The 144,179-nt window shown below is 39.4% G+C and overlaps 4 protein-coding genes across 7 annotated transcripts in view; 1 reads left to right on the top strand and 3 right to left on the bottom strand.

The window, feature by feature from the left end:
- ARHGEF3 (Rho guanine nucleotide exchange factor 3) overlaps positions 1-25,286 on the bottom strand; it is a 132,293-nt gene extending 107,007 nt beyond the window's left edge. The window contains exons 1-2 of one of the 2 annotated variants that reach the window (XM_070738479.1): positions 25,000-25,173; positions 8,764-8,856 (exon numbers count right to left, since the gene is read on the bottom strand). In XM_070738479.1, coding sequence (XP_070594580.1) covers positions 8,764-8,856; positions 25,000-25,034 — 128 coding nt within the window. In that variant the 5' untranslated portion in view covers positions 25,035-25,173. Of the gene's footprint in view, positions 1-8,763; positions 8,857-24,999 lie in introns of both variants that reach the window. The other variant, XM_070738475.1, reaches the window with a different exon arrangement.
- A 14,124-nt stretch (positions 25,287-39,410) lies between these two features.
- Positions 39,411-104,979, bottom strand: IL17RD (interleukin 17 receptor D). Of its 3 annotated transcripts, none has more exons than XM_070738474.1 (13): positions 104,793-104,979; positions 60,572-60,629; positions 56,239-56,364; positions 54,466-54,584; positions 53,710-53,830; positions 52,664-52,708; positions 52,413-52,564; positions 51,040-51,105; positions 48,790-48,844; positions 47,840-47,950; positions 46,587-46,771; positions 43,681-44,620; positions 39,411-41,141 (listed from the first exon to the last, which is right to left on the bottom strand). In XM_070738474.1, exons 1-13 carry the CDS (start codon positions 104,943-104,945, stop codon positions 41,026-41,028), a joined length of 2,247 nt encoding a protein of 748 aa, XP_070594575.1. In that variant the 5' UTR covers positions 104,946-104,979; the 3' UTR covers positions 39,411-41,025. The 3 variants fall into 3 exon arrangements, with proteins under 3 accessions (XP_070594575.1, XP_070594573.1, XP_070594574.1); XM_070738472.1 differs by having other exon boundaries at positions 46,587-46,750; positions 104,793-104,961; XM_070738473.1 differs by lacking the exon at positions 104,793-104,979 and adding an exon at positions 67,000-67,103.
- Positions 104,980-119,422: 14,443 nt separating this feature from the next.
- HESX1 (HESX homeobox 1) lies at positions 119,423-123,088 on the bottom strand. The gene is made up of 4 exons (XM_070738470.1): positions 122,896-123,088; positions 122,399-122,598; positions 121,980-122,081; positions 119,423-119,530 (listed from the first exon to the last, which is right to left on the bottom strand). The coding sequence occupies exons 1-4, from the start codon at positions 123,086-123,088 to the stop codon at positions 119,432-119,434; spliced, it is 594 nt and encodes a 197-aa protein (XP_070594571.1). The 3' UTR covers positions 119,423-119,431.
- Positions 123,089-132,214: 9,126 nt separating this feature from the next.
- Positions 132,215-144,179, top strand: part of APPL1 (adaptor protein, phosphotyrosine interacting with PH domain and leucine zipper 1) — a 56,337-nt gene continuing 44,372 nt past the window's right edge. Inside the window, exons 1-2 of the mRNA XM_070738469.1 lie at positions 132,215-132,347; positions 139,386-139,484. Of these exons, the coding sequence (XP_070594570.1) occupies positions 132,294-132,347; positions 139,386-139,484 (153 nt within the window). The 5' untranslated portion in view covers positions 132,215-132,293. The remainder of the gene's footprint in view (positions 132,348-139,385; positions 139,485-144,179) is intronic.

Raw genomic sequence — 144,179 nt, 5'->3', positions numbered from 1 at the left:
CCCCCCCAATGCTCCAAAGGCTTCCCTAGAGCCAGGGGAGGGTAAAAAGGCCTTTCCCCATCTCCCCTGGAGGCTCTCTGGAAGACAAAAACACGCTCCCTGAGCCTCTGTGTGAACCAAAAATCAGCTGGTCAGCACACATGCATTGAAGCTAAGTTGAGGCAATAGCTTGGGTGCCAACAGATATGGTTCCAGGTGCCACCTGTGGCACCTTTTCCATAGGTTCACCATCACTGGTATAAGGCTTTGTCTACAAATAAAAAGTTGAGGAAATAAAATAAAAAAGCATTAGATATATTTTGTGGCAAGGTAATAAAATACCTTGTACAGAAAGTACAGGTCTGTCTGTACCACACAGTTAAAAACAAAAATATCCTATATGTATGTTACAAAAAAAGATGGCAATGCTAACTTTGAACATTTTTAGTTTGTTTGATAAGACACAAGCCAAGCATTCTCTATAAACTTGGATTGAATCTCATTGACTGTCAATAAGAAAAAAACTATTATTAAAATGTAATTATAATGTATAAGACACCTACACTTTTCAGCTTCTGAATAGTTTAAAAAGCCCTCCCAGAATCTAAAAAGCTATAAATAATAACAAAGATTACATAAAACAAAGCAATACTTAATAGGTTCTGAATTTACTCAACTCCCTGTTACCAATAGCATGTTCTTAGGAAATCACCAGTAGGCTCACAGGTAGACTAGAGCCATACAGAGATGCTATTTATGATAATCTAAACTCAAGTTGACCCATCAGCAGTAGGAAAGAGCAAGATAAGGCCCTGGAGAAAACTCAATCTTTGAGGAGACAACAAAACTAGCGGTGATAGATTATGGGCACAATAAATCATAGGGGATTACTATAGCATTTTTCAAGAGTTTAAAATGCAACAGTAGTATGATTTTAGTCAACTCTCCTGCTTACATACATTGTGTACCCACAAATCTGATTCCATTTCCACATATTCTCAAAATAATTTCAAAGGAATCACAAGGAAATAAAGGCATACTAGGAATATTGGCTGGTCTAAACAGTTACTTTATAGGTTATGCAAAAAGAAAAATGTTCTTTTATTAAATTATTAATACTTCTTGAAGCTAGAAGCTATTTTTCTCACTACTCTTGTTTAGTGTTTTTATTCAAAAATATTCCTAACAATGCAAAAAGTCTAGTTAACTAGCACAAGGCTTAATTATCTCTGCAATTCTACTTCTCTAAAAGCTCAGGTGCATAACAGATGCTTCAGTGCATTACATTTCGTATGACTGGGGCTGACGGAACCCATATACAATCTTGCTTAATACCCATGACAAATAATAAAATTTGCCTCTAATAATTCAAATAATAGCAGAGAAACCACCTCAGGAATTTGTTTGAATTAATCTTCCTTCACACCTGCTTCTTCAATATAAGATTCTCTTATAGAACACCCTAGTAATGCCCTCTTAATTATCTGCTCTCCAAGGTTACTGAGATAGCATTCAGGCAGCTGGCACAGTTTCTCTCTCACACTTCTGGTGCTCACAAGATGGAAAATTGTATTGGTCTGTGACTGAAACAATGTATCAAGATGACAACTCATCCATCTTGTTGCTTTTTGTTAGGGTGGTTAGCTTGGGTTTCTCTGGATTTAATTCAGAGTTGTAAATATATTTAAATAAAGAGCAGCTGGTACAATTTCTGAATTCTGTGAAAAAAGGAAGGCTCTTTTAAATGTTTTTCTATGTGAGGTCATCTAACAAATTGGTAGAGATAGGAAGACATTCAAAAAAAGTCACACCTACTCTACATAATGGCACTGTACTATCCTTATTTATTATTTGTAGATAAGAAATCATGACCAAATTAACTGTAAATTGTATGATTGGTGCTTAAGAATCTTAAGAAGATCATGTCAGGTTAACTGTTAATATGCTGAATTACTTCCTTATGGCAAAAAATAATTAATTTAAACAAAACATAGATAGAAAAAATTAAATGAGATGAATATACATTTATATATGTTATATTAAGATGTTCAGATCAATGCTCGGGAAGAGGCAAATTTGCCTTTGATAGAATTATGACAAAAATTCATCTTGTGAGCCCCAGAAGTGTGAGAGAGAAACTGTGCCAGTAGATCAGTACTAGATATATTTTTATTCAATAATTGCCTAAGGGTTAACAAAACATAGCCTTGTATACATGACCCTCACAATGGGATGACCAATTAACAAAAATCAGAATAGTATACAAAAGGAAAATTAAATTTATGTAGCTATCTCAAAGGAAGTGACTCTGGGACTGTACAATAATCAAATAAAAATGTGTCTATTTAGGACAACTGTCCATGTCTTTCTATTCTCATAAACAATCCTTGTTTCTATTATTTTGATAGACCATTTAATATATCGCTTTTGTTCTCTAAACATCCAACCATTAACCTGAACTCTATCAAAACACAACTTTTTTATTTTATTTTATTTATCTCAGCCTACCGTTTTTCAGAGTATAAGACACACCTTTTCACAAAAAGGGGGGCATTTTTGTCATCTTCCAGCATTCAGGAGCTCTCTACAGGCGTTTGCCCACCCCATTTTTGTAAAAAAAAAAAACGGACTAAAAACAGCCCGGTTTTTGCAAAAACAAGTGTTTTTGCCTTGTGATAGATAGATAGATAGATAGATAGATAGATAGATAGATAGATAGATAGATAGATAGATAGATAGATAGATAGATTGTTAGAGTTGAAAGGGACCATGAAGGCCATCGAGTTCAACCCCCTGCCCAAGCAGGAACCCTATAGTATACCAGTCAAGTGTCAGTTCAATCTTCTCTTAAAAAATGTCCAGAGTGTTAGAGTTCACAACATCCGCTGGAATTACCCCATCTAGCATGATTGGAGGAAGAATTCTGGGAGTTGAAGTCCACTAGTCTTAAAGCTGTCAAGTTTGAACACCTCTAGGTTAGGGGTGCAAATGGTTTCAAACTTGGCAATTCTTGAGCTAGCATGATTGGGGGATGAATTCTGGGAGCTGAAGTCCACAAGTCTTAAAGCTGTCTAATTTACCACATTTATTTATCACTCAATTATATTACTTTTTCATGTCATTGTTTTAATAAACATTCCAAAAAGAGGGAAGAGGAAGCAAGAAAAATAAAAGACACAAAATCAATCAGGGGGAAAAATCAAATGGCAACATATTATCTGTGATAAGTACTTCAGCCTAATTTTCAAACACTTGGAAATGTAATCCTTTTTATGTTATTCAATGAAACTATAATTTTTATAATGCCTTGGTAAGGCCACACTTTGAATATTGCATCCAGTTTTGGTTGCCACAATATAAAAAAGATGTTGAGATTTTAGAAAGAGTGCAGAGAAGACCAACAAAAATGATTAGAGCAGTGTTGGGAAACACTGGATTAGAGGATTGGAGGCTAAAAGATATGAAGAATGGTTTCAGGAACTGGGTATGTCTAGTTTAATGAAAAGAACATCTAGGAGTGACATGATTACAGTGATCCAATATCTAAGAAGCTGCCAGAAAAAAGAGAGAGTCAAGCTATTCTCCAAAGCACCAAGGTAGGACAGGAAGCAATGGATAGAAACTAATCAAGGAGAGAATTAACCTAGAATTTAGGAGAAATTTTCTGGCAGATTAATTAATCAGCGGAACAACTTGCCTCCAGAAGTTGTGAGTGCTCTAACACTCAAGGTTTTAAAGAAGAGATGATGATGATAATAATAATAATAATAATAATAATAATAATGAGGAGGAGGAGGAGGAGGAGGACGAGGAGAAGACGACAGTGGAAGAAGAGAAGCATGCATTAGCTGACTATGTGAAGGAGAGCAAAGAGTCAGCGTTGATGGAGGTCAACAATAGGAAGCTTCTCAAGGTGAAGCAAACCAAGGAACAGTATAGAAAAACTGTAACTCAATGTCCTATGGACAGTTGGCGGAACAAAGCATTGCATGGCCAGTTTTTGGAGAAGATTGAAGGCAAAGTAGATAAAGAAAAGACCTGATCATGGCTTACAAGTGGAACACTCAAAATGGAGACAGAAGGACTAATACTGGCGGCACAAGAACAGGCCATTAGAACAAATGCTGTCAAAGCCAGAATTGAAAAATCAACAGACGATCCAAAGTGCAGACTCTGTAAAGAAACAGATGAAACAATCGATCACATACTCAGCTGCTGCAAAAAGATCGCACAGACTGATTACAAGCATAGACATGATGTGGTGGCACAGATGATCCACTGGAACTTGTGCCGGAACTACCATTTACCAGTGGCAAAGAACTGGTGGGATCATAAGCCCGAAAAAGTGGTCGAAAATGAGCAAGCAAAACTACTGTAGGACTTCTGACTTCAGACTGACCGAATTCTGAAGCATAACACACCAGACATCCTGATCGTGGAGAAAAAGAAAGTATGTATCATCGACATCGCAATCCCAAGGGACAGCAGAATTGAGGAGAAGCAGCTAGAAAAATTAGTGAAATACGAAGATCAACTTCTCTGGCATAAGCCAGTGAAAGTGGTCCCAATGGTACTTGGCACGCTGGGGGCAGTGCCAAAGGATCTCAGCGGACATTTGAAAACCATCGGAATTGACAAAATCTCCATCTGTCAATTGCAAAAACCTGCTTTACTGGGATCGGCAAACATAATTCGCCGCTATATCACGCAGTCCTAGGTGCTTGGGAAGCGCCAGACTGGTGATGAAATATGAAATCCAGCATAGTGATCTCATTTGCTGAGTTGTATTGAAATAATAATAATAATAATAATAATAATAATAATAATAATAATAATAATAATAATAGTTGTTGTTTGTTGTTTGTTGTATTGTTGTTGTTGTTGTTGTTGTTGTTATTATTATTATTATTATTATTATTATTATTATTATTATTATTATTATTATTGTATGCTGTCCTTCTCCAAAGACTCGGGGCAGCTCGGACAATCAATTGTCTGAAATGGTTTAGGTTTTCCTGCTTGAGAAGGAGGGTGGACTAGAAGACCTCCAAGATCCTTCCCAATTCTCTTATTGTTTCTGTTAATAAGTGTGGCAGTAAAAACTCCTCAACACAGTCACATCTTAAACCATATTGATATTTGTAGCACTACATTGACAACTAATGGATATTAAACAAAAATAAAGATTTATTATCCTTAGCCACTTGCTAATTTGATATAATCCAGAATTTCTTATATAACTAATAAATAATATTAATATTAGTCATACTGTTTATTTAAAAAAGATCTTCCAGTTGGCAACGGGATTAGTTGAATTTGCAATTACAGTTTTCTTCCTAGTTAAAGGGGTATCTATTCTTTTTTATCACAGCTCTGTCAGAAAGCAGAAAACTGATTTATCTTTTAATTTATAGTGTTCTGTAGTGATAAATTATTGGGAAAAAGTTGAGATAGCAGAGAATAAGGCATTCTGTTGTCTTCTACAGGAAGCTTCTCATGGGAGCTAAAAGACATCTGAGCTGAATTACAAGCAAAAGTAAACCAGAAAGTTAGGTAGTATTTATTGATTTAAAAGCTCTTTTTCATGATTTACAGAATTTTGGAATGAATCAATTAATGTGAATAAAAACTTTCATAAATTGTGTGAATCAAGGAGCTGAAGCATATATTTTATGCTTTACATTAGAAAAAAGCAATGTTAAAGCCTGAAACATTTATTTGTACAAAACATGAATTACTCAGCTTTAAAATAAACAACATGCCATGGATGTTGAAGCAATCCTAAAATCAAATAAAGATGTTCATTATGAAAGATTTATTGTATAGAAATAATTTATGGTTTTTAAACATTCCATTTAATGTCGAGGAAGATTAGTTGGTAGCAATTTCTATAGAAACATATATTGGGGATTTATATTGTAGCTGGAATACAACTTGAAGTTGAAACAAATTGTATGGATGTTCATTTTTACTCAATACAAAATTCCAATCCAATTGTTGAGATTTTTACAAGCTACAGCATAGGTCTTTCCTTGACTTCATCTCAGTGGCATGGATTTTTATAAGGGAACAGGAAGAATATATATTTTTCCAGACTTGTCTTCTCTTCACTAGCTGTTCAGAAGCACAGAAAATTCTATAGTTTTTTGGCAGCCATATAACTGAATTTCATTGCCCTTATTTATCATTATCAGCACCATCAAAACTATCATGCCTAGCTTATTTGCAAATAAACTGCTTAAGTATAAGAGTTTCCTTTCTTTTGCAAATCAATGTTAAAGGCAAAACTTTTCCTTCCTTCTGGAAGGTGAGTGCTTGCAGCAGAAATTACTACATAGGCAATAAGCAAAAATTGTAGCAAAGCCTGTATGAATGGGGTCCATATCCTGAATACAGTGTTAAATTAGATAATTTATCTTCTAATTTTACACTTCTATAATTCTGCAATTTAACTGTCACCATATATCCATCAAATTAAGCCCTAACACATAAATGTGTTATACTTTGGATAAGAATCAAATTCAGGTGAATCATATTTTGATTTAATAAAAGATTTAAAACTTTATGAAGGTTCTAACCATAATTATCTGATCCACAGGCAAAATTAAAAGTAGGTAATTATATCTGTGCAAAGTATCTGGAAAAAGTATTAGTTATAGCACTGTTAATGATGCATTGTTAATGTTAATCAGCATTTTAAAAAAATCTTTTTGGTAATTTATTTAATCGGAATTATTGTACATCTGCTTTATTACAGGTAGTCTTTGACTTAACCACCACTATTGGGACCAAAATTTCTATTGTTAAACAAGGTGATTAAGTGAATTGTGCTGATTTTATGACTAGCGTTGGGCGAACCGAACTTGCAAAGTTCGGGCTGGTGCCGAACTTTGCAGTCTTCAGCATGCCGAACCCAAACCCGAACTTTTTTAAAAGTTTGGGTTCGGCGTTCAGCATTCACTTGAACACCGCGAAGCGCCGCCGCCCAGGAGGAGAATGGGGAATCCCATTACGGCGCTGCAAGCAAAAGGAGGTGGGGAATTCCACAATGGGATTCTGGAGGCGGGGCTTTGACATCACGGAGACTCCTTCCTGGCTGGCCAAAACAGGGAGGAAGGTGTCTCTGTGACGTCAAAGCCCCGCCCCGCCCCTGGAATCTCATCGTGGGATTCCCCACCTCCTTTTGCTTGCAGCGCAGCTGCGGCATCCTTTTCCGTAAAAATAAAAGGAAGCAAAAGGAGGTGGGGAATTCCCCACCTCCTTGTTTATTTTTATGGAAAAGGACGCCGCAGCAGTGCTGCGGCTGTTCGGGTTCGGGTTCGGCGACCTCACCCGAACTTCACGGCACAGTTCGGCCGAACTCGCCGAACCTGAACTTCGTTGGGTTCGCCCAACACTATTTATGACTTTTTTGCCACAGTCGTTAAGCAAATCACTGCAGTTAATTAATCATGTGGATGTTAAGTGAATCTGACTTCCTCCACTGGATTTCTTTGTTTAGAAGCTGGTAGGAAAGGTCCCAGGTGGTGATCACATGATCTCAGGATGTTGCAGTTTGTGGTACATACATGCTGAAGTATCTAAATTCTGTGACCATGGAGATTTTGCAACAGTTGTAAGTGGGAAGATTTGTTACAGGTAATCCTTTGAATTACAACAGCCCATTTAGCCATCGTTCAAAGTTACAACCGTACTGAAAAAAGTAACTTATGACAATTTTTCACACTTAAGATTGTTGCAGCATCCCAATGATCACGTGATTTACATTTGGCTGCTTGCTCACATTTATGTCACTTGCAGTATCCTGAGGGTCATGTGATAATCTTTAGTGACCAAGCAAAGTCAATGGAGAATCTAGATTCACTTAGCAAATGTGTCACTAGCTTAATAACTGCAGAGATTCACTTAACAAATGTGGGAAGAAAAGTCATAAAATGGGGCAAAACTCAAAATTTCCCACTTAGCAGCATACATTTGGGGCTCAATTGTGATTGTAAGTTGAGGACCACCTATGCAAGTGACTATTTTCAGTGCAATTATAACTTTAAACAGTTGTTAACTAAATGGTTGTAAATTGAGGACTGCCTGTATGAATTTTTGTTTATCTACACTTGACTATAAGTTTTTCTCTTGTATAGGAATGTGAGTTTAAAAGAAAGTGACTTAACATTTTAAATTACAGGTATCTGCCTTCTTTCTTGACTTCCTCTTTCTATTCATTTCATACATATTTATTTTTCTTTTCTACTTTCATTCAGTAACTCATGTTCTGTACTAGTTAGCTCTCTTACATTTCAGTGTGTAATCTTGTATCTCCTTTGGTTGTCTCCAGTGGTGAAATCTACTTACCTTCCCTACCGGTTCAGACGTATGTGCCACCACTACATGTGCTTTTTCACCCTCTGCGCATGCACAGAAGGCTTTGCACATGCACAGTTTAAAAAGAAAATGGTGTCTTTTTAAAGTCTTGGTGGGTGGGCAGAGCCTCGCACTGCCGCTACTAACAATTCTCCAAACCACTGGCAGCAGCTGCTACTGGTATGTCTGAACCAGCCCAAAGTGGTAGCATTTCATCCCTGGTTGTCTTCATGTAGAACCACAGAAACTGAATTCCCTTGCTCATCATGCCTTTGATCAATCAAAATCTTTATATAATTTTAAAACATAATTTATTTTACCAAAATAAAAACTGCCTGTCTCTAATCTAACTTAGAGTTGCATTTAATTTTCCACACTCTTTATTTTAATGCTAATTAAAAATAACAATTTTAAATATTGTCTTACCATATTGTATCTTCCTCCATTCCTCTTTTAGCACAGTGGGTCATTACTCTAGGACTGTTTATACAGTTTGTGGGTCTGCTTGCATTCATTCCCCTTAAAAAAAATAGAAGCCTCTGTTGAACATTTACAAGGAAACTACAAACTATAAAAATGCAAGCAGAAATAAAGTGAGCACAAAATTCATTGAAATTTACTGATAAAAAGTGTCATAACCACAAGAAAACAAGAAAACTACTGGGTGTATATTCATACTTAGAGGTGGGTTTGATAGCATCCTATGGTCATGTAATCAAAATTTGTATTGTATTGCCATGTATTTCAATTCAATTCAATTCAATTTATTAGATTTGCATGCCGCCCCTCTCCAAAGACTCGGGGCGGCTCACAACAATAATAAAAACAGTATAACAATGGAACAAATCTAATAATAAAATTATATTAAAAACCCCAACAATTTTAAAACCATACAACACATACATACCAAACATAAAATATAAGAAAGCCTGGGGGAGATGTCTTAATTCCCCTATGCCTGGCGATATAGGTGGGTCTTGAGTAACTTGCGAAAGACAAGGAGGGTGGGGGCCATTCTAATCTCCGGTGGGAGTTGATTCCAGAGCGCCGGGGCCGCCACAGAGAAAGCTCTTCCCCTGGGGCCCACCAAACAACATTGTTTGGTCGACGGGACCCAGAATTTGGTAACTTTCCCAGCCAGCCTCCAATAAGCAAAGTCAACAGGGGAAGCTAGATTCACTTATCAACTGTGATTCATTTAACGACCATAGAGATTCTCTTAATGGCTACAGGAAAAAAAAGTCATAAAACTGGGCTTAACAATTACCTCATTCAGCAATGAATTTTCAGGCCCAATTATGGTCATACATCAAGAACTATCTGTAAATATATTTAGAGAAGGTACAGATGCAAGTATTTCCAGAATTTAATGCTGTACTACTACATGGCATCGGACCAGAATATCTTCGGAATCGTCTTCTGCCGCACGAATCCCAGCAACCAATTAGGTCCCACAGAGTTGGCCTTCTCGGGGTCCCGTCGACTAAACAATGTCGTCTGGCAGCCCCCAGGGGAAGAGCCTTCTCTGTGGCGGCCCCGGCCCTCTGGAATCAATTGCCCCTGGAGATCAGAACTGCCCCCACCCTTCTTGTCTTTCATAAGTTATTGAAGATCCACCTATGTTGTCAGGCATGGGGAAATTGAGCCCCTGGGTTTATATTATTTATGTATGGTATGTGTTGTATGGTTTTAATAATATGTTTTTTTAATGTATTAGATTTGTTTACATTGTTGTCATTGTTGTGAGCCGCTCCGAGTCTCTGGAGAGGGGCGGCATACAAATCTAATAAATTAAATTAAAATTAAAATTAATTAAATTAATTTCATGAGACACAACAGTTTGAAATATGACTGATTTCAAACTGCTTAACTTAATGTGGGATTATGTTTTACAAGTACAACAAATCCTCTGCTTTATAACCAATATAAATAATTGTTCTCAATATATGATTTTTAATATTGTGAATACTTGCAAGAGCTCTAATTATTTATGTATAAAAAATTATATAGCCACCCAGACTTATGCGACATAAACCTAGGCAACTTACGAATACTGTATTAAGCTGGGTTGATTCCTACTTGCTATGTTATTCAACAATACAATATTTCCTCAATTTCAGTATTCATCTCTATTAATAGTTTACTTATTCATGAAATGTATAGGCTGCCCCAATCAATCATTATTCCTAGCTTACAAAATAAAGCACAAAGCATGAAAGCACAAAGATAACAAGTCGGGGGAAAGATTCTGAAAAACAATGCCAATTTTTGAAACACACAGATACATATACTGTATACACATGAAAGTACAGTATAGCCCTGAGTCCTTCGGGAGTGGTTGACATACAAATTTAATTAATAAAATAAAATAAATAAATAAATAAATAAGGTATATCACACATTCTAACCCAAAGACAAGGGGGGGAAACACCAGGTCTTGAGCACTTGTTTAACTAAGGTCAAAATGGGGCCACGTGAATCTCAGGGGAAATGCAGGTCTAGAGGGCAAGTACTGTTTTAGCAGGTATTTGACTTAAGTAATTCAGACTGCAATCTGTCTCTGAGGTACAAATATCAGAAGGCAGTTTTCCTATTTTTCTGACTGAATTAGCTAATCAGAAACCAACTTTGCAAGCAATTTGCACATGCAGGTACTTTTCTGGATGTAACTAATCTAATCAGTGAAGGAAGAGGTTACAGTGTACTGCTTAATCTGTAAAAGAGGTACATAAACAGGCTTATGTTCCCGGCACTGTTAATAAAGGCAATTCTGGTTCCTAACAGATTCACAAGCATCTGGCTTTGTTGTTATGGCTACTTGAGCCAAAATGTTAGGATAAACATCAAATAAAAAGTGCAAGATGCAGGCAAATATGAAAAGAAAACCAGCATCTGATCACGTTTTTGAATACAGTTGCATATATGAGTGGACTTCAATAGGATTTATTCTTAAACACAAATGGAACTGGATAATAAAGCAACATAAATTCAATTAGGTGCCACAAAAACAATCCATGTTTGATTCTTATTTGCTTTTTTGCCAGTAGCCTTTCATGCACTTGTAATTTTTTAAAAAAGGAGAGACTATGAAGGAAGATAGCACTCACCCCTTTCCTAAAAAGAAAAAAGAAAAAGAAAAAGAAATATCCTAGGATATATTGAAAAGGAAAAATATGTTTCCCTGGACGAAACATGTTTTAAAGACAGAGCAGCTTCCTGCAATTCTCTCCCCCCACCCCATGAACAGAAGTCAAGCTCCAGGACTGTGTATGCAGTCGCCATCTTTTGGGGGGCTTTGGGTTTTTCGGATTTTTTGTTACTGCGCATGCCTGCACCCACACAGCATAGGAGGGAGCGAACTAACAGCAAAGTAGGTTGGAAACCACCCCTGATACTATCCCCCCAAAACAATATATTAATTCTCATATATTCTGGCTTTATACTTAACAATTCCAATAGTGCAAAAGGATTTTTGTTCCAGACAGCAGTCATGAAGTCTCTGAGCTCTGCCATACAAAGTGATCTTTCCATTTCTAACATCGAAAAGCATTATCAAATCCAACATGCACCTGCATATCATCCTCACTGCTGCGAATCTATGCTGCTTTCAGGCTAATAAATATATGCTTGTGGGCTGCAATGTATAGAGATTTTTTTAGCTTTTTTAAAATGTATTGTTTTATCATAGAAAATAAAATACAAAATAGTAAAACAAACAAATAAAACAAAACAAAACAGAAACATACAGAAAGCTGTTGTAAGGAATATCCTTCTAAGCGGGGGGGAAAACACTGGAAGCATGGTGACTGCTTGGAAAGATGGTTTAATGGTGAAAAGCAGGTCTGAAGTCCTGGGGAAAAGGTGGATCACATGCCTCAATGATGTTGGAAGAAGAAGAGAATAAGGGCAAGATACTGAAAGTCCCTTGATTTTATGCCCTCTCTTGGGCTCACCCTGGAGCCTCCTGCTCCTGTGCAAGAAATGCACTCTGATTGGTTGTCAGATTTCCATGGGGCCATGCAGAGGCAACTCTGTTGACCTTTGAACCTATGGTATGAGAGCCATGTGGGAGGGCACATGAGACTTTGCTATGTTTCCGCTCCGGCGTGCATGCAAGCGCTGTCCAGCTGATTTTAGGCCTTTGGAAAGGCTGTTTCCTCCTCCGGACTCTTCCCTGAAGCTTCAGAGGCAAAAAAAATCCCCCAATGGACAAACAGGAAGTTCAGAAAAATGCACTTCCACTTTGCCCACTTGGGCATTTTTTTTACCTAAAAGCAGTGTTGGAAGGGAGTAGAGCGATCCCCCCCCCCCGCTTGTCTGTGTGGAAGAAGCCCTCAGCTGTGCTTCGGACAAAGTTTAAAGGTCAGCATTAAGTTGAGAGGGGCAAGGAAAAAAATAACTAAATATCCATACGGTTCTTTGGACCACACCGGTATGAATCCACCACCACCTACCAGGCTTCATAAAGGCCTGTGTACATGTGCGGGGGGGAGCAGCGGGGGGGAGGGGTATGCATGCGTGGGGGGGGGGGAGAAAAGAGGAGTTGATATGTGCATACATGGTAGCACACACACACAGACCCTTTTGGCACACCAATCAAAAAAGGTTCGTCATCAGTGCTGTAGACTGTTCTGAATCTGGGTTTGCTTCAGCCTTGCCAGGTATCATGTGATGAGATGGGTAGAGGATTAATCCTATCTTGTCCTAAGGATGAGGGTCTTAATCCCATCACCCTGGAGCTAAAGTTGTAAGAAACTGCTTTATCTTTAAAACATGTTTTTTCTCATTCAGGGAAAAATATTTTTCCTTTTCAATATTTCCTAGGAAATTTCATAACAATAAAAATAACAACAACAAAGAAAAAAAAATACAAAAAGGAGAAGTGGTCAGTTTCCTTTAGCCACTAGTCTGATGTTCAAACTACCCAACAGATGATCACAAATAATTGGTGAACCAATGAATGCTCACTTTTATGGTTTCAAATGGTCAACAATGTACGGAATACTGTATATTGTTTTCAGAGGTTACAGAATTAAGAACCCTGTCCTCTTCACAAAAAGAGAGGCAAGTACATTTCTAGCATCCCATATACCAGCGGTCCCCAAACTACGGCCCGGGGGCCACATGCGGCCCGCTGAGGCCATTTATCCGGTCCACGGGTGATGACAGGAGCACAGGATGCGTCCATATCCTGTGCTCCTGGCCACTGTTCCCTCTAGCCTGTGTGGTCGCATGGCTGTGCAGGCAAAAACCAAACTCCTAGAGCTGGCGCCATTTCTCCCGCCCAACAGCTGATCTGCTGTTGGCCGGGAGAAACCCCCGTGGGCTCTGAACCCTGCCCAGCTTCTCCGGCTGTGTCTGGGGACCATGCCCTGCCCACTCCTACCGATATTTTTCCCGCCACCGGGAAGAAACAGGAAGCAACCCCACCCCCCCAGGAAACAAGAGGCCTTGCTACATGTGCGCAGAAGCAGAAGTAGACTTGTGCCTACACCAGAGTTGTCACCTTGCCCTCTCTCCACCTTTTCCATAAGTTGACTTGTGGGGAGTCTCATTTTTTCAGCAGAGAGAGAGACGCACTCCCTCAAGTTCATGGCCGGGCATAGAAGTTTTGTGAGAGAGAGGGAAAAGAGAGAGAGAAAGAAAGAAAAGGGAAAGAAGGTGAGGGAAATAGAACTGGAGAGGAATGAATGAGGGAGGGAAGGAAGGAAGGAAGAATGAAATGAATGAAGGGACAGAGGAAGGAAGGACTGTTTTTTGGGGGGGGGGGGTAATTTTTTTAAAATTTTCTCTTAACATACATTTAAACAACACAGTCTACCATCTAAGTTTCAATGAAAAAATGCGGTATTAGTAACTAATATCAATAATCAAAAAAGTTTTTTTTCTAATTTTGTCATCCAGTTACATTCATTTTCTTTTAATTAAGTTCCCTCCTTAATGTTCCTTCAAAAAGTACAACACCAATTATATTTCTAACTTATTATCCATTATACCAAAGTGCTTCCTTCTTTCTTTATACATTTTCCTATAAGCCAAGAAAACCTTTTATAGCCAATCAGATGTTAACAAAAGAAAATTAAAAACAAAACATTAACATATATGAATTTCAGACTTCTTCTCCCCTCTAAATAGTATGTTCGCATTTTGTTTTTACTTTAAAATAAGGTATGTGCAGTGTGCACAGGGAATTGTTCATAGTTTTTTTTAATAGTCCGGCCCTCCAACAGTCTGAGGGACAGTGAACCGGCCCCCTGTGTAAAAAGTTTGGGGACCCGTGCCATATACAATCCATATTTCTGTTCACATTTGGTTGTAAATATCAGACTGATGTTTTGCAAACTGTTTTTCTCAATTAGCTGCTATGCAGCAATTGTAGGAGAAATTGGCTTTTTTCTATAGGAGAAATTGTTAACTATTAACAGAGAAGCTTCAAAAGCCTTCTGATTTTCTGCCAGATTAGTGTTACAAAAAGCATTTTAGCAAGCCCTGCAAGGGTGTTGCATGTCAGCAAATCCTGTGAGGATACCAAGCCAGCAGAACTGTATCTGCTGGGGTTTTTTCCTTAGTTGGGTAACATAAATGCTACAAAAGAACTATGAAAAATGGGAGTTGGCAGGCAGAATCTCCAATGGGAAATTAAACTATCCACTGGTGTAAGATGAACTTGCTGAAATATGATTTTCATCCTTCTTTTTCTTTGAAGGAAAGCAGAGAAAAGCAAGTGGCTTTCCAGGGTGGCAAAGAGAAAGAACTTTGAGAAATGTGTGTTTCATCAGCACTGCACAGACAATGGGGCATATGGTGTTCAAGAGGAAATGAAAAAACAAAATACAAAAGCTTAAAAAGTTGGAGTGTAATCAATGTTAAAAGTGAAGAGAGAAAAAGAATCTTGCTGATATAATAAACGAAGGCACGGAAAAAATAGCACTTTTCTATCAATTAGACTCCTCAAATCCAGCACAAATTGCCTTTGTTTGTATTTCTGAATGCGTGCCAGGACAGTTGGTGTTACCATATTATGCCCCAAAGCTGTGCAAAGTAGAAAGAGCTAGATTCAAAAGCAGCATTGAGAACTTAACTTCATAATTTATACACTATTAACCTTTAACTGCATAGTATTATACACTACTAACATTTAACTTTATAATAATATATACTATTCACATTTAAAATTGTGTAGGTTAAGTCAGCAATACCGTGCTTTGTTTCTAACTCTTTTAACAATATTGTAAGAATTTTTCTAAGATATCCATCTTTCTAAAAGGATTACATAAGTCTAGACTAGATTTTTTTTAGCATACTGGCTGGGGAATTCTGGAACAATATCCACACATCTTAATGTTGCTATAGGTGAAAGCACAGGTCCACGAAGTATTTGATATAATGCAGGATTGATCAATCTCCCATTTTTCAAACTATGCAATGTACAATGCAAATTATTAGTTACCGTGGAAAGAATAATAATGAGATACCCAAGAAAGTCATTTTCTATTGAAGCATCTGCCCTCTTGAAAATCATAGTCCCACGAGCTGTGTTGCACAAGCTGAAATAAACCCACTATTGCTGGACTTGATGACAATTATAAGAGGAAAAGGCAATTTTGATAAGCTTTTCAGTTCAGCAAAACAAAATAAAAAGACTCTTTTCTGCACATAGAAAAAGCAAGAAAGAGATGATTCAAAAAAGCATTACTAGCAGTGGTAGGATTCAAAAAAATATTCTACTGGTTCTGTGGGTGTAGCTTGGTAGGCGTGGTTTGGTGGGCATTAAAGAAGAAGGATACCTTCTTCCTTCCCCACTCCAGGGGAACTTTACTGGAAAATCCCCATTTCCTCCCAAACAGTTGGGATTCAGCAGGCAGAGAATAGATGGGGCCAGGGCCAGTCAGAGGTGGTATTTAGCAGTTCTCGGACTACTCAAAGGTCCGCTACCGGTTCTCCAGAACAGGTCAGAACCTGTTGAATCGCACTCTGATTACTAGTGGAAAGAGGCTGACCTCAACCTGCTATGGGTTTCTACATGTTGAGCTATTTCAAAAGGCAACCTGCCAAGGATGGTTTTCTTCAGTGTTGCCTAGCGATGCAGGAGGATTTTCTGCATTCACAATGGATTCTCAATCAGAAGACAAGGATTTGCAATTTATTTTAATTCATTTCATTCCTGGACCATATTGTATAGAGCACTTTCAGCATTTTTGTTGTGGCTTATTAAAACAAAACCCGGAATATGTAACATGGGCCTCAAAGGCTCCACTGAGAACCACTGTGTTCACAACCCTCTCACTTTGTTTATAAAGTGCCTGATAAGACTGTATTTGTTTGTATTTGTTTGTTTAAATTTATTGTTCATCCAATTCCAATTCTGGGAATTCTGGACAGTGTATAAAACTAGGGAAAACCTTTTTAAAAACAGCTTAAAAACACTGAATCCTAGAGGTAGCGCTGACTAAAGAAGTCTAAACAGCAACACAAAACAGAGGCCACTGAACAAATAATAAACAATATCCCCAAACCTGGGACAAAACCAGGTTTTCAAAGCTTTCTGGAATCCCAGGAGAGAGGGTGCCATTCTTATTGTAGAGGGGATGCTCTTCCAGAAGTGGTGGCTACAACAAAGAAGGTACATTTCCTCAGCCCCACAAGATTGCAATGTTTAATGAAGGGAACCCAGAACACACATATTCTACTGGCTCATATTGGGCAGGCATAAGTAGTCAAAGAGAAGCAATCTCTCAGATCCCTAGCCCTATTTTATTCAGGGATTTAGGAGTAACAACCAGCGCTTGAATTGCACTCAGAAACCAAATAGCAATCAATACAGTTCATACAGCCAAAGTGAGAAATGAACACACAGAGGCCCCGAATACTGCTTATGTTATTTTGCCAGCTGTAGCTTCTGGGGGTTCTTTAAGGGCATACGTTTGAGAACGTTGTCCAAAAATGATATATCTAGACTTCAATGCAACCCCATTATCCATAGGTTTATAAACAGAAAAGGGCCATCTGTGTATTCTAGCAGTAAAATATGTCAATGAAGAAAAAAGGAAAATATTGCATTAAGTTACAGTATTATGAAAAACCAATAAACATAATGTAGAAACAGCTATAATCATGCTAAAAGGTAAAGTATTTTTAAACATATGTGGATAGATCAATGTATATTTGCATTAAAAAATATATAAAGGGAAAATTGATGTAAACTGAACCAACCCAACCCCCCCCCCCCCCCCCCACGAGACAGGCATCTATAACCTTTCAGAAAGCAATTTCAATCTAGGTTTGGGAAGACTGCCCATATTAGCAGCAAAGATAAAATCAAACTAAATGTCTGAGATTTCAATAGAACAGGTTCATCCTAGATACTCTCGAATGATGTTATAATAATGTGCATCCAATAGGAATAAATGTAGGAATTTACTTATTTTTTCCATATGTGAATTTTCTATTTAAATTACAGAAAAGGCTACAAAATATAAACAATGTATAATACTCCTTAAATTATTTTCTCTTTATCAATATTGTTGAAATAGAGATCAATTACAGTATCTCTATGTTGAAACATTGAAAAAGTAAAAAATTATCAATAAGATACATTTTCATATGACTGTACATTCATTTATGTGGGAGGATTAGTTAAATCATAATCCTCAACTAAAGATTGGAATGTACTTAAATATTTTTGTTTCATCTATCGTTAACATAATTACTATCACAACCAACAGGCAGAAAAGATTTCCCTTTTCTGTTATTAAAAGAAGTAATTGTAGAAAAACCAATCAATTACTGTTTTCAGAATTAATATGTAAGCAATTTCAAAAGAAATCAAAACAGGATTTAAAAAATAATAATATTATTTTGATTTAAATACAAAAACTGTGAAGCAATCTATTCATTTCTCATCCAGAATTCTAATCTTATATTCATAGCAGTTGGTGAAACTCAGCTAACTTTCACTTATCTTGCAAAACTAATCAGGTCAGACCTCATTAGAATTTGGATTGGAAACCCTTTGGAAATCCGAAGGCTGGGAAGCTGAGAAAAACATGTCAGAATAAGGCAATGGCAAACCACTTCTATATCCTGGCCAAGAAAACAAAATGGACTGTGTAGTCGCCAGGAATGAAGCTCAACTTAACTCAAAGGACATTTACTTCTTCATTGCCAATATAATATTGTATTAAGGAACGCGCTCATTGGGGACCTGAAGTTTCACTATACCATCATGAAGCCTTGCTGGCTGTAAATCCCATTATCAATTGCTTCCAGATGATCAATTCCTGACCTACTGTTGCCATTCAAAAGGCATTTTGCAGAAAAGGCATCAGGTTGAATCTTGCACATTCCAGTGGCATACTTCAGTCTACTATCAGCATCATTGTTACTTGTGCAGAAGATGGGGAAATTAGCAAAGAATTGACCAGCATCCAAGCCTCTAGGTTTTGCCACAATAACATCTCATAAATACAGATTTATTATATGGTTGAACTTTTACTACTAATCAATATTAACACTGCCACGTGACAGAAATTTACTATTTCTTGCTTTAGAGAAAATAATTCTTGATTTTTCAATATAGACTTTATTACTGGAAACACAGAGAAACTTCATACCAAAGGAAGCAAGTGTGAATTCTGTTAGTCAGATGCAACATGCACACTACTGTCTATACATTTATATTTAATTTTTGTTAGATTTACAGTAGAGTTTATTCCATCTTTAAGTTGCTGCGCACAGTATTCTTTCCCCCATTTTTTCTCTACAACAGCCTTGTGAGATAAGTTGGGCTGAGGGACACTGACTGACCAAAGTCATCGAGTCAACTTCCATTAACCTCATTTGGATAGGAGAAAAAAAATACCCAAGTAACCATTGATCAGAAAACACTTCAAAGCCTGGGATTCATATGTGTATGTATATACAGAGACAAGACAAGCAGGCAGACTGGCACGACTAATTTCATATATGACTTTTAGACTATCATCTTCTAAATTGAGGCTGTATAAAAGCGATCTAGAGTGCAATGTAGATTGGATCGCCTCCAATGCCTGGTTACCATTTTTCAAATGCAGTTGTTGTTTGATTGAAACTGTTTTAATAATGTGTTACGCCCCACACTAATGCAAAGTGTTATCATTGCAGAAGAAACTGAATGATGTTAAAGATTACCGTATGTGTTATACTATCTGAACTTGCAGGAACATTATATACTACAGGGTTCTGCAATCTGGGAAAAATTAAAGGCTACTTTAGGTTTCTTTTTTTAAAAAATATGGCAAAAGTATACATAAGAAAGTATAAGGATTTTTTAAAAAAAGATTGCTGTTTTTACTAACTTGTGTGCTGAAAATTAAGCTTAAAGAAAAGTGATGTCTGATTGTCAACAAACGTCTATCTGCAAATGTTGTCCTCAGACATAAGGTGAATATGGGAAGAAAATGTTACAAAACCAGTTTGGCTACTGTACTCTATAGATACTTCCACTGATATGAATTACAGTACCACTTAATTAGAATATGCATTATTCAGCAGTACATGGAAACTGCACTCAAAAATAGAATTCCTATTATTACAATCGGAGGGGGGGTGTATTTAAAAATAAACCAACTAATGTCATAATTCTCAATGTCTTAGATTCACTATTATATCACTTCAATTTTGTCAGCACTCAATTATAATTCACAGATAATCCCTTTAAATGTTGATGGGTTATATTTTTTGTTTGTTTTTATTTTTTGCTAGGAAGAAGAAATATGGCTTAAATAATAGAACAGCAATAGCACATACATTATGTATACAGGCTCATAGTGCTTTATAGCACTTTCTGAGTGATTTCAGTGTCAGCATATTGCTTAACAATCTTGTTCCCTCATTTTTCAACCTCAGAAGGATAGAAGTCTATGTGAATCTTCAACCAGTCAGGATCAAATTCCAGACTATGGGCAGAGTCAGCATGCAATACTGCACTCTAACCACTGCACCACCATAGGAAAGGACCTAAGTCTCTCAGTACCTATGTTAGTACAGTACAGTATTAGCAAACTGTAAAGTAAAAAGTAGAAAATATGTTATAGTGGAAAATATAGTAATGCCCAATCATCAAATTCTCCTTGTGAGCATGTGGACACAGTCATGTAGTTTCCTTAACACCAGTGCGAAATGAGCATCTTTTTCCATGTTTTTTTAACTTTCTAGTCTTATTGCTCTGAAATGTTCAGGTTCTATCCCAATATTAACCAAGTTTGACTTATGTAGTTCTTTACCTCATATAAACTTACCGAAGTGCTACCACCTACTGAGATATTTTAGATACTAATCAACTACAGTATTTCAACTCCAACCATGGTGACTGCAGCTACTGGGCAGCCGCCCCGAGTTTGCGGAGAGGGGCGGCATATAAATCCAATAAATCTACTGGGACATCTCAATCCCATTAAAAAACTAGATAATCAAGAAGGGGTACAAAGCCTTTTGTAGCTAAAGGCTACTTAAAGAACAAAACAAAACATACACACACGGTCATGAAAAATTGCAGCAGGATGGTGATGACTTTTCTGAATACAGGCCAGAATTTCAGTCCTTTTTTCCAGTTTTGGTTGCCGGAATTTAGCAGAATAGACACACTATTCTGTTGGAGGTTTAATATATCTACTTATTCATTAAAAATAGAAAATTGCATTACCTTATTTCAATGTTTTCTCACCAAATTTCAGAAAATTTAGGAGATTATGTGGAGTGAAAAAAGCCATCTGTGGTCACTGGTGATCATGCCTGATTTAGACTCAACTTTAGGTATACAGTGTAGTAATGTATTAACAAAAGCAACTTTTTGCACAGATTAATGCATTCCTTTTTTATTTCATTTTGAAAACCTTAAACTATGATGCATCACAGATATATTTATCAGATTAGAGGGTACTCATCAACATAATATCACTGAAAATGTATGTTTGCCACATCTATTAACACTTAGTCATTATGATGATAAACTGTTTCACTTGAAATACCGAGGTCCATCTTCAATCAGTTCCCAAGTGAAAACTTATGCTGACATACTATCTTGAAAGAAAAGGTGTTCTGTCCCAGCACCAAGTCCCCAGAAATCAGATACACACCATCGGATTAAGTAATAAAGGATTTTACTATGTACAAGAAGTATTTGCAGTTAAAGTCTTTTTGAAAAGGAAAGGAAAGTCTTATCATCTGGCTAGCATCCCAGAAAGAGATAAACACAACAATAATTACCAAGTTGAAACAAGATTCAGAAGCTGAGACATTCAGAAGTTGGCTGGAAGCCTGGAGCTCCTCAGAAAGCCAAGAATGTGCTTCTTTAAATCACAAGTTGAAAAACAAGAGCTATAAACTAGATGCTAGAATGAACTACATTGTTCTCTGAACCGAAACATGGCATGATTCACTCTTAAATATCCTGAGGACGTGGCCCAGTAGTCAGCAGTACTACTCACAGGTAAACATCCTCCTGAGTAACCACTCATGACTCCTAGAGGCCCTGTGAATCCTAGCATCCAGAAGAGGCTCCTCCTCTTCTCTTGAGTTACTCATCTCAGGAGGTGCAGAAGGCCCTGGTTGCTCTTCAAACTCTGACACCACGTCTTCTTTGTTGTCAGTCTTGGGTGCCAGGAACACAGGACGCCTCTACCACGCCTCCACTGTCCCTGCATCCCCTAGGTCCATGACTAATTGAACAGGGCGCGAGCGGGCCACAACAGAAGGTATCTCAAAAAGTTTATTACTGTGCTTCTATTTCATAAGTTTCATATTATTTGGTTTTAGACATGGAAAGGGTTTTGGTTTTTAAAATATTTGTAAAGCTGCTTAAAAATAAGTATTCTGATAAAACAATATCACAATGGAAGTGTGATTAGGATTCGTATGGGATGAATGGATTGATGGACTAATTTATTTGTTTTAAAGTTTTATAGGGTACAGGTCATATCTTAATAAATTTCAATTTCCATTATTATTGTGTATTATTATGATGTAAGCCACCCTGAGTCTCATGAGAAGGGTGGACTAGAAATTGAATGAATGAATGAATGAATGAATGAATGAATGAATGAATGAATGAATAAAATGATAAATAAATTTGTTTGGGATATTTTATTTTATATTGTTTCCAAGTCTACTGCATGCCTTGCATTGCTACAATGATGTGGAGTTTGTCTACTAATATAAAATATGTTGTGTTGTATGTTTTGGTAAAATACAAAGTACAGTTGAGATCTGTTACAATTGATTATTGGATTGTGGTGCACAAGTTGTCACATTAACCAATGACACTTCATTCTTTTATTATACTAAGTACTTTACAGAACAATCACAAACTTGGTTTCCTATAGATTGGTGCAAAAACTTTGAATTTTTATTCATTTTGAAATGCAAATATCTTTGCATTAAAAAGTTCTGAAAGCTACTTTCAGTTCTTTGGAAATATTATGGATCAGGTGTGACCAAGATTTGTGGGTTGGAGTCCACATTTAATGTCTGAAGTAGGCTGATAGCTACAGAGGGTGCAATTGTTATACAAGATGAATGAAGCTGCATCATACACATTGGTACAAACAGGATTTTCTGAGTTGCAATTTACTCTTTTTAAAGCTGAATTAAGCCTGTGTACTTTTAATTGGAGTTCTCCTGGATTGCAGAGATCAATACCAAAATAAAGATCAGATTTTGGGGCAGAGGTTTCAGTTTGCACTGCAGCAAGGCTTCCCTCAATTCAACAGCAAAGAAGTGAAGACTGTTTTGCAATATTAACAGTCTCTGTGGAATTGGGTTTTGGACTGAATGAATGAATGAATGAATGAATGAATGAATGAATGAATAAATAAATAAATAAATAAATAAATAAATAAATAAAATTTTGATTCTTTGGGGTTAATAACTGCAGACTTCTTGGAAAGTATTAGTTTGATTGCTGTTTGGGAATGGTGTTAGTTCTATTCTTATTAAGCCTATTTTTATCTTAAAAGCATGGGAGATCATTTTAGCATTGCACCAAGCTGGTAGTTTTCAAGCTGACAGTTTGCAATCGTACAATTTAAGGGGCCTCCTGGGTCTGCAATTGTGGGGCTACATGTCTATCCTTGTTATAGCTAAGTAACTGGGTAGATGCTAGAGCGAGTACAATTCCAAGAGTTTTTGAGGTTGGCCACCGAATGTACAACTGTATTCATATAAATTCTGTTCTACTGCTACTTTCAGCATGTTAGTGTTATCAAGACAGCTAGTACCATTCTGATTTAAAAGATACATGAAACAATTGTGGTCATGAGGTATCTTGTTGAAAGAGGGATCTGTGGTTCTCTGGAAGCTGCTAAACTCCCAATACTGTCAGCGGTGAAGGATGCTGGTAGTTGTAGTTCATCAACCCCTGAGGAACATTAAGGACTTTGAGCATCTGTAGAACATGGATCTAAATAGGAACAGACCAATGCCATGTATATTTAGCTCCAGTCTCCCAGATAAATGTGTTGTACTGGGCTGTACAAAAGAAAAAAGGGGTAAGATTTCTTAAGCAAGCTGGTAATTTTATGCTATTTGCTGTTTTTATTGTTACATTTTATATTGCTTTAAGTTGTTGTGATTGTTGTGAGCCGGCAAAAGTCCTGCTAGAGTTGGGCAGCATATAAATATCACAAAACAAATAAGTAAATAAATAACCTCCCCCCCACCTCCTTGTACTTTTTTGGTTCTTTTCAAAGAAAGGCTGCAAGAATAAACAAGATAAGCAGGTAGGAGTATCCAAGCGCCTTGGAATTTTCTCACAGGGCCTCCATAGGCAGCAGTAACTTTTATCACTTGCATGTAAATACTTTTTTTGGTTTTAATCGTTTTCCAAAGATAAAGTCTCCTAGCATTTGCTGCTTCACCAAGGGTTGAAAAAAACCAAGGTGGGTTTTTTTTAAAACTGCAGTATGTAAGGGGTGCTTCTGCAACTAGAAAACAGAGGGGATGATCCATTTCGAGGCCGGTATAGAGCCTCGGTGGTGCAGTGGTTAGAGTGCAGTACTGCAAGCTACTTCAGCTGACCAGGAGTGTGGCAGATCGAATCTCAGTAGTGCCCATTTTGGAAGGATGGAAGTAGCCTTCCGTCCTTCCAAGGTGGGTAAAATGAGGACCCAGGTTGTTGGGGGCAATAGGCTTACTCTCTGTAAGCCACTTAGAGCGGGCTGTAAAGCACTGTGAAGCGGTATATATGTCTAAATGATATTGCTATTGTAAGGATTGAACTCAGGAGCATGTGAGCGTCCCTCCGAGAAGCCAGCCTGTCTTGAGTAGGAAGCAGCATAACGGAGTGTCCCTGCAGCACAACCAAAGTGAGAGAAGGGACCACCGTCGACCCTCATCCTTCTCTCCCCACCCCCCACCCCGCAAAAAAAAAAAAAGGCACCCTGGTCCGAGCTCCGGGGGAATTTTCAAAACTTTCCAAGTTCGGCGTATGATTGCGGAGGGGATTCTGTTAGGGACACAGATTCGGGGTTTTCCAACGGTCGCCAGGAACTCCCATGCCCTGCCCTAGGGCGAGAGTCTCCTTTTGACAGGCGGGAGCGGAGTCCCCGCCCCAGGCTCCAACGGACCCCCCCCCCCTCCCTCCTTTCCAGGTCTTCCCCAGCGACCTTTCCCGTGCGGAAGCCTCACCTGGTGCTTTCGGGCTCTTCCTCGCCCCCCTGCATGAGATCCTCAGGGCTGAGGGCAACAGGGCTCTTCTCCGGCCGATCCCGCAGCCACCTGGCAGCTGAACGCGGGGACTGGGGAGGGGGAGACTCGAGGCGTGACGTAGTTCTACTCACTCCCCCCCTCCTCACGGAGAACTTTTTTGCGTGCGGCGGCGGCAGCGCTGGCTCTGTAACCCCCAGAAAGCAGCTCTCGCAGCCCGGCATCAGCGCGCGCGCCCGCCCGCCCACAAACAAAACACCCACACGCGCACACTCACCATTCCCCCGCAGCGCGAGAATAACAGGAATAATAGTCTCCCCCCACTCCCACGCGCCCCCACCCTCCCGCCGCTAGCCTTGCGGTTGGGACTTGTGTCCCCGCCCCTTGGCTCGCGCTTGCAATTGCAACTGACACCCGCCTCACACTTTTTGAAAGAGCGCGAGCGGCCCGAGGAGTCGTTGGAGCGCGCCCCGTTTGAGGGGGGGCAGGGGAAGTGGCATATTATCGCAGCCTCGAGAGCGTTTCTGGTAGCGGGAATGGGCTTCCCGGGCCAACCCCAACCCCCCTAAAAAAACAACCAAAAATCGTTTATTTACATCTGGGTGGCCTATAATCATTTGCAATAAGCGCTTCGCGCCCCCGCCTCTCTGGCCCGTTTCGTTTCGTGTCATCCGCTCTTTTTTATTTTATTTTGTTTTCGAGGGAGTATTTCAGAAGGAGTTCCCACTTGGCAGTATCTGTGGTTATTATTACGTGTCGAGGTTTTGATTTTTGAAAAACGGGTGGGTTTCTAACTAATGGAAGTTTCAAGAGACGGCCTTTCTATCCCGGAATGAAAATTTAAATTATTAAATTTATAAGCCGCCCTTGACTCCTTACGGGACTCTGCGCGGCGTACAAGTAAAGCCTGTGATTCAATTGACAAAGAAAAATAATTTTGCATTATCCTTGCTAATTGAGGACTTTCTGTAAGATGTGACAGATCTTGATTTTTTTAAAAAAAAAGGTTCATTCTCCAATATCTTACCCAACAGGTTGTACGATGCGTTGTTCAAACATGTTTTGTTGAATAAGCCACAAAGATTACTTTGCCAGTCGAGCCAAAACTAAGCAAAGCACATTATGCCCTATTATTTATGAACACAATTAGTTTGCTGTATAGTGTTATCCTCTCCTATAATACAGTCCTTCTATGACAGAGGCCTTCACTTAGCCCGTGCTTGGAAATGGAATAAGCAACATTGGATCTAGCAACATTTCTCCTTGCATTGATGTTATGGATTTTTGTCTCTGGCTTTTTTTTCCCCCTCTGGCAGACTGATATTCTTCAAAGCAAATGCTGGCCTCCAGCCATTGATATACTATACTCAGTTTATAAATGCCACAAGAATCTGATCAGATACCCAAAGAAAAAAAAAATATTACAATAGCCAGTGCAATCCTTTTACCAAAATTTTTGGCGTTTTTTACAGGTCACATCTAGAGCAGCTGCCATTTTTGTCATGCTGTAATTTAAGACTTTGGGTTAGAGATTTCAATTTCTGGAAGAAAAAAAGAAGTGTTGGACTATTGGTAAAGTATGCATCCGAAACTGGGGTCCAAGCATTTCAGATCAGGTAGGCAGAGCCTATTTATTTGTTTGTTTGTTTGTTTATTATTTATTTATTTATTTAAATAAAAACCATTGTCACTAGATAACATCCTCACAAGAGTTGATTTACAGATTTTGAAACCAAATAAGTTTCTTATTTATGGATAAAGTCATTCATTCATTTATTTATTTATTGTTAGAGTTGAAAGGGACCATGAAGGCCATCGAGTTCAACCCCCTGCCCAAGCAGGAACCCTATAGTACACCAGTCAAGTGGCAGTTCAATCTTGGTTGTTCCATTGGTTGATCACTCTGACCGTCAGGAAGTTCCTCCTTATCTCCATGTTGAATCTCTCCTTGGTCAGCTTCCAGCCGTTGTTCCTCGTCCGGCCCTCTGGTGCCCTGAAGAATAAAGTGATCCCCTCCTCTCTGTGACATCCCCTCGTATACTTGTAGACTGCTATCATGTCCGTTCTGGCCCTCCTTTTCTCTAGGCTATCCATGCCCAGTTTCCTCAGTCTCTCTTCCTAAGTTCTATGAGACATCTGGATAATCATCCTTTGTTTTGGATCTTTTTGCTTGTTGACTTTTTTTAAAAAAGAAGAAAGTGTGGGAGAGGCAACACTGCAGCTTGAGGATGTCAGTGAGCAACTGTAAAAGGAAAAGCAGAGTGACCAGGTGGGGAGATTAGGACTGGCAGTGAGCCCTGAAGTGACTTGAGATAAGGCAGAATGAAGTAAATACAGTAGAATGGCAAGGGGTAAAAGAAAGGCATTAGACATACCAAGAGTACAAATAGATACAAAAAGTCCCCAACTTACCGTATTTGTTTAGCAATTGTTTAAAGTTATAATGACACTGAAAAAAATGAGTGGTTTCCAACCAGACCTCACACTTAACAACTCGCAATCTATCCACAGTAGCACAAACAACATGTGTATGCTTGGCAACCAGCATGTATTTATGATGGTTGCAGCATCCCCAGATGATGTTATTACTATTTATGATCTTTCTGGATGGCCTCCAATAAGATTCACTTAGCAACTGCAGTCATTCACTTAACCATCATGGCAGAAAGGTCTTAAAAATAAGGCACAATTCAGCTAACAACCGCCTTCCTTAGCAATGGAAATTCTGGTCTCAATGGTGATCATAAATTGAGGACTATATAGAATGATGGTGAGACCACATTTGGAATACTGTGTTCAGTTCTGGAGACCTCACCTACAAAAAGATATTGACAAAATTGAACGGGTCCAAAGACGGGCTACAAGAATGGTGGAAGGTCTTAAGCATAAAACGTATCAGGAAAGACTTAATGAACTCAATCTGTATAGTCTGGAGGACAGAAGGAAAAGGGGGGACATGATCGAAACATTTAAATATATTAAAGGGTTAAATAAGGTCCAGGAGGGAAGTGTTTTTAATAGGAAAGTGAACACAAGAACAAGGGGACACAATCTGAAGTTAGTTGGGGGAAAGATCAAAAGCAACATGAGAAAATATTATTTTACTGAAAGAGTAGTAGATCCTTGGAACAAACTTCCTGCAGTTGTGGTAGATAAATCCACAGTAACTGAATTTAAACATGCCTGGGATAAACATATATCCATCCTAAGATAAAATACAGAAAATAGTATAAGGGCAGACTAGATGGACCATGAGGTCTTTTTCTGCCGTCAGACTTCTATGTTTCTATGTTTCTATGACTACCTGTACTTTCTGCTGTTGTTGTGTGATGTTGGTAAGGTCAAAGGAACAGCTCTCCACTCTGGAGCTGTAAACCCACTTTGCTTTATGGAGCACCTCGGTTATAGTTTCCTTATTGCCTGCAAAATAACAGTTTTATAACTACCTGCATACCCTTCAGCAAATCATTTTAGCCTTTTTGTTGCAGTACTTAACCTTTCAGACTTGGTCAGGCCCATTATTTTCTTTCCTAAAAAGAGCCATCAATGGGAAGAGGAAGGCATTGAGGAAAAGGTTACCATAACTTAACTTAGGGTAAAATAAATTACAGAAAGATGGCCAAAAGATAAAGAAGGAGATGAAGGATAGGAGGGAATAGAAATTATTCATAACCACAAAGACTAATCAGAAATGGCATTTTTCTAAATTTAATTGCATACAGGCTGTCTCTAAATACTAATTAGATCATTAAGCAAATCTTAAAACTTGATAGGAAGATGCATTATAGTATATATTTTATACCAATAGATAATTTGTGATTGCTGATCCTGTTTTAAAATTTAAGTCACTCTCTTCTAAACAAAAAATCAGGATATAAATATTTAGTATTTTTAAATTCCACATCTAATTGCTACGTATCTTTTAAAATATAAATATATTTCTTAGATATAATAATTAGAAACATTTTGATAAAATGGTCATCATGTTTATACGCCCAAAGTCTGCCGGAATAAGAATACATTTTGGCAAAAAGATAATGGAAAGAGAGCTTGCCAGTTTGTCAGAAATTTGAGTCCAAAGTCTCAGACTAAGCATCAAGTTCCTTCTACTGTGTTCCCATCAAATGCCTTCTAAAAGAAACTGAACAGTCTCTCTGCCTGAGTGAATGAACAGACTATCATATTCTAAAGAGCAAGCCACTCAAATATTGTTTTGCTTATAATAATAAAATATACATTAAATATTGTTTTTGTTAATAACAAGAGAAACCCACAATATAAACCTAATTAATATTTATTTTTACATAAATGTATCAACATAAAAATACCATATCAATATATATTAATATATGCATAATTGCTATGAGTAGTAAATGTGTTATTCTGAACTTCACTGTGGCTTCTTAATTCTCACCCAGCATTTTTGCATGTTTGCAAATATTTTAATGAAGGGTAGCTATCTTCTTTTATGACTCATTATGAATGTTTACTAAAACATTCATAAACGCTCAATAAATTATTATATGCTATGCTTCACTTTTGGGGAAGTACAGTATAACTTCTTTTAGTAGTCCTTACATTTACATTATATGTGGGAACCAGCTTTATGCTTATACAGAGCTGAAGAAGCTTTTTGGATGAGAAGCTAAACATCTTCAAATAAAAATAAGGAAGTCCAGTTGCCTCGTGAAAAAGCACCTTTGGGACAACTATGACCTGGATGACTGAGAATCTCCAGATATTTAGTTATGTTCCAGAATTGAAGAAGTTTCTTGGATGAGAAGCGAAAAAACAAGAAAGTCCAGTTGCCTTTTGAAAAAGAACCCTTGGGATAGTTTTATATTTATTTAAAATGTTATTTTATGTTTTGGAGTAGTTCTTTAAAAGTAGATTTAAAAAAGAACTACTTGTAAGATTTAAGGAATATTGCTGGAAAACTTTCAGCCCAAACTTCATAGGACCATTAATATTTTAAGAGATCACTAAAATATGATTGTGGAATTGTAATAAAATAGTATCTCATGAGTTCTGATTTATGGTGGTATAGTACTTAAAGTCACTATACTAGAAACCAGGAGACATGGATATAATCCTGCCTTAAACATGAAACTAGCCGTGCTTTTGCCTCTTGGCCCTTACAAGACAGTGACAAACTACTTCTGAAAATCATGCCAAAAAAATAAGAACTTTTAAAATGCAATTGCCAGGAGTTGAGATTGATTGAAAGGCATAAATGTAGTGTAAGTATAAATGAAAGAGCTTAACGCTAACTTCAACATACAGTGATCCCCCGGTTATTGCGTCCCCGACCATTGCGAACAGGGTAATTTGCGATTTTTGAACCCGGAAGTCAAAACACCATCTGCGCATGCGTGCCCTTTTTTCTATGGGCACGCATGCGTAGATGGCGCCGGGCAGATCAGCTGCTGGGCGGCTTCCCTGGGTCTTCCCCCTCTTGCTGGCGGGAGGGCGAAGCCCCCCCCAGCACCCGCTCGCCCGCCCTTCGCCCTTCGCCCGGGAAGTTCGCCAGGAGTCAGCGGAGAACGGCGCGCCTGTTTTAAAACGATCGGAGCCGGCCGGCTCCGATCGTTTTAAAGCAGGCGCGCCATTCTCCGCTGACTCCTAAAGCGGGGAAGTTCGCCAGGAGTCAGCGGAGAACGGCGCGCCTGTTTTAAAACGATCGGAGCCGGCCGGCTCCGATCGTTTTAAAGCAGGTGCGCCGTTCTCCGCTGACTCCTAAAGCGGGGAAGTTCGCCAGGAGTCAGCGGAGAACGGCGCGCCTGTTTTAAAACGATCGGAGCCGGCCGGCTCCGATCGTTTTAAAGCAGGCGCGCCGTTCTCCGCTGACTCCTAAAGCGGGGAAGTTCGCCAGGAGTCAGCGGAGAACGGCGCGCCTGTTTTAAAACGATCGGAGCTTTCCAATGAGTCCCGAAGACAAACGTCAAACTTCCACGTTTGTCTTCGGGACTCATTGGAAAGCCGCGCGGGTGTTTTAAAACGTCGCCGCCAACATGGGGGGCTTGCTAGCACCCCCCCCAAACCCGGGTTGGGGGGTTCGGGGGGGTGCTAGCGAGCCCCCCATGTCGGCGGCGACGTTTTAAAACAGCCGCGCCGCCCCCAATCTTCGGCTCCTCGCTAGCGCTGCGGAAGTTAAAAACACCATCTGCACATGCGCAGATGGTGTTTTTACTTCCGCAGCGCTACTTCGCGAAAACCCGCTCGTTGCGGGGGGTCCTGGAACGGAACCCTCACAACGAGCGGGGGATCACTGTATTTCCATTCTGAACTGGAAAATTGCAACCTGAATATTACAATAGAAATGGAATAGAAAGATCAGCACTGTCTCATTCTACTTCTCTCCCCCATTTTACTGTGGTTTCCTTCCTTTTTGAATGGCTAGTGCCAATATGGGATGCTGCAAGGTTTGGAATATTGTATCTCTTAGCTATTCAACAACCACATAAAACTACAAGTGAGGTCATTTGTTGACATGAGAAAGGTGTCCACTATAGCAATAGAAATAACACTTATATACCACTTTACAGTGCTTTACAACACTCTCTAAGCAGTTTGCAGAGTCAACATATTGCCCCCAACAATCTGGGTCCTCATTTTACTGATTTCAGAAGGATAGAAGGCTGAATTAACCTTGAGCTGGTTAGGACAAAAGAAATGAAATTCCTGACAATGTGAGCAGAGTTACCCTACAATATTGCATTCTCACCTAGTTGGTATCTCTGCTCTAGATCAAACGGGTGAGATGATGAAGCTCCTGGCCCAAGGCCTTGAGCCTATAGGGTGGGGAATAGGCGTTGATTGCTTACCTGAACGCCTCTTCTCGTACGGTGAGCGGGTACAGCAGTCACATGGGTTGCTCCTGTCCAATCCGATGGGACTGAGCCTAGTATTAAAAAAGCTTGCTGGATCCGCCCCTTCCCCAGAATTTGCGAATCCGTAGACTAGGCTCAGATGTGAAGGCTCATTAGTGTTCAACTCTCATTGTTAGAAGAGAAATAGGTATAGAAGTCATAGAAGACACATACAAGGGAGGGAAGTGACTGCTGTACCCGCTCACCGTACGAGAAGAGGCGTTCAGGTAAGCAATCAACGCCTATTCTCCGTACTGAAGGAGCGGGTCCAGCAGTCACATGGGACATACCCAATAGATTGGTCCCTAGGGTGGGATTAGATTGCTATCGTGAGAGATAACGGATTGGAGTACTCTTCTGCCGAATCAGCCTGCGTCCGCTGGCTGATTTATCATGTATTTTTTGTAGGGCTAGGTCCCTTCTCTTCTCAGCCCTGGTGGACTTGGCCAAAGAATGGGCTCCTGAAGAAGAGGAGGAAGAGGCCTGGGGAATATTAGAAGTATCATCTCCAGTAGGCCTAACCTCTCTGGGACCTTTGGTAGTGCCTCTCTTGGGAAAAGAAGCCATAGTCTGAATAAAATTACAGAAGACAAGGCTTGAGCCAAAATAAATTTGGGGGGAGAAGAATTTTAATGAGCTTTCCCAAGAGAAGTGACCCTGCTCCTAGGCCCAGGAGCTACTGCGACTTAGGGGCAATCCGGACGGTACCAAGAGTTCGTGTTCCTAAATGCAGCGTGGCAGGCCTCACTAAACTTAACTTAAGTAAACCAAGGCACACTGGTTGGAGGCCACGTCCGTGGAGAATGGACCTGAGGAAACTCACAGCTACTCCAGGGTCAGGCGGCGGACTGGCAGCACTGATGGATGACCAAGAAGGGCAAACCGAAAGTGCGAAGTTACTGGGCGCGAGGGCCTTCGCGCCAAAAAAACCGCTCCGTTTTTTAATTTTTATGAACGGAGGGAACTAAGTCCGGGAGACAAACAAGTCTCACACCGCAGGAGGTAAATAGCCCTTAATTTATAATAACAATGGCTTGCCCGGCAGAACCTCCAGACCGAGAGGAAATATGTAAATTCCAAGCCGGCCGCAGCAGCAGCACGGGAGGGGAAAAAAGCCGCAAATGGCTGCGCTGCCCACTTCTCCCCCAAACTCGAAGCCCGGTACGGCTGAGTTGTTTGCAATGCTGGGAAGCTTAAAAGGTGACAAAATCTTACTTTGTTGAAGAGAAAGAGTCGAAGGGAAGGTGTTTTTGAGAGAGAACGAGCGTTCACGAGACCCGCTGGATGCGGGGACTGAGCGAATTCTGGGAAGGGGCGGATCCAGCAAGCTTTTTTAATACTAGGCTCAGTCCCATCGGATTGGACAGGAGCAACCCATGTGACTGCTGGACCCGCTCCTTCAGTACGGAGAATCGGAATAATGATCAACTCAAGACACCTACAGTATATGGTTGCCCATAGCTCTGAATGGTTCATAGCGACAAGATCAATTTTAACAAATTATCCAAACTATCCCAACTCCTGATGCCGTAAATGAACTTTCCAGTTCATATAAATACTAGACACTCCCCCCCAAAATAAAAACCATTGTCACTAGGTAACATCCTCACAAGAGTTGATTTACAGATTTTGAAACCAAATAAGTTTCTTATTTATGGATGAAGTCATGCTCCTCCAAATAAAACTGGTTCACAAACTGGTATCAAGTTGGAGACTGATCAGCAATGCCACTGAACATTTTGTTGTGTCCTTTTTCAGATCAAGAGGCATTGCACACAATCATGTCATTTTGTGAATAGTCTATTGCAATTCTTTCTTAATGGAGTTGCCCTTGAAGACTGTTTGGAAGTTTAAACTGATATAGCAGTGGAAGCCAATGAAGTTATGAATGCATTTAAATTCACCTATATAAAAGGTTTTTTTTTCTGAGAGCTATTCCATATACAATATTCTCTAAAATCATTATTAATTATCATCATATGTTTATTTTTTAAAAAATTAATTTATTAGCAATTATTTTGTAGTAACAGCTGTAAAGAGATTTTATCCCAAGATGGTAATAACAAAGGATAAAGAAATACACCATTTTTTATTGTTGTTGCCCTTGTTGTGAAGCTAATGTTTGAAGAAATACATCCTTACAAAAACAATCTAGCATAAAAATATAAGCAATTCAAAATTAATTTTATGGATTTTTATTATGATGTTAATTTCTAAATTATGCCAACATAAAAATAAATTCACCCTAATACCAGCTATTACCAAAGGCTTATATTTTTGTACAAAAACATGAAAATCACTAAGTATTGACCCATGTTGATGTTTCTTACATATTTCAATTTAATTCATACAAGAATTATAAGCATTTAGAAAATATCTCCATATTTGTAAAGTCTTAAAAAGTACAGAGTGAATTATGTTACAATATTAAAATTTGGCATCTAAAACAATACTAAAACAATCATAATCTAACCTCTAAAAAGTATATTAACATTTTTGGCTTTCAAGAGGCTTTTCTGTTGTCAGTAATAGACAGAAATACTGAACTATAGTTGTTTGTATCCAGAACTTCATTAGAACCTTGTTCAAAGGATGGTCAGTTTTCTCCTGGAACACTCTGGCACTGCCTGGTTTACTAAGCAAATAGTGTGAAAGGATGTAGAACAAAAGGAAGTCAACAAAAAATATTTTCAATCTCTTCTTTCTGTGGGGCTAGATTTAAATTCCTTCTTGAATGGAAGGGGCCCTTCTATTTGCACAAGGATATTGGATTACTCCAATCTACTTAAGATCCTAATATCCAAGAGACACATACCAGACAGATTTTAGTCACACACAAGTTTAATTTCACTGTGAGTATGCTGAATCTATGAATCAATGTTATCCAATGTTTTCTGGGAAAAATAATTCGTATTTCAATAGATTTCTCAATTGAATATATCAGATAATCTAAAGAGCACATATTTCAGTCAAGTTTGTATAGAACTTGTTTATGGCAAATTCTATTTTTTTCTGAAAAATTCATCTTGACAATTGAGCCTAATATCTAGAAGTTTCTTCAACACTGGAAAAGAAAAATAGTAACCTCATAAAGCATCCAGAAGTACAGTGATCCCCCGGTTATTGCGTCCCCGACCATTGCGAACAGGGTAATTCGCGATTTTTCAACCCGGAAGTCAAAACACCATCTGCGCATGCGTGCCCTTTTTTCTATGGGCACGCATGCGTAGATGGCGCCCGGCAGATCAGCTGCTGGGCGGCTTCCCTGGGTCTTCCCCCTCTTGCTGGCGGGAGGGCGAAGCCCCCCCCCAGCACCCGCTCGCCCCGCCCTTCACCCAGGAAGTTCGCCAGGAGTCAGCGGAGAACGGCGCAACTGTTTTAAAACGATCGGAGCTTTCCAATGAGTCCCGAAGACGCGGAAGTTTGACGTTTGTCTTCGGGACTCATTGGAAAGCTCCGATCGTTTTAAAACAGTTGCGCCGTTCTCCGCTGACTCCTGGCGAACTTCCCCGCTTTAGGAGTCAGCGGAGAACGGCGTGCCTGCTTTAAAACGATCGGAGCTTTCCAATGAGTCCCGAAGACAAACGTCAAACTTCCGCGTTTGTCTTCGGGACTCATTGGAAAGCCGCGCGGGTGTTTTAAAACGTCGCCGCCGACATGGGGGGCTCGCTAGCACCCCCCCGAACCCCCAACCCGGGTTAGGGGGGTGCTAGCGAGCCCCCCATGTCGGCGGCGACGTTTTAAAACACCCGCACCGCCCCCAATCTTCGGCTCCTCGCTAGCGCTGCGGAAGTAAAAACACCATCTGCACATGCGCAGATGGTGTTTTTACTTCCGCAGCGCTACTTGGCGAAAACCCGCTCGTTGCGGGGGGTCCTGGAACGGAACCCTCGCAACGAGCGGGGGATCACTGTATTTTGTATGATAATGTGATGAAGTTAAAGTAGTTAAGTACTTTTGATTTAAAAGTAAGGTAGAAATTGCTATGTCTTTTAAGGAGAAAAATAGCAAAAGCCAATTTCTGCAGTGATTACTTAATCCAAACAAACACAAGTGAATTATTTTAACTAGTACCATCTTATAATGGTACTACCTAAAAAGTTACTTTTTTCATGGGCAAGCTAGTATATATGGTGAAATGGACCAAGTGTATACCTAATGCACAGACACAATTGATCAGCAACTATATCTTTACTAGATTGCCTCCTCTTTGAGTCTAGATTTACTTTATGACTCCTGTAGACGACTGCTCCAATTACCACTATTCCTAACTGAACAAATCATGTTTAATTCTGCATAAAGTTATGGTCAATGTATAAGTAACAATGAAGGGAAGGGAACAGAAAGTCCCATTAAGCCTTCATGCAGTTTAGCAGCCTAAGAATTTTCCTTTAGATTACCGTAAATACTTTCTGGACTTCTACACCAAAAGTGAACACAAGAGAACTAATTCTGCCTTGGAAAAAGAATTACATCCCTACTTCAAATCAGATTTTTTAAAAGAGTCTTCATAAAAACTGTAAATGAATTGTATGCTTTTCCAATGCTCAAGTAAACTGAAAACATTTCAACCTATCATTCTTAAAAAGTTTAAGAAACTGGACAGTTTGAATTAGCTTTTTATCTATTACATGACAAGAACTCATTAGCATTCTCATAAATACTTGATTGACTTATTTATCTTGTAAGCCCTTTTTGAGTTTTATTCAAATTTATGAAGCAGTATAAGTTCAATATCCACACTAATCTTTCTTGCAATTAATACAGTTTGGAATCTTTATCTTGGGACTCTAAACCAATATTTTTGTCAACTTCAGCAACTTTAAGATGGGTGAACTTCAACTAATAATGTTGGTTGAGGAATTCTGAGAGTTATAATAATAATTAATAATAATTTATTAGATTTGTATGCTGCCCCTCTCGGAGGACTCCGAGTTGAAGTCCACCTATCTTAAAGTTACTGAGGTTAAGAAATAGTCATTTAAACCAGCGGCCACTAACTGGTGGTCCGTGAGAAAAGTTTGGTGGTTCACAGAAAAATTATTTGCATTTTTATATTGCACTAAATCAGGGGTTCTCAAACTACAGCCCTGGGCTGGATTATGTGTAATGAATATTTGTGTTTCTACAAAAGACCCTTTTGGGGTCTTTTTGTGCAAGTCAGAGGCTGGAGGGAGAAATTCTGACTTGGGGTCTGCTTCCAGTCACAAGGCCCCTAGCCATGCCAACCCAGCCAATCATTAGGCAGATCATATTAGTCGTCCACAGAATTTAAAATTATGAATGTAATAGTCCAAGAGGTCCGAAAGGTTAGAGATCCCTGATTTAAACTGTCAACTATGTGCACCTACTTTCTGACCTATTTTTCTAAGATTCTTATTCACCCTCTCACCCAATCATTTTTAATCAACAAGTTTAAGAAATTTCACTAAATTTTTATTCTATTTTGTAATCTGTTGGTTGGATTTATAGAAAGACTAACTCCTAAGTTCCCCAGAAGATATTTTGTATGCATGCTTTTTGGGAAAACGTTTGATTTTTTTTAATTTTTCCTTTTTTATTTTTTTGGTGCTGGGCTAAGAGAGAGAGAAGAAAAGTAACAATGTAAAAGCAGTTGGTCAGGAAACAGACCTCTATTCCTCTGCAGGAAAAAAGAATGCCATTTTTTATCCCTTAATTTTAAATCCACAAAGAGCTCTTTTATTTTTTATAATAAATTATATACCATAAAAATCTATTAATTTCTATGGCCATTAGTTTCCTCCAAACAGAAAGCAATAAATGGTAGATTAATATAATTAACTGAAGATTGCTAAAGAAATTATATGATTTATTTTATAAAGATTAAAATAGAGGCATTATCTCTAGTAATCATTATTCATTAACTAGGACAATGGGGTCTTTAAGGATTTGTTCATAGAAAACAGATGAGATACAGGAAGAATAGATATTTTGTTGCACTGTTAGAGAATGTGGTAAGTTGTTAAAATTGTTTATATTTGTCATGAAGAAAAGTGCCATTTCTTTATATATTTCTTTTCATTTTGTTTCCTACATTCTGATTTTTTTCTTATTTCTTCTAATTTTTATGTTTAATTTTAAAATATAATTAAGCCAATAAGAAGTAATGTTAAATTTTAGGTTAAACTTTAAAATATAATTAAGCCAATAAGAAGTAATTGGTAAATAAGTTTCAATGAATACTATTAGAAGAAATAAGGAATCACAGGCTGGCTGCAGCCAGTTTTTTTTCATTTTCTTGAGTTGGAAAATGATTTTGAAAAAGAGAACAGTGGCAGAATTTTAAAAGAATTATAGTATGTAATATTGAGGCATTTCTTGATTTGCATGACTACGCAAAACATGAAAGTGAAACATAAAAAATTTGCCAAAAATATCCCTGAGGAGTATTGAAAATATGACATCAATAAAGGAAACTTACCTGTTCTGAGAAAGAGACAGCTGAGAGTAAATTGAGGGAAGTGCTGATTTAGAAAAGTGGTAATTTTAGTGGTAATCTAATTATCACATTAGATTAGTTGAAAAATCACTAATTCAATTCAATTTATTAGATTTGTATGCCACCCTTCTCCATAGACTCGAGGCAGCTCATAACAATAATAACACCATATATAATAAATCTAATAATTAAAAGTCATTAAAAACCCCTTATTAAAAAGAAAACATACACACAAGCATACCATGCATAAACTGTATAGGCTCGGGGGAGATGTCTCAGTTCCCCCATGCCTGGCGGCAGAGTTGGGTTTTAAGAAGTTTACGAAAGACAAGGAGGGTTTGTGATAATATCATTTGAGGATTGTTAATTTCTAAAATTGACACTATTTTATCAAAATGTACTATGAATGTAACTTGATATAACAAAAATTAAGGTATCTGATCACAGTATGTTAATTATATAAAACTCAAATTGTAAAGATATGATTGAGTATAAACTCAAAAATCACTGGAAACCCAGAAAAAATATAGATGGCTCACTATAGCAGTTAGCTGTATGATGCCCTGAAGAAATACTGATTTCAACTTTCCTAACACTTAAACAGCATGAGTAAAGCAAGGCCACTTCAGATCCCCAAGGAATATAAAAGATACAGAATTTTTTTCAATGATTAAATTTTCTTTTTGGAAAATCCTGATAGGAATTCTTTTTCAGTACAAATAAAAAAATATAGCATTTGGGGATGAAACTATGGTCTTAACTATATATAAAGGAAATCCAAATTGTTGCATGGATTTTCAAGTAATCAGGATACACAAGCAACATTTTCAAGTGGTCAGCAAATATACAGAAGGGACAGTGCAAGGTTTAAAAATAGTTCTCACGATTATTATATGTGTATAATTGTTTATGGAAATAGTTTTTCCACAAATTATTTCCCCACATTAAACTATTTACGAAAGTTTAAATTTCTTTCTGGAATAATTTTGATTTTTTTAAAGAAGTTTAAAACATGTAGTAAAATGTCTGCTATCAAAAATGATTCCATTTGAGCTTTAAAAAAGTAAGAACAAATTAGAAAAACATTTTAATGCTCATCTGCCAGACTTGCCCCTTAATAATGTTATACAACGGCTCAAAAAATTGCATTATGTACATGAAAATGGCTACTTGCTAACTTTGAGGCATATTTTTTTGAAAATAGCAAATGTATCTACTTATGTATCTTTTAAAATTATAAAACAGCCTGGAAAAATGTCAGTATAAGATAAATGAATTAAGAACAATATCCTCAACAAAGCCAGGAGAGCTTAAAGTAAATACAATTCTGGTCACAATTTTAGATTTCAAATATAGGCACTAGAGAAGGGTTGGTATGATCCTAAGAGCACTTTATAATTCATATAAACTTAGTTATATATCAATTATTTATATTCTTGACCTTGATTTAATTGTTCAACTGAACTTTAATATTTTAGCTTCTAAAATTAAAAACATTTAGAGAGATGCTTAAACAATGAAACACTGTATTAATATTAGCATGAATGTTAGCAGACAACAAGGAACAATTGAGTTTAAATTTAAACTATTTTCAAATTAGAATGGCAAACTTGCCATTAATATAAGTTTGCTCACAAGTAACATAAGACACAAAACATTTTTTAAAAACTTCCTACTTAAACATGCTAGTCTGGGTCAGCAAAATTCAAGAATATTTTCTATTTTAGTAAAGCCTATTTTTATAGGTTTCATCTTTGGTATTTTAACACTGTGAATCCTGCTTTCCAATCTCCAAGTATTATTGAACATTATATTATGATATCACGTTGCTTCATCATTTATAACCAGGAATCTGATATAATGCACAGACCATCGGATGATCAAACATTACTCATTTCCTGCAGTTAAATAGGCTGTTACACTAAATTGTAGTCAGTTTCATTTTAAACTACTTTCAAACCATAATTTTATGACAATTTAAGTGTTAAACAGAATATTAATTTTAGATGAAAAGAAAGCCTAGCTAATTATAAGCAAGCACTCACAGTGTATTTCCTCTTGGGTATAATACAATTAAGGACGGAAAAAACATATACTTGTAAAGAGTCACGACTCACTCTTATAGGATGAAATCATTCTTCATCATGGAAGTCAAAGATTTGGTAATTTCCAAAAAGTATACAGTATTTAATAATAGAAAGTACAGTAGAACTTTTGGTCATGACCACAATTTGTTCCATAACTTTGGTTGCAACCTAACTTGGTGATTACCCAAACCTAATTTTGGAAATTTGGCACTTACAAAAAAAAAGACACGGAAGGGAAAATTAGCCATGGGGAAAGAAATGTGATTTTTTTAAAACCTGATTTGGTTGTGGTCAGAAGCCAAAGGTTCTACTATAGATGGATTTTAAGTCTTATTAATACAACATCTCCCTTAAATCCAAATTGACAGTAATATCTACCTTCCCAATCTTGAAAGATTTATTACCAAAAACAGAACTATTTCTATAAAAAGTATAAAACAAAATATACTGGCCCTGAACTACCCTGGGAAGCAAATCCTCCAGGAAAGTATATTTTCTTCCAAACAAGTCAAACGACTGCAATGATAGGGAAATTAATTGTATAAATGGATGCTGTTGATAAAGTGGCAATGCATAACAATCTTTCAATCCATTATAAAGGTGCAATTGCCTGGAGTTCTTCTGTGTGGATACAGCAATGAAGTTCTGCTTTACATATTCCAGGCATGAGGGATTTGGTTGCAGCAAGCAAAGGGGGTTCATCCTCTCCTAGGAAGAAAGATGTTGGAAATGTCTTGTTAGTTGATTGGTATATTGCCAAATCAAAGATTTATTTATTCATATTCTATGCTATTCTACTCTCAACAGCTGAGTTACACTATGTATAGTATATTCAACATATACTACTGTTGTGGTTCAGCCTGAGCCAGATTAAAGACCAGCTGCGTCTCTGCTGGCTGAGGCTGAGAGCGGAGAGGAGTTCTTGGCAGTCAGACAGTGCAGACAGCAGTCACGAAAGTGAAGATATTGCAAGGCCTGGGAGCCCTGGGGAAGTGCTCTCTCAAGCAAGTAGCTGTGAGTCTCTGGAGTCCCTGGATGACGACGCACAAGCTATCATTAGTATGCGGCAGAGACGCATAGATCAAAGGAGATCTCAACTGCGTAGATATTATCAGCGGTGAATGAGGAACACCAGGGGGTTGGATGTGGTCCTCATTAGCAGGGAAGGGTTTATAAGGCATGAGAACCATTCTGGCAGCGTGGAGTGTTATCAAAGGGGAGTTGGTGTTATCTGCATTTTCTCTCAGCGTTTTTGTTCCTGGCTCGTGGCCCAGCAGCCTTGAAGACTGGTGGGAGGTGTGTGTGTCTGTTAGCTCAACAGCCTCGTCTGGCATTAAGGATCCTGTGTTTCTGTATGAACAATTGCCTTCGTGTTTCTATTTGGAGTTCCAGTGTTTTCCTGATCTGTAAGGACATTTTCTGTTGGCTTCTTTTCTCTTTACCATTATAAAACTGTGTTTGGATTCAACTGTGTGTCTGGCTTATCTTTTTGGGTTGGTCATAGCTTCCAGAGTGACCCAGACAGAACATACTACCATTTATCTTGTTACAGATGAAACAAACCTTAAAGCAATACAGTGGTACCTCGAGATACGAGTTTAATTCGTTCCGGACCTGGGCTCTTAAGTCGAGCAGCTCTTATCTCGAACGACTTTTCCCCATAGGAATTAATGTAAATAATTTTAATTGGTTCCAGCCCTCAAAAAACTCACAAAGTTAGTCTAAATTATGCAGAAAGACATGTTTTTAATGAAGAAATGTACATGTACATATAAATGAATAATGAAGTTTCTTTCACTTAACGTGTAAACTTTCTTAAACTTTTAAATTTACATATGTTCAACTTCTCTGCCACCCAATCCTGTAGGACAGAGGTCCCCAACCCTTTTTGCACCAGGGACCGGCTTTAAGCGATCAAGAGAGGAATGGGTGAATGAATGGACGGAGGGTGGGAAGGAAGGAAGGAAAGAGGGAAGGGACAGGAACAGAGGAAGGAAGCAAGGAAACTTATGAAAGGGGAGAGTAAGAGAGGAATGAGTGAAGGGAGGGAGGGAGGGAAGAAGGTGGGAAGGAGAAAGAAAAGAAGAAATAGAGGAAGGGAAGGTAAAAGAGAGAAAGAAAAAGAGCAAGAAAGAAAGAAAGAAAGAAAGAAAGAAAGAAAGAAAGGGGGAAGGGACAGGAACAGAGGAAGGAAGCAAGGAAACTTATGAAAGGGGAGAGTAAGAGAGGAATGAGTGAAGGGAGGGAGGGAGGGAAGAAGGTGGGAAGGAGAAAGAAAAGAAGAAATAGAGGAAGGGAAGGTAAAAGAGAGAAAGAAAAAGAGCAAGAAAGAAAGCTGCAAGCACCCCCCCGAGCCCCCCAGGCCGGCTGCAACCTTTTAAAACACGCGCGCTGCTTCGCAGCTGTCTCCTGAAGCCGAACGCGGAAGTTAGCGTTTGGCTTCAGGAGACAGCTCCTTGGCGCTTGTATCTCGAATTTGGGCTTGTAAGTAGAACAAAAATATCTCTCCCCTCCCAGCTCTTATCTCGAGTTGCTCTTAAGTAGAGCAGCTCTTATGTCGGGGTTCCACTGTACTATAAAAATAGCAGCTTCTATTAAGACTGAGCTATGGTGGCACAGTGATTAGAATGCAGAATTGCAGGCTAACTCTTCCCACAGCCAGGAGTTCGATCTTGATAAGCTCAAGGTTGACTCAGCCTTATATCCTTCTGAGGTCAATAAAATGAAAGCCCAGATTGTTGGGGGCAATATGCTGATGTTGTAAATATTATGTCATACTGTGTCGTATTTCTCAACCCTGCAGCCTAGATTTGGAGAATACCCGATGAACTGTGGATGGGAAGCTAAAACCTGATCAGATCACAAAAACTATTGGAACAAAACAGCTTAAAATAAAGTATTCTTGATGGCATGGACTTTGGGAAGAGCAAGCTTCCTCTTATTGAACCATGTTGGGTGATGCTGGAGGAATGTTATTGAAACAAGTTAGAACTATCAAAACAGAAGAAAATAGTTTTCAGATCATAAGCATTAATTTCTATCGCTTTAAGGAAGTACATGTATTTTCAATTTTCCTATATAACAACAATTTTGAAATATTTACAGATATAAGGGAAATCTCAGAAGCTACAAGATTTTACATACTGTATACCAATTTAATCTAAGTATAGATCTCCTCCCTTAAAATAAATCATTATATGAATACAAACAGTTCAACAATGCTTATCGTAAAACATATGCATCTTACCCAGTCCTGATGAGGAAGAGACACTCTCTGTAATGGAAGATGTTTCAGTTTGATCTGTTAAGAGTCCATCCATTAAAGGTAGTGACAGTTCAGATGAAGGAACAGAAGAATCATAAATTCCCGAATCTCGGGGCATGTCTGGCAGATTGGCAGTTTTTACAACATGCAGCAATGGCAGAAGAATAGAGTTAGTATTCTGAATGTCCTGAGATTCTCTATCCAGCCCAAGATTCAAATGCTGGGTCACACAAAGAGAGTCTGAATGTAAAGGAGGAGGAACATTTGCATCTACTTTTAGATAAAAATCTCCATCAGTCACTTGTTTATTGACTAAGTCATTTAATACCAAGCCAGAGTCAAAAGTTTCTATCATTTGATCTGGACAAGGTAAAGATGTTGGGAAGAAAGACGCAAACTGCTTCTCAAACCAGTCAGGCTCCTGGTCGATATACTGATGCATGTTGCAAATGGCTACATAGAGCGATCGTCCAGACTTACTCCTGAAATAATTTCTTTTGCTAATATGTACAGGGTACAATTCTGAATCATGAAAGCTAAGATCTTTGGATTTTAAATGAGCATAAAGCTGAGGCAGGTTATCCATAAGCTTGTACTTTGTGGTTAAATCTAGTACTCCAGGAATGTCACCTTCACAGGAATAATCAAAGTAAACAGCGATGAACTTGCAGAGGTCATGTGAATTTTGCTTTGCATGACGTAGCTTCTCTGCTATGGAAGCTATGGCAACCAGAAAGAGTTCTCCTTTCCCATTATCCTTGTCCCGGGATCTCTTGTGCTTCCAACTCCTTTTCTCCACAAAATATTTCATTCCTTTTGAACATACAACAATGATATATTGGGATTCATTGATTTTCCGGTGAAGCCACTCTTTCTGACCTTCTTTAGAGTTTTTCAGACCTTCCCATAAATCTAAAGAAACCTAGGAAAGAAGATTATAGCCTTTGTATAATGTTTTGACTTTCAATACCCACCCAGACTATTTCATGAATGCATTTATGGGCTGGCATTTCTTATAGGAGTGCTCAAGTGAGCACTTACTAGGGAAACTTTTTTTAAAAAAAGCAAAATGTATGGGTGTTTGGATGTGTAATAATAAGCACACACAAACACACACAAACACACACTATAAAGACAATGCACATTATAACATGCAGAGGGGAGGGAGAGGGCGAGAAAAGAGAGACAGACAGAGAAGAGTTGGAAATACAAAATAAGGGTAACTTCTACATAATAGATGATGGGGAATTTTCTTGGTGATGTAACTTGATAATGTGAACTACCACACTGTGGGCGTGGCTTATGCAGGACTCCCTGCATTTTCTTTCAACATCTTTCAGTGCAAATTGGGTGCTGTGGGGTGGAACTCCATTTTTGCTACCCCACTGCGTTCCCCCCCCCATCCGGGCAGTAGCCCACCGCTGATGTGAACTCTGCTCTGGAATAGCCAGAATAATATAGCAGTCAAGAACTGGAGTGACCCTGGGTCACATCTTCATTCAACTGTAGACTTCATTGGGAGTTTTAAGCTAGTAGGAAGTGACGTTTGCTCTCAATTGATATTCTAGTGGCTTGCCTTGTCAGGGGATCCATGTAGATTCTTAAGGTATAAAGGAACTCATAATAGATAAATCACAGAATCATAAGATTACATATGAATAATAATGTTAGGCTACCTATACATAAAAAGAGTGTATCAAAATAGAATGTAAAGAAGACAAAATCATTATTAAAACATCATTTAAATTTCTCTGGAATCAGGCACCCCGACCAAGATTTGTACTGCCCCCACCCTCCTTGCCTTCCGTAAGAATTTGAAGACGCACCTGTGCCTTTCCACAGGGAGAGATGCAGAGCATTAGGCCTGAGGACACTGTTCATCAGCCCCTGCCTATGAATGAATGTATGTTGAATGGAAAGTAAGTTGACGGATTGAAAATGACTGTTTTTATATTGGGTTTTTAAACTGTTTCTTTTTAGTTATTTTTGGATTTCAGAATTGTATTGTTTTTCACATGTTGTAAGCTGCCCCAAGTCCTCAGAGAGGGGCGGGATAAAAATCCAATAAATATAAGTAAGTAAGTAAGTAAGTAAATAAATAAATAAATAAATAAATAACTTGGCAAGATAACTGCCTTTTAGTCACCCCAAAATAATATAATTTCAGGCTTTGTAATTGTTTTTAAATCAGTTAAACAAAATTTCCCACTATTTTTTTAACCTTTATAATTGCTTTTGGGGATTTTTTTTGTGTGTAAATGCATATGTGTATATATATATATGTGTGTGTATGTTTGTATATATATATGTATATATATATGTATGTTATATATAATATACATATGGCCAAAGTTACATCTATAATTGATTCTGACACTAGAACACTTTTCTCCACTCTTGAACACTTTAGCAGTATTAGTTTTCTCATACCGATCAGCTGACCAGCACACAGGCTCACGCCGGAAAACAGAAGACTAGCTTTTCCGGTTTCCAGCACTGCCACATGTGCCAGCTGATCATGACGTGTGCATGCATACCAGAAACCCGAAGGAAGAACAAACGACACCATGCATCCCAGGCGACATAGCTCCATGTACCATAGGTTCGCCATCCCAGCTAGAGGCCATACTAGAATATTCTCATTGTTTCCTAGAACATTAGGCACATCCTTGCTGCAAACATCTGAAAAGTAACTAGTCCAAACAAAATAAGCAATACTCAAACATGACCACTAGAGGGCAGACATGTAATAAACATCAGACAGAAATTTTAAAAAGTAAATGTAATTATAAGATTTGTATTCATTTTAATTAAATTAATGCCCTAAAGAAATGTGTTTAATATGGCACAAAGAAAACTTCAGGGAAATGCAAGCAGGGCCAATTTACCTCACAACCACAAAAGTCCTGAAGGAAAAAGGCAAAACACTGGATGACATTAATGTGCTTCTGGCAATCTTTATTGGAATAGCAGAGGAAGACTTTTGGCCGAGGTTGCTGCCTTTCCACAGGAAGAGATGCAGAGTAGGCGGAAGATTCAGAACTTTCCTCATCTAAATGGGAATAGATATTTTCTAAATTGAAACAAAAAAATTAACAGTGAAGCATTTTACTATCTACACATGGAGAAGAACTTGCATGACTGTGCCCTTTCAGCTTGGAACGTTCAAAATCTTGGGTTTCTTTCCCCCTCTCCTAATTTTAAAACAATCTGGTTTTCTCATTCTACGTACACTGATCTGAGGGGTTTTTTTCATCTAGGTGATGCTACACACTAGATCTTGTATTAATTGTGTCAGATATGGATTATGAAGTCATCTAAAACTGCATCCACTCAGAAATACAAGCCCTACTCAGTGCAAGCGCAGGAGCTCCTTTGAAATATTTAAAATAAACATTGAGGTGTAAGGTTCATTTATCTTGCAAACACAAATCTGTAATGCCAGAGGAATTCCAGCTTCTTCCAGGACTCAATGGAACCTGAGCCTGCAGACACACACCCACACACACACACACACACACACACACACACACCAATAAAAAAAGCAGACCACATGATTCTTGACAAATGTATCTTTTTCTTCTAGGTACGCTGAGAGCATATGCACCAGTACAAATTCCTTGTGTGTCCAATCACACTTGGCCAATAAAAATTCTATTCTATTCTATCACCCAGATGCTGCACTGCAAACACCTGATTCTCTAGATATTTTAGATTAATTCTATCAGTTAAAAGACAAGGTAAACTGCAATTCCCTAGCTGATCACAGCAATGCCACCGCTTACTTGCTGCATAACAATATTCTGATCTCAAGTTGTGGTTGCCTTTTGCTAAAACAGAAGCATGTTATCTCTGGTACCGAAGTATAAATTCCAGAACAAACACGCTTGGAGGAAGTGATTTCTGGCAAGGGCATCCAACTTTTTACCAAATTAATTTTCCCCATGACTATCCTGTTTCCCCCAAAATAAGACATCCTCTGATAATAAGCCCAGTCGGGCTTTTGAGTGCATGGCAATAAGACCAAGCGCTTATTTCAGAGTTCAAAAATATATAAGACAGGGTCTTTTTTTCGGGGGAAAACGGTTGTTTTTTGTAAGGGACTTCCACCCCTTGGGTCATTTAGAAGCAAAATGCCTACCTTGTTGCTTTTTGCGACACATCACTGTAAAAAGTGTTGCAAATGCAGAGATGACAACCAAGGGTACTGTAATGGCTACTGCTCTTATTGGACCCGCCCATGGGGAGTGCACTTAAAGAAAGCAGGGAAAAATACTTAAATTAGTTTTTCTTAAACTGAGGTACTGGAACCATTCCATCTTCACACTGTTGAAACATGCAAGGCAAACATATTTTAATTAAAGGTACATTTTTGTGATACTACTCCACTAAATAGTATGAACTAAGGCCTTCGGAGATGAATTTCCAATAGCCACAGGTTTTGGCTGGAGCCTTAACTATAATTCAGCACAGATCTGTGGAAGTTGCTCTCTCTGGAGAAGACAAACAATTCTGTTGGCTGTAAAAAGATCACTATCTATTACTTTGGGAAAAGGCTTTTCATTTTTTACTGTCTTAATTTTTATGGTGTTATACTTTAATTTAAAAGTAAAACACTGAGAGCCTGTGATACATGGTAGTACAAGAAAGTCAAATTAGTATATGATTACACAAAACAACAGAGATTCTCCCGTTTCTATATAATTTGAATGTGGCAAATGCTGTGGCAAAGGCTCTCCATCCCAGAGTATTAACTCAATTCAACTTTTCTTCATATATTTTAAATGAAATAAAACAATCAAAATCAGTTTAGGAAAATTCACATGCATCACTCATCCATTTTCAGAATTGATTAGCGCTGTTTTGCCAATGCAGAGCATTCATTATATAGAAAGAATCAGTAATAAGAGCTGAAAGAATACCAGAAGAAATCTCAACAAGATCTCATCTCTATTGCTATGGAATCAGCCAATTTCAAAGGATTTCAAAATCCTCTAAAGCTCCTTTTATATGCATATATTCTACTTATAGCTGTCTTATGAAATGGTAAGAAATGTTTCATTTAAAAAACATTATTAAAGATATTTATACCTGGCTTTAACACATAGTGCATTGATTTTCTTGTTGTGTTGGTATCATCAACAAGCTTAAGGACAAAGCAAAACAAAAGTAAATCATACAACAGTATTTATTTTAAAAGCATGACAAATCACTGTTTAATACTTAAATTTCAAGAAAAGAGTGAAATTTTCACTAAGAGATAGGCTAACTTACAATTGAATTGTCCTATAATAACTAGATTCTGGCTTTTTATTAAACTGATTTAACACTGTGGTATTGATTATACAGAAAACAATGAAAACTATGTGTGTGGGAACTTGTCAAAATTTGATTCAGAAAGAATAGTTTCAGAATATCTAGATTTTATAGTTGGCATTCTCAATAAAGTTAAGAAGAAAAATAAAGTTTGTAGACAAGACAATAATTTCCCCAAATTTTTGGATTTAGGGTGGCCTCTTAAGAAAGGGACATGCCGTTACATCTTTCAAGACTAAGGGCATTACCCTTTCTCCAAGAAGCCATACCATTGCATGAATCCAGCTGCAAGGCATCTACCAAAAAGTCTCAATAGCCTAAACAGGCAGCCTAATACACAGTTTGGAAAAAGCTGTCCACTTCATTGGAAGTCACAGATGTCACTCAACCCAGTAACCCACAAGACTGAACCTCAGGTACAAGGCAGCCAAACTTGCCCAATTGGAATCTAGTTTCTCGTGGATCTGAATTTTACATAACCATTTATCTATATGAACAGCCAATCATCCAGTTTCTTGCAATTTTACAGCAATGTCATGGATGCACAAAACAGCCATGCAAACAAGAGTTCAATTAAAATTTTATTTCAGTTCTGAAGGAAGATCAAGAATAGCTGATTTTGCCATTTTTATAATATTGATGGTTTTTTAATTAAGTCACCGTATTTTTCCGTGTACAAGACACACCTTTTTCCTCCCCAAAAGAGGCTGATAATTTGGGTACGTCTTATAATCTGAATGTGGTTGTGTTTCCCCTCCACTCCCCCAGCCGGAACTAGCTGTGACCGATCTTCCCAGATCTTACTTTGCAGACTCTTTCGTTGTTTCACTCTGCGAAGAATGTTTTCAAAGCCCTAAGTCTTTGCAGGTTTTTTTTCATTACTCTAACTTGCTCTGAGTAAGTTTCTTTCCAACCCTAACCAGGTGCTAACCATATTCCCAGCTCTTACCAGCTTGTAAGCTCTTTCATTGTTATTTTCTGCAAAGAATGTTTTCCAAACACTGTCTTTGGGGTTTTTTTCTTTCTCTATTTGCTCCAAATGCTTCTTTCCAACCAGATGCTAACAATGTTCCCAGTTTTTACTGGCTTGCAAGTTCTTTTATTGTTACTCTCTGCCAAGAATGTATTCCAAACCCTGTCTTTGAAGGGGGTTTTTTCCCTTTGCTTCACTTGCTCCAGATATTTCTTTCCAGCCGTAACCAGGTGCTATGAATGTACCCAAGTTCTTTTATTGTTACTCTCTGTGAAGAATGTTTTCCAAGTCCTAAGTCTTTGCAGGGTTTTTTTCCCCCCATTGGTCTAACTTGCTCCAAATGTTTCTTTACAGCCCTAACCAGGTGCTAATGATGTTCCCAGCTCTTACTGGCTAACAAGCTCTTTCATTGTTACTCCCTTAGAATTAAAAAAAAAATTAAGCCCTTAAACAGGAGATAAAATAATGTGCTGAAGCTGACCAGACTAAGGATGTTAGCCAGATGAATACCTGATAAGCAGATTCTTTTCCCTATTTTCCTCCTCAAAAACTAAAGGTGCGTCTTATATTCTGGTGTGTCTTATACTCCAAAAAATATGGTATTCTATGTTCCAGGAATTTGGCAAGGCTGCTTCTTGCCTTCAGAAAGAAGTTTCTAAAATTCACCAATGAATTTTAATTCACGTTAATGAATTAAAATAAAGCTATAAATCCTAACTATGTATAAATGGTCATGATTTGGTGAGATTGTCAGTCTTGAACAAGAATGCTGAAGTTTACAAGATCCCCTGATAGAGTAGGAGCATTGTAAGATCATGAAATTTAGCACATATGTGAGATTTCAGGTAATTTTTTTTAATGATGGTTGGGTGAACATATGAGATCATATTGTTGGTGCCAAGGATGTTAAATAATTATACACACAACATTATACTATGATGTAATGCAAAACAAAGATAAAATACTAACTACACTCCTAGTTTCAAAGGAAATAACTGAATGTTGGCTACAATATATTTTACTCTTATCTTCTTCTACAAATAATTCATTACCTCAATGATATAATCTCCAGGTGAGGCATTCTGAAGAATACAAGTTGTTACATCTGTATTCTTTTCCTATGAGAAAACCAGAACATATTTGAAGAAACTACACTTTCATTACAAGGTTATCTCTTCTGAAAGTTATACAAATTACCAAGCAATTAAAGATACAGATTTATAAATGAAGTACATAAATCATTAAATCAAAAATCCTTGGAGTCCTCGTTTTATTGAAAATCTCTCCCTAGTTATAAATAGTTAACAAAAAAAATTCCCCAGTTATAAAGAATTCAGAACCCATACTCAATACAGAAGACAAGGTTTTTCTTTCTCACAGTCTTTCTTGGATTACAGCCAAATGTATCAAATAGCAAAAGTAACAGTTGTCCCAAATTATTCCGTATCACTGAATGCAATCAGCATTTAAGCAAAAAGAAAGAAAACTGCAGTGCCCCTTGAATTATATTTCACTGAAAAATGCATTAACGCCAAACTACCCTTACCCAAAATACATTGTTTGTTATTCTCAGCTTGAAATAAATAAAAATTTAATAAAGCAAGGAGCCACAGGTGCACCTGTGTTTCGGCGAGGTTTTTTTGCTTCTGTACATGCAGAAACATGGGCGCACCTGCGGCTCCATGCACGATTTTTCTACCTCCACAGGTGCAGCAGCAAAATTGCACTGGCCCTGCAAGAATTTACGAGCTGTGGCAGCGAGCGCAATTTAGTATTCCGGCTCGTAGCCCACCGCTGGTTCTATCGTACAATCAGCCAATGTAGAATGATCATCTCTAAAGCATTTGTATGTGTAATATCCATCATTTTAAATAAAAATGCAAAGCTTTTCATTTCAAAAATGGAAAGAACAGAAAAGAGTGGATTAAAATATATATATCATAGTGTTGTAGGGAACATAACCAGCCCCACTAAATATAATAGGATTAGATTTTTTTCTCATGCTAATTCTGGAACTAATGTAAGGTTTTGCAAAACTGAAGAAGAATTTAAAGTATGATGGGGATCTATATTCAGCAGGAAGTTACATCTCCTCTGAACTTGCCCATAAAGTTACTCCATTTCAGCTACTCCATCAGGGTTTCTCAACTTTGGAAAGTTGAAGACATATCTCCCAGAATTCCTCAGCCAGCACGATTGACTAGGAAATTTTGAGAGTTGTAGTCCACCTGTCAAGATTGGAGAAGCACTGCTCTGTCAGAACTCTTCCCAACTCTTTACGAGATTGATGTATCTTAAAATCCCCAACCATAGCTGAATCTTTCACCAAACCCTGTTAGTGTCAGCTGATCTAACCTGATATAAGAGTGGTCTCTACATGTCTTAGAAATTAGGTTAGATCCAACATTATAAAATATGTTCAAACCTGTTTACAAATCTTCTGTTTGAACTGTCCATCAGTTTTGAGCTTGTAGTGCAGATAGTAATATTTGAATCCAAAGTTATGTGGTGCATGATCAAAAGATACATACATATTAAAACCTTGCTGTGTAATATTCAAGCTTCTTGGTTTCCAAACTATCAAGGAAGAAAGATTTAGACAATGATTGGAACATAGGTTTTTGTAACTTGATATAATCTTAGTGGAGACAATGTTAAAATTGCAGTTCTACTTACATGGTTTGCAGACCAGCTTGTCTGGTTGCAGCAGCAATTCACAAGCTATTTAAAGACAAAGAAAACAAAAACAAAAGCAAAATTGTTCAGATTTCCGAAAAGCTAACTTCACAAAATAAGATTTTTATTTAGACTTTAGTTATACCGTGTTTCCCCGAAAAGAAGGTCCTGTTTTATATTTTTCTGAATCCTGAAATAAGCTCTTGGCCTTATTGCCATGCACTCAAAAGCCCAATCGGGCTTATTATCAGGGGATGTCTTATTTTGGGGAAAACAGAGTAGTTCTGGAAAGCCCTACCTTGCCAGAGACCTGGTACTTATTTTACATTTATTTGTTTAAGGTACTTTGTACCTGCCCATATTTCCTAGTAAAAAAAGAGGTTAGGTCCTCCAGTAGATAAATAAGAGAATCCCATGATTTTATGGTGCAGGATACAAAAACCTTATGCATTCTTACATTGATCAGAAAACTAGGGATGAAGAGTTCGTCTGTTTCCTTCTACTAACATGTAAATAGTAGTTAATGGTCACTTTGGATTAGAATTGTGCAAATATTTCTAAATGCATGAGAATGTGTACAAAGCATCTCTTTTCAAACTATTAGAGCAACAGAAGCACTTTTTAACCTGTTTGCATAAACTTCTGCTTGAAAAGGTATATACAGAGGTCTCAAATGACGTGAAAGACAATAGAAGATCCTAAATCTTAATCTTATATGTCTGATACATGTATAAACTGATGGATTTCTAAACTAGTCATTTAATTTCCTAAAGAAAATAACAGTTGCTGAGAGAAAGGCATGCACCTAGGTTTTTTACAGGAAAGTCTTATAAAATCTACTCAGTGTATCAAAACCTTCCTAAATATGTTCCCATAATAATTCCTCCATATTTAACCTCTAAGACCTCCAAAGCCATTTCACTTAAAGTAGGCTTTGATGTGAATTTTAACTAGAAAGCATGCAATTTCAGCTGCTATCAGCTTTCATTAAGATTCAGGACACAAAGATCTGTAAAGCAGAAAGAAATAATTGCTGTTGTACTTACGCCGAGTTCTAAAGAAAAAAGGATGATGGTTACTTTCATTCTTAATGGATGGAAAAGGAATAATCTTTACAAAGTAGTCAGTTTCAAATTTCAGATTCAGAAAGGGCTGAGATTCCACTCTCTGAAAGGGAAGAAATGAAGGCCAATTAGTAGCACATTTTAACATGTCCTGGATAATCACACAATTATGTTATTATCTTAACTTAATTCCATATTACCCATTTATAGGAATCAATGTTGGCACCAGAAGACGACCAACTGTCTTATCTTTTATCACAATCCATTTAGTTAAGATCGTAAGAAAAATTTAGAGAGTCTAGCGGGTGCAATTAATTTTTTATTAATCACTACTACTGTACTCTAAATTTTTCTTTAAACCTTAACTAATTAGATTATCATAAAAGATAAGGGAGTTGGTAGAATAAAGGTAAAAGACGTAATCCACAATTTGTTTCCTCATAATTCCATATTTATTTTTCATTCAAATGTGAAATATGAAATTAAATATATGTTGCTAAAGTACAACTTCCTCCTGCCTTCCTAAGCATGAAGCTGAAAAAAATGCCACGCCTTTAAGGAATCTACAGATTAAAATTATGGCAATTCTTAAAGTGCCAGAATCTTTCTCAGGGTGAAGTGTGCACATTCCTAGTCAGTCTGATATTCCAGGCAAACGTATACTTTAGTAAAGTCTTCCATCAATTTCAATAAGGTATCTGCTCTGAGATTTCTATGATTTTCAACACTAAGACTTACAGTCCACTTATAATTTGAGTTGAGCTGTTTTGGGTCTTTTAAAAGCAACTGCTGACATTGTCTTCTTTCCAATTTTAATTCTTCAAGTATAACTCGAAATCCTTTCAGAAGTTCAATACCTGTGCAGATTTAAATAGATCAATAAATACGTTTATTGGTGAATATGTTTTCCTTAAAATTTATACGGCTATTCAATTTGCAAAAAGTGACTCTGACAGACTTACAATGTATAATAACATCGAAATATGGAACTAGAAAATAAAATACATCCCAGACAAAAAAGAGAACAGAGAATAAAACAAAAACAACAGCATGTGTATCATGAAAATTCCACTCTTTGTTCAAGCTGCAGTCTCCCATCATTTATGGAGAATTAAATGGAGTATATATCAAGCCTTATTTATGGAGTATAGATCAAGTCTCAATATAATTACTGTTGAGAATTCAGGGTATTCAAATCTATGCATACTGTATGGAGGACAGAGATATGATAGTGCTAAGCTTGGTACTATACACATCAGTTAAGCACAAATTTAAGAAAACCTGGCAATTACATTTGCACTCTATGGCATCTGTAACAAGCAGAGGCTTTATAAAATATTCTAAGACCAATTTAGCTGCTATTTTCCCATGCTCTTACAATACTTAGGACTACATTTTTAAACTTATTTTCCTTGAGGTTGAATTTGGTATTTAATTCATATATTTTATACAAATATCTCCAAGATCTAAATGATCTTGCAACAAGGGAGGCAAATCAAATACATCCTGTGTCCTTCATATTTAAAGGAATAATAATACTACTTGTGCTGATATACAGACAATGAATAAGAAAAGTTAATCAGATCCCTGTTACCTGAGATCCTTCAACTTCAGTTCATTCTTGATATTTTCAGAGGGATTACTTTCTGATCATTACAAGAGAAAATACCAAGCTTTGTAGGCTTTGTAGGCCTTGGAGATTTAATGCAACCAAGTCTGCAGCTGCAAATTAGCAATTCGATAACACTGGGCTCTTAGAAACATTGGATATCATTTCCTCATTCTTTTTAATAGCCACCCATTGTTTTCTACTCAGATTAGCAGCACTCTGAATATAATGAAATACATTGTGATTTACCAACATTTAACCATCCTTTTCACTGTTTCCCCAAAATATATGTAAAAATGCTTTTGCAAAATGTGTTTCTATCATCAGTTCACTATTTTAGCCCCTTTTGAAAAATTGAGGATTTAATGCAGCCTGAACAAAATTGAACACAATTTTTAAAAAATGTATGTGAAAACACATTATTTCAGAATTCAGTACATCTCTACATTATTTTATGTTTAAAATCTCTCTAATATTTATATCCAAGCAAGTCTGGGAGGAACTTGCAGGAAAAGGTTAAATAACATGGAAGGAATAAGTTAAGTTGCATCAGTCTGAATGGCAAACACTTAAAGATTCTCCTATCTATTCAAAGATGATGATGATGATTTCAGAATGACATAGTCAATGCAATTTGGAAGTAGAGGTGTCTTTTAAACAGAAGGATGAAGTTCTCCTTTAGATTTGCAATTTAGCCTGGCTTAAATGGACTGTCTTGAATTCTTTCAGAACAAACTTTAATGTTAATAATGTTGGGCAATGCTTAATTTCAAGAAATCTGAAAATTGAAAATCTGAAATATGGATTCAATGAAGATAAAAGAGTTCAGCTGGAATGGGGGCAAAAGCAGAAATTTCCAATGGTTTGGCATCTGTTTGAAATTCAGTTTTTTCTGTACTTACCAATGGGGTTGGCTATCCACAATACAGTCACTGCAACTTGATCAGAGCAGGCGTACTGACTAATAGTGATGTTCTGTACATCGCCAATGACATGTTTTCCTATTGAATTCAAATAAGGAGTACAATCTGGGGAAGAAACAACTTAATTAAATATATTTAAAACAGAAAATGCCTTCTATGTTCCTAACATCAGTCCAATAATATGTCTATGGAGATTCTCAATCATCCCCCCAAAGTTGCTTTTCAATAGACAACCGGCCTTTCTTGGTTTTTTTCTTTGAACTGAAGAAACTTCTTGGATGACAATAGAAACGTGTTTCAAAAAACCCCCAAAACCCAAGAAAGTCTAGTTGCCTTTGAAAAGCACCTTTTGGAGTCCAATGATATAATTCTATTTTAATCAGTTACTAGACAACTGTGATCCACTTCTTGGGTCATCATTCTGTGGTTTTCATTGACATTCTAGAGAGCTGAATCTCTTTCCTTATTTGTTTTTTGTCTCTGATCTTGTATCTCTGATACATAACTCTTCTCCTTCCTCTTCTCCTTTTGTGCCTTTTGTCATTTTCTAGGCATTCCTGCCTTTCCTCCTCCTCCCTCTCTTTTTCTTCTCCTTCTTTTTCTTTCATGTTATTTGTCCAGACTGCTTGATTCTGGAACTGTGTAGCCCTGGTCTTATTAGATGCTTGTTCTCTGCTTCTCTTTGCTGCTTTCTATATCATCTGATGACTAGGGAAACTTCCTCTCTTTCCACATGGCATAATTATATTGACAACATTTTTTATTATGGTTGGTAAGACAATCAGCCAGATGTTTAGACTAGATATTTTTCCCTTTTTATCCACCTATTATGTCCTTCCCAAGGACCTGGGATAGGCAGATGTTTGTTTGATGGCATTAAAGTTGTCACAGGATGTACGCTGTCCCAAACAAAGCTGCCTTTTGCAACAATCATTATTTTTGTGCTTATTTTTTACTGCAATGCTGTATGATGCTTTCATCAACTCAGAAGAGTTCCTACTTCCTGCCAGACACCCCCTCTCCCATTGTTTTGTGGGAAGCTGGCAGGGAACTCTACAAATGATGATCATGTGAATGTGGATGACTATGGCAAGGCGAAGGTGCAGCTGACTGTGGCAGTGTGGTGGTACGGAAGTAGCCACAATTTGCTAAATTTCTGTACCACATGACTAATGCGTCCCAGCTTTTGGACACATTCTTTAAGTTAGCTTCTTTGTGGCCTAATGAATTCTGTGTCCATTAACATGGCATTGTTATAAATTAGTGAAGAGTCTCATTATCCATTTATTGCCGGAAGAGTAGCATTTTCCAGTTCCGGTGGTGGAGGCAGCAGGATGAGAGGAGAGCTCTGCTGCCGGCAACGATGGTTATTTGGTTGAGAAGATCTTGCCAAGCCTTTGCCCGAGGTTCCATCTACACTGGAGGAGTTCCTTGTGCCTTTAGGACTGACTACGTTGAGTGGATGAGCTGTGGTGGTCTAGCAAGATTAAGAGCTGTGTTTGTGCTGGTTTCGGAGACGGCGGGGTGGAAGATGGCGGTGGTGAAGAGAGAGTAATAGCAAGGAGAACCAGACTGTGCCGACCCTCATTGCTGACATTCAATCGTGGGCTGCTGGCGGGTGAGAGTGGCCAGAGCTGATCAGTCCGATAGCGAGGCAGTGACAACGACGGAAGGGAATGTATGTGTTTGGAGAACACTGGTGAGACAGAGGAGTTTGGCCTCAGAAGAGTTGCTACTGCCAGACCGACGGGTGGGAGTGGCCGGTGCAGGTGCATGGACAGAACACGTTTGTGAAGACAGGGAGAACACACCGCTAGGCCAGCAAGTGAGAACTGCTGACGGAGACGATGTGGAGAGTGACACTGAGGAAGGATTAATCTCCCAATGTGAGGAAAGACCGAGACTGTCACTGAATTTGAGAACACAGTAATAAACCATTATTTAACATTCATTAATGGTGAATAATTGTAAACTGTAATCTGAGATTGCTGCGGACTGCTATAAGTATGATAGCAATCCTCCTTGCTAGACTGTTGCTTTTTATCATCACAGTGGATTTACATGTTACCATGGACATAACAATGAGGGTCATATGACCCATTCTGGATTCATTACATCACCGACCAACTCAGGAAGGACATTTCCCTTTAAGCAGCACTATTTATAACAAGGAGATTTTTTGCACCATCATTGGCAATATTTTACATCCTGGGCTTGTGATAATGTTAATTAACTGTTTTAATTTAAAAAAAAAACACTTGTCTTTATCAATTGTATATTGTGACATGTAGAGAATTGTGGGATATAGGGGAGGGAGGGGGATATTTATTAACCTATTCAGTATTATTGTCTGTTTCATAAACTGTATATGGCTTGTTGTTGATAAAAGGGCATTATAAATAAACTGTATTATTATTATTATTATTATTATTATTATTATTATTATTATTATCATCATCATTATTATTATTATCCTCTCTTAGCTTACTGAGTTCCTTTTTATATAACAATGCTGTTCCTGGAATTGATCACTTCTTATTTAGCTGCATTATATTTTTTCCTAAGAAGAAATAGCTAAAAGTAGAATTCTTGGAAATAGTAGAAATAAGTGAACGATAGCAAAAGTTTCATATAGAAAAACAGCCATCTGTGTAGGAAATTTGAAACAAGAGCTTCCTCCAGCATCTGGATCCACTTAAAGGATAGTGTTGCATTTTGTTGGCAAAAGGTTTCTGTTCCATAATGACAATTTGCCAAAAATCGAGGAAAATACTATAACTTCTAACAAAAAATAACCCTATTACTTTCCATTTCTCCATTTTATTTTTATACATTGTTAGGCTGTGTAATCTTTAGCAAAGGCATACTGTATACTGTAAGTAAAAAAATGAATTTCAGTCACTTTACATTACACTAAAACATTACCATTAAATAGTAAGTGTATCCTTGTTTATTGTAATCACAATTCTGTTTAGCAAAGGAATGTAACAGATTGTGTACTTCAGAAATCCCACCTTTTCCTGTGTAAGATTGTGATCTTGGTCTGGTTGCCCATTTCTCAAATGACAAAGATCCCAGAGATTATGAATGAACAGATTTTGAACTAGATTCACTACCACAAAGCTGGGCTAATGAATTCTACACCTGAAATGAAAAATTAGCATATCCAACTTTCTCTTTGAAGAGTATGCCTGGCTAGACTAAATTGCAGGACCAAAACCCCCCACCCCTTTTTCTCTTGTTGTTTCCTGTGTTGGGCACCCTACAAAACATTGCTAATTAACATCATCTTCTTATGGAGATTGTCACATGATTGTAATTCAATGTTTCTAAAACTAGAGTGAGAGTGTGATTTATTAATCAGAGTCAAATGGAATAGTGAAAGAATTAAATCCTATTTGTTTGCAACTACAATTGTTAGGAAAGCACACAGATGGCCCAAATTGTCCTGCCTTTCTTGGTCTTATTTAGATCAAATTTGGATGAAGATGCCATAGCTGAACAAAATAGTTTTAATTTACCCCTTGTGATAAGTTTTTAATGACACGTTGCTCTGTTTTAAACTGTCATCTTAATTAAAAGTCTAAATCAGTGATGGCAAACATTTTTTTCTTTGCTAGGGTGCCAAAAGGGCATGCATGTAAATAAATAGACCTTTATTACGGTCAAAGACCATCAAATAATAATAATAATAATAATAATAATAATAATAATAATAATAATAATAATAATAATAATTTTTAAAAGCAAAAAAAACAGAACATCCAAGAACTGTTTGTGTGCAATAGTGTGTGTGTGTACATGCCCACACCCATAATGCAATGCCCTCCCCATACTCATGCATGCACATCCACACTCACACTGTCCCCCCACGACAGGCCTCACTGAAGCCTCGGGATTACTGATAGGCCCGTTGGGTCATTTTTCACCCTCCCCAGTCTTCCAGAAAGCCTTCAGAACCTGTGGCTGGTGAAAAATGGGCCCAATGGGCCTACTGGAAATTTGAAATCGAACTTCCAGTTGGCCAGTCGGGCCATTTTTCACCCTCCTCATGCTCCAGAGGCTTTTCTGAAGCCTTGGGAGGACAAAAATGGTCATCCCCTGCCCCTCCAGAAGGCTGAAAATCAGCTGGCCAGAGTGCAGATGTGCCCTGGAGTGGATATAAGGCAAAGCCTCGGATGTCCTCAGATATGACTCTTATGTGTCACCTGTGGAATGAGTGCCATAGGTTCGCCATCACAGGTGATTAAATATATAAGAACAAATTCAATGTTATCTTCGAAAGAAGTCACGATGCAGAAGAATAACTTACTGTCATATTTAAAGGTAATATTAGGCAGTCCAATATTCTTTCCATTTGGAGAGAGGCCCTATAGAAATACAAGAGAGAACAGAGCATAAGCAGTGGCTGAGACAGTAAGTCGGACCTAGTTGATGAATGAATTCATTCTACATCAAGGGTAGGCAAAGTTGGCTCTTCTATGACTTGTGGACTCCAACTCCCAGAATTCCTGAGTCAGTCATGATAGCTCAGGAATTCGGGGAGTTGAAGTCCACATGTCATAGAAGAGCCAACTTTGCCAACTCCTGTTCTACATCATTCCAATGTGATACAGCTGAATATTAGAATCCCATCCAGTGAAGCATGCTACATTCCTGAGTTTGATGAACCTCATGAAAAATTCTTAACTCTACAAAGTATGAACATTGTATTGTCGTCTTAATTGTTTCATGCTTCCTGTTACTTAGTGGTGAATACAGTTCTGTAAATAGATTTTCTAAGGTAGTATTGAAAAAATACAAAGAAAATCTACAATGCTTTACACTAGCCCCATTTTTAAACTCCCATTGCACAACTCCTACAAATCATCTCTAATTCATATCCCCAACCTAATACATTTTATCTATGAAGAATTACAATGGCACAAGCGCATTCACTCCACATTTGTATGGCTCAGTTCCAAACAGGCCATGGCCCAGGAGCTGGGGACCCCTGCATTAAAGAGTGCATATCTTGTAATTGCTTGATACATTTTTTAGTTCACAATGCCTTTCAGTGGAGACCAGACAAGCATGATGAAAATCTACAGAAAGACTACAAATGAAAGAAACATACAAAAGAAGGAATAAAATTCAGTTCCTTAAGAAACCCAACTCTCATTTACACAACCAAATCATCTTAAAGTACTTCCGATTCAGTGCTGATATGGTCCAAATCTTCTGTTCCACTTAGGAAAAAAATGTTCAGAACAGTGATTTGGAGACTTTCATCATACACAAGTAAAAAGAGTCTTCTCACCCTTCAGCAGGACACTAAGCATGAGATGATGCACCATCACCTGGGAAACTTTCCTCCCCCCCCATTGTAGCAAACCATTTCCTAGTGTAAGGATCCTAAGAACCCCTCTCCCTACTCTTGCCCAGGAAAAAAGTTATTGTCTAATGTAGGAACTTATCAAATTTGCAGATGACACCAAACTGGCAGGAATAGTCAACACTCCAGAAGATAGGTGCAAAATACAGAAGGATCTTGACAAACATTAGCAATGGGCGCTATCTAGCAAAATGAAATTCAATGGTGAAAAAAGTAAGGTTCTACATTTAGGCAAGAAAAAAAACCCACACAGGTACAGTATATGTGGCACATTGCTCAACAGTAGTGACTGCGAGAGGGATCTTGGAGTCCTAGTGGACAACCATTTAAATATGAGCCAGCAGTGTGTAGCAGCTGTCAAAAAAACCAACACACTTCTAGGCTGCATTAACAGAAGGATAGAATCAAGATCATGTGAAGTGTTAATACCACTTTATAATGCCTTGGTAAGGCCACACTTGGAATACTGCATTCAGTTTTGGTTGCCGCGGTGCAAAAAGGATATTGAGACTTTAGAAAAAGTACAGAGAAGAGCAACAAAGATGATTAGGGGACTGGAGGCTAAAACATATGAAGAAAGATTGCAGGAACTGGGCATGGCTAGTTTAATGAAAAGAAGGACCAGGGGTGACATGATGGCAGTGTTCTAATATCTCAGGGATTGCCACAAATAAGGAGGAGTCAACTTATTCTCCAAATCACTTAAGGGTAGAACAAGAAACAATGGGTGGAAACTAAACAAGGAGAGAAGTAACTTGGAACTAAGGAGAAATTTTTATACATAGGTAATACCTGCTTAAATCTCAAAATCCAAACAAACACTTCAATGACTGAGAACATGTCTCCCTAGAACTGTCAAAGTTTCTTTGTCACTAGCAAACCCAGGAAAAGTTACACAAGAGACTATGCAATTTTTTTTCAAGTTGCCAAATTCACACTTCAATTCCATCCTTTGGCAACCCAGCAATAATTTTATAACAATATTTATCTCAGGGCATTGGATATGGTGACTGTTAATGCTTTCCTAGCAAAATAAATCAGCCAGTTCTATCAATCATAGGTAAATTAGATGTCAGATAATGGGAGATCTGTAATTACTATGTTTTGTCTGTGTTTTTAAGAGTTGAACACTCTAAACAGAAGAGATTGTAACAGTAAACATCCACCAAAGCCATTATGTACTGTATTTTTCAGACTATAAAATGCACAGGAGTAGAAGATATATCAATCTAGTGGAAGAAGAAAAAAATCTGGTTAGCGTCCTTAGCAAACAGCTTGGAACAGGTATATTAGCCTTGCAAAGCTGCATTTCAGAGGCTGTTTTCAGCTTCCGAAAGCTTCATATGAGAGGCTGGACAAGGCTACATTTGGTGTATAAGATACACCCAGATTTTCACCCTCTTTTAGGAGGGAAAAAGGTGTGTCTTATACAGTACTCTGAAAAATATTGTAGGTCTAACTTTAGGAATCTTTAATTGGCCATCCAACAAAAGATTTGCAAGTTTTCTACTGTACCTGCCGCTGAGCTAGTCATCCAGACTCTCAAAATCTTGCTCCCAAACATTGCCACTTTATCCAGCTGCTTAACTGGGTAGAGGTAATCTTTGACTTATGACCATTTGTTCAATACAGGTAGTCCTCAACTTACGACCACAATTGAGCTCAAAATTTATGTTGCAAAAGTGAGAGATTCATTAATTTGAGTTTTGCCCCATTTTGCAACTTTTTCCGCCATTGTTAAGTGAATCACTTCTGTTGTAAACATAGTCCGTTGTAAACATAAACAACATGGTTGTTAAGTGAATCTGGCTTCCCCATTGACTTTGCTTATCAGGAGGTCACAAAAAGGAATCACATGACCCCTGCAACCGTCATAAACATGAGACAGTTGCAAATAATAATAATAATAATAATAATAATAATAATAATTATTATTATTATTATTATTTATTAGATTTGTATGCTGTCCCTCTCCAAAGACTCGGGGCAGAATGGAATGGTCACTTAATGAACTGTTGTAAATCAAGGACTAGCTGACTCTGTTCAAAATTATGATAGTGCTGAACACAGGGGCTTATGACCAGTGCTTGAACATACATTGCATGACCCCCACCCCACCCCACCCCACCCCCACAATCACATGAACAAAAAGTAGGCGCTTGGTGACCCAACAGGAGAGAATTGGAAGGGTCCTTGAAGATCTTCAAGTCCAACCCCCTGCTCAAACAGGAAACCGCTATACAATTTCAGACAAGTGGTTGCCAATTTCTTCTTGAAAACCTGTAGTGTTGGAGCACTCAACAAAGTGCAGAGATGACAGTGAAAAGTTCAATATACTGACAAGTGCTTGAAAATCCAGTTGAAAAAAGAAAAAAAATGCCGTTTATATATTGGCCAAGTGTGATTGGACAAACAAGGAATTTGTTTTTGGTGCATATGCTCTCAGTGTGCATAAAAGAAAAGATACATTTGTCAAGAATCATGAGGTACAACATTTAATGATTGTCATTAAATAAGCAAATAAGCAACCAGGAAACAATATTAATATAAATTGTAAGGATACAAGCAACAAGTTATAGTCCTGCAGTCATAAGTGGGAGGAAATGGATGATAGGAACAATGAGAAGACTAATAGTAATCGTAATGCAACCTTAGTGAATAGTTTGACAGTGGTGAGGGAATAATTTGTTTAGTAAAGTGATGGCATTAGTGAAAAAATGTTCCTGTGTCTAGTTGTCTTGGTATGCAGTGCTCTATAGTGTCATTTTGAAGGTAGGAGTTGAAACAATTTACGTCCAGGATGCAAGGGGTCAGTAAATATTTTTACAGTCCTCTTTTTGACTCGTGCAGTATACAGGTCCTCCATGGAAGGCAGGTTGGCAGCAATTGTTTTTTCTGCAGTTCTGATTAACCTTTGAAAGTCTGTGTTGGTCTTGTTGGGTTACAGAACCATAACAGACAGTTATAGAGGTGCAGATGACAGACTCCTCTGTAGAAATGTATCAGCAGCTCCTTGGGCAGTTTGAGCTTCCTGAGTTGGCGCAGAAAGAACATTCTTTGTTGTGCTTTTTTGATGACGTTTTTGATGTTAGGTGACCATTTTAGATCTTGAGATATGATAGTACAGTGGAACCCCGACATAAGAGCTGCTCTACTTAAGAGCAACTCGAGATAAGAGCTGGGAGGGGAGAGATATTTTTGTTCTACTTACAAGCCCAAATTCGAGATACAAGCGCCAAGGAGCTGTCTCCTGAAGCCAAACGCTAACTTCCGCGTTCGGCTTCAGGAGACAGCTGCGAAGCGGCGCACGTTTTAAAAGGTTGCAGCCAGCCTGGGGGGCTCGGGGGGGTGCTTGCAGCTTTCTTTTTTGCTCTTTTTCTTTCTCTCTTTTACCTTCCCTTCCTCTATTTCTTCTTTTCTTTCTCCTTCCCACTTTCTTCCCTCCCTCCCTCCCTTCACTCATTCCTCTCTTACTCTCCCCTTTCATAAGTTTCCTTGCTTCCTTCCTCTGTTCCTGTCCCTTCCCTCTTTCCTTCCTTCCTTCCCACCCTCCGTCCATTCATTCACCCATTCCTCTCTTACTCTCCCCTTTCATAAGTTTCCTTGCTTCCTTCCTCTGTTCCTGTCCCTTCCCCCTTTCTTTCTTTCTTTCTTTCTTGCTCTTTTTCTTTCTCTCTTTTACCTTCCCTTCCTCTATTTCTTCTTTTCTTTCTCCTTCCCACCTTCTTCCCTCCCTCCCTCCCTTCACTCATTCCTCTTTTACTCTCCCCTTTCATAAGTTTCCTTGCTTCCTTCCTCTGTTCCTGTCCCTTCCCTCTTTCCTTCCTTCCTTCCCACCCTCCGTCCATTCATTCACCCATTCCTCTCTTGATCGCTTAAAGCCGGTCCCTGGTACAAAAAGGGTTGGGGACCTCTGTCCTACAGGATTGGGTGGCAGAGAAGTTGAACATATGTAAATTTAAAAGTTTAAGAAAGTTTACAAGTTAAGTGAAAGAAACTTCATTATTCATTTATATGTACATGTACATTTCTTCATTAAAAACATGTCTTTCTGCATAATTTAGACTAACTTTGTGAGTTTTTTGAGGGCTGGAACCAATTAAAATTATTTACATTAATTCCTATGGGGAAAAGTCGTTCGAGATAAGAGCTGCTCGACTTAAGAGCCCAGGTCCGGAACGAATTAAACTCGTATCTCGAGGTACCACTGTACTTAGAAATTTGAAGGTCTCTACTGTTGATACTCCACACAAAACATTCCAAGATTATCCTTCTCCCTCTTTTAAGATCTCAAAAATTGAAATTCAAGAATGAAAAACAAGTAATTATATTATCCAGCAACAATTGATTTTTTTTCCTCCCACAAAGATTTAGTTAGACCTGCCTGGGCAGCTTCTTTAAATCACCCCTTAGCATTTTGTTGGCTTTCATTATATTGAGGGGGGGGGGGAGCCAACCATTGTTTTCTTTTCCCTCAGAACAATCAACGGATTAAATCATTTCCTTGCCTCCTACAGAGTTGCAACACAAATGAATTTAGGTTAGACAAAAAGTTTTTCACTTATACTGAGTTTTTTTAAATCCTGTGGGAATATATTGAACTGTTTTGCTAGAAAAAGGAATGATCTTATATTTCAGCAAGAGATTGTAGATTGTAGACCCAACTGATAACACATGGTCTATTAAATATGGTGGGGTACCCAAAGGTTTTGTCTTAGGCGAGTACTCTTCAGCAGTTTCAACTTCATTAACGGCTTACACAGTTAGGGAACTCATTAAATTTGCATCTGATAGCAAGCTAGAAGGAATAACCAACACTTTTGAATATAGGCTTAAGTTCCACAAGAATCTTGATAGGCTTGAATACCATTACCATGCCTATTCTACATTTTTCTATCTTACCAAGAAATCGTCTGTAGTCTATGCTGTCAAATGCTTTACTGAAGTCCAAGTATACACTATGTCCACTGCATTTTTCTAGTTCGCTAATTTAGTCACTTTGTCAAAGAATGCAATATGATTTGTCTGGCATGATCTGCTTTTGACAAACCCATGTTGGCTTCTCGTAATAGCTTTGCCATTTTCTTTTTTCTCTGTATCTTTCTGGTGGGGGGGGAGGAATTTCAGGGGAATGCCTATCTGGACACTAAGAAATATCTTCCTCATATAGTTGCTAACCAGCAGTGAGATCTTTAAGTTAAAATATGTTTGATGGCTTTTGATTTGCCAGAATTTCAGACCAGCAACCGAATCTCCCACTCATCTAAAACTTTTTAAATAGAAAACTTGTGATGAAAAGCATGTAGCCCATCACCCACTTATAGCCTTTCCCATCACTGAATTTCAGGAACTGAATAAAATCTTACCTTACCAAATTCAAGTTTAGGCATATTTGGAGGATGTCAGAATTGGTAACAAAAAACAAAAGGATCTTGTATAACCAAGAACATGTAAAATCTTGCAACCCAAAAAACTGGCTAACCTTATGAAGTCAAAGGCAGGTGTAAGGAAGGAAAACAAAGCATCTGAAGGTAATTAGTATCTGAGTTAAACCTCTTTTCAAAAGATGTAAACTGCTGCTTTAAGGAATCAAAACAGATACTATTTAGTGATTTCTGAATGCATCTTGTAATCAGGGAGCCTGTCTAGCTTCCTTTTCATTTGCTTATCTTATCTTTAGCTTTAAGGATATCAAGTTTAAAAAGGTTTCCTGAAACAGGAAGGAGACAAAATTACCTCCCATTAGCCTCATCTGTTGTTACTCATTCATGCCTTGTTAGGAGCAGATGAAAAGCCTTTCAGTCATTTACTAGAAAACAAAAACTCAGGCCAGCCCACCTCCCACCCCCCAAAAAAGTAGAAACTTGGTTGTGGTCTTTTAAAAAAAAATCTGGGGGGGTTTACAGATCCATAAATTTCATGTTGCAGAGATGCTCGCTCTATGGCCTATGTAATTTTTTTTTAAAAAAATAGGCAGTTTGTTCAAATTATAAGTACCATATAATTGATGCAATCAGCATCAGTTGCTTTGATGATAAATCCAAACTTATTAGGCAGGCATACTGCTGGGAAGGGAGAAAGACAAAAAACATCTGGTCTGAAGTCAGCCTACCCAAACTTGAGGATAGCTTCTAGGGGGGAAAAACGATTGACTTATTGTGGCTTTTCCAGAAAGCTGTATTTACAGAGGCATGGCAAGATTTGGTTCCTTTTCAATTCAAGAGCGATGGAGTATTCTTACTATTCTGATGGTCACACATTCGGAAGCCATAGCTACTTATAAGCATTCTTTGTTGGCCTGGCTCATTCATAGCACTAAGATATAAACACTGTATTTTCCTAATCAAAATCTATCGTACCTATCACATGAAGCCCTAAGCATTTCATGATGCAATTGTAAACCTCGATAATGTGTGATTGATAGATGTTACCAGTTCCTACGAAATGTCAAACCCACACATTTAGTTTACTAAAAATAGGGCCATCAAATCTGGGCTGCGCAATCTACACAGCTGCTTAAGAACTGCAAAAAACAAACAAACAGAAAACACCAATGCTTTGCTGCCAAATCCCCTGAACTCACCCACTTCCACCAAGCCTAGCAAAAATTAGCTTGTACCTTAGTTTGTACCACCAAAGAGCTGTGACAGTAAAAAAAAATCACTCTAAAAGGCAACTCAAGATTGAAGTTGCTTTTTTTACTCTCTTTTTTTTAAAAAAACAAAAACAAAGTACTTGCACGAATCCCAGCGGCCGATAAGGTCCCACAGAGTTGGCCTTCTCTGGGTCCCGTCGACCAAACAATGTCGTTTGGCGGGCCCCAGGGGAAGAGCCTTCTCTGTGGCGGCCCCAGCCCTCTGGAATCAACTCCCCCCAGAGATTAGAACGGCCCCCACCCTCCTTATCTTTCACAAATTACTCAAGACCCACCTTTGTTGCCAGGCATGGGGGAGTTAGGATATTCCTTCCCCTAGGCCATTACAAGTTATGTATGGTATGTTTGTGTGTATGTTTGGTTTTTATAATAAGGGTTTTTAGTTGTTTTATTAAATTGGATTGTTACATGTTGTTTTTTATCATTGTTGTTAGCCGCCCCGAGTCTGCGGAGAGGGGCGGCATACAAATCCAATAAATAAACAAATAAAAATAAATAAACTTCCCCCCAATGTGTGTAGCATTAGAAATTGAAGCCTAGAACTATAAGGAGACCTCTCTCACAACACCAAGTCTACCTTCCGAGAATTTCTAAGGCTGGGTTGGATCTAAAATTGTGTTCATCTCTTCTCACAGTCTTAACAAACCTTGGCAGTGCTGTCAGACTTCAACCATGTGTGAAAATGTTAGCTTATGAATGTGTTTCTCTTTGCCATTTAAATGTCACAATTTTAAAAGACATCCATCTGAAAGAAGTCTCACCCTTATTCATCGAAGGAGACTCACAGCTGTTTTACAGACTGAAGCCCATGAAATTCACTGTAGAATTTAGGGGTGCTTATATACAGAGCCGAAGTGAATAAGGGTCCTTCAGCTCCAATATGAGCATCCTCTACCTGTCAGATACAAATTAAAGGAAGCATGCCCATTCCTGGATTCCCAGAGCAGCCAGGCAAACTCAGAGTCTTCCAGTGGTGCCGGGAATGGTAGCTCGTCACTAAGTACTGTATAGAGAATAGTGGTCAACGGGGAAGAATGCTGACAACTTTAGCAGGAAATTTAAATCAAGACAATTTAGATTGTAATGTCAAGCACATTTACTAGCAATTCAGCTAATTAAACACAACTACACTTAATCTCAAACAAATATATAGGATTGTGCTGTTCTAAAGCCAATACAAAAAAGTGTATTTTTGTAGTATCCTTTTCTGGAATTAAACTGGATTTTTATTTTTATTTTTTTGCCCAAATATGGATGAACAGCAATTAATGTTTTCAGCAATCATTTACTGAAATGAAACAAATTCACATGGTTATTTTGTCCTGATGATTCCCTGATGCATAGAAAATATTAACCAATTTTCTGAATTTAAATAATAAAATCCCACAGCTACCAGTGGTAGGCAAAGCAAGCGGCTGTTTTCAATAATCTGGGAAATGCATCGGAATTGGAGAGATAAAAAGAAAGGCTGGTACAATATCAATAAAAACTTGTTTAGCATTACTGGTATTTGCAAGCCACTATAAGTTAGGCAATATGAATACTTTCTAACATTTTAACATAAATCATTGTCTCTTTTGTAAAATTGGCATTGGGAAAATTAGTTTATAATTAAAGGATAATTAATCCCTTTCCCTACATATATTACAGACTTTATCTACTAATCTGGCTTCTAGGATTTTTAATTTTCTGGGTCAGTTAAGCATAGTGCTTAAGTTATTGGACCAGAAATGAGAATTATTCCCATCTCATACAAGAGAAATGTACTCCGACTGAGGCTCATCTGAAAGATGGATGTTCGGGTTATGTACGCAACCATAAAGACGGACAGTTAGATGCCATGGTTAAGGTATCTGGCTAGAAACCAGGAGGGCATGAGTTCTAGTCCCACCTTAGGCCACAAGCCAGCTGCCTGATCTTGGGCCAGTCATGCAGTTCTCAGCCTGGAAATGAGGCAATAGCAAACCACTTCTGAAAAACCTTGCCAGAAAACTGCAGGGACTTTTCCAGGCAATCTTCAAGAATCAGATATGATTGTGGGTGTCAACAGACTCAAACTCAACCCTGATAAGATGGAGTGGTTGTGGGTTTTGCACCCAAAGGACAATTCCATCTGTCCATCCATTACACCGGGGGGAGGGGGAGGGAATTACTAACCCCCTCAGAGAGGGTCCGCAACTTGGGTGTCCTCCTCGATCCACAGCACCAGTTACGGCACTATCTGGATCGGAACTCACTACTCACAGTCACTCATGCCCTCATCACCTCGAGGCTTGACTACTGTAATGCTCTCTACATGGAGCTACCTTTGAAAAGTGTTCGGAAACTTCAGATCATACAGAATGCAGCTGCGAGAGCAATCAGGCACTTCCCTAAATATGCCCATGTCACACCAACACTCCGCAGTCTGCATTGGTTGCCGATCAGTTTCCAGTCACAATTCAAAGTGTTGGTTATGACCTATAAAGCCCTTCATGGCACCGGACCAGATTATCTCCGGGACCGCCTTCTGCCGCACGAATCCCAGCGACCAGTTAGGTCCCACAGAGTTGGCCTTCTCCGGGTCCTGTCGACTAAACAATGTTGTTTGGCAGGACCCAGGGGAAGAGCCTTCTCTGTGGCGGCCCCAGCCCTCTGGAACCAACTCCCCCCAGAGATTAGAATAGCCCCCACCCTCCTTGCCTTTCGTAAGCTCCTTAAAACCTGCCTCTGCCATCAGGCATGGGGGAACTGAGATATTCTTTCCCCCTAGGCTTCTACAATTTATGCATGGTATGTTTGTATGTATGTTTGGTTTTATAATAAGGGTTTTTAGTTGTTTTAGTATTGGATTGTTACATGCTGTTTTTTATCACTGTTGTTAGCCACCCCAAGTCCACAGAGAGGGGCGGCATACAAATCCAATAAATAAATAAATAAATAAAACAAATAAATAAATGATTATATGGCAGAAATAAAGTACAGGTGTTCAAGATTTTTTTGCCTCTTCTCAAGAACCATTTTTCACTTATAAACCTGAGCCTCCGAAACTGTAACCGGAAAAGGCAGGGAGAAGCCTCCGTGGGGCCTCCTAAGGAATCCCCTGGGAGGAAACAGGGCCGGAAAAGGCAGGGAGAAGCCTCCATGGGGCCTCTCTAGGAATCTCCTGGGAGGAAACAGGGCCTCCACCTCCCTGTGGTTTCCTCAATCGCATGCATTATTTGCTTTTACATTGATTCCTATGGGAAAAACCGCTCCTTCTTACAAACTTTTCTACTTAAGAACCTGGTCATGGAACGAATTAAGTTTGTAAGTAGAGGTACCACTGTACTACCTGTATGTATGCCACTTTCAGATCCTCTGGAAAAGGCAAGGTATCAATCTTAGTAACTATAAAAATACTCGGTTGGAACATCTAGTAACATTCTAGAGGTTTCAACCTTTTTCATCTGACAGGGCACACGTCATAGGCCGGATTTCTGTGTCACAAGCCACAAAATCTATGACCTCATAGGTTATGGGCCTTAGGACAGAGCTGTCAAACTCAGTGACCTGTGTTGTGGTCAGCCAACGGCCTGAGGACCTGACAGATGAGTCGGGCAGTGAAGAAGCTGGGGAGGAATATGGGCCAGGTCTGGAGTCTGGAGAAGGCTCAGTGACAGAGATAGAGACCTAGCCTGGGCCATCTGGAAGGTCCGTATTGACTCCAGAGCCTCCAGAGGCTGAAATGATCAAGACAGAGCAACAGGGAGAGCCTGTTCCTAATGCGCACATGTGCAGAGCTGCCAGAAGGCAAGAACAGTTACAGAGGAGAAGGACTACTTGGGAGTAAAGCTTGGAGATAATTGGTCCCTCCCATAGGCTATAAAAATGGAGCAAACAAAGGTGCTCATTGCAGGAAGCAACTTTGTTCACTTTCTGTCTCTGCATTTTCAGTTCTGACTCTGTGTTTCTGTTTGGACTTGCAAAGCTCCTTGCTAATTGATCTTTGGCAGCATATCAAGAAAGATAAAGGTTTGTGCAGTGAAGGACTACCAAAATTTTGACTAGTGCAAAATTGGGTGCTCTTGGGTGGAGCTTCATTTTTGCTACCCCACTGCATTCCCCCCACCCTCCAGGCAGCACCCCACCCCTGGGTTTGTGCATATCTGACTTTTGAAAGATTACTGTCGGACTAATTCATATTCACCCATTAATATTGTTTGGGAGTTAATACTGCTTGAGAATGAAAATAACTCACAGCCACATGCAGGGCCACCGATAGACCGGTATTACTGGGAGTGGCGTCACGGGCCCGGCCAAATTGAAAAATGGGGGGGCCCGGCGCCCGCCAAAAACTCCCCAACCCCGATTGCGACGAACTCTGCCTCTGCGGAGCTTCTCCGACAGCAGCCCCGCACCTTCTTCCCACCCCCACGAGGAAAGAAGGCAGGGAGGCCGGCAGACAGGCAGGGAGCCCCGATGCCAGCCACAGAAGGAGGAGTCACCGCGGGGGTGTCTCGGCCCTCTGGAAGCCAAGCCGCGCTGCTGGGGAAGCGGAATTGAGTAAGCCGGGAGAGGGCTGAGCCCGGCCGGCTTCTCTGCCGGTCTTGTCTCCCTCCAAGGATTGAGAGGGCAAGAGAGCCGCGCCTTTCGGCCTCCGGAGGTGCTGGGCCATGGGTTCGGGGGGGGGGGCCATGAACACCGCCCACCGCCCAGAGCCAATAGCTTCTTTGGGGCGGGCGCCGGCTTACTCGCTTGCATTCCTGCTGCTGGCGCTGGGAGCAGGTAAGCGCGAGGGGGAGGCAAGTGGAGATCCAGGTCCCTCTTTTCATGCATCCGCTCAGTGAGCCTTTCTTTGGAGTTGCCTTTTTCTTTCTTTCTTTCTTTCTTTCATTCTTTCTCTCTTGCTCTTTCATTCTTTTTTCTTTCTCTTGCTTTCTTTCTTTCTCTTCTTCCTTCCCTCTTTCCATTTCTTTCATTCTCCCTCTATTTTTATTTCTCTTTCATTCTCTTTCTTTCTTTCTTTCTTTCCTTCTTTCTTTCTTTCGTTTCTTTTTCTTTCTTTCTCTCTTTCTCTCTTGCTTTCATTCTTTTTTCTTTTTCTTGCTTTCTTGCTTTCTCTTGCTTTCTCTCCTTTCCCTCCTTCCATTTCTTTCATTCCCCCTCTCTCTTTTTATTTCTCTTTCATTCTCTTTCTTTCTTTCTCTTTCTTTCTTTCTTGCTCTTTTTCTTTCTCTCTTTTACCTTCCCTTCCTCTATTTCTTCTTTTCTTTCTCCTTCCTACCTTCTTCCCTCCCTTCCTTCAGTCCTTCCTCTCTTACTCTCCCCTTTCATAAGTTTCCTTGCTTCCTTCCTCTGTTCCTGTCCCTTCCCCCTTTCTTTCTTTCTTTCTTTCTTTCTTTTTTTCTTTCTTTTTCTTTCTTTCTTTCCCTCCTTCCTTCTTTCTTTCTTTCCTTCCTTCCCTCCATTTCTTGCTTTCCTTCTCCTTCCTCCCTCTTTCCTCCCTCACTCCCTTCTTTCACTCCTTCCTCTCTTACTCTCCCCTTTCACACCATTCCTTGCTTTTTTTGCACCCTTCCTCTGTTCCTGTCCCTTCCCTCTTTCCTTCCTTCCTTCCCACCCTCCGTCCATTCATTCACCCGTTCCTCTGTTGATCGTCCCTTTTACCCTTCCTTCCTTCCTTCCTTCCTAGCTCGCCCTCGCCTTTCTTCCCTTCCTTCCAGATGGGAGTGCCCCCTCAAGACACCTGCCCGACTGCTGGTACCCTGCTTTTTCTCTCCCCTCGTCCTTTCCAGCTCCTCGCCAGTGGCTGCCAGGTGTGGGATCCCCCTCCCCTCTCCCCTCGCTAGAAAGCACATGGTTTTGTCAACAAGGCCTCTTCCAAGAAGGGAGAAATGCCAAGGAGCTGTAAATAAGCCATGCTCTGCCTGACCAATGCCAGGAGGCTCTTTCTTTCCCTCGCCGCTCCCGCTTCTTTCTTTCTCCTGGATGAGTCCACACAATCGGCTTAACCCAGTTCCTGAAATAGCCTATGGCAGTATTTCCCAACCTTGACAACTTGAAGATATCTGGACTTCAACTCCCAGAATTCCCCAGCCAGCGTTTGCTGGCTGGGGAATTCTGGGAGTTGAAGTCCAGATATCTTCAAGTTGCCAAGGTTGGGAAACACTGGCCTATGGGACCGTCTCGCTTGGCGTGAAGCGGGAAATGATCCCCGGGGGATGGAGTGGCTCGGCGACTTAAAATAGTTTTAAAATGGCGGGGGGGGGGGCAGACACTTAGGCTGTATGGGGCCCCAAAATTCCTGATGGTGGCCCTGGCCACATGAATAAAATAAAAAGGGTTTGGGGACTCCATTTGTGCTGTATTATTTTATCAGAAAGCCTAGGTCAGAACAGCCTATATGCCAGATGTGTCAATTGCTGGCCACTCCCACACCTGGTTTAACAAAGGGGGGGAGTCATAATTTATCACATGACAACACCATTATGACGCGACTTTGACACCCCTGCTACAGGAGAAGAAATGGAGGCAATCCGTCCCTAGCAATGTCCTGGAAGTGGGGTTTTGGCTGATGCAGGACACCTGAAGACATTTCATGGCACAGTAGTTGAAAACCATTGATGGAAGCGTGTGATGACTTCCTGCCTGTGATGGAGAGTCTTCCTATTAATATTGATATTTTGATCTTAAAGCACATGTTCTAAGTCAGTGTTTCCCAACCTTGGCAACTTGAAAATATTTGGACTTCAACTCCCAGAATTCCCCAGCCAGCGAATGCTAGCTGGGGAATTCTGGGAGTTGAAGTCCAAATATCTTCAAGTTGCCAAAGTTGGGAAACACTGCTCTAAGTAACTTAACATTCCAAACTTTTTATATTATAAATTATTTTAATGAAGAGAATTTGAAGATTCTCCTTTAGACTCAGCATTTTGAAATGCTGCCAACAGCAGTGATGGTGTGTTTGCAGAAGAGATGAACTAATTATCTCATTCTGTTTGATCAAAGAGATTGGATTATTCACATTATTCTGAAAATACCCTGGTGACAACATTTCAAAATGTGTTAATGAGAATGCTCTCAATTTTGTGGAAATGTCTCCTCAGCTTTAAAAACCTAATGGTCTAAATTCTAAAACCTTTCTTTCTGTGCTAAAATGTGTTATGTAATAAAAAATAAATAAAGCTATGTGCTAAACATGATTACTTCACATCTATAATGTTAATGCAGCTTTTAGGTCTGTAATGAAGAAGCAGAAAAAGTAGCAACAAATATAAATATAAACGCTCATGACTGTTAGTCATCGGAGACCCGTTTGCGAAGGGAGTGTGAGGTTCCGCCCACCCACCCAGATGCCGCCATTTGGGTTTTTTAAACTTCTGCGCATGCACAGAACACTTTATTTATTTATTTGTTTGTTTGTTTGTTTATTTATTTGATTTGTATGCCGCCCCTCTCCGGAGACTTTGCGCATGCACATAGAGTAAAAGAACCCAAATGGCGGGATCCGGGCAGGTGGACGTAGCCTTGCGCTCCTTCGCGACCAGCTCTCCGACAACTGACAGGCACGAGCAAACCGGGAGCATTTCACCCCAGTGTAAATATTTCTAATCTCACAGGGTGCCTGTCAGTATCTATTCATCAAGAAACTCTAACAGTAAAGATAACTACAGTGGTACCTCTACCTACGAACACCTCTACTTATGAACTTTTCTAGATAAGAACCGGGTGTTCAAGATTTTTTTACGTCTTCTCAAGAACCATTTTCCACTTACAAACCTGAGCTTCCGAAAATGTAACTGGAAAAGGCAAGGAGAAGCCTCTGTGGGGCCTCTCTAGGAATCTCCTGGGAGGAAATAGGGCTAAAAAAGGCGAGGAGAAGCCTCTGTAGGGCCTCCCTAGCAATCTCCTGGGAGGAAACAGGGCCAGAAAAGGCGGGGAGAAGCCTCTGTGGGGCCTCTCTGGGAAACTCCTGGGACGAAACAGGGCTAGAAAAGGCGAGGAGAGGCCTCTGTGGGGCCTCTCTAGCAATCTCCTGGGAGGAAACAGGGCCAGAAATGGCAGGGAGAAGCCTCTGTGGGGCCTCTCTGGGAATCTCCTGGGAGGAAACAGGGCTAGAAAAGGCGAGGAGAAGCCTCTGTGGGGCCTCTCTGGGAATCTCCTGGAGGAAACAGGGCCTCCCCTCCCTCCCTGTGGTTTCCCCAATCACACACATTATTTGCTTTTACATTGATTCCTATGGGGAAAATTGCTTCTTCTTCCAAACTTCTCTACTTAAGAACCTGGTCATGGAACAAATTAAGTTCGTAAGTAGAGGTACCACTATATTATAAAGGACCTTTATATATCAGATTATGTTGGCCAACAGTGATGGCTAGTAGGCTTGGTGTAGGAGTTCAAAAGTTCAAACATCCTTTGCTCTACTAGCACAGCAGCTTATGGCAGATAAAAGTCAAGAGCAAAACACAAGAGCAATTATTCAGATTCCTTTCTGAAATAAGAACTAATATTCAGGAATTATTTGAGAATACAACAATAGAAATCTTGGAGAAATGAACACAAAATTATTGCAACTGTGTCTTCGCAAGAAAATAATTGTAACTTCTATAAGCTATGAGTAGGTGTCATACATATAACTAATATATGGCCAAAGTGTGAAATTACGTATGTAAAAAATCTATCTGTAACACATAGTACAGTTTCCCAGTAGATACTATTTCATCTTTCATTAAACCATTGAGCCAATGCTTATACTCTGCATGAGTTTCCGTACTTTTTGAAAGTTGAAATGTACATCTACATTTAATATTCTGTCAGCAAGGTTTGGATAGGACCTCATAGAAGATTGAAAAAAATATATGGAACTCAATACAGCTAATGTTGAAATGACATATTGACGTGACAGTCTCATACCAGTAACCAATTTTATACACCAGTATCTACATCCATTAACTCCACATGTTGCTTCAGAAAATGGAAAACATGCCTTTTTTTGTGCAAGTTTTAAGATATTGCCTTATGTTTAACAGTAGTACTCCCAATTAAAATGGGAAAATTCACTCATCAGCCCAGAATTGCATTAGTTGTGGCTTCTTGAATAAGTCATAGTGGCTTGGTTCATATACTTTATCCTTGGCTAGTATTGCCCATAATACTTACAATACTTACAAGAGGCTTACTTGTCATAAATAACACATGTTCTACAGCCTTTTGTCAAGGCCTGAAATCTAGGACCATTCCAAAGAAAAATTTCCCAACCTCATTTTTCCCAAGGCTTTTGCAAATACAGGGCCCAACTTGCCACATTTAAGTGCTATATAAATTAGTTTAGCGGACACATCCAAGCTGGGATGTCATTTTAAAGTAAACAGGTATATAAAAGAACACAGCTGGGTGAGGGGACTTTCAGCATTTACATTCTAACAAGCACATATATGCATTAGAGTGGGGAAATGGAGAAAGCTAATATAAAGTTGTTATCATTGCTACTCCATATGTAGTGTTTGTAAGGAATATCCTTCTGGGTTCAGTTCCAAGTGGGGAGAAAAGACACTGGATTCATGGAAATTGCTTGGAAAGAAGATTTAATGGAGGACAGGAGCACATGGCTTGAGCTCCTGAACAGAAAAGGTGGATCGCATGCTTCCAGATGTTGGATGAAGAGAAAAAGTGGAGATATGCTGAGAGTCCCTGAGTTTTTTATAATCTCTGTTGGGCTCCACCTCTTTGTTCTCTTCCTGTATAAGTAATACACTCCAATTGGTGGTCAGAACCCGCCCCCCAGGGGAGGGGATCTTAGCTAGCCTATTAGACTGCCCCCCAAGCTTGTTTGAGTGGCGGTAATTTTCCAGGTGCCCTGTGGTAGAGGACTGATCCTACCATGTCCTAAGGTTGAAGGACTTAATCCCACCACCTTGGAGATAAAGGGGAAGGGGGGAGCTGCAGGAAGCTGCTCTATCTTTAGAACATGTTTCTCCTTTCCTCATCCAGGGAAACATATTCTTCCTTTTTCAAAATTTTCTAGGAAATTTCATTTTTTTCATTATTTTTAATCTGTTAGGAATTTCCCAACTTTAGTTCAGGGATCCCCAATCCCCAGGCCATGCCCCATAACCCGTCAGTGTGAGAGATGGGCCAGCGAACATGCACATGCACAGCTCAACTTGCACAAGCGGCAGGCCGGCACACGTATATGTGCCTCTCCACTTACAGTCGAGCTGTGTGTATATGCAGGTGCACACTGGCTCCCTGGCCCCCTCTCCTGCAGCCCAATTCCCCTCTTCTCCCCATCCAGGTCACTTAGGCACAAAGGTTGGAGACTTCTGTTTTAGTTGAATTCCTTCAGGCAGTAAAAAATAGTGGTTTTCCATAAATTTCCGGGGTAAAGAACACACACACACACACACATGTGCGCACACCACTGAATGCCTTCGGAAATTTTGAATTATAACCCTGATCATCTTTTTTCATTTTCTGTACTGGTTGAGACCAAAGCAAATAGAAATCCAATACAGCAAGAAGGCATCCAATTAATTTTCACTGCTATTGAACTAAACTAGAATGGAATGGAATGGAGTGGAATAGAATAGAATAATTTATTGGCCTACTGTGATTGGACACACACATTTGTCTTTGGTGCATATGCTCTCAGTGTACATAAAAGAAAAAGATACATTTGTCAAGAATCATGAGGTATAACACTTAATGACTGTCATAGGGAACAAATAAGCAATCAGGAAACAATCAATATTATTCATTCATTCATTCATTCATTCATTCATTCATTCATTCATTCATTCATTCAATTTTTATGCCGCCCTTCTCCTTAGACTGAGGACAGCTTACAACATGTTAGTGATAACACTTTTTTAACCGAGCCAGCATATTGCCCCTACAATCCAGGTCCTCATTTTACCCACCTCGGAAGGATGGAAGGCTGAGTCAACCTTGAGCCGGTGATGAGATTTGAACCGCTGATCTACAGACCTAGTCAGCTTCAGTGGCCTGCAGTACAGCACTCTACCTGCTGCGCCACCCCGGCTCAATATTAATATAAATAATAAGGATATACAGTGAACCCTCGATCATCGCGAGGGTTCCGTTCCAGGACCCCACGCGATGATCGATTTTTAGCGAAGTAGCGGTGCGGAAGTAAAAACACCATCTGCGCAGATGGTGTTTTTGCTTCCACTGCCGCCCGCCCTTCGCCCGCCCACCCCGTTGCTCGCGCCTGGGGTGCGCGCGCGCTTGGGGACTCCCTAGCTCCGCTTCCCAGCTGGGGAGCGGACCTGGGATGTCCCCAAGCGCGCGCGCTTTCCCCAGCAATGCGCGCGCGGTGGGGACTCCCTAGATCCGCTTCCCAGCTGGGGAGCGGACCTGGGATGTCCCCAAGCGCGCGCGCTTTCCCCAGCAACGCGCGCGCGGTGGGGACTCCCTAGATCCGCTTCCCAGCTGGGGAGCGGACCTGGGATGTCCCCAAGCGCGCGCGCTTTCCCCAGCAACGCGCGCGCGGTGGGGACTCCCTAGATCCGCTTCCCAGCTGGGGAGCGGACCTGGGATGTCCCCAAGCGCGCGCGCTTTCCCCAGCAACGCGCGCGCGGTGGGGACTCCCTAGATCCGCTTCCCAGTGGGGAGCGGACCTGGGATGTCCCCAAGCGCGCGCGCTTTCCCCAGCAACGCGCGCGTGGTGGGGACTCCCTAGATCCGCTTCCCAGCTGGGGAGAGGACCTGGGATGTCCCCAAGCGCGCGCGCTTTCCCCAGCAACGCGCGCGCGGTGGGGACTCCCTAGATCCGCTTCCCAGCTGGGGAGAGGACCTGGGATGTCCCCAAGCGCGCGCGCTTTCCCCAGCAACGCGCGCGCGGTGGGGACTCCCTAGATCCGCTTCCCAGCTGGGGAGCGGAGCTGGGATGTCCCCAAGCGCGCGGGCACCGCCCGCCCGCCCACGCTGTTGCTGGGGCCGCTTCCCATCTGGGGAGCGGAGCTGGGGTGTCCCAGGGAAGCCTCTGGGGGAAGGGGGAAGACCCAGGGAAGCCTCTGCCCGGCGGGGAAACTCCACCATCTACGCATGTGTGGAAGGGCACGCATGCGCAGATGGTGGAGTTTACTTCCGGGTTGAAAACTCGCGAAATAGCCCTTTCGCGATACTTGAGGACGCGAAACTCGAGGGTTCACTGTAAGCAAAATGTTACAGTCATGCAGTCATAAGGGGAGGAGATGGGTGATAGGAATGATGAGAAGACTAATACAGTGATCCCTCGAGTTTCGCGATCTCGATCTTCGCGAAACGCTATATTGCGATTTTTCAGAAAATATTAATTAAAAAATACTCCACTCTTCTCTCTCTCTCTTTCTTCCTCTCTCTCACTCTCTTCCTTCCTTTCTCATCTCTTTCTTTCTTTCCTTCTCTCTCTTTCTCTATCTCTCCCCCTCTTGCTCTCCCTCTTTTTCTCACTTTCCCTCTCTCATGCACCGAGCGGCAGGCAGGCGGCGGACAAGCGGCGGGCGGACAAGCGGCGGGCGGACAAGTGGCGGGCAGGCGGGCAGGCAGGCGGCGGACAAGCGGCGGGCGGGCAGGCAGGCGGAGGACAAGCGGCGGGCGGACAAGCGGCGGGCGGGCGGGCAGGCAGGCGGCAGACAAGCGGCGGGCGGACAAGCGGCGGGCGGGCAGGCGGTGGACAAGCGGCGGGTGGACAAGCGGCGGGCGGGCGGGCAGGCGGCGGACAAGCGGTGGGCGGACAAGCGGCGGGCAGGCGGGCAGGCAGGCAGTGGACAAAGGCCGGCGGACAAGCGGCGGACAAGCGGCGGGCGGACAAGCGGCGGGCGCAGCAGCAGCGAGGAGCCAAAGATCGGGGTTTCCCCTTTGCGTGGGCAGCGGGGAAACCCCGATCTTCGGCTCCTCGCTGCTGCGGTGCTGCCGAGCAGATCAGCTGCTGGGCGGCGGAAGGAACCTTCCCTGGGTCTTCCCAAGTGCGGAAGTAAAAACACCATCTGCGCATGCGCGGCCATGGAAAAAGGGCGCGCATGTGCAGATGGTGTTTTTACTTCCGCACCACTATATTGCGAAAAATCGAGTATCGCGAGGGGTCTTGGAACGTAACCCTCGCGATACTCGAGGGATCACTGTACTGTAGTAATAATAAGGCAGACTTAGTGAATAGTTTGACAGTAGTGAGCAGTGTTCCCTCTAATTTTTTGGGGGGGTGGGCGGAAAAGTATAGTGTCTGAGCGGCAGTCCCTTTGGGACTGGGCGGCACAGAAATAATTAATTAATAAATAAACAAACAAACAAACAAACAAAAAACCCACCCTGTTTTGCCTCAGAGAATTTCAAAATAAAATACTGTACTGTGTGTCTATAACAGGGAGCTCATAATAGGGCAACTCTATCAATATCAAAATGCCACTTAAATAGTTGAGCTAGTTTCAAACTAGATTTTGATTTTCTTTCTCTCTTCCTTACTCCCGTTCTTTTTCTTTCTCTTTTCCTTCCTCTCTTTTTTCTATCTGTTTCTCTCTCTTCCTCTCTCTCTCCTTCCCTCTCACTCTTTCCCTCTCGGCTTCTGGGCAGGTTTGGAAAACTCTGAGTTGATGATGATTTTTAAGTGAGCGATTGCTCACTGCTCAGCTTAGATGGAACTATGGTAGTGAGGGAATTATTTGTTTAGCAGAGTGATTGCATTCAGGAAAAAACTTCTTGTATCTAATTGTCTTGGTGTGCAGTGCTCTATAGCGTCGTTTTGAAGGGAGAAGTTGAAACAGGATGCAAGGGGTCAGTAAATATTTTCATGGCCCTCTTTTTGACTCGTGCACTATACAAGTCCTCAATGGAAGGCAGGTTGATAGTAATTGTCTCCCCTCCCCCCCTGCAGTATCCTCTGAAGTCTGTGTCTGTCTTGTTGGGTTGCAGAACCAAACCAGACAGTTATAGAGGTGCAGATGAGACTCAACAATTCCTCTGTAGAACTGTATCAGCAGCTCCTTGGGCAATTTGAGCTTCCTGATTTGGTGTAGAAACAGCATTCTTTGTTGTGCCTTTTTGATGATATTTTTGATTTTAGGTGACCATTTTAGGTCTTGAGATATGATAGAACCTAGAAATTTGAAGATCTCTACTGTTGATATTGTGTTGTGTTGTCTAGTATTGTAAGAGGTGGAAGAATGGGAGAATTTCTCCTAAAGTTTACCACCATTTCTACGGTTTTGAGTGTGTTCAGTTCCAGAAAGAAAAAACCTTAGTGATATAATTACATCAAGTAAAATGCTTTCATTACACAGTAATTAGTTACTTTGTGGAATGAGACATTTTTTTTGCTCTAGACTATAAAAGATTGCAGTGATCTGATGGAAATATTTTCTGACCACTCATTGCCAATTTTGTTTCCAGAGTAATATAACAGATGACATCCAGTACAATAAATTCTTTTATTAAGCATACATTTGAGACTGCTTTAGGGATTTCAAGTTTTCAGTTTCATGCTGAAAAATACGTAATATTATCCTTTGACTGTCAAAGAGTATAACCAAAACAGCCACAGGTTACACTACTTTCATTAACAGGGAGAATGCAAAATGTGCTTTTTGAATGCAAAAACTAGCTGACAACTTAATTGTAAAAGTTCAGTCACTAAACTATTGGTCAGTAAACAAACATTTTAAACACTGTTTTAAAAACATTGAGTGGAAATTGAATTTCAGTTCAATAATAATTACTAAAAATATACAATTATTAATATTTTCCCTTTTTAAATAAATTAAAGCTGTTTGAGTTGTCAATATTTGACATGCTTTAAGAAAGATTTTAGACCCTAATTTATACTCCTACCCTCAAAACGTCGCTACAGAGCACTGCACACCAAGACAACTAGACACAAGAACAGTTTTTTCCCGAACGCCATCACTCTACTAAACAAATAATTCCCTCAACACTGTCAGACTTTCTACTAAATCTGCACTTCTATTCTACTAGTTTTTCTCATCATTCCTATCACCCTTTTCCTCCCATGTTGACTGTATGACTGTAACTTGTTGCTTATATACTAAGATTTTTATTAATATTGCTTCTTCATTGCTTATTTGACCCCTATGACAATCATTAAGTGTTGTACATTTTATTTTATGTACGCTGAGAGCATATGCACTAAGACAAATTCCTTGTGTGTCCAATCACATTTGGCCAATAAAAATTATATTCTATTCCAGTGTTTTTCAACCAGTGTGCCGCGAGACATGGTCAGGTGTGCCACCAAGCTCAGCAAGAGAGAGAAAGAGAGAGAGAGAAAGAAAGCAAGAAAGAGAGAGAAAGCAAGAGAAAGAAAGCAAGAGAGAGAGAGAGAAAGAAAGAGAAAGAAAGCAAGAGAGAGAGAAAGAAAGCAAGAGAGAGAGAGAAAGCAAGCAAGAGAGAGAAAGAAAGAGGGACAGGGAAGGAGGGAGAGATAGAAAGAGAGCAAAAAGGAGAGGAAGGAAGGAAGAGAGAGAAAGAGGGTGAGAAATAGAGCGAAAGGGAGGAAGAAAGAGAGAGAAATAATTTTTTTGTCCAAACTTTTTTTAGCCTCCCCACTCCCCCCCCCCCCCGCTCAAGATGCCCCATTATTTTGTATATGTAAAAAATGTGCCGCAGCTCAAAAAAGGTTGGAAATCACTGTTCTATTCTATACTGTGGGTTTGATTTGTTCATTTGCTGATTAACCAAAGAGAAAGTTCTGTCTAGGCAGCTCATTCTTTTGCAAACTGAATGTTCCATTTAAAACCTCTCCATGTGATTTCACAGCTAGAGGTCCTTTTTGAAAAAGCTGCATGATTAGAGTATTAATCTTAGAAATGCAACTATTTGGGGATATCTAAGCCGTGCTTTCTGTCATTGTCCTAAATTTATGAATAAAAGATGGGATAATATTTTTTTTGTTTCTAATCGCATTCCGGAACAATGCATAATAAAAAGCTCTTCTCACCTGTGGAGAGTCAGATCTTACCAATATTTTCATCTCTGCTCTGTTATTTGCAACAGTCATTTTAATCAAGCAATTAAGCTTAGGCAGGTAATAGCAGAGTTTAAAGTCTTTTTAGATTTAGATTTTTGAAACAAGGGAGGGAGCTATTGATATATAAACAAATTAAAGATGTCTTTAATCTTTAAAATGCCTAAACTTTCCAAATCATGGCATGTAAAACAAAGATTTTTACTTTGGACAATTGTTCTATTTTTATTTGTGCTTTCTGCATCTTTAGTAAATCTTTTGAAATTTCAATTGCCAAATTCGTTTATTGTCTAATCAAATTTCCATTTGGTGTGGTGTCTGTGTGTTTTAAGTCAGATCAATAAATGCATTTTAGCATCATATTTGCAACTGCTGTAGGTAGTAAGTAATAATATTTCTGGGTGGGTGGGCGGAGCCTTACACTCCCTTCGCGACTGGTTTTCTGACAACTGACAGGCACAAGCAAACCAGCAGCATTTCATCACTGAAGAAAAGTAACAGTGTTTTTTGTGCCTCCGGGATATAGTCATGCTGGCTACATGGCCACAGCACTGTCTTCAGACAATGCAGGACCACTTCGCTAAGAAAGAAACATAAGCTCACATTAGAGAACCATCTTTCAGCTGTGGCAAGGGGGACATTTGCCCAGGTTCACCTGGTGCACCAGTTGCAGCCCTATCTGGATCGGGACTCACTGCTCACAGTCACTGATGCCCTCATCACCTCAAGATTCGACTACTGTAATGCTCTCTACATGGGGCTACCTTTGAAAAGTGAACGGAAACTTCAGATCGTGCAGAATGCAGCTGCAAGAGAAATCATGGGCTTCCCAAGGTATGCCCATGTCACACCAACACTCCGCAGTCTGCATTGGATGCCGATCAATTTCTGGTCACAATTCAAAGTGTTGGTTTTGACCTATAAAGCCCTTCATGGCATTGGACCAGAATATCTCCGGGACCGCCTTCTGCCGCATGAATCCCAGTGACCGATTACCGTATATACTCGAGTATAAGTCGGGTTTTTTTAGCCCAAAAATGGGCTGAAAAACCCGACCTCGACTTATAATCGGGTGACTGACATGTCACCACAAGAGGGCGCAAGCGGCTGAGGGAAAGACAGCCGTCTGCCTTTGCTTCAGCTAGAAAGAAGCGGCAACTGCCCGGTCAAGAAGCAAGAATCCACCTAGCCAAACGGCTTTTTTCTTGTTTAGCGCGGCGTTCAAGTGGTTGGCAGGTTCCTTTGCTTGCACGCAAGAGCCAACCACTCGAACGCCACGCTAAACAAGAAAAAAGCCGTTTGGCTAGGGGGTAGATTCTTGCTTCTTAACCGGGCAGTTGCCCCCTCTCCCAGAACTTCTTTGGAGCTGAAGCAAAGGCAGACGGCTGTCTTTCCCTAAGCCGCTTCCTGGAGACCGCTAAAGATATCGCTCTGGGAGAGGGGGCAACTGCCCGGTTAAGAAGCAAGAATTTCCCCCCCCCCCCCAGCCAAACGGCTTTTTTCTTGTTTAGCGCGGCGTTCGAGTGGTTGGCTCTTGCGTGCAAGCAAAGGAACCTGCCAACCACTCGAACGCCACGCTAAACAAGAAAAAAGCCGTTTCGCTGGGGGGGGGGGGGAATTCTTGTTTCTTAAACCGGGAGCAGTTGCCCCCTCTCCCAAAGCGATGTCCCAAAGCGGTCTCCGGGAAGCGACCGAGGGAAAGGCAATCGTCTGCCTTTCCTTCAGCTCAAAAGAGAAGGCAAATGCCCTGCCTTCCCCCAGCCGGTTAACCGAGCGCTTCAAGTTAACCGGCTGGGGGAAGGCGGGGCATTTGCCTCCTCTTTCGGGCTGAAGGAAAGGCAGACGATTGCCTTTCCCTCGGTCGCTTCCCGGAGACCGCTTTGGGGCATCGCTTTGGGAGAGGCGGCAACTCCTCCCAGTTAAGAAGCAAGAATTCCCCCCCCCCCCCAGCGAAACGGCTTTTTTCTTGTTTAGCGTGGCGTTCGAGTGGTTGGCTCTTGCGTGCAAGCAAAGGAACCTGCCAACCACTCGAACGCCACGCTAAACAAGAAAAAAGCCGTTTCGCTGGGGGGGGGGATTCTTGCTTCTTAAACCGGGAGCAGTTGCCGCCTCTCCCAAAGCGATGTCCCAAAGCGGTCTCCGGGAAGCGACCGAGGGAAAGGCAATCGTCTGCCTTTCCTTCAGCCCGAAAGAGGAGGCAAATGCCCCGCCTTCCCCCAGCCGGTTAACTTGAAGCGCTCGGTTAACCGGCTGGGGGAAGGCAGGGCATTTGCCTTCTCTTTTGAGCTGAAGGAAAGGCAGACGATTGCCTTTCCCTCGGTCGCTTCCCGGAGACCGCTTTGGGACGTTGCTTTGCTTGCGCCTGCCTCTCCTACAGCGGAGAGAGGCGGCAAATGGCCAGCCCTTCCCCCACCCGCTTAGCTGAGCCCTTCGGGAAGGTGCCGCCTGTCTTCGCTGTAGGAAAGGCAGGCACATCCGAAGCGCGTGGGGAAGTGGCTGTGGGAGGCAACGACATTCCTAAGCCGGTGAGGTGTGGGGGGGGGGGGTGGCGAGAAGATAGAAGCAAGAATCCCCCCCCCCAGCTTTTCCCCCCTCTCCCCGCAAGAAAAGGAGCCAGCCAAACACTCCAATGCCGCGCTAGAGGGGGGGAAAGCCGATGAGGTGTGTGTGGGGGGGTGGATTCTTGCTTGTCTTCTCAACACCCCCTCACCCCACCTCTCGGGAAGAGAGCAACAGGAAAGGACGCGGTTTTCTTCTGCCGGGTCGAGGACAAAGCGGGTGTTGAGGGCGGCGGCCGAGCAACATTTCAGCGGGGAGAAAACCCCAAGCTGAGAGTGCCTTTTAAAATCACTCTCCTCTCAGCCTCGGCAAGCTGCCGAGAAGTGGGGTTTTCGGAGTGGGGAGGCAAAAACGCTCAGAATGTCACCAACGAGGCATTTCTCCAAGGGGCGGGGGTCCCTAAACTTTCCTTTAACCCCAGCGGACACAAAGATGGGAATGCGTGGTCCTTGCCAGCCACCCATCTGCGGGGGCTGCCCCGCGCCAAGGCAGAATTAAATTCAACAACCAAAATATTATATTTTTAAAAAACATACTTTTTTGACAGTTTGTTTGCCTTTTAAGACATCTCTCTGGCTGTGCCTAATGTCAACAATAAAATTTTTTGCCAGGTGAATTTTTTTTTGCCAGATTAGCTATGGATCTCACTGAAGAAATTTTAAAGAATACTCAAAATGATTCTTCATTTGCTTTGTAACCTTAAATAAAAAAACAATACAGTATTGACTCTGTAATTTACCCGGGGAGGGGACAGGAGGGGGGCGCAGACAGACAGGAAAGGAAGACAGACAGACAGACAGACAGACAGACAGAGACCTATGACCACAATTGAGCTCAAAATTTGTTGTTAAGCAAAAGCATTGTTAAGTGAAAATCACCACATTTTACTCAATCCATGACATTTCCTAGCTCTAACAGTGATGTGCAAGCTAGGGAAGTACCGGTACATCTGAAGACATGTGTAATGTTCTAGTTATGGTTAACTGTGTGGCAGAAAGTGGACTCTGGGTTTGTTTTCCTATTACAGTGAGGTTGAATGTACCATATATAATTTTACAAGAGCTCTCTCTCTTTCTCTCTCTGTATATACACATACAGTTTATATAGTAGATAATGTACAGTATATTTTTGTGTGCCTGTGTGTAATATTTATTTACACATATGGCATATATACATAGAATTAAGTATATTTTGGATGTTCAGTAATTGTAAATATAGAGGGAAATTGTATCTCTTTGAGGCAAGGAGAGGTCAAGTATCCTAACCCTAACCCAAACCAGCAGGAGCAGGGGATTAAGGTATGGTAAGTACCTAGGTACTTGCAATTTTTTTGCCTATACCTGCCTTGGGGGATATATACCTGTTTACCCTCTTTTAAACTTACAGAGCTAGTTTACTGGCTTTCTTTGAAATAAATATTCTAAAATATTTAATCTACTGATGCCTCAATTGATGTAATTTTATTGGTTTCCATTTTTATAAGTTACCAGTAGCCGCTGCAATTTCCACCCTCGACTTATACAGGGGTTTATAAATTTTCCCAGTTTTTGTGGCAAAAGTAGGCGCCTCGACTTATAGTCGGAGCGACTTATACTCGAGTATATACGGTAGGTCCCACAGAGTTGGCCTTCTCCGGGTCCCGTCGACTAAACAATGTCGTCTGGTGGGTCCCAGGGGAAGAGCCTTCTCTGGGGAGGCCCCAACTCTCTGGAACCAACTCTCTCCGGAGATTAGAACTGCCCCCACCCTCCTTGCCTTTCGTAAATTCCTTAAAACCCACCTCTGCTGTCACGCATGGGGGAATTGAGGCACCCCCCCCCCTGGACCTATACAATTTATGTATGGTATGTTTGTGTGCATGTTTTAATAATGGGGTTTTTAAAAGTATTTTACATTTATTAGATTTGTTATGAATTGTTTCATTGTATGCTGTGAACCGCCCTGAGTCTACGGAGAGAGGCGGCATACAAATCTAATAAATAAACAAATAAACAAACAAATAAATAAACAAACAAACAAACAAACAACTAAATAAATAAGTAAACAACTAAATAAACAAACAAACAAACAACTAAATAAATGAATGAATAAATAAATAAGAACCTCCCCCTAGAGTTGGACATGACTGGCAGGGAAAACCTTTACCTTTAATACCATAATCATAAAAATATTGCATCATTTATTATAAGAATCAATAACTCTTCATGTAGCAAGTGACCTCCATACCCCAATGATATCTGAAAGTGATAACTTCTACAACTTTTAACAGATCTTATGTCTGGTGAGAGATGCTGCATGGAAGAGGAGTTTCTCACGAGTGCCCTCCTATAACATCTTATGGAGAAGAGGGACTCTCAGCAAACACGGTGCACTTGAATGGGCAGATTCTACGTATTTGGAGCAGGCACTCTTGAAGAGAGTATCAAGCCATGTAGGACTGTGAAGGTCATACCAGCACTTTGAATTATTTCCTGGAAATAACGTCAGCTACCAATGCAGCTCCTCCAATATCCATGTTATATCTCAAACTAAAGATTGTCTGGGAATGCTACGTTGCATTCATTTCTGGGTCGTCCGCAAGACCAGTTTCATGTAGGGTAGATGATGAAAGCATACGTGAGTAGGGCCAATGCCTTGTGTTCTAAAAATCAGTGCAACTGGCATAGCTGTTGAAGCTGGGCAAATGTCTTCTTGGCCAGTTCCCACCAGCAACAACTAGGAATCCAGGTGCACCCCCAGGTTGTACAGGAATTTCAGGTGTGGCGTGGGGGGCGTTTCCCCAAGTTCGCCTGGTGCACCAGCTGCGGCCCTATTTGGACTGGGAGTCACTGCTCACAGTCACTCATGCCCTCATCACCTCGAGGCTCGACTACTGTAATGCTCTCTACATGGGGCTACCTTTGAAGAGTGTTTAGAAACTTCAGATCGTACAGAATGCAGCTGCGAGAGCAATCATGGGCTTTCCCAAATATGCCCATGTTACTCCAACACTCCGCAGTCTGTACTGGTTGCCGATCAGTTTCCGGTCACAATTCAAAGTGTTGGTCATCACATATAAAGCCCTTCATGACACCGGACCAGGGTATCTACGAGACCGCCTTCTGCCACACGAATCCCAGCGACCAGTTAGGTCCCACAGAGTTGGTCTCCTCCGGGTCCCGTCAACTAAACAATGTCGTTTGGCGGGACCCAGGGGAAGAGCCTTCTCTGTGGCGGCTCCGACCCTCTGGAATCAGCTCCTTCCAGAGATTAGAACTGCCCCCACCTTCCTTGCCTTTCGTAAACTCCTTAAAACCCACCTCTGTTGTGAAGTGTGGGGGAACTGAAACATCTCCCCCTGCCTATGTAGTTTTTTGTGTATGATATGACTGTATGTATGTTTTCATATATTGGGGTTTCTTGTTTTTTAGACTTTTTAAATGTATTATTGTTATTTTAGATTCTAATTATTAGATTTGTCATTATATATTGTTTTTATCATTGCTGTAAGCCGCCCCGAGTCTACGGAGAGGGGCGGCATACAAATCTAATAAATAATAATAATAATAATAATAATAATTATTATTATTATTATTATTATTATTATTATTATTATTATTTCTGTAAGGGCACAATCCCAACTAGAGCTAACACCAGTATACTTCAGTGAAACTTTTCTTACCTGAAATTTATAAACCTAGATTTAACTTCAAGTGGCTTTAAAGGTAAATCTCAGCACCTCTCTACAAGATAGGAAAATAAGGCTTCTGGTTTTTCCCTGCAGCTAGGGCCTGGTAAGTGGGTCAGTAGGAGTCCCATCTACTTTTAGCTCTCTCTGTCTATTTATTTGGTTTGGCTCCATCTAAAAAAGATGGGTTTACATCAATTTCATACACATCCTTCATTGTGTATGCAAGCAAATACCCCTCCCTACAAACATTGATGGTATTATTTGGCTTGGTACTAAAACGTCTGCAAGAAAACAACCAAGCCCACACCCTTCATTATTAGATGGCATAATAACTGCCCCAAACTCTGGACGTAAAAAAGTATATAGTGAGGTAGCAAAGTTTGCTGACAACACTAAATTGTTCCGAGTAGTGAAAAGTGAAACTGATTGTTGGGAGCTCCAGAAGGATCTCTCGAAATTGAGTGAGAGGATGACAAAGTGGCAAACGCATTTTAACCTAAACAAGTGCAAAGTTATACATATCAGGGCAAAGAACCCCAATTATATCTACCAACTGATGGGGACCAAGCTTCCTGAGACAACCCAAGAAAGGGTTTTGATGGCCAGCTCAATTAAGATGTCAACCCAGTGTGCAGCAGCAGTAAAAAAAAAAAGCAAATTCCATGCTTGGAATGATTAGGAAGGGAATCAATAAGGCAATGGGTCCAGATGGCATCCACCCCAGAGTTCTTAAAGAACTCAGATCTCTCATTGCTACCCCCCTGACTGATTTGTTTAACCAATCCTTGTTAACAGGAGATGTTCCTGAGGATTGGAGAATGGCAAGTGTTGTGCCTATCCACAAGAAGGGCAGTAGAGAAGAAGCTGGTAACTACAGGCCAGTTAGCTTGACATCAGTTGTCGTTAAAATGATGGAGACTCTACTGAAAAAGAGGATAAATCAGCACCTAAAAAACAATAAATTATTGGACCCAAATCAGCATGGCTTTACTGAAGGCAAATCATGTCAGACTAATCTCATTGATTTCTTTGACTATGTCACAAAGGTGTTGGATGAAGGTGGTGCCGTGGATATTGCCTACCTGGACTTCAGCAAAGCCTTTGATACGGTTCCACATAAAGAGCTGATAGATAAATTAGTGAAGATTGGACTTAATCCCTGGATAGTTCAATGGATTTGCAGCTGGCTGAAGCATAGACACCAGAGGGTTGTTGTGAATGGTGAGTATTCTGAGCAGAGTCAGGTTACAAGCGGTGTGCCACAAGGGTCTGTTCTGGGTCCTATTCTTTTTAATATGTTTGTGAGTGACATAGGGGAAGGTCTGGTAGGGAAGGTTTGCCTATTTGCCGATGACTCTAAAGTGTGCAATAGGGTTGATATTCCTGGAGGCGTCGGCAATATGGTAAATGATTTAGCTTTACTAGATAAATGGTCAAAGCAATGGAAACTGCAGTTTAATGTTTCCAAATGTAAAATAATGCACTTGGGGAAAAGGAATCCTCAATCTGACTATTGTATTGGCAGTTCTGTGTTAGCAAATACTTCAAAAGAAAAGGATTTAGGCGTAGTGATTTCTGACAGTCTCAAAATGGGTGAACAGTGCAGTCAGGCAGTAGGGAAAGCAAGTAGGATGCTTGGCTGCATAGCTAGAGGTATAACAAGCAGGAAGAGGGAGATTATGATCCCGCTATATAGAATGCTGGTGAGACCACATTTGGAATACTGTGTTCAGTTCTGGAGACCTCACCTACAAAAAGATATTGACAAAATTGAACGGGTCCAAAGACGGGCTACAAGAATGGTGGAAGGTCTTAAGTATAAAACGTATCAGGAAAGACTTAATGAACTCAATCTGTATAGTCTGGAGGACAGAAGGAAAAGGGGGGACATGATCGAAACATTTAAATATATTAAAGGGTTAAATAAGGTCCAGGAGGGAAGTGTTTTTAATAGGAAAGTGAACACAAGAACAAGGGGACACAATCTGAGGTTAGTTGGGGGAAAGATCAAAAGCAACATGAGAAAATATTATTTTACTGAAAGAGTAGTAGATCCTTGGAACAAACTTCCAGCAGACGTGGTAGATAAATCCACAGTAACTGAATTTAAACATGCCTGGGATAAACATATATCCATCCTAAGATAAAATACAGAAAATAGTATAAGGGCAGACTAGATGGACCATGGGGTCTTTTTCTGCCGTCAGACTTCTATGTTTCTATCAAAAATAAGTCAGTAAGTGTTGAATTGCCTCTGTACAAATCGATGATGAGACCACACTTGGAGTACTGTGTACAGTTCTGGTCACCGCACCTCAAGAAGGATATAATGGAAGTGGAAAAGGTGCAAAAAGGGGTAATAAGAATGATAAAGAAAATGGAGCACCTTCCTTATGATACCAGGTTACAACACCTTGGTCTCTTTAGCCTTGAAAGATGGCGTTTAAGAGGTGACTTGATTGAAATGTATGAAATCATGCCTGGGATAAAAAAAAAATTTCTCTATCACACAATACTAGGAGGAGGGGGCACTCCCTAAAGTTCATAGGCAAGAAAGTGAGAACAAATAAACAAAAATATTTCTTCACACAGAGGGTCATTATTTTATGGAATTCACATCCAGAAGAGGTCGTGACAGCGGTCAGCCCAGATAGCTTCAAGGCAGGATTAGACAAATTCATGGATGCCAAGTGTATCGGTGTTTATTGAAACGGATGTTCAAGTGCCGCCTCTATGTTGGTTGAGGCAGCCAAGATTCCCTTGGGTACCATTTGTTGGGGGTCAAGGGAAAGGGAGGGTTTTGCCTTTTCTTTCTGCTCAAGATCCCCATGTACATTTAGTGGGCCACTGTTTGACACAGAATGCTGGACTCAATGGGCTTCAGCATGGCTCTTATGTTCTTATGTTCTAAATAACCATTTTCTTGATAGTCAAATTTGGTCCTTGAGTGCCATGCCAGTGGCTATACTTCTAAAAGGAGTAGGTGGAGGCAAACCAAGACAAATAATAAATTGTTTAATTTAAATTAAACATAGTCAATGTAATTAATTTCCAATAGTTTACATCCACAAGATATCTTTTTTCTTATTTTAGAACTGCTTTTAAAAGCTTGATTGCATCTTGACCTTTGAAAAGCAGAATCCATGTTGGTGCTATAGTATTACGGTTATCTCAAGTCTCTAGAAATAAAAGGGGTTTTTTTTTTAACAACTATCTGTAGCTAGGTAAATCCTTTAGGATTAAAGTATTAAAAATCAGTAAGATCAAACACCCCCAGAAGGAGAGTACAATTAATTAGAACTCACAGCTTGAGAGGAGAGCTTTTTATCAGGGTCACCTTAACCACTTTTGATGCGGAAGAAACACCATAACTTTTTTCCTGTTCACACAAAAGCAGCCAACAGCAGAGCACAACCAGATGTTACCTTTTCTTAAGTTTCTGTAAATGTCCACGACCTTCCTTAAATTAGAAAAGGCGATAGAATTTTTTTAAAGCCACAGGAGCTATCATTAGTGAAGCATTGTAAGGATTTCCATTAATTCATAGCCAGTCAACCAGGAATTTTCCCACAGCTATACGCACACACATACACACACACAAAGGGAGGGAAGTCACTAAGTGCTTGACTGGATCTGAATACCTTCAGAAGTAAGATCAGAAATATCTAGTTAGAAATGAAAACCCAAAACAGTCTGCTAAGATAATATGCTCTACCAAGTTTTCATTCATCACAGAAGCCACTGATGGCAAATAATTGAAAATACTACTTTCAAAATAGCTGGAAAAGACATTAAAGTATGTCTTTCACAAGAGAATGTTCCAGCAATGCTACACTATACTTTTAATAACAAAAACAATGCATTCTAAATATTATTTTTGAGACATCCTTGCTATATAACAAGTTTGTTCCACTGTTTAATAACAATATCTATTTTATATAAATCAAACCTGCAATTCATAATTATGTTGAAATATTTTACAAAAATTAATCAAAGTGTGAACACTCAAGCCAGAATCAGGGTTTTTTGGGGGAGGGGTGTGTGAAACATTAAAAAATATAGTTTTTGCAGGTTACATCAATGTATACTATTATAAAAGTCTTGCCATAACAAGAAGTGTAGCTACAAAAATATTTCAAGCTTACAATGTTGAAAAAGGAAACTATACAGGAAATGTCTACTTCACATATCAATGGGGAAAAAACCCAGACAAATCATTTAGGATTTTGAGCAGGCCATTGTTATCTCCCTCCCACTGTTTCCACTCTTAAGTAGTAAAATGGGTTTTTTTTAAATCTATCAAGACTAATAACAAGAGCAGGTGTGGTCTAGTAGTCACTAAAAGCCTAGTGGTTAAGGTACCAAGCTGGAAACCAGTGGGCTGTGAGTTCTAATCCTGTCTCAGATTTTAAAACTGGGTGACTATGGGCCAGTCTCTGTCAGACCAACTTAGCTTATAAAGCTGTGGTTGTGAGGAAAATAGGAGAAAGAAAATTAGATATGTCTGCCTCCTTGACTGACTGACTGACTGACTGACTGACTGACTGACTTATTTATTTATTAGATTTGTATGCCGCCCCTTTCCGTAGACTCGGGGCGGCTCACAACACAATAAAACAGTTCATGACAAATCTAATAATTTACAATTTAAAATGTAAAATAGTTTTAAAAAACCCATTTTTAAGCAGACATACCTACAGACATACCATACATAAATTATATAGGCCCGGGGGAGATATCTCAATTCCCCCATGCCTGATGACAAAGGTAGGTTTTGAGGAGTTTACGAAAGGCAAGGAGGGTAGGGGCAGTTCTAATCTCTGGGGAGAGCTGGTTCCAGAGAGTCAGGGCCGCCACAGAGAAGGCTCTTCCCCTGGGGCCCGCCAACCGACATTGTTTAGTTGATGGGACCCGGAGAAGGCCGACTCTGTGGGACCTAATCGGTCGCTGGGATTCGTGCAGCAGAAGACGGTCTCGGAGATATTCTGGTCCGATACCATGAAGGGCTTTATAGGTCATAACCAACACTTTGAATTGTGACCGGAAATTGATCGGCAACCAATGCAGACTGCGGAGTGTTGGTGTAACATGGGCATACCTGGGGAAGCCCATGACTGCTCTTGCAGCTGCATTCTGCATGATCTGAAGTTTCCGAACACTTTTCAAAGGTAGCCCCATGTAGAGAGCGTTACAGTAGTCAAACCTTGAGGTGATGAGGGCATGAGTGACTGTGAGCAGTGAGTCCCGGTCCAAATAGGGCCGCAACTGGTGCACCAAGCGAACCTGGGCAAACGCCCCCGTCGACACAGCTGATAGGTGTTTCTCTAATGTGAGCTGTGGATCGAGGAGGACGCCCAAGTTGCGGACCCTCTCTGAGGGGGTCAGTAATTCCCCCCCAGGGTGATGGACGGACAGATGGGATTGCCTTGGGAGGCAAAACCCACAGCCACTCCGTCTTATAAAAATAATAAAGGTGTGATAAAAATAAAACAAAACAAAACAAGGTTACTTGAATTCAGGCAGGCAATCATTTTATACAATATAAAATTAATTTCACTGATCTATGATGGATTTCTGCATGCAGGCTTGCTGAGCAAACTGCTCCATGTTGGAAATGTATCCTGGGTAAAAACTCCTCAAATATTTGTTCCACAGCCCAACTCACAGAGAGAGGAAACCAGAAGAGGTTTTGTCAGTTAATGACATAATTTATTTATTGTTGTCAATGATATATATCTCATACAAAACCATTTCTAATTTGATTTACATTTCTTGTTATGTTAAGCCATAACAGTGATCAGTAAAAGTATGGTTTCTGATTTGGTCCACTATATCAGTGTTTCCCAACCTTGGCAACTTGAAGATATCTGGACTTCAACTCCCAGAATCCCCCAGCCAGCATTCGCTGGCTGGGGGATTCTGGGAGTTGAAGTCCAGATATCTTCAAGTTGTCAAGGTTGGGAAACACTGCACTATATGAACCTAGACAGTGCTGACACGCAGTACTCAACGGTTAAGGAAACAATTGGTTCTTGATGTAGAAATACAAGCAGTCCTCAACTTACGACCACAATTGAGTCCAAAATTCATGTTGCTAAGTGAGACATCTGTTAATTGAGTTTTGCCTCATTTTACAACTTTTCTTGCCACATTTGTTAACTGAATCACTGCACTACTTAAATCAGCAACATGGTTGTTAAGTGAATCTGCTTTCCCCGTTGACTTTGCTTCTCAGAAAGTCGCAAAAGGGGATTCCATGGCCCTGAGACACTGCAACCGTCATAAATGTGAGTCAGCTGTCAAACAACCCAATGTAAATCACGTGACCATGGGGATGGGCCAAAGTGTGGGAAATGGCCATAAGTCAACTTTTTTCAATGCCATTGTAACTTTGAAAGGTTATTAAATGATCTGTTGTAAGTCGAGGACTACCTGTAATTAGAACAAAAGGAAATTAAAGGAAAAGGGGGAAATTAATGGAAAAGGTGAAATGTTCAGGGAAAAAAGATCCGTTTTGTTCAGTCTGCACCAGTGTTTCTCAAATTTGATTCCTTTAAGATGTGTGGACTTCAAGTCATGATGACTAGGGTATTCTGGGGGTTGAAGTCCAGGCATCTTAAAGTAGCCAGGTTTTTTGGGTGGGTGGAAACTGGGCAACACATTTGGCTAAGCGAAAGCATTTTTTTAAAAGTTCAGAGCTGTGGACCGGAAGGCAATCACCCACAGATGTGCTTACCAGGATTTGAATAGCCTGTTTTGATTCTGGAGAAAATAAATAGCCACCAGGAATAATAACCATAAATAGTCTGTCCAGTAATTTGCCACCTTTTAAAAACTATTTTAAAAGATGCATTGCTAGTTTCATCCTGTAAGGCAGTGTTTTTCAACCAGTGTGCCGTGGCACGCTAGTGTGCCGCGAGACATGGGCAGGTGTGCCGCGAAGAAGGAAGCTCAGGTTCCGGTCTCACAACTTTTTGCTGAGAGAGAGTGAGAGTGAGAGAGAGAAAGAAAGAGAGAAAGAAAGAGAGTGGGAGAGAAATCAAGAGAGAGAGAGAAAAGAGAGAAAGAGAAAGCAAGGGTGAGAGAGAAAGAAAGCAAGAGAGAGAGAGAAAGAAAGCAGAGAGAGAGAGAAAAGGAGAGGAAGGGAGAGAGAGAGAGAAATAAGCAAAAAGGGGAGGAAAAAAAAGAAATGAGAAAATGATTGAGACAGAGAATGAGAGGAAAGAGAGAGAAACAAAAGAGAGAGAGAAGTGACTCTTGATTTAAAGCATATGATAAAAAGCACCCAAAGAATAAGAGAAAAAACCCAGCCCTCACTTGTTTTTGGAAATGGTTCAAGAGTGTGTATACACACACACACACACACACACAAGGATGGGGAGGAGACAGGGATGGAAAAAGAGAGGAGAGTGCCTTAGGGTGTCATTTTGTGTCATTTTGGTTGGTGGTGTGCCCCAGGATTTTGTAAATGTAAAAAATGTGCCGCGGCTCAAAAAAGGTTGAAAATCACTGCTGTAAGGTAAAGAAGTACTTCCTGCTGTTCTCCCTATTTAGTTTAGTGGATAATATTGGCTCAAACGTTGCTCAAGAAGGTGAAAAAATGCCTGTCCTCTGTGTGTGTGTGTGTGTGTGTGTGTGTGTGTGTGTGTGTTTGTGTGTAAAATAAACACATAAACACACACATGCATAGACATATAAACATACAGTATGGTCTCCTCCTAACTACTTCCCCCCACTTCCAACTCTTCCACTTCAGTTTGATTAAATATAATTTATTTAACTATACCTGGCTGGGTTTGGCTAGCTCCACACAACATATTGAGACAAAACCAAACAAGTCACATGATAACATAGCATGATGAGTGACTCCCAACTCATGTGCTGCCCTATCTGGGGGCTTCTAAATGCAAGACAATATATTTGGATGGAAACTACTTGCAATGTACGGTATGTTGAAAATGTTAGTTCTATGTGACCAAAACATCTTCCAATTAGGGACAAGAAGGTTGAATGAAGATTAATCATTTCATCTACCGTGTTTCCCCCAAAATAAGATCCTGTCTTATATTTTTTTGAACCATGAAATAAGTGCTTGGCTTTTATTGCCATGCTCTCAAAAGCCGGATTAGGCTTATTATCAGGGGATGTCTTATTTTGGGGGGAAACAGAGTAGTTATCAGGATATTGAAGTTCTAAAGCAGCACTGAAAAACCGATCTAGGCTTAGACTATTATATTATTATTATTATTATTATTATTATTATTATTATTATTATTATTATTATTAATTAGATTTGTATGCTGCCCCGCTCCTTAGACTCGGGGCGGCTAACAACAATAATAAAACAGCATATGACAAATCTAATATTTTAAATAACTAAAAACCCTTATTAAAAAACCAAACATACACACAAACAAACATACCATGCATAAATTGTATAGGCCTGGGGGAAAAGGACTATCTCAATTTCCCCATGCCTGACGACAGGGGTGGGTTTTAAGGAGCTTGCGAAAGGCGAGGAGGGTGGGGGAAATTCTGATCTCTGGGGGGAGCTGGTTCCAGAGGGTCGGTGCTGCCACAGAGAAGGCTCTTCCCCTGGGTCCTGCCAAACGACATTGTTTAGTCGACGGGACCCGGAGAAGGCCAACTCTGTGGGACCTAACTGGTCGCTGGGATTCATGCGGCAGAAGGCGGTCCCGGAGATATTCTGGTCCAATGCCATGAAGGGCTTTATAGGTCAGAACCAACACTTTGAATTGTGACCGGAAACTGATTGGCAACCAATGCAGACTGCGGAGTGTTGGTGTAACATGGGCATATTTGGGGAAGCCCATGATTGCTCTCACAGCTGCATTCTGCACGATCTGAAGTTTCCGAGCACTTTTCAAAGTTAGCCCCATTACAGTAGTCGAACCTCGAGGTGATGAGGGCATGAGTGACTGTGAGCAGTGACTCCCGGTCCAAATAGGGCCGCAACTGGTGCACCAAGCGAACCTGGCAAACGCCCCCCTCGCCACAGCTGAAAGATGTTTCTCTAATGTGAGCTGTGGATCAAGGAGGACGCCCAAGTTGCGGACCCTCTCTGATGGGGTCAATGATTCCCCCCCAGGGTGATGGATGGACACGTACTGATAATACCTCACCCCATTCCCTTGGATGATCTTGCCCAGCGGTTTCATGTAGATGTTAAATAACAGGAGGGAGAGGACCGACCCCTGAGGCACCCCACAAGGGAGAAACCTAGAAGTTGACCTCTGACCCCCACTAACACCGACTGTGACTGACCAGAGAGGTAGAAGGAGAACCACTGAAGAACAGTGCCTCCCACTCCCAACCCCTCCAGCTGGCGCAGAAGGTTACCATGGTCGATGGTATCGAAAGCCGCTGAGAGGTCGAGAAGCATCAGGACAGACTATGCTGTTCTTGATCAGATTACTGTAAAAATGTTTAAGGTTTTGAAAAAAAACAATCTAAGGAAGGAAGTAGCAATTTGCTTTCAGTTTTGGAGTACAGCAAAAAGGACCACTCTTTGAGCAAAACAATAAATTCTACAACGTCAACTCATAGGATAAATCTTTATCTCACAATATAGAATAGAATAGAATAGAATTTTATTGGCCAAGTGTGATCGGACATAAAATGAATTTGTCTTGGTGCTCATCTATCTATCTATCTATCTATCTATCTATCTATCTATCTATCTATCTATCTATCTATCTATTTGATTTATTTGACTTATAGGCTCTCGGTGTACTTAAAAGAAAAGATACATTTGTCAAGAATCATAAGGTATCAGCTAAAATGACTGCTGAATTCATAAACATATGTTCACTCCCAGATGTTTATTGTACATGTATTCTGGAGCAACAGTGGCCGTAATATGTTGAAATAACATCAAACAATGATTTGTGCACATGGTCATAAAACAAATGCTGCACCTTCAGCATTTATATCAGCACCTCATTACAAAGATATCATCACTGGATCTCTCCAGCACCCACATTAACCTTACTAAAGTAAATTTTACTCAAAAGCTGTGGGCTTTCCCCCCTCTAACTTGCATCTTTCTAGCCATGACTTTGAAACCCTGACATTAACAGAGATTCTACTAAATTCTTTCAAAATGAGAACATAACTTCACAGGACCTAGTCCAATATTTTTCACCCCTAGGTCTATTGGTACTACAACTTCTGCATTACTCAACCAGCTTGCTATTGGCCTTATGGAACCAATAGAAAGAAATGGTTCTAGGTTAGACTTAATGAACTCAGTATGTATAGTCTGGAGGACAGAAGGAAAAGGGGGGGACATGATCGAAACATTTAAATATGTTAAAGGGTTAAATAAGGTCCAGGAGGGAAGTGTTTTTAATAGGAAAGTGAACACAAGAACAAGGGGACACAATCTGAAGTTAGTTGGGGGAAAGATCAAAAGCAACATGAGAAAATATTATTTTACTGAAAGAGTAGTAGATCCTTGGAACAAACTTCCAGCAGACTGGTTGATAAATCCACAGTAACTGAATTTAAACATGCCTGGGATAAACATACTGTATATCCATCCTAAGATAAAATACAGAAAATAGTATAAGGGCAGACTAGATGGATCATGAGGTCTTTTTCTGCCGTCAGTCTTCTATGTTTCTATGTTCTAGCTTAGTGAAATAAAAATATTTACATATTCAACAGGTATTTTTGAGAGGTATTTTTGAGAGCATCCTCCCATTCAACTATTTTACAGAAATATATCAGTTCATATGTTTAATCTTGATTTAAAGTACAGTATTTGTCTTTATAAACTGTATTTTATTGTTCATCCCATTTGGAAATTATGGTTCATTTAATAATGATTTAGCATGAACTGGGAATCCAGTCAATCTCCCTTCCCATTACAGAGCTCCCTTCCTATTCCAGATACTCACAAGATGTTTTCTAATTTGCAAGTATACCTTGATCATAGGTATTTTCTAATTTACAGAGAAATGTCATAGGTAATGTATTTCAAAGTACAACAGACTTTTTCTATCTGACAGCAAAAAATCTTCTTCCATGAATGGAGTGTTGCATTGCAATGTTAATGAATAATACTATTATCAATGTGGGGAAAAATTCTCAATATTTCACACAAATTCATTTTACCTCTCACTCATGTTTTGGAACAAGTTTGATTCCCACCTAACATTTTACAAATATCAGATTTATCAGGTTTTGTACAGAATAATATACTTTACTACCCTACCTAAAATATTATCTTTGGGTAGAATGTCAGTTTAGGGGTTAGGATTAGTTTGTATGTCGAAAGAAAAAGTCAAAATAATTTTGCATTTCAAGTATGAAATAACTGTTTTAGCCTTATTGTTCACCAGAAGTGCTTTGTTCTTCTGTCATTTATTTATATCCTTAATATAATACTGAAAGAATGGGGCCACAGGCAAATACCATCTTTTAAAAATAATTAAACATTTGGTCAATTCAAGAATGTGTACAATTATTTTAGACTGATGGAGAACGCATGTGTCTTTTATTAAATAAACTTTTCAAAGTTTACTTGATCAATCTCCATTATCTTTTTCTCTTATGTACACTGAGAGCATATGCATCAAAGACAAATTCCTTGTGTGTGCAATCACACTTGGCCAATAAAGAATTCTATTCTATTCTATTACACAATCTATAGCATTACCTTGAGCAAGTTTACTCATAAGTAGTATGTATAAAGTAGCATGCAGCAGTCTAGGCTGCAGCCTCCTTCTAAGGATAGTAGATGCACACTTAGTAGAGCATGAAGTCATCTGGACATAGTTTAATTCAACACATATTTCTTGCTCTCTCTCTTGCTCTCTCTACCTTTCCAGTAAAGGTATATCATTAAGTTTCCCAAATACTTTGATGCAAAGTCAATAGGATGCTTTCATGTTTCCACCTTGTTTTTAACAGAAAAGAGGGGGACCCCACCTCTTTTATCACATACTATAAATAAGGAACTTGAGGATTATAAATAAGCTATACTAAGCATTGCTGTATGAATGGGACGCAATTACTTCAGTCCTTGTGCTTTTTCAATCAGCCAGCGTCCCTGCAGTGTTTAGAGTGGTAAAGGGGAAGTGGCCTGTGGTTAAACAGAGGAAATACAGAGGAATTTTAATACAGCAAATAGTCTTTTTACTTCCTACAGGATAGCACTTCAAAGGCAGCCTTGCCCCAGAGCAGACAATTTGTTACAGGGGCCATCAGTCATTTTAAAGTATGGCAAGTCTATTCAAAATGTACAAACAGACCAAGACAACTGCTATGCAAACAAGGCAATTGGTTTTATTCTGCAATCAGTGCTTATGAATGTAGCCCAGACTGTAATCAGGGTTTTCTACCCCCTCCCCACAAAGACACAAAACATTATAGCTTTTTCTTAAACAACTGAAATGAACCAATTTCTAAAGCAAAGAACAGAGAAAAGTTGATGGTAAGTAAAAAGCAATAGTTAGGTGAGTGCAAATTAATTTTGTTATGATAAGATGAATTCTATTTTTTTCCAGGTAAATTTAAATTTCTGTGGCTTTTTTATCAATAGATTAATATCAATTATACCAAATCTTTGGGAAGCATTAGAGCTTCTAAACTTCTCATGTACTTATACCAAGGCTTAAAAATCTGCAAATCAATTATTAACTCTAGCAATTTGTCCCTCTAACAATTTAGTTATTTTCCTGCAGCTATATATTTGCAGCTATATATATGTATTTTATAGAGAATTTCCCTTCCAGGTGTGAACACATGGGTTACTTTTTTTAACAACTTATCTTACAATATATCTCTCCAATTTATAGAACTGTTTATCTCTGGGGCCTATAACAAAGCTTAACAGTCAATAATTACCTAAAAATCCATTATCATAATTATTAAAAACATTAAAACCACAAAAGGCTATAAAAATAAAGCAAGAACAAAGAAGCAGCAGAAGAATGGATGTTAATGCTACCAGAGCCGCTTCACTAGTTCACCAGTCTTCTAGACACCCCCACCCCCCACCCCCCACCCCTCTTCATGATCCCCAGGAAATCTTTGTGGCAGTTTTAACAACAACAAAAAAAGAAGTAATGAAAGTCACTGGTGCCAGTCATCTGGAATCTTTAATAAGGCTGAAAACTGAAAAGAGCAGGTTCAGAGGGAAGTGGTCTTTGTCTGTGTACACACACACACAACACCAAGGAAAAATCACACTTAGGGAACCCAAGAGGGAAATCGCAGCTTCTGGAAGAGACAAAAGGTGAAGCCCTAAAATTCTTTTTTTTATCACCTTACCAACATTCCCAGTTACCCCCCTTTCCGGTAAAGATCAGGCCTGTAACCAGTGATTAAAATGACAAAAGGCCAGGCCTTTTATCCTCTTCTCAAAGCACAGGTCTAGTTAAGGCGGGAGAAGAATTAGGGAGACAGGCACATAAAAGACCTGTGGAGCGACTTCACACACTTGTTGCTCCCTCCCTCTCCACTGCCCCCATCCCTCCTTCCTCAACAGCCTCCCTTTGATGCGAAACTGCAGTCAAGCTCTGCTGCCAACCATCTCAAAAAACTTACAAATGCCAGCTGGCCCTCTTGTTTGCTGGATGGGGAGCACCAGAAAGGAACAAACTGGGAGGAAGGGAGGGAGGAAAAAAGGAAGGAGGGGGAAGGGAAAAAGAAGGTGGGAGGAGGGGAAGGAAAAAGGAAGGAAAGAGGGAGGGAAGGATGGAGGAAAAAGGAAGGAAGGAGGGAAGAAAGGAAGGAGGAAAATGGAAGGGATGGAGGAAAAAGGAAGGAAAGAGGGAAGGAAGGAAGGAGGAAAATGGAAGGGATGGAGGAAAAAGTAAGGAAAGAGGAAAGGAAGGAAGGAGGAAAATGGAAGGGATGGAGGAAAAAGGAAGGAAAGAGGGAAGGAGGGAGGGAAGAAAAGAGGGAGGGGGAGGGAGGGAAAAAGAAGAAGGGGGAAAAGAAAGGAAGGAGGGAAGAGAAAAGGAAGAAGGGAGGAGGGGGAGGAAAAAAGGAAGGAAAGAGGGAGGGAAGCAGAGAGGGAGGAAAAAAGGAGGAAGGAAGGAAAGAAGGAAGCAATGAGGGAAGAGGCAACGTTGCTTGCATAGCTGTGTTTGCAGCAAATTCCCCACCACACCAAGCGGGCACAACTCCTGCCATCGCCCGGCTGCCGTTGCCCCGAAGCGCTACAAAACAGAAAGGTACCTGGCACCCGACAAACTTGGTGCCTTTGCCTGCCTTCGGTCGAAATAGAACCGAACTTGGACCCAAGCGCCCCGTCACCAACTCCAATCCGGGCCAAACCCCCAAACCGCCTCTCTGCCTCACTTACCGTCCAGCCGCAAGCCTCTCCCGCGGATCCTTTCCTGCCACCGCTGCTGCTGCTGCTGCTGCTCGTCCCTCCGGCGGAGACGGCCAGCCGCGGTCCATCGAGGCAGGCCGTGAGGGAGAAGAAGAAAGGGCAGAACTTGAGCCAAAGTGCCATTGCCCGCCTGCTCAGCCTCCGAAGTGCAAGTCGGAGCGCCCAGAAGTTAACTTCAGGTTGAGGGGAGGTGGGGGGTGGGGGGGAGCAACGGCGCGCATGCGCGACGGAGACTCAGCCGAGACCTTCGTCCAGGGAAACTCCTTTCGCCCACCCAGCCGTACCTTGCGGAGGGGAGAGGGGGGGGAAGTGGGGGAAGGGGCGGACCACCATTGCCATTTGTCCAGGTGCGGGGAGAGGTCGGTCGGTGGGGCTCCCTTTCGAGGACGTTGGGGATTTAATTCAGAACAGCTGAAAGGCTGCACAATCGCGCGCAGGGACGTCTTCAAAGGAAGACCCGGGGTGGGTGGTGGAGGTGGGTGGATGGATGCTCAGCCACCATCTGTCTCTCCAAAAAGAAGTTAAAGGAAGGGGAGGTGGGGGGAAAGCCCTCTGTGCAAAATGTGCAAACGTTTATTATACCAGTCTGGGGCAAGAAGTAACAAAGGATCGAAAGATGACTTCCCTTTTAGTGGTGGTGGTGGTGGGGGAGACCCATTTGAAAACATCCGGAGTTTTGCTCCTGAACCTGATTTCAAGCTAGCACAGGATTTGCTTTTGTGTTTTCTGGTGCTAATATATATAAACCTATAAACCAGAGCTCTCCAACCTTGACGACTTTAAGTCTAGTGGGCTTCAAGTCGCAGAAAGGAGGGAGGAAAAAAGGAAGGAAGGAGGGAGGGAAGAAAAAAGAGAGGGAGGAAAGGAGGGAGGGGGGTGGGAGAGAGGGAGGAAAAAGGAGGGAGGGAGGGAGGAAAAAGGACGGAGGGAGGGGAAAAAAGAAGAGGGAGGAAAGGAGGGAGGGAGGTGGGAGAGGGAGGAGAAAAGGAAGGAGGGAGGGAGGAAAAAAGAAGAGAAGGAGGGAGGGAGGTGGGAAAGAGGGAGGAAAAAGGAGGGAGGGAGGGAGGAAAAAAGAAGAGAGGGAAGAAAGGAGGGAGAAAGGTGGGAGAGGGAGGAAAAAAGGAAGGAGGGAGGGAGGAAAAAAGAAGAAAAGAGGGAGGAAAAAAGGAAGGGATGGAAGAAAAAAGAAAAGGGGAGGGAGGAAAAAAGAAAGAGAGGAAAGGAGGGAGGGAAAAAGGCAAGAGGAAGGAAAAACGGAAGGAGGGAGAAAAGAAAAAGGAGGGAGGGAGGAAATAAGGAAGGAGGGAGGAAGGGAGGGAGGAAAAAGGAAGGAGGGAGGGAGTAAAAAAAGAAGGAAAGAGGGAGGGAGGGATATATAAACCTATAAACCAGGGATCTCCAACCTTGGCGACTTTAAGCCTGGTGGACTTCAACTCCCAGAATTCCCCTGCTGGCTGGGGAATTCTGCAAGTTGAAATCTACCAGGCTTAAAGTCGCCAAGGTTGGAGACCTCCTCTGTAAACCAGACATCAGCACAAGGCTTTTTATTTATTTATTTTTAATAGATTCATAAGCTGCCCAACTTCTTCCAGACTCTGGGCAACATACAACAATTAAAAAAGCAGTATAAATACAATAAAACCCCTTAAAAATAAAATCATCCTTCTTTGGGCGGAGCTAGGTGGTCTTGCTCAATGATCCCAGGCCTGTCAGCAGAACCATGTTTTCACAATTTTTTGGAAAGCCAGGAAGGTGGGGGCAATACGGACCTCCGGGGGCAGTTGGTTCCAGAGAGCCGGAGCCGCCACAGAGAAGGCCCTCCCACACAGCCCTGCCAACCAACATTATCTGGTCAACAGGATGCGTAGGTGGCCCACTCAGTGGGTCCTTATCGGCCACTGGGAAGTATGTGACAGAAGACAGGCCCATATGTAATCTGGCCCTAAGCCATGAAGGGCTTCTGTCTGGAGGACAGAAGGGAAAGTGGGGACATGATCAAAACACTTAAATATGTTAAAGGGTTAAATAAGGTTCAGGGGAGAAGTGTTTTTAATAGTAAAGTGAACACAAGAACAAGGGGGCACAATCTGAGGTTAGTTGGGGGAAAGATCAGAAGCAATGTGAGAAAGTATTATTTTACTGAAAGAATAGTAGATCCTTGGAACAAACTTCCAGCAGACGTGGTTGGTAAATCCACAGTAACTGAATTTAAACATGCCTGGGATAAACATATATCCATCCTAAGATAAAATACAAGAAATAGTATAAGGGAAGACTAGATGGACCATGAAGTCTTTTTCTGCCGTTAATCTTCTGTTTCTATGTTTATAGGTGATAATACCTTAAATTGCGTCTGGAGGCCAATTGGGAGCCAGTGCAGCTCACTGAGTGTTGGTGTGGGTTTTTAATTGTTTGTCAAGCATGGCTTTACAAAACTTGTTTCACCCTTTCTCAACTTGATGCTTTCTTGACATCTTCCCCATTGCTGGCTTCCCAGGGAAGAGAGTCGTAGAGAAAAAACATGAGATGTGGGATGGACCCTAGCTGTACATACAAGTCAAAAGGAGGCCAGATTCAAGGGTTCGTAAATAGCTCATTCTTCAGTTTTCTTCAGTTTTGGAACCTGTAAAGTGGTGCTTTATAATTCCTTTATAATTCCAACTCATTGCACAGCCAGAATAGTATCAAACCTATCTGCGGTGTGATGGAGGGTGAGGAGGGGATTATAATCCAATATCCAGTGTTATGATCCATTTACATTAGTCTGGGGTTTTATTGGCAGAAACTTCATTTATCTTTTCAGCTCGCTCCTCCCAAAAATATCTGGCATGCAATGGAAAATGTATTTGATGTTATTTCGCCTTAAAGCATCCTCACAAATAAAGCATTTTTATAATAATAATAATAATAATAATAACCATCATCATCATCATCCTTGTCAACTGGTGCTTTGTGCCAGGCATTTGTGGCATGTGAATGGCTTGCAAGGAAATAATCAAATCCCACAACATATACTTTGTCTGTAGTGTAGCTCTCTGCAGTGCTGAGCTTAATGAAATAGTTAAATTTTGGGGGAGATTTAAATTTATACAGTACCAGCTTCTTTCTGGTCCTTTCACAGAGAAGGGAGTAATGTTCATATAAACATTTTTTTAAAATGTCATGTTGTTTACCATATTAGGATATAAGATGGACTATGTATCAAAAGAATTACAATTAGGAATGGTGGAACATATTACTTAGTTTTTTCTCCTTTTCCTCCTTTTTAAATTCAGAAATTCTAACCAGAATGGGATACATAACCAAGGCCCATCCTTATCCCATATTTATTTATTTTATTTATTTATTCAATTTTATATATATTATTATATTATTATTATTAAATATATATATTTGCTTTGAGTACCAGCAGATATTTGCTCAAAAATACTTAGGCATAAATCTCTATCATGGGGATATTTTCCAACAAGTCACTCGAGGAAGGCATCAATTCAATATTATGTTGTGAGCCGCCCCGAGTCTGCGGAGAGGGGCGGCATACAAATCTAAATAAATAAATAAATAAATATTCTCTGTTCTAATCCATTTGACCTTATGGACATAGATAGACAAAGGGATGTTCTGCATGCTCACCATGCAAGACATAATGAGTAGAACATTCTCTTGATAAATACAGGGGGTGGACAAAAATATGGAAACACTTGACTTTTTGGCATCATAATGTTTGAACATGTTCAAATCAATCAAAACTTGACATATTTTAATGTTTTTTAATTCTGTTATTTGATACGTTTTTTTAAACTACCTTTTTTTTTTACAGAAATTTAAGGAAATTGGTTATAACCTTCTAGAAATGGCAGACCTCTCAGACTTTCAAAGAGGCCAAATTGTTGGTGCTCGAATGGCAGGCGCTACTGTAACAGAAAGTGCCCGAATGTTTGGTGTTTCAAGAGGTAATATCTCAAAAGTAATGACTGCTTTTGAAAGAGAAGGGAAAACGTCCTCAGCCAAGCACAGGTCTGGTTGAAAGTCGAAGTTGTCTGAGAGAGACTGTCAGACTCTAAAGCAAATGGTTAGAGCGGATCGCAAGACCACAGCTCCTAAAATCACTGCAGAGCTCAATAGACACGTACAGTACCCAGTTTCCACAAAAACTGTTCGAAGGGAGCTTCACAAATCTGGATTCCATGGAAGAACTACAATTAGAAAACCTCTGCTCTCAAAGACAAATGTTTCAAAATGTTTAGAGTGGTATAGAAACCACCAGAAATGGTCCCTTGAGCAGTAGCAAAATGTGATTTTCTCTGAGGAATCATCATTTACCCTTTTTCTGACCTCCAGCCGTGTTTATGTTTGGAGACAACCAAAAGAATCATTTCATCCAGACTGCCTTCTCCCAACCGTCAAACATGGTGGGGGGTTCAGTGATGATCTGGGTTGCTATTTCTTGGAAATCCACCAGGCCAATGATTTCCCTTCATGGAATAATTAACAGCCATCACTATTTAGGACTTTTGGCCCACCAAATTCATCCTATGGTTCATGAACTGTTTCCAGAGGGGGATGCCATCTTTCAAGATGATAATGCACCAATCCATAGAGCAAGAATGGCACGAGGAATATTCTAATGAAGTTCAGCATCTCATCTGGCCACCACAATCACCAGACCTCAATATTATTGAGCATTTATGGTTGATTTAAGAGATTCAAGTAAGAAGTCGATTTCCACCACCATCGTCTCTAAAAGAACTGGAGGGTGCTTTAACTGAAGAATGGACTAAAGTTCCTTTGAAAACAATTCACAATTTGTATGAATCGATACCTCAGAGAATTGAGGCTGTATTTGCCGCAAAATGTAGACCAACACCATATTAAAAGATATTTTGATGACTTTTCAAGGTGTTTCCATTCTTTTGTCCACCCCCTGTAGAACATTAGAACAACTTCAGAGGCACATTAATTGGTGTCAAATAAATAAAAAAGTGATTTATTTGCAAATGGAACGTACCTGCTTCAGATCTGGCCATGTCACAAGAAAAAAAAAGCTGGAACATGTTTTATATTATTGTAATTAAATAATTGTATATTATTTTTATTCAGAGGTAAACCTAGTTTGTTCATTATATTTTTCTCCATTGGTCCTGAGTTAATGTACATGTTTAACATAATTCAGAATGAGAAATGGAAATATTTCAAAGTTGAGATTCCTTTGACTCCTTACCCTGATTTCAGCAGATTGGTAGATTCAAGCTGGAGCAGTCTCAAAGGTAACCAGACTCTGAGCCATATAGAACATTAAGGACAACAAACAGAACCTACAATTCCACCTAGAAGTTAGCTGGCAGCAAAGGTAGTTTTGCCACTGCTAGTGTAGTTCACCAGTTCAAATCTCACCAGGCTCAAGATTGACTCAGTCCTCCATCCTTCCGAGGTGGGTAAGATCAAAAGCAACATGAGAAAATATTATTTTACTGAAAGAGTAGTAGATCCTTGGAACAAACTTCCAGCAGACGTGGTAGATAAATCCACAGTAACTGAATTTAAACATGCCTGGGATAAACATATATCCATCCTAAGATAAAATACAGAAAATAGTATAAGGGCAGACTAGATGGACCAGGAGGTCTTTTTCTGCCGTCAGACTTCTATGTTTCTATGTTTCTAAATGAGGACCCAGATTGTTGGGGGAGATATGCTGACTCTGTAAACTGCTTAGAGAGGGCTGTAAAGCACTGTGAAGGGGAATATAAGTGCTATTGCTATTGCTATATCTAATTATTTATGTATAAACTGCAGCTAGAATTGTATTCGCACAAAACTGGAAAAGTGAAGAGATTCCTACTTATGAGAATGTGATTAGAAAAATATTAGAATGTTCAGAAATGAATAGATTAACACTTGCAATTAAGGAGAAAGAAAAAACTGAATATTATATGACATGGGAACTATTTTATCAATGGTTAGAAAACAAAAATGGAAGTTAGAAATAGGAAAATAAAAGAAGATGATCAGTGAAATATAGAATATATGTTAAGAGACAGACATAAGCATTATTATTATTATTAGGACTATCAGGTGGTTATGTTTAATATTACTATTACATTCCTATTAGAAGATACGTTAAGAGGGAGAAGTAAATATGTTTACAATGTTCAATATTAGTATTGTAAAATTAAAGAATTAATATTAATGTAATGAATACTATTGTAAATTTTGATTATTACTGCACAAAGATATATGTACCTAGAGGACACTGTTTAATGGAAGATGGAACTATTATTACTAAAAATAAAAAAGTTTTTTTAAAAGGATTGCTATCTCAGACACACCCTCTTAGCTGTTGGAGTTTGATGAAAATGTTTCAGCCTTGTTGGCCAGATGGACAGGAAGGCACAAATTGAAAACAATTAGTAGGTGAGACCTTTTGGTATACATCCCAATAGAACCTTAGTGAAAGTCTAGTAGCACCTTTTCCTACTAACATCTGGGGAAATTTGCTGCAGTTTACAGAAGCTTTTGCTTTAAAAAAACCAATTTCAATTAAAAATTTTAATTTAAAAACCTATTTCACATTGGTTAATCATAAAAATTGCTACCAAGTTCCCTCTGATTTCCTTCTTCCCTTCTCCCCATCATAGACCAACATAGCTCTTCTACAATAGTTCTTAAAAGTACAGTGGACTCAAATCTTGGTTCTAGAGAAGCTTTTTTATCCAAACATGGTAACTTTTTAAAGTGCAGAAAATAGTATATAATGCTTTACTGAAGTTCCATATCTCATCCTTTGGGGTTGTGTTCATAGCTGTGCCTTATAAACACATCCAACAATACCGATGTTTTATTTCTATGTTTTATTTCTCAATGGAGAATCCAAAAGCAACATAATTCGTGGTCCAAAATACTGCAATTTTGTGGCAACTAGAATTTCTGACCAGGTCTATCTTTCTTCACAATAGTCTTTTGTTGCTGAAAAAATGAGTACCCTTGACTTGGAGCCCTTTCAGAAGTCATGGCTATCAGTCTAATGAGCTCTGCAGATGGTTTTAGTTGCCTTTGCCTCCTTGCTTCCAGCTAAAAACTTCCTTCGCTTCTGCAGCAGCTGCCTCCAGATGGAAGAAGACATGAGGGGCACAATGGCTCCCTTAAGGAAAAGTGCAGATTTGAAAATAACAGCAGTAGAACAGATATGGGTTTGCTCTCTGCGCTGCTGTTTCCCATCAGCTTTTCTATCATTTAGCAAAGCAAAAGCCATTTTAAAAAAACCAAAAACCTGAAGCAATACATTACCTCCTCTCTCTCTGTGTGTGTGTGTGTGTGTTTTATCTATGTGGTTTATATGTGACTATGTACATATGTCTATATATCCAAACCTTCTGTCAAAGAATGCTATGAATTCCACCATGCTGGGACTAGTGCCTGGGAGGATCTGGACTGTAAAAGTGATTTTGAGGTTAGCTACAGCCTTAATCTCACTTACAGAATATAAACTTTCTTGATTCCAAAGGGATTTTTTTTATGAAAATGTTTTTAGAATTTAGACTTACTATTAACATAAGCTACTTATTTCTGTTGTAATTCTTGTTGAAATCGATTGAGCTTGCCTTCAAGTAAATAAGTGATGGACTGAGAGTTGAATCAGAGAATAAACACATTTTACTGAATGTGTATCCTATTTATTCCTACATGCATTGACGCTCCCTGAATATGTATAAAATTTAACCAGATGGAATTTTCCCTTTTATTATATCAGCATCAAATGCTATCTTTGGAAATGCCCAAAGTCACTGAAAGGAAGTTGGGCAGCCATATAAATTTTCTGAAATAAATAAATAAATGCACATCCTGAAAATAGCATTGTTCCTCTTCCATATTCTCTTTTACAGTCTTCCTATAGAGGCAAAATAACTTCTGAATTCATTGTTCCAAGATATCCTTCAATATGTCCAATGTTAAAACATTTTGCTCCGTTCCGTATCAATAAGTCAAATTTAATTGTTGTCCTTTAATTATAATATTTAGTTTCTTCTCGTTCTTTCTGGTGTCCAATGTCCAAAATCCCCAAAATATTATTGGATGGGATTTTGGACATTAGACACCAGAAAGAACGAGAAGGAACTAAATATTATAATTAAAGAACAAAAATATTATAATTAAGGAACAAGCATTTGTTTCTGTATGAGAAAGAGGGATGGGGCAAGGGGGAGAGAGATAGAAAGAGAAAGAGAGGGCACTTTGGAAAGTTACAAAAGAACTAAGGGTCCAAATAGATTCCATTTGGACACTTGGTTCTTTTGTAACTTTCCAAAATGCCCTCCCCCCCCCTTTTATGTTTATAAGTTACTAGTGTTTTCAGACTTGTGAATCCAAAGATTTCTAATAGCTTAAGAATAATTAACAAACAATTTCTGAAAGTGATTAGAAAAAGAACCATGCAAACCCAGTGTTCTTTTAAAGGCCGTGACCTTGGTTTGAGCAAGATACCTCTTACTTCCTCATCTCTGGAGACTGCTAAATCTGCCAGAGACTGCTGTCTTTCAGTCTCTGATGAGGAGTAACTGCCTGGAGCATTTATAGGCAATCTCAAGTCTTCCCCTTATCCAAAGAGGAATTATGAAAAGCCACTCTATTTGCTGGCTGTTCTTTCTACCATGGTCATAGTCCAAAGCTTCCTTCAATTTGGCATCCCCCCCCCCCCCAAAAAAAAAGCAGGCAAAACAGTTATGGTTTTCTGGGTTTGGGGGAAAGTGAGTGTTCTTAACTTAACTAAATGTGAGCTACCCAGTACAGGTACAATCTGATGAAAGGGAATTAAATTTTGAAGGTGACAGATTTTAGAATTTCAGGATGCGCTATTTTCTTAAAACCCCAACCGTAACACTGTGTAAAATATATGCACTCTGATATTTTTAAAGCCATGCCTTTGTTTTGCCTACCAAAATGAATGGAGTTTTCTGTCTTCGCATACAAGTCCAGTTTAAATTACTTCACCCTTTCTTTTCACATAATCACAATTTTGATCCAGGAAAGAAGTAATCTAACTTTGCTAATCCACCACAAATCACTCAGAGATCTTCACCACACATTAAATGAGAGATTTACTAGAAAATCCAGATTGCCCGTGTGCCTGCTCCGGCTCTACGCTGTTTATTGATAGAGATAAAACTTCAGATTTTACTAGGAAAGGATGGCATAAAAAAACCTCCTTTTATGGTGCAACAGCAAAGTCTGAGTCTTTAAATATATGGGAGGGTTTATTTTATTTTATTTTTACTTATATGCTGCCCAACTCCCAAAGGACTCTGAGTGGCTTACAACCAAATACACATAAAATGTAATATAAACCCCCCTAAAAGAGATCAAACCAGCAAATACAACAATTAAAAGAAGAAAACCATGTAACTCTTTAATGGCCAGATCTGGATGGTATGCCATCTGACAAGCGGTCCCAGGCCTGCAGGAAAAGCCATGTCTTTATGACTTTTACGGAAGGCCACTAGAGTGGGGGTAGTTTCAATCCTCTTTGTTTTCTTGTTTTCTTTTTCCCCATCCTGGTTAACTTTTCTTCTTTTATGCACTATCTATTGCAGGAAAGGAAAATGTTTTTTTTTTTACCTTTAAACCCAGACTAGTGAGAGAGGTTGGGTGATTCACATTCTGAGCACTTACTTATATGAAGGAGGAGGAAGGTCACAATGAAGTTGGTGAAATCAAAACATTGGGGCAAAGTACTAGGGGTTTGTTATAAGAAACAATTTTCTATAAAAAACAAGAATAACCTAGGTGCTAGAGATGTGGTGGGCCAAAGTTTTTAATCAGCTGGAGCCACAGAGGGAAAAAAAACCCTGAAATATAAACAAGGCAGAAATAAGGTGATGGGTCAGAGGATAAGATGCAGGATTCTTAATAAACCAAGTGGAGCCTATAAGGAACTCAGAATTTGGGATCTTCTGATTGAAAGAGGAGGTCATCCTGGAGCAGTGGGAAAACAGAAACAGGTGGGTGGGTGAATTATAAGAGTGCATTCATGTAAGGCAGTGGTTCTCAATCTTCCTAATGCCATGACCCCTTAATACAGTTCCTCATGTTGTGGTGACCCCCAACCATAGGTCTAGTGCCAATTCTCCTAACAGAGCTTGAAGCTGATTGGCAGGAAGGTCAGAGGGACGCCCCCGTGGTGACCCCCAACCATAGGTCTAGTGCCAATTCTCCCAACAGAGCTTGAAGCTGATTGGCAGGAAGGTCAGAGGGACGCCCCCGTGGTGACCCCCAACCATAGGTCTAGTGCCAATTCTCCCAACAGAGCTTGAAGCTGATAGGCAGGAAGGTCAGAGGGACGCCCCCACTGTCAACACCTGATTGGTCAGATAGTAAAAATTGTCCCAAGACGCCAGAATAGAAGCTTTAGTTCCTAAACCCAGGAGAAATTTGTCTCTTCCCATGGTCTTAGGCGACCCCCATGAAACGGTCCCACAGGATGAGAACCACTGGTGTAAGGTGACCAGATTATAGCTTCGGTAAAGTGGGACACCATGGGGTGGGGGAACGGACGAAGGAGGACTGAATAATATCTACAGTGTACAGACTTTTACCTCAATGTTTGTTTTTGTGTATTGCTTCCCAGTCCGGCACTTCTATCAATTTATTATCTTTCCTGTTTTTGAAAAGCATAAAAACAGTAAGACAAGGGAAGAGAGCAAAGTAGCTTGCCTGTTCTGCTTTCAGGCTGCTTCTTATACTGGAAGCAGCACACTTTTCCCCCCAACAACATCGGAGAGGTGTGTACTCTTCTCCAGCCCTCTGCTCTCTCTCTCTTTCTCACTGTTGGGCATGTGCAAAGCAACCCGTAGCCTGGACTTGATTCGCTCTGGGCTGCCCAGAGTGAATAAAGCGTTTCCTTTCTCTGGGCACCAGGAGGAGGAAGCTTCTCCCAGCACGCAGAGAAAGGAAACACTTTATTCACTCTGGGCAGTCCAGAGAAAGGGAAATTGGGAGTTTTTAAAAAACAAATTATTGAAAATCAGGACTGTCCTGCCAACACCTTACATTTGTGGGATGATGCAGATGGAATCACACTTCCACAGAGTTATGGAGTTTGCTATACCCAAAAAATTAAGAGAGAGAGAGAAAAATCAGGTCTGTAAATGAACATGAAAAAGAAAAGAAAGTGGTTAACTAAGTGAAGCAACCTGAAGAATTGAAAAAGAATCAGACATTTATGGTGAGAATAAAGGAGAAAGGAGAGATGGTACAATACTTTCTTCCTGCTGTGTTCCCTGCTGGCGTGCCTGTCTACAACTTGGAGTTCAGACGGGAGGGTGGGTCACTGGGTGACATTCTATTTGTGAATAGATTCAACCCAACATGCAAACAGGAGAGCGGATTTAGGCCAAGCACATGAAGCAAACAAACAGTGTAGAACAGCTACAGTAAGAGAGTGGGTCATGACTGGAAGCACTGATGAGCAGCCCACCCTGATTGGGATTAAGGACAGTAGGATGGAAGTACAAAAAAGAATCAAGAAGAACTGAGAAGAGCAATAGGAGACAACTACACCTGCTAAATTGTACAAATAAGTTGGAGTTTGACTGGTTCTGGATTTCAAAGAATTCCCTATCTTGCTATTAGAAAGGACAAAGAGATTGCATTCCCCAAGCAGGTCTCTCAGGATTGCTCCGAGTGAGTAAAACAAAATTTGGTCTACTTTTATCTAGTTTGTATTTCAACATGATGGATAATGGAACATACGGTATGTGCACTACCCAATCCCTAAAGTACTATTTTTATTATCTGAGACAAACATCTGAATTTCATGGCACTGCATTTCAACACTTATGATAGACATATACTTTATCTACTGAGGGAATTGCTGGATTTCTGGCTCATGTATCCCAGCGACCGGTTATGTCCCACAGAGTCAGCCTTCTTCAGGTCCCATCGGCCAGACAATGTTGGTTGGCGGGGCCTAGGGGAAGAGCCTTCTCTATGGTGGCCCCAGCCCTCTGGAACGAACTCCCTCTGGAGATACATACCGCCCCATCCCTCCTGGTCTTTCATAAAGCTCTCAAGAACTACCTCTGCCGGCGGGCATGGGGGCCGTGAGTGGTGAGATTATCTCCGATCAATACCATGTATGGTTGAATTGGACATATGTGTATGATTGTATATGGGTTTTTAATACTTTTTAGTAATTTGTATAATTTGTATAGTGATTTAGATTTCTTTACATATTGTTCCACTTATGATGTTGTATGTCGCCCTGAGTTGCCTCAAGAAGGGCGGCATAGAAATCTAATCTAATCTAATCAATCAATAAATAAATAAATAAATAACCAATTCATGCATAGAAATGGCAAAGCGACTCATAAAGAGGAAAGATGGAAAAATTGCTTCAGGTACAGCCTTGGTTTCATTGTTATTGGGATAATTAAAACCAGTGCTAGCATGTACAGCATTCATATTTAGGAGTAAGCATCACTGAAGTTACTTGAATCTATTTTAGTAGATATTTATAAAATGTAATGTTAATTGCAGAGAGAAAACAAATCTTCAGTGAAGTAGCATACACTGAAAGAAAAGAAAGAAAATATAGAGCTCAAAATAATCAACTTGTCAAAAGAGCCTGATTCTTCCTAGATCATAAACAATAGCATCCTTGTGGAAATCCAGTATTTCTACAGAAAAATACGCCTAAAGCAAATGTTTAAAATACATAAATATCTTCATGCAGAACAAGTCCATCGTTATGAAGGTAAAAATAAAGCGGGGAACATGTTAAAATTAGTAAACTGAGCAATCCTCTTTTCCTGAAAGAAAGTAATTTAGGATGAATTTGTGGTGTTGTAAATACACATACATACATCTGCCAGGCATATAAGCCTAGTAGAACAAACAAGTGCACTTAATGACTCTGGTACCATAAACCATAACTCATAAAAACAGGTTGACTTTGAATGAACAAGCCAAATCAGGAAATTTTCACCTGAAGTTTATGAATCAGAGTTTTGAATTAAACAAGTTTCTGGATGAGGTAAATCTTGAATGAAGGCAAATACTTCTGCTATGTGGTTTTTAAAATTTTTCTGATTGTCTAATAGATTCATTTCTGAATTTCAAAATATTAAAACTTTATATGAATGTAAGTCCTGGTAAATGCTGAATTTATAAATGTCCTTGATCCAATAATTTCTCATTCTAGTATTAACTTGCCCATTCCAGTGTATATAAAGATGAATTTTTTAAATAAGTATTTATAGCAGCTCCAAGTATTTGTAGCTGTTTTCTTAATTATGACACCTAGAGTCTATAGCCTGGTGCAATTCTTAGAGTTGTCATGAGTTGGAGATGTTGGGTATATATTTGATAGGGAAACATAACCCATGAAAAGAATACGGTAGGTTTCCATTTTAAGGTATGTGATTTCAGATATTAGCTAGCCAGTAGTGGGTTTCATTTCAATCACCTTCGCTACCGGTTCGCTATTATAAGTACATGCGCAGCTTCTGAATGTGGTGCACATAATGCTCCCTCCTACCATTTTCCCTACAATAACAACAATTTTTAATCAAATTTCTGAGCAAACTGGGTGCATTCATTGTGATAAACTATTTTAATTGTGGCTTATTAAATTAACCATTCTAGCACACTCTACCAAAAAGAAACAAACCACATTATGGCTTGCTAAACTATCTATGAAAGTAGAAATCAGCTTTTCAGTAATATATAGCAAGATTAGTCTATAGTAAATCTATTAAGATTTAAGAATTATTTTTTGTAATATTTTGCTATTTACCTCTATCACTTGTATACATATTTTTTTTACCAACTTCCAAAACGTATACACCAGGTGGAATATTGTATACACAGAAACACATACACACACATACTTGTTGTGTGTGTGTAGAAATTTTACCTCAATTAACACAATTATTCCTTGGTTATAGAAAGCATTCTGCAGGAAACAATCCTTAATTTATTTATTTATTTATTGGATTTGTATGCTGTCCCTCTCCGTAGACTTCCAGGTCAAATTCTGTGGAAGCTGAAAGGCTGTTGCTGAGAAATTGTTCTGCATTGGCAGGATTCTCTACAGGTACTAAAATTTGGGTAATGAGTTTTCCATATGAATTTTTTGAATTGCATTCCACATTCACATGCATTGCATTTTAGAGGTCACTAGCATGGATATGTATAAAATTAGTATGTAGAACCTCCTATAATATTGCGTTGAGGTATATGAAATTTTTATGACTTTTCAATGACACATCAGCAATATTTAAGGCAGTGAACTACAAAAACTACAGAGTTTTGTCTTCTTTCCTTCTGAAAATATCTATTAAGCCAGTTACAGGAATCTGCTTTCATCACACAAATCATGAAACAATTATATTTATTGTTTACTTTTACAATAAAATCATTACATTCATGTAAAAAATAACATTGAAACCCATCTTAACATGATAAACTTCTGATAAGACATTGTTTAGGAGGAACTCATCTACTACAGTAAAATAATACATTCTAGATATTTATTTATTTATTATTTATTTATTATTTGGATTTGTATGCCGCCCCTCTCCGAAGACTCGGGGCGGCTCACAACAATATTTCTTTCATTTTATAATTGTTTGAGAAAAAGTATTTTTCACCATTAAAAACTGTGATTCTCTGTGGGATCTTTTCAGTTTTGCCCTGCGATTCTGGAACCAGATCTAAAATTGAGAGAATAAATACATTATTATTATTATTATTATTATTATTATTATTATTATTATTATTATTATTATTATTATTATTATTATTATTATTATGTCAATACAACACAGCATACGAGAGCCCTATGCTGGATTTCGTATTTCATCACCAGTCGAGCGCTTCCCAAGCACCTAGGACTGGGTGATGTAGCGGCAAATTATGTTTGCCGATCCTAGCAAAGCGGCCTTTTGCAATTAACAGATGGAGATTTTGTCAATTCCGATGGTTTTCAAATGTCCGCTGAGATCCTTTGGCACTGCGCCCAGTGTGCCAAGTACCACTGGGACGACTTTCACTGGCTTATGCCAGAGTCGTTGCAGCTCGATTTTTAGATCTTCGTATTTTACTAATTTCTCTAGCTGCTTCTCCTCAATTCTGCTGTCCCCTGGGATTGCGAATTATTATTATTATTATTATTATTATTATTATTATTATTATTATTATTATTATTAACAACACCATCACAACAACAACAATAATAATAACAATGAAATCTAGCAGATAGTACTGTAAAAAGAAGCTTTTGGTAAACAAGGATTAAACTATAATATTAATAAAATTAATTTATTAATAAAATAAAAAATACAAGAAGCTGCTTATAAAAAGTAAAGAACTTGTCTGAGACTTGTCCCCATTTAACTCATATAGAAGAGTCTTCCCAGTTTTACTCTAAGTAGCACGTTCCATCAAAGTTATAACTTTCTCATCTCAAATTAAAGTGAATATTTGCAGTAAAACATGAGAAGCGACACTTCAGGAAAACTCAGTGAGGGAGACGGGTAGTTTCAAAAGATTATTTATAAACAAACAAACACAAGACAGTTATTGCTATCTAGGACTGACTTCAAAAGATCATTGTCTTCAGTGAAGCGCAAAGATTTAGATGGAATTCTATCCAGACATTTAAGAACCACCTGTGCAGGAAGCACTGTCTCTATTGCCAACAATGTTGTATTGACTTATAAAAATAATACCTTATGGTCAATAAATTAAATAAAACATAAAGTCAGTTAGGTTGAATGCAGATAAAACAAAAAGGTAATTTGTAATTGGATTAAGATTATATCTGTTTTAAATTAAAATGTTGGCTAGCATTCTTAGACAGGTAAGTGTCTGTTCCAATTATTCTTGTTGCTCTTATTATTACCACCTCCCAGTCAGGATGTATTCCCAGAGTTTTACATGGACACCCATACATTTTAAAAGATTGCTCTTAGGAAAGCAATCTTTGCATATTTACTCAGATATAAATCCCATTTTTTCCCTGGGACTTTTCTTTCCTTCCATTCAGTCCCGTCTAGTTCTTAAATGCTGCCTGGACAAGTCCCTGTAATTTTCTTGGCAAGATTTTTCAGAAGTGATTTTTCAGAGTTGTGAGTCACTAAACCTTACTTACCAATAAATCTGACTTTGTTAGAAAAGATAAATTTTGTGAATCTAAAAACCAGATGAAGTGATGTCCTCTAGGTCAGGGGTATCCAAGCTTGGCAACTTGAAGTCTTGTAGACTTCAACTCTCAGAATTCCCTAGCCAGCATGACTATCTGAGGAATTCTGGCAGCTGAATCCACAGAACTTTAAAGTTTCAGAGATTGGAGACCCCTACTTTACCTTTTAGTTCTAAACACATTTAAAAGCAAAAGTACCATTGAATCAAATTTGACTGCTAGTGATTTCAAGAGCATATCCCTCAACTTTTCTTGCTATCTGTGTGGTCCCTAGAAGCAACCCCCCCACACACACTTGATGGCATACCATCAATCAACAAAAAAGCAGTTTGACCTGGCATTTTCTAGGATCTTTCTTTAACATCCCCCCCCCCTTTAGCCTAGAGCCCTAGGGCTTTCTAGCACATACCAACTAATGGACACTTAGCCTCTTGGGTCTGGTAAATGCTGCCATCTGCTGTGGTGGCAAATATAGCTATTTAAGTATAAATTCCATTCAGTGTTCTAGGCTTCATACACTGCATGAAACCATAGTATACTTAGCTTATTTGTGACTTAATGTTACCTAGAAGAAATCATTGTGGTTTGTTTAGTACATCTATTAAAGCGATATATTAATCAAATCTTTCAGAAAAATACATAATTTATTCTACTTAATCAGTTTGAATTAAGTTGGATATCCTTACTAGCTCTTAGCAACAGACATTTTTTCCTGACATATATTAAAATGTGTTATTTTATTATCCAGGTATTATTGTACTAAAAACATAAGTAGAATTAGAAGGTAAAATTGAAAAAAAAATATCCACCCACATTCCCCTATTTTTTCTTAACTTTGTTAACTTCTTTAGTCTGGGTCAGGATATTGGCAGTTATTAATATTCCCATCCATTATGACCTGATATTTGAGATTCCAGCAATACAAGCATAAACACATAAATACACACATGAAAAGTTACCTGGATCCTGTCTTCATCTAACTCTAATTTTTGAGCCAGATCTTCTCTAACATCGATGCCAGGATAAGAGTTCACTCTAAAAACATTTTCCAGTATTTCTATCTAAGAGAATAGACAAAAACTATTATTTGCTGCCAAAATATTTTAAGCACTCAGGATAAAGCCAGAGCTTTTAATAAATATCTGGATAAAATTCTAAAATATTTCAAGTCAATAGAAATCAGTTAAGCTATTTTGAGCTCAGAATGCTGATTAGATATAATGTGGACCTTTTTATTCAGTCAATGTATGATTGTACAGATTCCTGTGAAACAGGCCTTTCTGGATTCTTTCTAATCAATGCCCCCTTATTAAAGAATGCAGGAAGCAAAACAGCCATTCTTAGCTGCATGAATAGGTTAAATGGGCTAAATCCCTACCTGGATTTGAGTGAATGCCGTCCTTGGCCTCCTACCTCTGTACCAACTCAAGTCCCTTTTGTAAGAAAATCTTTCATTCACTGCGAAATAGTTTTCACATTTCAAAACTCTTTCTTCAGATTTTTGGCAGTTGCTTTTATTATATAAAGGGAGTGCATAGCATATTGAAGAGAGATGGAGGCAGGGCAAACAGTCTTCTCCTGAAAAGTCACAAGCGTTTTAAACACGGATTACTAGAAAAAATGTTAGTTATAGACTAGTTTAAGAGCTAAGCACAACAATCTGATTTTCTTTCCTGTTTGACTTTTAAATGTGGTTTATAATTTAAAACGAAAGAACACACAGTAAAAAAAGGTGACGAAAATATTGAAATGAATCCTAACAGCCATCTTACCTATATCGCTGACTTTTAAATGTGGTTTATAATTTAAAGCAAAGGAACACACAGTAAAAAAAGGTGAAGAAAATATCGAAATGAATCGTAACATCCATCTTACCTAAATCGCTGTCTTTATCCACCCACGGCCTGTGGGGTTTTGCAGCTGGAGTGCCTTCTTTTTCCCGCTCTAATCCCAAAATATTTTCAATGGAAAATGAAAAGGAAGTGTTTTTGCCTTCCCCAAGACTGGATTTATTCTGCTGATTATAAGAAGAAGCCTCATTATGAGCATACAACGATCTGCCTGCCATTCTTTTGCCAACCTCCCCACACCATAATTCAGCTTTTACCTACAAGGTACTAGTCTTTTCTTATAGCTTTGGCAACAAGGGGGTTGGATTTGCCATGTCATTAATTAAAATCTTTTATTAGAAAGTTTTAGCATGTCAATGAAGATTCTCCCACCAAGAGGCAAGAGGAGTTAATTGTTTATTTGTTTCCAAGTAATTAGCAACTAATGGAGGAGGCAGTGCACCAAGAAGAACAAAAAGTGTTATCTCCTGTAACCAGAGTATCAGACTTAACTTTTTCAAAAGCACCCATGCACAAGTATTACACTTCTCTTTTATTTGAAATCATTAATGTATAAAATCAGGGCTTGGTTGGTGGCAGTTTTGTTTTTAAATAATACTCCTATGGACTTCATTTACCTAAACAAAACAGCATGATAGGAAACCAGTCAAGTAATAAGTAATCTCATTTAAGTGCATTTTCTTCCAATGAAAATTTAAAAATAATCTCTTAATGCTATTAGAGTAATCCCGAGGAAAAAGTGTTTGCTTTTTCATATGCATATGTAATGATGAACATGGTGACTAAGATGACAATAGTCTTTAGCATAAGGCACACAGCAATGGGCTTGTCGGAATTCAGTAATTGTCTTCCAAGTGGTTTGATTATAGAACACTTGAAATACTGTAAAAAGGTCTGACTGCTCCTCTATTTTCTTAGCTTAGAATTTAATTTGATGCCATTTTGTTTGTTGTTTGTTTATCAAACTTGGATGCCACCCAACTGGCATTCTTGGAGGCATCCATCAAATATTGTATGCAGTAAAAAGCCAGACCAGAACGTGTTTTATTGATGCTCAATGAGATAAAAGATGGTTATTTTCATCCTAATTTGTATATTGTAAAGACAAATGAAATTTATAAAAGGCTGGTTAAACCAATAGAGACAGTGAATTTTACCAATAACTTTATTTATTTTTGAAAATTTATATGGCCATCAAAATAACTCTGTGATTTTGGGCGGCTTAGAAAAATAAGAGCAAAGATTTTCTTTCTTTCTTTCTTTCTTTCTTTCTCTCTCTCTCTCTCTCTCTCTATCTATCTATCTATCTATCTATCTATCAAATATGTTTAGGATAGTAGTAGTTTCTATAAACACAACATAAGTAAAAAGTAACGATAAAAGAGGACAGTAGGACAGGGACAATAGGTACAATGGTGTGCTTATGCACGTCCCTTACAGACCTCTTAGAAATAAACAGAGCATATATTTGCTCTGTTTATCCCTGGGTTATTTTATTTTTCCATTTTTTCCACGTTTGCTGGTAAAGGTCTGGTCTGGATTTAGGATGATAGCTGGATCCAGACATTGTGCTTGTAAAGGCTGTTTTCCAAAGCACCAGAAGGCCAGACAAGGAATAATGGGTGGGAGTGACCAAAGAGAGATTCAACTTAGAAATAAGAAGGAACTTTTTGACAGTGAGAGTGATCAACCAGTGGAATAGCTTGCTTGTGGAGATTGTAAGAGCTCTAACACTTAAGACTTTCAAAGGGAGAGTGGACTTCCATTCGTCTGAAATGGTGTAGGGACTCCTGCTTGAGCGAGAGGTTGGACTAGATGTCCTACAAGGTCCCTCCCAATTCTAATAAACAAACAAACAAGTCATAGTCTATGATGCAGCAAACCAAAATTCATGAAGGTTATGACTTCATGGGCTTCAGCAACAGCAAATTCATGGAGAGCCTGCAAGTGCCTATATAAGGGCAAGATGTTCTATAACTTAAGAGCAGCTCTGGATAAGGTATACCTCCTACCTTCTGCCTGATGGCAGATTTCAAAGAAGAGACCAAAAGTCTACTTATCCCATGTGATCTGGTGGGATGGGGGCAGATGCTCTCAGGGAAAGGCAGTCTTGCAAATAACTTGGTCCTATTCCATTCAGTGCTTTGAACTAGCATCTTGAATTGGACTTAGAAGGAAACTGAGGACTAGTGCAGCTTGTGCAACAGGTGAAACTGGGTGCTCCCAACACTGCATGTGTCACTGCATTCTGGACCAGTTATCGTGTGTGGACATCTGCAAGGGCAGTCCCATGTAGAGCACATTCCAGTAGTTCAAAGGGAACTGACCATGGTAGGAGTCACTGAATATTTTGAGGTAGACATCAAGTATGTATTTATGTATCGGGGTGGCTAATTGCAATTATTGCAATTATTGCAATTATTGCAATAACTTTACTTACTTATTTGTTTGTTTGTTTATTTGTTGATTTGATTTTTAATGCAACCTTTCTCCTTAGACTCAGGGCAGCTTCTAACTGTTAGCAATAGCACTTTTTAAAAAACTTGCTGTTTTTCACCCCAAATCAAAGCCTTAAAGAATATAGTATTAAGTATGCTTTTTCATTATTAAGAAGAGATTAATTCAACAATCACAACCAGCTTTTTCCTGTTTACCGGACATTTCAAATAATGTTTAGAAATAGTTGGCTGTATCTTTAAACTGGAACATTACTATGACATTACTATGACATGGAATTTAACATTTATAAGTTTATAAATATGTTTGTGAAAAGAGTAATAACATTGAAAGATGTGAATGCAATTCTGAACTATTATACCAAATACTGTATTTGAAACTCATCAGTATGAAGAGTTGGATTTCTAAGTATGTAGCATAACAAAAATAATTTTCCTGTCATGAACAGACAGTTGCATTGCTCCAGATTTAGAATCCTTGATATTTTTAATGTTATACTTTTGAAAACTGGTCAAAAGTTTACTCTGTAGTCAAATGTAATGTACAATATTTTAAAACAGCTGTTGGTTATTTTTACCTTTTTGTTTTTTCCCATTTTTGTTTAGTTTTGTATGTTAATGCTGTACATTAAAAATTGAAAGGACCATTAATGTTGATTTGTTTTTTAAGCATATTGGAGAATTGCAAATTTCCTATCCTTGTATCAAGAAACAACTGAGAAGTAAACTCAGAAATAAGCTTTAAAACAGTGGCCTAATTAGTTTCCTAAGTGACTCAGTGGCTAAGATGCTGAGCTTGTCAATCAGAAAGGTCGGCAGTTTGGTAGTTCAAATCCCTAGCACGACATAACAGAGTGAGCTCCCATTACTTGTCTCAGCTTTTGCCAGACTATCAGTTTGAAAGAATGTAAAAATGTAAGTAGAAAAATAGGGACCTCCTTGGCGGGAAGGTAAGAACGTTCTGTGCGCCTCCGGCATTTAGTCATGATGGCCACATGACCACAGAGATGTCTTTGGACAGCTATGGCCCTTTGGCTTTGAAACGGAGATTTTATTTATTGATTGATTTTATTTATTTATTGGATTTGTATGCCGCCCCTCTCCGTGGACTCAGGGCGGCTAACAACAGTGACAAAAACAGAATGTAAAAATCCAATACTAAAACAGCTAAAAACCCTTGTTATAAAGCCAATCATACATACAAACATACCATGCATAAATTGTAGAAGCCTAGGGGGAAAGATTATCTTAGTCCCCCCTGCCTGACGGCAGAGGTGGGTTTCGAGGAGCTTGCGAAAGGCAAGGAGGGTGGGGGCTATTCTAATCTCTGGGGGGAATTGGTTCCAGAGGGCCGGGGCCACCACAGAGAAGGCTCTTCCCCTGGGCCCCACCAACCGACATTGTTTAGTTGACGGGACCCGGAGAAGGCCCACTCTGTGGGACCTAGAGTCGGGAATGAGTAGCCTAGTTTCCTGCTAGTAAAATGGGCCATTCTGTCTTAGCAAGTTATGGCCAGAAATACACCATAATTCCACAAATGCTGCTCACTGTTGTATCTATGAGGAATACTGCACATATATTTAGCAGATTATTTCCTGTAAAGGTTTATCCTAAGCACTGGGCAAATACACTCATTTTTTCTTTATCAATTTTTATTTCTGGGTTGCCTATTTTTTACTTACTCCACACTCAAGCATCTCTTTGGTTCTTGCCAATGCTATAGAGTTGCTAGATCTTAATATTTTTTGTCACTGGAAAGTAACTCAAATTTAAGTATCTCTCTAGTGGTGGGCAATATTTGACACAAATGTGTGTGTGTGTGTGTGTGTGTGTGTGTGTGTGAAAGAGAGAGAGAGAGAGGGGGGAGCAGAAAGTGATAGAGAGAGCATATGTGTATACATTGATGAATTTGAAACCTACAGTGGTACCTAGAAACGGGCAATATTCCTGGTAAAATCACTTTGTTTCAAAAGGCAATTCTCAAATGTATTGTTAGAAATGTTGTAAGAAGCAAAACAAATATTGCATAAATAAAATGGTTATGTCATTTTTCATTAGGTCTGTCTTTATAGACAAATACTGTAATTAGTACATTTTGTTGAAACAATATATTCCACTCCAGTACAGCTCTGTAATGTTGCCACCTAGCGTTCATAAGCATCTTAGAGCAAACAATAAAGTCTTCCTTAATTAACAGGAAAGGACTTAATTGCTACTAGCCTAAAAGATGAAAAGCGAAGAAAATAAGTAAAATGGTCGATGTTAGTTTAGTTAACTGTCTATTTGCTAATTGTATGCCTTGCAAATGGATTACATTTAGAAGGGAAAAAAGGGAAATACATTTTCTATAAAATAAGAGTGGAAACTCTTTTTGTCAACATTTCCCATATATTGGCAAGGGATCAGGTTATTTTTCTATTCCCCATCACTCTTTCTTGGTCTGCCAAGCCAGACGCTGAGAAGTAATACTTTTGCTGGAAGCCCAGCCACATCTATAAAGAAGTTCTGAAATAATGTTGAAGACCACATGACATTCTCCCTTTGAGTTTGCCAATTTTCCGTTCTCATTGTCACGCTGTGTATTACCAGCCCCAGAGACATTCAGTAATAAAAATAGTTAACTCTGCTGTATGTTAATTTAGCTCCGCCCACTGTGATGTAAATCCTGTCTAGATAGTCAGCGTCACTTCCTCTCCTCCTGATGAAGGAGAAAATCTCCATCTTGCTTTTAACTCTCTAGCTATGTAGACGTGCATTAACAGCCTGTGAGCAGGCATAGCTGATTTATTGTTTTTCTATTAATAAAAGTAACTTCTTTTTGAAGCTTTTCTGTAACTTTATTCATTACCTCCGGATTAGATCTATTTGCAGCTCACGCGGGCTGTGATTGATCAGCTATAATCTGACACTCATACTTCAACTCCAGAACATGTAAGAGAAGTTGTGGACTTGGAAAAGGAATGTTTGTTGGTCATGAGAGAGCTCTGTTGTGAGGAAAGGAATAGTTACAGGAGCTGAATCAGACATACACATTCTCAGTCTCCTTGAGTTGTTGCTGAACAAGTATGTTCTTACCATTACAATAAATGTGGGCTATGAACATCTAGCACAGCAGACAAAAATCAAACTAAACTTTTTATTATTTAAGCCAAAATCCTATATGCATATTTGCTTTATTCTGAGACTGGAATAGTTAAATCAGTGAGGTCTAGAATAATTAATGATACAATAGTGATTGGTCTCATTTGTGACAATGATGAATCCGCATACAGATGGGAGGATGAATAACTTGCCTCATGGTGCAACCAGAACAATCTTGAACTGAACACTCTCAAAAGCATGGAAATGGTGGGAGACTTTAGGAGAAACCCACCTCTTACAATACAACACAGTATCAATAGTAGAGACCTTCAAATTTCTATGTTCTGTCATAGCTCAAGACTTAAAATGGTCACCAAACATCAAAAACGTCATCAAAAAAGCACAACAAAGAATGTTCTTTCTGCACAAGCTCAGAAAGCTCAAATTGCCCAAGGAGCTGCTGATACAGTTCTACAGAGGAATAATTGAATCTGTCATCTGCACCCCTGTAACTGTCTGATTTGGTTCTGCAACCCAACAAGACTTCAGAGGATAATCAGAACTGAAGAAAAAAAAATTGCTACCAACCTGTCTTCCATTGAGAATCTGTATACTGCACGAGTCAAAAAGAGGGCTGTGAAAATATTTAGACACCTCACATCCTGGACGCAACCTGCTTTAACTCCTACCCTCAAAAATGATGCTATAGAACACTGCACACCAGAACAACTAGATACAAGAACAGTTTCCCCCCGAATGCCATCACTCTGTTAAACAAATAATTCTCTCACCACTGTCAAACTATTCACCAAGGCTGCATTACTATTAATATTAATCTCATCATTCCTATCACCCATCTCTTCCCATTTATGATTGTAACTTGTTGCTTGTATCATAGTATGCTTGTTTCCTAATATGATTTGATGTCTTATTTGTACCTTACATCTATCATTATGTGTTGTACCTTATGATTCTTGACAAATGCATATTTTCTTTTTATGTACACTGAGAGCATATGCACCACAGACAAATTCCTTGTATGTCCAATCATACTTGGCCAAAAAGAATTCTAATCTAATTGGGGGGGGCTGAGTAGAGTCTAACACCTTCTTGGTCATATTTCCATGGTCCACCAGTAGTTTAGGAATTTAAATCTGATCTGTAAAAATGTCCGATAGATATGTACTAAGAATAATTGCAAATAGCAGATTTTGTGCCGGGAATGTAATGTATTGGTTTCATTTCTTCCCTTTTCCTCATATCATTTTTTCAAAAGAAAGGGTAGAACATTGCCAGTATAATAAAATATTTGGCAACCTACCTATCTTGGTATGTTTAACAATAGAAAACGTAGAATACAAAAAATATGACTTAGTAAATATATCTTAGTTAATAATTTATTTTTAAAGGGCTTATCTTTGCAAGTTACTTCATATGATACATAATAAATATTTGATACTGAAGTCATTCTTAGACTTATGACTTTGTTTCACCTATATTATAAACAATATATTCTTAAAGAATTCAAGGCATACAAATCCAATAAATAATAAAAAATAATTTTACTTTTTCCATCAACAATAACCCTCTGAGGTAGATTGGGCAGAAAGACAATGACAGGTCCAAAGTCACCCAACTGGCTTTAATGACTTAATGCAGGCCTAGATCTCAGTCTCCCAGTTTCACGCTTGGTGGTTTAATCACTGGGCCAGACTGGTTCTCATTAATGTGCTCATTAACCAACCATTTTAGAGACTTCCATGATCAACAGGGAAGCAATAAGACGGAATAAGGTTGGCATAAACTACAAATCTGTTTCTTGATATTTAATCTTGTCTGCTATGCTATGTTTGTATTATTGTAATTGCTCTCGTTTTAAAAATTTTGTTCCTCATCCAAAGTTGCTTGGTGAGAGGGGCAGACATACAAATAAAAAAATAAAAAATAAAATAACATAAATAACATAAAATAACATGCGGCCCATGAAACAACTAGTTGCCCTGAGAGATATGAATGACTGTTGAATGAAAGAGATGGGGGGTGTTAATGGGTTGTTTTATTATTGTGGTTATATTTTAATTCTTTTTATTCTGTATTGCTATTTTATTATCCTTGTAAGGCACCCAAAGTCTGCAAGGAGTTGGGCGGTTTAAAAGTTCAATAAATTAAATTAAATCAAATCACAGCAAACACCACAGTTTAAATAGTAATAACATTAGAATTATTTTTTTTTTGCTGCTGTTGCCTCCATTTGTATTTCAATTCTATCCATCTATCCATCACCAAGATCACTGAAAAGCTGCCAGCTATTAAGGTGTTATATTCTGTCCCTTTCACACAATCTAATACCCCAAAAATATAAGCTATATACTGTACAGTGGTACCTCTACCTAAGAATGCCTCTACTTACAAACGCTTCTAGATAAGAACCGGGTGTTTAAGATTTTTTTGCCTCAAGGACCATTTTGCACTTACAAACCCCAGCCTCCAAAACTATAATGGGAAAAGGTAGGGAGAAGCCTCCGTGGGCCTCTCAAGGAATCTTCTGGGAGGAAACAGGACCAGAAAAGGTGGGGAGAAGCCTCCATGGAGGCCTCTCTAGGAATTTTCTGGGAGGAAATAGGGTCTCCCCCCTCCCTGTGGTTTCCCCAATTGCGCGCATTATTTGCTTTTACATTGATTCCTATGTGAAAAGTTGCTTCTTCTTACAAACTTTTCTACTTAAGAACCTGGTCACAGAACAAATTAAGTTCGTAATTCGAGGTATAACTGTACTGTATATTGAGAGGTAGTCATCAGAGACTCTTTAAGGGCAATAATTATATGTACAGCAAATCAAGAGGACATTTTCTATAGTTTCTTCATAAGTCCTTGTTGTCTTAAATCTGTGTGTCTATAGTTGCAATGTCCCAAATATCACTGCAGAGAGTCAATAAGCAAATTGAGAATGAGGTATGGCTTTTTAAAATTCCATAATCAATTCATGCCTTTCATGAATTGGTTCTGGGGTTTAGCAGCATGGAAAACTCAAGCAGAGATTCAAATTCTTTTCTGAAGCAGTAAATTAATACTGTATTCACTTTTCTCATCCAGCACTCTAAATCGCATTACTAAGTTCTTTATCAAGCAGCCCTAAATGAGCTCATTGCCATCTTTATTAGATACAGATAGATAGGTTGTTGTTGTTATTATCTATCCATCTATCTAATAACAATTAATAATAATTTATTAGATTTGTATGCCGCCCCTCTCCGAGGACTCGGAGCAGATAGATGGATGGATAGAATGAATGAATGAATATATATATGTCAAAACATGTACAAGATAATAGGTATGGCATAAACATAAACAAAAGCAAGTAGGTATAGCTAAATCTGGACAGAGATCCAATTCCCACACTACAATTTTAGATGAATCACGGCAACACGGACACAAATAGAGAGGAGGGCCCGCACAGAAGCGGAGCATAGGGTGCAGTGCCACCTGGAGCATATAAGAGGCGCAGGCCTTTTTGCTGCAGAGAAACTGCCCTCTTACGGGACGGAGCCCCCACAAGTGATACCCCTTCCCATCTCCGCCTACCCCCCCCAACCAAAACCCCGCGAGGTTGACAAAGGCACCCGCTTCTTTCCCCCCCCCAGTCCAGCCAAGACTGACCGGTCTTCCAGCCAATAGGAAAATGCACAGCCCCGCTGACGGACGGGCGGCCGCGTGGAAGCGGCGGGGCGGGATTTCCTGAGCGGAGCGGGCCTGTCGGGGTGCGCCAAGGCGCGAGGGAAGGCGGGAACAGGGCTGTAGGGCTGGGCGCGGCGAGGAGGAGGAGAAGAGGAGGAGGAGGAGGAGGGAGGGGGGGGTTGGCCTGGCCTGGGAATATTCAGCCGCCGACATGCCTGGGATAGACAAGCTGCCTATCGAAGAGGCGCTGGAGGACAGTCCTCAGGTGAGGCGACCCCGCGCAGCAGCGGCAGGTGGCGGCGGTGGAGGAGGGAGGGGTTGGCCGGCGCCTTCGGCCCCCTTCCAGTCCCAGAGAGGGAGGCTCCCTTTTGCCCCGCCGCGGCTCGGAGGCCCTAAACAGCGAGTTGCCGCGGCGCTCGGGAGAGGCGAGAAGGGCTCAAGCTACTCGGGCGGGCGAGAAGGGGGGAGAAGATGCGTGTTTCCCGCGGGTAAAATCAGGGCTCCGCCTTGAAACCGGCAGGTGTTGGCAGGTGGCGGGATATCTCGCGTGGAAAAAAGCTTAAGGGCTCCTCGGGGAAAAGGTTGGCTGGGCAGCAGGGAGGGAGCCGTGGCTGTTTTTTTTTCTGCGGGGCTCTTGTGTGTTTGGCGCGTGAGAGAGAAAACAAGCAGTGTGGTACCCACTTGGCACTTGGGTTGTTTTCTTACCGAAGTTCAGGAAGCGTTGCAATAGCATTAGCATTTAGATATCTTAAAATGGCTAAGGTTGAGAAACTCAGCATAATGAGGATGTGTATTTGAACCTCCCCTGAATCTTCTATCTAAAATAATAGCAATAGTACTTCGACTTATATACCGCTTCATAGTGCAGTGCAGCGGTTTACACAGCATATTGCACCCAATAATCTGGCTCCTCATTTTACCGACCTTGGAAGGGTGTAAGGGCTGAGTCAACCTTGAAAATATTGTAAAGAAAAAGAAAAGGGCCTTCTCTGTTTTTGTTCCTTGCATTGTGTCAATTGTTTCAGTGACTGCCTCCCCTCAGGCGCCCTTCCTTCTTCGCCCAAATTGATTTTGATCGGTAGCTTTGAAGTCACACCTTGGCTCTCAAGGACTGAAGAAACCTGTTTGCCTTTGCCAGCATTGTAGGCATAACGATTTGGAATTAGCATATTTTAAGTGTCTCTGAATGTTGAGGATTGAATAAATGGTATGATTATGAATTCCTCTTTTCTTCTGAGATTTACAGCAATAGCATTTAGATTTATATACCGCTTCATAGTTCTTTTACAGCCTTCTCAGCGGTTTACAGAGTCAGCCTATTGCCCCCAACAATCTGGGTTCTCATTTTACCAAGTCTGAGTCAACCTTGAGCCTGGTAAGATTCAGTCTGCCAAACTGCTGGCAGCAGAAATATCTGTCAGTACTGCACTCTTAACCACTCTGCCACCGCAGCTATTTATCACAAATTTATCATTTGTGGTGTACTTATTCTCCAAGAAGTAGTGAAGAGGTCGAAACACATCAGAAGAATGTTATATAGCAAAAGTTGGCACTGTGTCTAGTTAGAAGAACTACTTCCTACTCTGTGAAAGACAGGTAGTCGTCCACTTATAACCATAATTGAGCCCACCGTTTCTGTTGCTAAGTGAAACATTTTGCTAAGTGAATTTTGTCCCGTTTTACTACCTTTCTTGCTACAGTTGCTAAGTGAATCAGTGCAGTTACTGAATTGCTAACACAGTTGTTAAGTGAATCTGGCTTCAGAAGGTTGCTAAAAGGGATCACATGACTCTGGGATACTGCAATAGTCGTAAACATGAATCAGTTGCCAAGGAGGCAGATTTTGATTGTGTGACTATGGAAATGGTACAACGGTCATATCTCATTTTTTTCAATGCTGTTGGAACTTTGAATGATCACTAACTGAACAGTTGTAAGTGGAGGACAACCTGTATTGTTCAGTATCCCATCAGTTGCTGCAAAAAACAAAAAGTAGGAAAATCTTTTAGAAACTTCCTATGATCTGCTGTTGTACACTGTATCTGAGAATCACTTTCCAGTTTTCTTATGATCTTAGCTATAGCAATTATATTGATGAGAAATATAGATAAAATAGAAGTATTTGTTGTCCAAGTGTGATTGGACACACAAGGAATTTGTCTTTGGTGCAAATGCTCTCAGTGTACATAAAAGAAAAAGATACATTTGTCATGAGGTACAATACTTAATGATTGTCATAGAGTACAAATAAGCAATCAGGAAACAATATAAATCGTAAGAATACAAGCAACAAGTTACAATCATAAAGGGGAGGAGATGGGTGATAGGAATGGTGAGAAGTAATAGTAATGCAGCCTTAGTGAATAGTTTGACAGTGGTGAGGGAATTATTTGTTTAGCAAATTGATGGCATTAGTTGTCTTGGTGTGCAGTGCTCTGTGGCAGTGGTCCCCAACCTTTTTTCCACCAGGGACCAGTTTCAGCAAGACAATTTTTCTATGGCCCGGTGGGGGCGGAAAGGGGGTTTAGCTTATCGTTCCATTGTCTCTCTCCCCCCCCCTTTTTAATTTTGCGGGGGAGTTGAGGTGACAGAGGGAGAAAGGGTAGGAGGGGGCGGTTTCCTGTCTCTTTCCCCTCCTGTTCACTCGGGACCGCCGTTTGCCTTTCAGCAGTTCCAGAGGACACACACACACACCCCGTTCCGGCTGGGATTGCAGCAAGGAATCCCAGAGCAGGGGGAGGTGCCTCCACGGACACAGTCACCTTCCTTTGCGATTGCTGCCTGCTTGGAGCGCCCACCAGTGCCAGGTCTGGTAATTTTCTTGCAGCAAGGAATCCTTCCAAAAGAAAATTACCAGAGCTGGTGCTGGGGGTTTCATGGTCACACACACACCCCTGGCTTCGCTCCCACCCAGGACCCCAGGAATAGGGTGGGGGAGCCTAGCAAAAAAAGAGCTGCACAATGCCAAAGCCTTTTCGTTTGAGCTGCAGGCAGAGCGAGGGCTTCGCAAGGAGGAAATAGACCACTTTTGACCAGAGAAGAAAGACAGGAAAGGAAGAAAGCAAGCAAGCAAAGGTTTTCTCAGCCCGAGGCAAATGGCGGTCCCAAGTGAACGTGAGGGGAAAGAGACAGGAAACAGCTTGCCACTCACCGGCTCCACAGCAGCTGCTGACTCCGCGGACCGGTGCAACATGCCTTGCGGCCCGGTACTGGTCCACGGACCGGCGGTTGGGGACCCCTGCGCTATGGAGTCATTTTGAGGGTAGGAGTTGAAACAATTTATGTCCCGGATGTGAGGGGTCAGTAAATATTTTCATGGCCCTCTTTTGGACTCATGCTGTATACAAGTCCTCAATGGAAGGCAGGTTGGCAGAAATTGGGCGTTTTCCCCCTGCAGTTCTGATTATCCACTGAAGTCTGTATCTGTGTTGTTGGGTTACAGAACTAACTGAACTAGACAGTTAGATGAAGCTTTGGTAAAATAATCTTTATTATGAGATTGAGTTCAGTTTTTAAATACCTATATAATGCCCTTAATTTACATATATTTACCTCTTTACATCTTTCTTCTATTAATCTTTACATTCGCCCCACTTTTGAGAATATTTTAAAATTCAGTTTTTAATAGCGTATTCTCCTGCAAGTGCCAGTGATCATTTAAAGATATTACTTCTAATAAATATGCATAGTACATTTTTAAAGCTGCCCATTTAAAACACTCATTGAGATCAAGATTGGCACACTGCTTACAACAATTCAGATTCAACAATTGGATCCCTCAGTGAAGGACCCTTTCCCTTCTTATCTTTTTTGTGTGTGTGCTTTAGTGGAACTTGAAGGATTTCAGAAAAATACTTAACATTTGTGTTGCTTGTTATAGATAATTAATATTCATCACTTTTAAATCAGACATTCAGATTCAAGATAATAAATGCAGTAGTAAATACATTACCCTTTGTTGCACTTGTTCAAAAGTTTAGTTAGTGATGTTCTTACTTATTAGATCCAGATTAATTTTTTGCTTCATTTTCTTATGCAAATACTAATAATTATTTTTATACAAAAACATAAATATTGTTATGTTAAAAGCAATTAAGTATCATTTGGTTACTATATTATATAAAATGTCCTGCCTCCCCTCCTGTCAGGAGCAGGTAAACTACGTTTTAACTTCAAGTTGATATTATCAGCTTCAGGCCTTTTCTGATAAGCATGACAATGATTCAGTTCTTTGTGTGCCAAGGACACCATCCATGCTGTGGTATATGCTGTATCTGTTCCACAGTAGTGTTCAAGATTACAGCAGTGGAGTCTAAAACTTTTTCTTGATCAAAAACATATCCTGTGAAAGATTCTACTTCTTCAAGAGTTTTGGGTATTGTTTGTTCTGCTAAAGACAGAGTGATTCATAGTCATAGAAACATAGAAACATAGAAGTCTGACGGCAGAAAAAGACCCCATGGTCCATCTAGTCTGCCCTTATACTATTTTCTGTATTTTATCTTAGGATGGATATATGTTTATCCCAGGCATGTTTAAATTCAGTTACTGTGGATTTATCTACCACGTCTGCTGGAAGTTTGTTCCAAGGATCTACTACTCTTTCAGTAAAATAATATTTTCTCATGTTGCTTTTGATCTTTCCCCCAACTAACCTCAGATTGTGTCCCCTTGTTCTTGTGTTCACTTTCCTATTAAAAACACTTCCCTCCTGGACCTTATTTAACCCTTTAATATATTTAAATGTTTCGATCATGTCCCCCCTTTTCCTTCTGTCCTCCAGACTATACAGATTGAGTTCATTAAGTCTTTCCTGATACGTTTTATACTTAAGACCTTCCACCATTCTTGTAGCCCGTCTTTGGACCCGTTCAATTTTGTCAATATCTTTTTGTAGGTGAGGTCTCCAGAACTGAACACAGTATTCCAAATGTGGTCTCACCAGCATTCTATATAGCGGGATCATAATCTCCCTCTTCCTGCTTGTTATACCTCTAGCTATGCAGCCAAGCATCCTACTTGCTTTCCCTACTGCCTGACTGCACTGTTCACCCATTTTGAGACTGTCAGAAATCACTACGCCTAAATCCTTTTCTTTTGAAGTACAGTATTTGCTAACACAGAACTGCCAATACAATAGTCAGATTGAGGATTCCTAGTCCTAGTTAGATTCTGTAAAAGTTGCTACTCGTGTATGATCTGTATCTCTAAACATATCCTCAGCATAAACAGAAAGGCATAGTGTAAGACAGTGATAACAAACCTATGTCACGGGTGCCACAAGTGGCAAGCAGAGCCATATCTGAGGGCGAATGAGGCATTGCCCTATATCAGTTCTAGCATGCATGTGTGTGCTAGCAGCTGATTTGGGGCCTTCTTTTCAGCTGTTTTTGCTCTCCCAAGGCCTCAGGAAAGCCTCCTGAATCCCGAAGAGGAGGAAAAACAGCTACCCGGCCTACTAAAAGTATGGAGGCTTCAGTGAGGCCTGTACAAATGCATGGGAAACAGTGGGGGTGGGTGGGTTGTACGCATGCGAAGGGGCAGTGCGGGGGCTGTGCACATACACGGGGAGGGCTTTGCATTATGGATCTAGACACACACACACATACGCTATTACGCTCGCACATACTCTTTTGGCGAGCCAAAAAAAGTTGGCCATCACTGGTGTAGGACTTGCAACATTGCAAGAATATTGCAGTAGAGATTGCTTCCCTTTAAAATACAAGCCATGTCCTTTTCTGGGATATTCCATTCCATCTGCTCCTCCATTCTTTTTCCTGTGTGTCCCACTATTTAGATCTTCAGCAGACTTTGATCATTGAAAATATTCCCATTAAGTTTATTATTTAATTGTCTCCTACTCTTAAATATTTCCTTTAAAAACGCCTTTTTTAATACTTTAGCAAATCTTGGGATTTTCCCAAGCCTATTGATATTTCATTATTGTTTCTGAATGGTACCATTTTGGTATCAAAAGGCAAATAATGAGGTTTCGGTTAGAAAAAGGAATTCAAGAAGTTGATACTTTAAATCATTTATTAAAAACCAAGATTGAAATTTAAGAATGTATTTTAAATGTGATTCCTTGTATGTATAGAAACTTAGGGCTTTCAGACCTAGACTGCAAAGCTAAAGTTCTTTTTATCTCTTTGTTGTTCTGTTGTTTTTAATAAAGTGGAAATTCCTGTAATTCTATAAATATAATTAATTTAAAATTGCACTAAAACTAGTTAAAGCCATTTATCTAATCGGTCTTTTGTAATTTCCATAATTGGGACAACCATCATCCCTGGAAATTTCAGCTAACATTATTTAGCAAAGCTCTCTGTGTTACATTATCTGTATGCCCTCTACTTCAGCATTCTGTGTCCTAGAGTAGCCAGCCTAAATATTTCACAAGGAAGGCCTCCTGAAGGTTGTCTTATCACTGGAAATGTAAATTGTCTTTAAAGAGAGACACTTTAGGCTTTTTGTTTCATATAACTGAGGATCCTATCTGTACAATTTTTAAGCTGTAAAAAAATAGGAATTCACAGTATATACATTCATTCCCAAAATATACTTAGTATTTTGAGTCATTATCAATTAGTTAATGAGAATTTAGAAGGACATTTCATATATATTCATTCTATCCATGCAAATGTAAATTCTATAAACTGTTGTTAGATTCTACAGTATTTATAGCCAGTTAGCCATCCATAAAAGGCAGTGTTCTTATTCTATTACTGTTCAGTTTCCACATAAGTTAGTAAGGAACAGTTTGAAAAGCCAGCATTAAATGATACTTTATGATTATAAAGCTTAACTTGAATTATACTTTATCATTTAGAGAATATATTTATTCTTTGAATTTGTTTTAGCTAGGAATACAACTTTGATATCTCTGTGTGGTAGCCACTAGAATCTTCACCCAAAGGAAATTTTATCATGTAATATAAAATAGATTTCAATATAAAATAGATTTAAACTGTATAGCATTAAATTTTTATAACTGGCAAAAATGTAAAGCTCAAATATTTAATTATTAGGCCCTATCACTTGGTCTTAAAAAGAATAGTAAATGAACTATTTTATTGAAAGGAACTTAAGTATTCTATTACCAGGCCAGCATACTTTATTTTAATGAAGTGCATTTGGACTTAAAAGTGCTTTTAGCCAGGTAACTTTTAGTAATGTGTCAAAGATCAGATAGAAATGTTTTGAATTCTCATTCTGTCTTACCTATAAATAGACATAGAATTTTATTAAATGTAGCTGAAGTAGAGCAGTTTGAATATTATAAAATTGATTTTCTTCTTTTTAGACAAGATCTTTACTGGGTGTATTTGAAGAAGATGCTGCTGCAATTTCCAGATATATCAACCAGTTGTACAAAGCTATGCACCGAATTTATGATGCACAGGTAATTTGACTGTAAAATGCAGAAATTAATTAACCTTCAATCATATTTCCAATTTTGATCACTGATGTAATTGTAAAGATAGTTGTAAACTTACAACCACAATTAAACTCAAAAGTTCCATTGCTAAGGAGTGTGAGTTTTAAGTTAGTTTTATCACATTTTATGGCATTTCTTGCCACAGTTGTTAATTGAATCTTTGTAGTTGTTAAATGAATGTGGCTTTTCCATTTACTTTGTGTCTCAGAAGATTGCAAAAGATGACCACATGATCTTGGGCCACTGCACCCCTATAAATACATGCCAGTTCTTCCGGTTGGGAACGGAGCTACAGTGGGAGGTCCGTGATAGGGCTCTGTCCCCGATGCTCCCTTCCCCCCCCCCCAAAGGTTGCTTTTTGTGATCTGATCGGGCTCAGACGGTCCAATTGAAGAACAGGGGGTCTCCCGGATCCGGAGGAGCAAAACGCCAGCGCTCCGGAGGGAAGGGACTGCCCCGCAGCTTTGGGGAAGGAAAAACCGTGTCTTGGCTTGCTGAAGACACGGCCACAGCAGCACGACCATGCCAGAGGAAGGGAAGACGATCAGAATAAGTCAATTAATAATAAGATCGACAGAGAAGAGCAGAAAAGAAAGAAAAGAAGAAAGTAAGTTATAAAATTAATTTTATTGGTTCCACAACTTTTAAAAGCAATTATTTCTTAAATTAAAAGGGGAACAAAGAGAAGTAAACAAAAACAAATATCCTTGGGCAAAAGGGAACTAGCAGCTGGAACTTCTTTCCTAAACATAAATCGCAAGAACAGAAATAAATATTACCTTTTCCCATCCCTGAAAAGAAATCCAGGGGATGAGGGCAGATGAAGAATGATATATTAAGAATTTAAGACTTTAAAGAATGAAAAAAGAGAATTGAAAGTGGCTACTGTTCCCGGAAGTTTTTTTTTTACTTGCAGAAGGATTGCTTTTTGAAAACAAACAGAAACTAAAATATATATAAAAGTTAAAAAGGAAAGAATAGATATAGTGGAACAGAGAATGCATAATTGAAAATAAAAGACTGAGTTGCAGTGGATTAAACTTGCTTTTTGAAAATTGAAGTTTATATTCGCCTTAAGTAAACAGGAATGGGCCATTTGGAAGAAATCTAAATTGGACTATTTGGAAGAAACCCAGATCATAAACGGATTAACTGTACAAGAAATAAAACTTTGACGTGGACTATAACTGGATTATAAATTTAATTTGGATTATAACTTGATACAATTTGACTGCAACTATAATTTGGATTACAATTTCGAACTTGGATCACACTTTAATATAACTTGGACTTTATTGGACTACAATTGACTTATAACTTTACTTTGGATTTTAACTTGTCATAATTTGCCACAATTCAGACTATATCTGAACACTAATTTGTCTAATTGGATTATAGCTGGACCATAACTGGATTATAATTTCAATTTAGACTACACTCTATTATAATTTGGACCATACTTAAAGACCAACTTTATTCTGGAGGAAGATCCTTAAAATTTTGGACTTCACATCTTGGACTTCACATTAAATATTAAAAACAGAAGAGATGAATTAGATAAAGATTAAAGAAATAAGAAGAAGAACAATCAAGAACTTTAAAAAACTGATTCCAGAAGAAATCTATTTTAAGTGTATTAAAAATTCTTTGGTATATTTGGTATTTTTTTAGAAGCTATACTACATACTTTATTCTATAGTTATTTTGTTGCTTTTTACTTCATTTCTACCCTTTTTTTTCTTTCTTCATTCTTTTTAGATTGTTAAACTATATAATGAATTCCTAATTTTTTAATTTCCTCCCTCTTGGTTTGGTACACCCCAACTTTAAAGAATTTGGTTGTTGTTTTAAAATACTTGATTAAAGTATAAAAATTACTAACTGTTTAACTTTTCAACTAGTATTATTTTTAAAAATCTTATATTATGTTTTATAGTTTTATAAGTTTTATAAAGTTTTATATAAAGTCTTATATTATAAGTTTCCATATTATTAAGTTCTATAATTTTGTGATATTAAGTTATTAAGTTACATATTAGTGTATAAAGTTTAATATAATTAAGTTTTAATAGTATTGTTTCAAAAACACCTCTTTCTTTTCTGTACTTTATATATAGACTAATTGATTAGGTATTAAGTAATAATATTAAGAATATAACAATAATTAAGTTTGAAACCTTGCTAAGTGATAGAATTATGATTTTTTCTTTTTTTAAATCACAGTGAAAAACAAAACTATTAGAATAAGACTGTCTTAATCAGACTTATAGGTGCAATTTTAAATATTGTCTGGAGTTTATTTGGATAATTGAAATTTTATATAGCGGAGTAAGGGAAAATATATAGAAGCTAAAAGTGAGGAATTCTTTTTTTCTTCACTCCAAAAATATATTTCCTTTTTATAATACAGTGTCAGTAAATAGCTGAATGCCAGTTTGGAAAAAAATTAGACTTACTTTAAATAAAAACAAGTCTAGAAATACAAACAGGATGTCAAGTACATCCACCAATATAAAGTCATTCAAAAAACAGATTTCAATTACATCTCTATGTCCACAAGTGTCTCCACTGGCATCCCCAGTTCAACAGAAAACAATTACAAGCATGTTAGCCAAAGAGAAAGATAAGGAGAAAGCAAAGGAGAAACCCCAATCACAACCAACGCTGCAAACAATTCAAGACACATTAGCTGTTATGCAAGATTTTATGCAGAAAACCCAAAATGTAGCAAAACAGCAACGTGATGATCTGAAAGCGGAAATGGGTGAATTGAAGGTTGACACAGGTGAAATGAAGGGAAGGAGGAAAGAACTAGATGACAAAGTAGCAGAAATACAACAGACCCTGAAAGAGAATTGTTGTGGTTGGCTCTGGCCCAGCTCCTGCCCCAGGGAATGTGGAGGTGGATGCAGGGGAAACTTCAACGTGTCACAGGCCTGTGTTATTGCCGACAGAATCAGTTCAGAGTTTAGTTTCCTCTGGCAAAAAAGAAGGTGGGAGTGACTCGGCAGAGGAGGGCTTGGCACACAGCCAAGGCAGTCAATCTTCCTGATCTTCTATTGCTTCAGATGATGACATTTTGGACCCACGCAAGTGCAAAATTATGCGTAGAAGAGACCAAGTAAGAACGTATTACAGGAAATAAGGGAGGCCACCTGTGTTTGGGTGGGGCTCCAGTAATTAGGGCTGCTGCTATAAATAGCAACATGTGGGTTTGGCCATTGTGGAAGAATATCTGTTCACATTTGTCAGGAATCTTGTGTGCTAGACTTTGTTGCTTTTTCACGCCTTTGAAACCAAAGCAGAGCAACGTGTGTGTGTGTGTGTGTGTGTGTGTGTGTGTGTGTGTCTCACTTCATTGGAAGAAGAAGGGGTGTGAAGTTTCTCCACAGCTGCTGGCTAAGTACTTAATGACTGCTTAAGGGAAATTGTACAGACTACCCTTTTTCCAACCTCCGGCTGTGTTTATGTTTGAAGACAGCCAAAAGAATAATTTCATCCAGACTGCCTTCTCCCAACCGTCAAACATGGCGGGGGTTCAGTGATGGAAATCCGCCGGGCCAATTATTTCTCTCCATGGAAGAATTAACAGCCATCACTATTTAGGACTTTTGGCCGACCAAATTCATCCCATGGTTCAAGAACTGTTTTCAGAGGGGGATGCCATCTTTCAAGATGATAATGCACCAATCGATACAGCAAGAATTGTTAAAGAATGGCACGAGGAACATTCTAATGAAGTTCAGCATCTCATCTGGCCACCACAATCACCACACCTCAACATTATTGAGCATTTATGGTCGATTTTAGAGAGTCAAGTAAGAAGTCGATTTCCACCACCACCATCTCTAAAAGAACTGGAGGGTGCTTTAACTGAAGAATCGGCTAAAATTCCTTTGAAAACAATTCACAATTTGTATGAATCAATACCTCAGAGAATTGAGGCTGTATTTGCCACAAAATATGGACCAACACTATATTAAAAGATATTTTGATGATTTATCAAGGTGTTTCCATTTTTCTGTCCATCCCATACGTCAATATATACTGCTCAAAAAAATAAAGGGAACACTCAAATAACACATCCTAGATCTGAATGAATGAAATATTCTAACTGAATACTTTGTTCTGTACAAAGTTGAATGTGCACAACAGCATGTGAAATTGATTGTCAGTCATTGTTACTTCCTAAGTGGATAGTTTGATTTCACAATTTCAATTTGATTTACCTGCAGTTATATTGTATTGTTTAAGTGTTCCTTTTATTTTTTTGAGCGGTGTATTTTGAAAAAAGAATGAAAAAAGAGAAATATAGATTTTGTTTAATATTTTCATGTTAATTGTTTAACAAATAACAGTAATAAATAACTTGTAAATTCTTCAGAAGTTTCTAACAAGAATATATTTTGATGTAAAAGTCCACCTTAAACCTAACTGCAACAGTGTAATTTACCTCCTAAACAGTCAATCTTTATGATTGCCCAACAGGTAAACCAATTAATAATCTGATTTATGCTGAATATCTCTGTCATAAAAAGGATTTTTTTTTATTTCACACAAACAGCCGATTATTAAGCTGTGTGCATGTTTAAGATAATGTTGATCATTTGTGGCCTGCATAAAAACTTACAATTGCATGTATTCTTAAAAACCTTCCCC

The sequence above is a fragment of the Erythrolamprus reginae genome, chromosome 2 (assembly GCF_031021105.1).
Source record: "Erythrolamprus reginae isolate rEryReg1 chromosome 2, rEryReg1.hap1, whole genome shotgun sequence".
NCBI lineage: Eukaryota > Metazoa > Chordata > Lepidosauria > Squamata > Dipsadidae > Erythrolamprus > Erythrolamprus reginae.
The sequence above is the reverse complement of the archived record's forward strand: the minus strand, read 5'-3'. Positions and strand labels throughout refer to the sequence as shown.

Coding starts and splice junctions, on each gene's coding strand:
- IL17RD (XM_070738474.1), bottom strand. CDS start 104,945: ATGGCACTTTGGCTCAAGTTCTGCCCTTTCTTCTTCTCCCTCACGGCC. Junction 54,585..56,238: donor GTGGATAGCCAACCCCATTG/GTAAGTACAGAA, acceptor AAATCTGCACAG/GTATTGAACTTCTGAAAGGA. Junction 52,565..52,663: donor CAAGCTGGTCTGCAAACCAT/GTAAGTAGAACT, acceptor CTTCCTTGATAG/TTTGGAAACCAAGAAGCTTG.
- HESX1 (XM_070738470.1), bottom strand. CDS start 123,088: ATGGCAGGCAGATCGTTGTATGCTCATAATGAGGCTTCTTCTTATAAT. Junction 122,599..122,895: donor GGATAAAGACAGCGATTTAG/GTAAGATGGATG, acceptor GTGACTTTTCAG/GAGAAGACTGTTTGCCCTGC. Junction 119,531..121,979: donor TAGATGAAGACAGGATCCAG/GTAACTTTTCAT, acceptor TCTCAATTTTAG/ATCTGGTTCCAGAATCGCAG.